At 53.5% G+C, this 141,324-nt stretch overlaps 2 protein-coding genes across 4 annotated transcripts in view; one reads left to right on the forward strand and one right to left on the reverse strand.

Moving 5' to 3' along the window:
• The first annotated feature begins 57,513 nt into the window (after positions 1–57,513).
• FAM222A (family with sequence similarity 222 member A) lies at positions 57,514–116,817 on the forward strand. Its single transcript, XM_065904557.1, has 3 exons — positions 57,514–57,620; positions 87,562–87,689; positions 114,235–116,817. Exons 2-3 carry the CDS (start codon positions 87,608–87,610, stop codon positions 115,551–115,553), a joined length of 1,401 nt encoding a protein of 466 aa, XP_065760629.1. The 5' UTR covers positions 57,514–57,620; positions 87,562–87,607; the 3' UTR covers positions 115,554–116,817.
• Positions 116,818–127,528: 10,711 nt separating this feature from the next.
• TRPV4 (transient receptor potential cation channel subfamily V member 4) overlaps positions 127,529–141,324 on the reverse strand; it is a 42,502-nt gene continuing 28,706 nt past the window's right edge. For 2 of the 3 annotated variants that reach the window (XM_065904725.1, XM_065904726.1), the window contains 12 exons: positions 140,585–140,725; positions 139,663–139,961; positions 138,604–138,783; positions 137,039–137,197; positions 136,725–136,817; positions 136,393–136,466; positions 135,113–135,278; positions 134,809–134,875; positions 132,717–133,033; positions 131,307–131,434; positions 128,969–129,090; positions 127,529–128,284 (listed from right to left, as the gene is read on the reverse strand). In XM_065904725.1, coding sequence (XP_065760797.1) covers positions 128,127–128,284; positions 128,969–129,090; positions 131,307–131,434; positions 132,717–133,033; positions 134,809–134,875; positions 135,113–135,278; positions 136,393–136,466; positions 136,725–136,817; positions 137,039–137,197; positions 138,604–138,783; positions 139,663–139,961; positions 140,585–140,725 — 1,904 coding nt within the window. In that variant the 3' untranslated portion in view covers positions 127,529–128,126. The remainder of the gene's footprint in view (positions 128,285–128,968; positions 129,091–131,306; positions 131,435–132,716; positions 133,034–134,808; positions 134,876–135,112; positions 135,279–136,392; positions 136,467–136,724; positions 136,818–137,038; positions 137,198–138,603; positions 138,784–139,662; positions 139,962–140,584; positions 140,726–141,324) is intronic. The other variant, XM_065904724.1, reaches the window with a different exon arrangement.

Here is a 141,324-nt window from a genome sequence, read left to right on the forward strand (position 1 = left end):
TTTGCAACCCTGTGGTCATCACTAAAGGCATTTAATAAGTGCTTCATGGGCCCAGGAGCTGGCCCAGATGCTCCTGGTGTCACGAAGTTTAGAGTCTATGACCACAAGGTAGGGCAGAAGCTTGGGGGGCCAGGGCTGGGGGCTCAGTGGGGGGGGTCCATGCAGAGGCTACATGTTAGACTACTGTCCTCAGAGCTGGACTAGGAAAGGAGGCAGACTGGGGGGAAGGGGCTGCAGCCTCGGCCCCCAGCCCTTCCCCTTCTTCCCTGGCATTTGGATAAACCCACAGAGGAGCTCCCGACATCTGGGGCCCGTGTAAACGGAACATAAATCAGCTCTTAACCATCACATCTGCAACCGCCACGCTGCAGACTGTTTCCTGCCAAATCCTGGGTGGGCTTGGCATGGGCAGGAGGGCAAAAAACAGGTCCTGAATGTTAGCAGGACCCCCACGGTTAGCATCGTTGTGTTTAGATGCTTCTGCCACAATGTGTTCATGCCCAGGAAACGCAGGACCCAGGATTTTCTTTGTAGATGGTGGAATGGGGGTGTTAAGAGATGGGGATGTATGGGGCTTCCTGGCAGTCCAATGGTTAAGACTGCAGAGTTTCCACTGCAGGAGACACAGGTTCAATGCTTAGTGGAGGACCGAAGGTCCCCCATGCTGCATGGCACAGCCAAAATGAGAGAGAGATGTGGACGTAGACGGGAAGAACTTTGAAAGGTGGAAGAGGAGGGATGGGACACCTCTGGGGGATGAAGGAGAGTGAGGCAGGACCAAGTGGTTACGGGGGCATTCGGGGGCAGGGCGCAGGCAAGAGCCCCTGAGACTCCAGGGCCAGCTCCACAGGCTTCTCCGTGCTCCCTCCCTCCCTCCCCCAGCCTGCCCTGGGGGTCCCAGAGCCAGTCAGAGGAGGGGAGGGGAGCCAGGGGCCACCTGACATACCTGACATAAGTTAGGTGACTCCACTTTTCCTAACTTTGACCCTTCCCTTGTAAAGGTTTGTATCATCCCCATGTTACAGATGAAGAAACTGAGAGACTGAGGTGACCCTTAAGAGGCATCTAAACCGGGACCCAAACCTCCTACTTCGACTCTTCCTCATCTTCATTTTCTCACCCTGCACCTGATGGAGAAAGCGTGTTGCATGTGTGTGAGTGTATAAGGGCATAAGCACGTGTGTGTACATGAACGTCAGCGTGTGTGTGTGTGTGTGTGTGTGTGAATGTGGGGGGGGGGGGAGGCAGTCTCTCCTTGAAACCCAAGATCAAAGTACAGGAACCAGAACCTCCTCTCCCCCTCCTGGCCCCACCAGCATGATGATCATCATCATTCAGTCTTAAGCACCTACTGTATGCAGGACCAGCGCTTTCAGGCTCACAGCCTCTCACCCACCTACTCATTCGTTGAATTTCACAGGCCAATTCGCGAGCACCTACTACATGCCAGGCCTTGCACTGGGGACCCTATGTGAGTGGGACGCCACCCCTGACCCTGTGGTGCTCGGTCTCCAGTGAGGAACAGCCTTGGAACAGCTGAGCTTGGCAGCAGACTGTGGTTGGCATCCTAAGAGGTTAAGGAGGTAGGTTTCCAAAGGGTGGCATTTGGGAATTTGCTCCCGGAGCACGGGGACCATGTCTGTCTGGTTCATGATGAACCCCAGCTTCCAGCTCAATGCCAGGCACGTGATTGAGCCTGTATTTGTTTGCTAAATGACTACTGATTGAAAGATGGGCAGGTTCTCAACATGCGGAGTCAGGTGGGGCTGGTCATCCCGGCTGATGACCCTGAGGTGCAGAGGAGGGGGAGCTCTGAGACGGTTGGAAGAACAATGGTTTGGGGAAAACTTGACAAGGAAGAAGCCTGTCCCCAAGAATCAGGCCTAGGGGAATCCTGGCCCCCACACGTAGGCTCTAGCTGGGTGAGTCTAAGACAGGCTTCTTTTCTTTTTTAAAAAATAATATTATTTATTTGTCTTTGGCTGTGCTGGTTCTTCATTGCTGCATGGGCTTTCCTTTAGTTGCAGAAATCAGGGGCTACTATCTACTTCTGGTGTGTGGGCTTCTCATTGCGGTGGCTTTTCTTGTTGTGGAGCACAGGCTCTAGAACACAGGGTCAGTAGCTGTGGCCCATGGACCTAGTGGCTCCACATGGTGTGGGATCTTCCTGGATCAGGGATCTAACCCGTGTCTCCTGCATTGGCAAGCGGATTCTTAACCACTCAGCCACCAGGGAGGGCCTAGGCATGTTTCTTAACCTTTCTGATCCTCTGCGTTCTCATCTCCAAAGTAGACACTCATGTATTTGCAGGGCTATTATTATTTGGCAGGGGAGGGGGATGTTTTCATTTTTAGTATGGAAACTCAAAAAAAGAGAAAAAAAGAAGTATTTATTTGTTTGGCTGTGCCGGATCTTAGTTGCAGCATGCTGGACCTCGTTCCCTGACCAGGGATCGAACCCAGGCCTCCAGCACTGGGACACAAAGTCTTAGCCACTGGACCACTAGGGAAGTCCTGATAGGTGATATTGACTAATGCAGTTATGGAAGCTGCAAGTCCCAAGACCTGTTGTCAGTGAGTTGGAGGACGAGGAGAGCCAATGGGGTAAGTTCCAGTCCGAGTCCGGGTTGGAAGGCAGGAGATGATAGATGTCCCACCTCAAAGACAGTCGGTGGGGAGAGAGAGAATTCTTTCTCACTCAGTGTTTTGTTCTATTCGGGCCCTCAGTGGATTGGTTGGGCACAGACATTGGGGAGGGTGTGCTGTCCTCAGACCATGATTCAAATGTTCATCTCATCCAGAAACACCTTCACAGATGCACAGAATGAGGTTTAACCAAAATGTCTGGGCACCCTCAGTCCCAGGCAAGTTGACACATGAAAATAACCCTCATACTCCCAGCACCCAATACAGCCTGACACAGAGAAGGGGCTCAATCCATGTTTACTGAATGAATGGAAAACGGGCTTGGAGAGACTTGACTTTGACGTGGGACACCCCTTGCCTCCCTGCCCTGTATGGCTGAAGCCACTCTTGCTTCAAATCCTAAAGCCTGCCTCCTTCTCTGGGGCATTCTCCTTGTACCTTCCCTTCCTGAATTCTGTTTTCCTAGATCCTCTCACCAGCTTCCACTTCAGACTCAAACATGAGGTCATTCCCCCAGGCCTCTGAGGGGTCTGAGGGACCTTTCTATGCTCAGAGCTGACCCTGCTCGTCACCTGCCCAAAGTTCTCCCGTGATCCCTCAGTGCTTGGGACAGGGTGCCACCCCTCAGCCTGCAGGGTCTTCTTTCCATAAACACAATGATCAGACCATCTCAAGTGAGACCCTCCCCAGACCCTGCCATTTCTCTCTCCAGGAAGTGTGTGTTAGTAGCTCAGTGGTTCCCAACTCTTTGCTACTGCATGGTCTGTAGCCCACCAGGCTCCTCTGTCCATGGGATTCTCCAGGCAAGAATACTGGAGTGGGCGGCCGTTTCCTATGCCAGGGGATCTTCCTGACCCAGGGTTCGAACCAATATTTCTTACGTTTCCTGCATTGTCCTCTCCAGGGAGGGGACACACATAATCTGCATCCTGCCAACTCCTCTGACCTCTGTCTCCTTGGGCTTCCCAGCTCATGGAATCATGTTGTCTCTGTGGGGACCCTCCAGATTGTCCCCAGGGGTGCCATCCCAGGGGAGGACCCCTCTCCCCCTGGTAAGCATCCTCTGGGGCAGCACCCGGATTCCATTCATCCTGAATGTGCAAACGGCCAATGCCTCTCCCTGCCCCAGACCCACTCAAAATAAAGGACTCATGGAGTCCAGGCTTTGAAGGACCTTCTAGCCCCCAGAGGGCTCCCCGTTCCTTGTAGTGGGTCCGGAATGCCCTGGAGCATCAGTCTGGACAGAAGAGTGGTATCCTCAGGAAGCCCCACCACCACCCACCGACCCCGGGAAGGTGTAGAGGGTCTTCGTTGCCAGGCCCTGGGATCCATGAGTGTGTGGACAGAGCACAGGTGAGTCTTGTCCCCTGAGTCTTGGGGGTGGGCACAGACGCAGGAGGTATCGCTGCTGTGCCCATGTTACAGATTGGGAAACTGAGGCTTGTTTGATGAGGAGGCTCTCAACTGAGAGCCTGAGTGACCTGCCCAAGATTTCCCTGTTGCTTCTCAGAGGAGCCCAGATTCAGATCCAGGGCTTTCTGACTTTAAACCCCATTCCCTTCATCCCACCATATTTGGACCACATCTGGGCTCTGGCCCCCAGGTGGCACAGTGGTAAAGAATCCGCCTGCCAAGCAGGAGATGCAGGTTTAATCCCTGGGTCGGGAAGATCCCCTGGGGGAGGAAACAGCAACCCACTCCAGTGTTCTTGCCTTGAAAATCCTATGGACAGGGCAGCCTGGTGGGCTACAGCACATGAGGTCTCAAAGAGTCGGACCCGACTGAGGGACCGAGTGCACACTTGCACTCACTGGCGCTATTAGAGTCACCGAGGGAACTGCTTTGCAAAGTGGGAATCCCAGGCCTCACTGGGCTTCCTCAATGGAGACTCTGTTTCAATGGATCTGAGTCGGGACCCAGGACTCTGCATTTTCAGCCTGCTCCCAAGCCAACTCTGATGCTTTCTGAAGTGTGAGACCCACGGTCTACACTGCTGCTTGAAGGGGGTGAGACGTGTGGCTCAGGACCCAGAAGTTTGAAAGCAAGAGTGACCTGGACCCTGCCTCCCTGAAGGTGGCTGGTCACCCTGAGCCCTGCTTGATGGGGACTCAGGTTTCTGCTTCCGCCCTCTCCCTCCTCGGGGGCTGCTGCCAGCGAGTGCGGCGCTGCTGGTAAAGTCTTTATCGGGAATGTCGCCTAATGCATTCATATCAAACAATAGCGCCTCATACATCATCCCTGGCAGAGGCCACCTCCGCTAGGACAAGCACAGTCCATTACCCTGACGGGCACAGGCCGTGCACAAAACAGATAACGGGTCCCAGCTGTGTGGGGGGGCCTGGGTGGGGAGTTGTCACGGCCCCGGCGAGCATCACGGGGACCCTGGGCACCTGCCCCTCTGCGGCTGGGACAGAGGTCGCAGCCTTACAGGACGATAGATACAGTACTGGCTGAGAACCTAGCTCTGTGTCTTCAGGGAAGTAACTCAACTTCTCTGAGTCTCATTTTCCCTTCGGTAAGAAGGGGCTCAGCATAGTACTTGCTTCACAGAGACCCGTGAACGGGCTTAAGGAGAGGACTGGGGGGCTTCCCTGGTGGTCCAGTGGTTAAGACTCTGCACTTCCACTGCAGGGGGCACAGGTTCGATCCTTGGTTGGGAAAGTTCCACATGCCACATGATGAGGCCAAAAATAAAAGAGGACTAAGGTGCACCCAGGTGGTGAGAGTGAGGGGATATGGATGGGGCACTGCTATGGGCTGAATTGTGTCTCCCCTAAAATTTGTGTGTTCAAGTCCGAACCCCCAGTTCCTCAGAATGTGAGTGCATTTGGAGATGGGCCCTTGACATAGGGAGCTTAGGTAAAGTGAGGTCATCTGGGTCACACCCACCCCAGGGCGACTGGTGTCCTTATCACAAGTGGTCAGGACACAGACACGCACAGTGGGGAAGCCACGTGGAGACCCAGGGAGGAGGAGACGGCTGTCCGCAAACCAAGGGGAGAGGCTCCGAGAAATCAAACCTGCCAACACCTTGATCTTGCACTTCCAGCCTCCAAGAGATGCTGTATTTTTACAATTTTACAAAATTTTACAATTTTACAAAACAATCTCTGTGTTTGGCTCCAGTCATCTGGTTAACATCACACATGACTTTGAACTATATGCAGCTGAATACTTTGGCTCCTACTTTTAAATATTATGGCAGGGGTTTTATGGCTTAGATAACAGTTGAGCAGTACTGTGTGTTAGTTATTATTATTGCTAATCCCACTTTAAAGATGACAGACCTGGAGCCAAAGCTGACAGCTGGCAGAAGGCCAAGGGCAGGAGAGGACAGTTTGGTGCCCCCCCCCAACATGTGAGGCCAGGGTGGCTTCTTACCTCCGTCTTTCTCAAAGGCAAGGGGCAAGGGTCCCCAGGGGCAGCAGCTTTATTACGTGCCCTGTTCTCTCCACATCATCCGAGTCATTTCAAGGGATCATAAACCAGGGTGGGATTAGCTGTCCTGTTGGTGGTGTGGCTGGTCTGAGCTGGGTGTCCTCTCTTGGAACCCAGAAGCTCAGAACCTGATGACCACCACCCACACAGCACCCCGAGTCCCTGAATAATCCAGGAGGGCATACCTAGTGCAGACAGGAATGGAGGTTAGGTTTGGGGTCACATAGCAGCCCAGAGAAAGTGAGGGGCTTCCTTGGTGGCTCAGTGGTAAATCCGCCTGCAGTGCAGGAGACATGGTTCGATCGCTGAGTCTGGAGGATCCCCGGGAGAAGGAAAGGGCAACCTACTCCAGGAAATCCTATGGAAAGAGCCTGGCGGACTACAGTCCATGAGGTTGCAAAGAGTCAGACACAACTTATCAACCAAACCACCACCACGGCAGCCCAGAGAGGAGGAGAGTGGGCCAGAGTCTTAACAGCGTGTGATTAAAGATCCTGGTAATTGTGTCTGACGGCGGACTCATCCCCAGGGCTGGAAAGGAGGGAGACCCAAAAACCCCAGGTGTAGCCCAGGGTCGGAGGCTGACGGGGGTAGGGAGCGGCCCCCCTCAGAGCTCCTGAGCAGTGAGTCCTGTGGTTTTAGAAGATGGTGTCATACATCACCCGACACGCCTTTCTGTGGGACCGGCCTGGCTGACAGCAGCCATTTATCTGAATGTCATTGGCAGTAAACTGGCGCGGGGGAGGGCAGTGAGGAAGGGAGCTGGGGGCGGGGTCTTCTTGGGAATTTCCCAGAGGCCAGTTCACACACAGCCCCAGCCCTGGAGGGGAGCGGGTATAGCAGGGAGGGGGTGCTGTCCATGGTCCTGAACCACACTGGCCTCTTTCTCTTTCTCCCTGGGGACAGTGCGGGTAGAGGTGGGAGAGTATCTGGAACTCAGCGCTACCCTGGATTCAGATGGGAGCTGGGGACCGCTGCAGTGGTGAAACAGTGCCAGGGACGGAAAGTGACGGTCATATACCTTCATGGTTATGGACATGAAATTTGGAGCCATGATCCCAGTGTGTTCACTCATTTAAAGGATATTTAGTGATCAAGAACAGGTTCCCCAGGAGATAATCCCTGAAGGTGTCAATCAGTCATACAACCTAAGGTAAAAAGTCGACACTAGGTCTGTGACCTCAGGCAAGTTATTCAACCTCTCTGTGCCTCGATGGCCTCATCCGTAAAATGAGGGTAATAATCATAAGCACCCCAGAGGATTGTGAGAGGATTCCAGTAATGTAATTAAAGTGCTTAGAACAGAGTCTGGCTCGTGGAAAGTGCTCAGTAAGTCTTAGCTTGTGTTATTGTCATTATTTATACTATGAAGTGTGCCAGGAGCTCTCAGAGGCAGTAACGGGGGAGCCATACTTTCTTTAGAGAATCAGGGATGACCTGAAGGATGATGAAGGCTTGCATGGGGGAGGGTGAAAGGCATGGGCAAAGGCCCTGAGGTAGGAAGGGTGCAGGACATCACCAAAGAGCTGAAAAGAAGCCAGAGGGGCTGGACCACAGAGAGTGATGGAAGAGCCTCAGTTTCTATTTTTAAATATTTATTTACTTATTTGGCTGCACTGGGTATTAATTGTGGCATGCAGGATCTTCAATCTTTGTTACGGCATGTAGGATCTTTAGTTGTGGCATGTGGGATCTAGTTCCCTGACCAGGGGTTGAATCCTGGACCCTCCACTTTGGGATCAAGGAGTGTTAGACACTGGGCCACCAGGGCAGCCCTGAGCCTCAGTTTCCTAATCTGTTAAATGGGCATAATAGTAGAGCCTACCTTCTGCAAAGTTATGAGGGTTAAATGAGATGGTGTGCTTCAAGTTCCCAGCACAAAGCCTGAGCACGCATGGTGATTGGTTGGCTTCCTGGTTCCAACCCCAGGGAGACCACTTTCAATTTGCCACACCCAACATGAAAGCTGGAAAGGATGTCAGAAGCCATTCATTGAACAAGAGGAACACAGAGAACTTTAAAGTGATCCACTGGAAAGGGAGTCTGCAGGGGCTGTCTGTTCCAGCCTCTGTGGGTGGGAGAGTGTGGAGCAGTAGGGCCTTGGGGGACGGAGAGGTGGGGTGAAATCCTGTCTCCAGTGCTAACCTGTTGTGAGCCTTGCTGAGATGGATGTCTTTAGGCACTGTTTTCTCATCTGTAAGAAGGGGATAATAACACTTACCCTGATGCCAGGAAAGACTGAAGACAAAAGGAGAAGGGGGCAGCAGAGGATGAGATGGTTAGATAACATCACTGACTCAATGGACATGAATTTGAGCAAACTCCAGGAATAGTGATGAGCAGGGAAGTCTGTGGGATCGCTAAGAGTTGGACATGACTTAGCGACTGAACAACAACAACAGTTACCCAGAAGGTATCTTTGGCTCTCGGAGGGGATCAGACACTTGAATGCCCACAGGGACCAGGCAGACAATGTAAAGGGGACTTCCCAACGTAGCCCTACTTCTTAAGAGACCCCTAAATCCTGATTTTATGTAGGCCGTCTCTATTTGTCAGTGTTAGAAATGAATCCAAGTTTTTTAAGAACGCAGGGTGGGTCAAAGCTACCATGTTTGTGGCCCGAATTTGATCGGTGGACTGTCAGTGTGCGGCCGCTGGTGGGAGGTGGCACTCTGAGCAGGTGCTGAGTAAATGAGGTCCCTTTCTCTTGAGCAGTCCCTCCCTGCCCCCTGCCCCCCATCTCCAGTGCCCCTCCCTCCTCCATCTCTATGCCACCACCTGCCTGCTTGGAGCTCAGACCTTCCTAGAACCCTCAAATTAAGGAAGGGGCCGAGTCCTACCCAGATCGAAGCCCCTAGCCACCCTCACCCCTCCTTTGTCCCCATCCCAGGAGGCCCTGTCTTGCCAGGAAGGTGCTGCCTGCCTGCCTTGGGGGCCTAGGATCACAAAGTACACAGGCACCTGGTGTGGGAGGCGGGTGTCACAGCCCCGTCAGCACCACGGTTGTTCCCTCCTCCTGTCTGTGGCACCAGGAAACTCGGGGAACTAGGTGACACTACTCCCCAGGGAGTGTACCTGCCTCAGGGAGTGGCGGCTGTGACTCAGAGGTGCAGCCAGGCTCGGATGCTGGCAGGTGCATCAATAAAACTGGCAGAAAGGGAGTGATGTCAGGTCAGAGCCTCATGGGGCGTTGGAGCACAGCCCAACAGTGAAACCAAGGCTTAGAGAGAGGGAGGTCACATGTCTGCTGACTCACGACTGAATGCTCTTTCTGTGACATCTCCCTGCCAGACTGGAGCAGGGATGTCACAGCCTGGGGAGGGACCACACTCTCTGGTCTCTGCATCCCCTGCGTCGTGGCAAGAGGAGGCCTACAAAGCCTGGTTTTGCCTCTTACTGCATGCCCTTGGGCAACTCCCATATCTCCTCTGACCCCCAGTTTCATCATCTATAAAGTGGAATGAACCCATTGCCAAAGCTAAAATCAGAACTTGTGTAAAATGCCTGGTTCATAGTGGATGCTGGAAAGTCCTTTTTTAAAGACACTTATAAAGTGCTAAGTGTTAGTTGCTCAGTCGTGTCTGACTCTTTACAACCCCAAGGACTGTGGCCTGTCAAGCTTCTCTGTTCATGGAATTCTAAGGACAAGAATACTGGAGTGGGTAGCCATTCCCTTCTCCAGAGGATTTTCCTGACCCAAGGATCGAACCCAGGTCTCCTGCATTACAGGCGGATATATATAGCCTCACTTCAAAAAAGGCTTAGAAGCGGTTTATAAATATATACCGCAATGCCATTGTAGGAAAGACCTAGATGATAAAACAGGATGATGGAATGGTGGGGTAAGGTCTCATATGGTTTTGAGCAGTAGGCCGCATGTCTGGATCAAAGTTTCCTGGCAGCCACGCAAAGAGAGAAATGTGAGCCTTATTTGACTCTTGGGGTCCATAAGCTGAGAAACTACCACTTGCTTAGGGGAAAAAAAATGAACTTTTCTTGGTAATGAGATGTGAGCAATTTCTCATGTGAGTCTTCAAAAACAGGCCCTGCAGGAGGAAGTAATTATCTTACCTTTCCACTCTTTCACTACTTTTTCTAGTTATTCCTGGGGGTCACCCAAACCCTATAAACCTCTTGGTTAAGAGGCCTGACCTTTAAGACAAATACTGTTTCTACCACTCTGCAGCCTTGGGCTAGAGACTGCCCCCTCTCAGCCTCAGTTTCCTCATCTATAAAATGGAAGGTTATAATGACAACTAACTCCAGATTCTTGACAATTAGAGGTGGCAAAACAGTGTGTAAAACACTGACCAGCTTAAACTGGTTTTGCTTCCTTAAAACCTTATTTTTTCAAACAGTACTGTGCATGTGCAAAATGGGAACCCCTCCCCCCAACATTTTCAAGATGATCCTGGAACCAGGAACCTTCAGCTGGCAGAACACAAAGAATAGAAATGTTGTCACTGGAACCCTTTACAGAAGTCCTTCAGTAAGGATACTCCAGCTTCCAGCAGTAGTAGTTTAGTTGGACTGCTTCAAGCCTAGCCAGGTAGCTTCCAGGTTTGAAGTTCCCCTAATCCTGTAAATTTCACCCAGAGCCCTGGATGCAGGAGACAGATTTGAACCCCCACTTCCTGTCTCCTTGCAGGTTGACCTCGGCAACAAAACTCACTCTTTCCTCAAGCACCAGTGCCATAGTTTCACTGGCTCCTTACACGCCTCAGGCAGCCAGCCCTTGCTGGGTAACGGCTGTATCTTCCATAAAGACCTTCAAGTGGCGTCTTGCACACAGTAAGTGCTCCATAAATGGTGGCCGCTCTTATAGCAGGGATTCAATAAATGGTCACTGAATGAGTATCATTGGGCAGCAAAAGCATCTCCCCTCCCAAACTGCCTCTTCAGTGCTTCTCAGCAGCAGGCTTTCTCCCCAAACAAAATTGAAACGGCGCGTGTGTGTTTTAATCAATTCCATGGTTTGTGGGAGCCAAAAAGCCCAGGTTAATGGAACACAGCCCAATCCCCCATGAATTTCAAACCCTCCTTGAAAGGCCTCTGCTTTTTCCTGCTCAGTCACTCGGAAGCCGCTGCCTCCACTTGGGGAGGAGAAATTGAATAATTGATGCAATTTAAATAACACTAGGATTTGTAATGATATTGAAATGTAAAGATAAAAAGGGGCGTGAACGGTTTGTGGGGGGGCCACATAGCGGAAGAGGCAAGTTGTTATAGGCACTTACGGACTCGTGGGGTGGGGGGAGCTCCCCTGGAAGCGTGTACTGAAAAGGCATCTGAGGGAGGAGGCGCTGGAAGGGGTGGGTTGGGCAGCCTCCCCCCACGAGACAGAAAAACCATATTCATAAATAAGATGCGGAAATTTCTCCCGACTCAGCACCACTAACAGTTAGAGAGTGGATAATTATTTAAATGCCAAATCATTCCGTTCATTAGAATCCCAAATCATATCTGAAGAAACTGGTTGCCCAGGGCAGGAATGAGAGGGGGGCGGCAGGGAGGAAGGGGAGGTGGCTGGAAAAGCAGGAAATGAGGGGGGAATCTCCCCAACTTCTGGTTCAGGTCAAGCGGAAGATGGGATAGAAAGGATGGCAGGATAGTAGGGAAGGAAGGAACATGGGGTGGAAAAAAATACATGGGTTCAAAGCTAGGATCTGATACTTTCTGATTGTGGGTCTCCTTTGTTAAGCCCTCTGGGCCTCAGTTTGCCCAGCTGGAAAATGGGTTTGATGCTAAGATGTACTTTGCAGGCAGTGAATGTTAGCTGCTGTGATTAACGGGGATGGGTCAGGATGGGGAATGGACTAGGGCTGGGGGCGAAGCCTCAAGCAAGCCCTAAGCCAGACTCTTTTCTCCTCCCCAGTGCTCTCCCGTCTCCCACCCTAGTCAGCGCTGACTTGAGAGGTGGAGACGGAGCCCCAGAGCGGGTAAGGGATAGGGGCTTGGCCAAAATGACCCAGAGCCAGGGACCCCACGCACACACACGTCTTATAATCTCCACAAGCCCCCAACACCCAGCCTGATCTGGACATCCTCCCGGGTGCCAGGAGGTCTCCAAGGGGGGAGCCAGCTCAGCCCCCTGGAGTGTTATCATGTCTGTGGACCAGAGTCATAAGAACAAGTCGGTAACAATTCGATTATGCTGAGAGGTTCAGGGCTGGCTGGCGCCCCTCGCCATGGTGGCTGACTATGCCGCCCCTCTGAGACGAGCAACCCAACGGGGGTCCTGGAGCAGGGGAACCACAAGGAGCGCTGGCTGGGCTCAGTTGGAACAGGAAAACCCAAAAGGTAAGCAGCATGCTCCCAGTGTAACGCTCTGAATGGTAGTGTTAAGGCAACCACACACCTGTCGTGCAGTCGTGTGTCGGCTTTTATTGCCAGGGACTGTGGTAGGCATTTTATATCCCTGAACTCTCGTTAGAACCCTGTGGGCAGAGACAATGGGGAAGCTGAAGCCCGGAGAGGTGAGGGGACTTGTTCACACAGCTCAGAAGCTGTGAGGCTAAGGTTTGAACTTGGCCTGAAGCCCAAGCCTCTCAGCAGCTCTGAGCTGCACCCCCAGGCTCAGCCCACAGCCAGCACTTGACTTGGCTCCTCACTGTGGCTCTGGGGGGATCCCTTGGGTGCTGTTCTCAGGTGAGACCCTTCGTAGCCCCATGGAGAGTTCGAGAAGGAACTGGGATTCAGGTGTGGGCTTTTCTTTTTTTTTTTAATTTTGGCTGCGCTGGGTCTTCGTTATGGTACACAGGCTTCTCTAGTTGCGGTGTGCAGGTTCAGTAACTGCAGCACCCAGGGCCTCAAGTTGTGCAGAGGCCTAGTTGCCCCAAAGCACGTGGGATCTTAGCTTCCGGACCAGGGATCGAACCCACGATCCCTGCACTGGAAGGCGGATTCCTAACCACTGGACCACCAGGGAAGACCCCAGACATGGGTTGTTCTGTTCTCAGTCTCACACAGCCCTCTGTCTGTCCCTCTCTGGAACCTCAAACCCTCCCATGTTCCGGCCTATCCTGCTGGCTTCTCTCCACCCTCCTCTTCCTCCACAGCCTCCCGGTCAATGCAGAGAGCAGCCCAGCTGCCACCCTCCCCCCATCCCTTCAAATAGGAACACCCAGAGGTCACATACCCACCCCAGAAGCCTGGGGACACAAGAGGGCCCCCCACCTACTTGCATGAGGTCACCTTGGTGGTCACACTTAGTGGAGGTTAGGGGCCAGGCCTGCCAAAGTGCCCCAAGTAGTCACTGTAACATTAGCCCAGTTAATATTTCCGTGGCCAGTCCTGGCAGACGACTGCTGTATCTGGGAAGCTGGGTCTTTTCCCAAGAGGCCAGGTGGAGATAGCTGGGAAGCCTTGGGGCCGGGGACATTCAGAGGATTGGAGCCTGCCCGAATTGCTGCGTGGCCTTGATCAAGACCCTTCCTCTCCTGGGCCATGTCTGTCAAATGGAGACATCACTCTTATCTCCTTATAGAGTTACTGGGATTAACCTGGGGCCTGGCATACAATAGGTGCTCGGTAAACAGTAGTCTTCCCAAGACCTGTGTTTTCCAAGTTAAGCTGCACATTCTGCCTGCTCCAGAATCCCAAGGGGCGCTCACTACAGGTAAAGACTCCTGGGCTCCTCCTGGACCGGTAGAGCCTGTATGCTGGGGCCCTGGAGTCTGCATTTGTGACAGCTGTCCCCAGTGACTCCTCAGCAGCCCTGCTTCCTAGTGAGTGAGGAGGAGCCTAGGCCCTGGGACAAGCAGCTGAGCCTCAGATTTGTTGTTGTTGTTGAGTCATTGAGTCGTGTTCAACTCTTTACAACTCCATGAATTGCTGCATGCCAGGCTTCCCTGTCCTTCACTATCTCCCGGAGTTTTCTCAAACTGATGTCCATTGAGTCGGTGATGCCATCCAACCATCTCATCCTCTGTCACCCACTTCTCCTCTTGCCCTCAATCTTTCCCACCATCAGGGTCTTTTCCAATGAGTCAGCTCTTTGTAACAGGCGGCCAAAGTATTGGCGCCTCGGATTCCTTGTATGTAAATAGGAGCAGAGACATTGGCCTCTCGGGGTTTCCTGCAGGAATGCATGAGACTAGATGCGGGCGCACAGTAGGTTCTCAATAAATGATACCACCCCACGCCCCACCACCCACCACCCATGCCCCTCCAGTGGAGGAGTGAGCGTCAGTCCCCTCAAGAGGGGATGAGGGGGTGTCCTGCCCCTGGGGAGCCTCGTCAGCAGGGCCCGCTTGAAATCGATCTTTTCCCCCCGTTTTCACTCACAGTGTCAGCATCTCTTGGGGCGGGAGAAGAAAATGCCAGCATCAGCACACTTCGTGCCCCAGCCGACACGGCTGCTCTTTATTAATTAACCGCCAGATGTTAGTTTTGCATCTTTTATCAGAGGGAGGTTTATCACCGGCACCCTGTATGTCAGGTCATTAGGGAGAGGCAAGAAAACATCCCTTGGGGGGGCCCTGGAGTTGTCAGAGAGCCGGGGAGGGGTACAAGAAGCATGGTCCCCGGCCCAGAGCACCGCTCCGCCCTGGCTACCCACCCTCCCGGCCCGTGCCTCCATCATCGCATCCACACTGGCCATTGGGCCCATTTGAAGTGGCTACTTGGGCGCCGGCTCGCAGGGCCACTGTGGTGAAGCGAACCAGACCCAGTCCCTCCTCTCCGGAGCTCACAGTCAGCTGGCGAGACAGCCACATTCCAATAAACCCAAATAAATAACACGATGACAAATTGTGAGGGCTGTCATGAAGGAAACTGACAAGGTTTTCAGAGCTGGCAAACAGCCGGCAGGGGACCTAATTTAGATGGAGCGGTCTCCCTGGGGAAGCGACATTTAAGTAGCCTCACGGAAAAGGAGCCAGGGGCAGAGGATTCCAGGCAAAGGGCACAGCTAGGGCAAGGGCCCTGGGGCAGGAACCGGCTCTACTCAAGGATCTGAAAAAAGACCCAAGAGGCTGGAGCGTGATGGAGGCACCGCCCGGCCTGCTGAGGCCGGCTGGGCTGGGACCACAGGTCCTGGCGGGGTGCAGGGAGCCGTGAGGACTTCTCATGTTGGGGTCACCAAGGAGCGGCAGCAGACTCTTGAGCAGGGGAGCGGTGTGATGATGGGATTTTAATATGAGAGAGCCTTCTCTCTCTGCCCTGGGGCTGAGGAGTGGATTAGAGGGGAGGGAGGGAAGCCCCCAAGGTGGTCAGTCTGGAGGAGATGGCGAACCCTTAGCGCTGACTGAACACTCACAGGGCGCCGGGCAGTGTTCATATGCAGGAAATATTAAGAAACAGAAATGGGGGGCAAGGGAGAAGGGAGGGTCTTCTAGGGTCACTCCGGGTGCCTTGCTCCACACACCCCCGGGTCGTCGCAGGCTCCCAGCATCCACGAGACTGGAGTCAGGATCATCTTCATTTCACAGGTGCAGACACGGGGGCCCAGCAAGTGCAGCCGCTTGCTCAAGGTCAGACAGTGAGCAGCAGCAGATCCTGCACTTGGACTTGGTCTGCCTGCCGCGCAGCCCTTCCTGCAAACAGCTGCCCAGGTTCACACAGGGGGCGGCAGGTAACTGCTGCCTTCCTCCTGCTGCTTTGTGAATACCGTGCTGCCCTGCCCCCACCCCCATTACCTGGGGAAGGCCACTGGGCGGAGCAGAGGGGGCCCGGCTGACCTGAGCAGGTCTGGGGGCGGTGGGTTCCAGGTCCAGCCCTCGTCTGGTCCGGGGCACAGCAAGTCCAGACACAGGTCAATATCATGTTTTCAAATTGATGGGGCACCATTAGGCAGGGTCATTGTTTTCTGCCTGATCCACTTGCCATCTGATAAACAGGTGATTACTTCTCCTCCCAGTTCAGTTTCTGATTTGCATACAATAAATATCACCCCCCCCCCCCATGGAACTCTGTGTGTGTGTGTGTGTGTGTGTGTGTATGTGTGTGTTGGAGACGGAACACAGGGCTCATGTGTTATTTATGAGAAATAAACAGGAGCACAAGCTCGCATAATCAACATATATTTAATCTGGCTCTTCACCCTTTTGACTCTAATCAGGCCAGGTCTGTGCATGGCTGTGTGTGTGTGTGTGTGTGTGCGTGTGTGCCCTGCCCTCTAACTGGCTGCGCACTCACACCCCTGCCAAGATCTTCATCCCAGCCTGGTTGGGGCTGATTCTGGGGGGGCACAGGCTGCCTAAGAGGTTCTCCTGACCTCAGCATACTCAGTTTGAGAATCCAGGCCCCAGGTATGGGAGGTGGAGACAATTGCACCTCCAACCACTTTGCAGAGAGAACCTTTCTTTCTAATATCGCCAAAGCATGTTTGAACTGTCAAAAGTACCAGCAATATAAATAGTGCAGCGTTAGCTACAGTTCTGTTGGCAGCGACATCCAACATCACATATTTTTCATCAAGATAGAAAAGCCAAACATGAAGAAAAAAAACAAAAACGCTAAGCCTTGTGTGGAGAATCAAGGTCACATGCTCATAAATGCCAGAGCTGCAGCTTGAACTTGGGAGTCTGACTGCAAAGTCCAAGTTAGTACCATCCTATGATGCTGACTGACATGATGAATAAGAGATCTGGAGAAACCATCAGTGGGATCACCTACCTCCATCCAGCTCCTGTTCCACTGATAGAGAAACTGAGGCCAGAAAAATAAAGGGCCTTGCCCATGGTCTTACTCAAACCATGTTGGAGCCAGAATTCAAACCCAGGTCTTAATTGTGTGTGTGTGTGTGTGTTTTTAAAAATAACTGTTTTAGTATGTTGGCCTATGCAGGCCACCCAAGGGACAGCTTGTATTTGCTTGCCGATGACTGGGTTCTAATTTGCAGTGGTTTGAAAGACTAGAAATACGTCTGGGATCCCGGTTCTGTCAAATGGACTCCTTGGTTCTTCAGCGAGTTGCATGTGCTGGGGCTGACATGTCCAGCATGGCTCTTCCACTCTCGTATCTGATGCCTGGGCTCAATGTCTGGGAGGGCTGGAGCTGCCTTAATATCTCCCTTCGTTCCGTGCAGCTCCTCCCTGACGTTAGCTTGGGCTTCCTTACAGCCTGGTGGTCTCAGAGCAGGGAGGTGTCTACCACGGTGGCTGACTGCTACTGGAGAAAGCACTGTGAAATCTTGGGTGTGTTTTTTATTTTGGTATGCTTGTTTGTTTTTATGAATATATCATTTTTATACAAACACATATATTATGGGTTTCCCTGGTGGCTCAGACAGTAAAGAATCTGCCTGCAATGCAGGAGGCCTGGGTTCAATCCCTGGGTCAGGAAGATACCCTGGAGAAGGGAAGGTCTACCCATTCCAGTATTCTTGCCTGGAGAATCCCACGGACAGAGGAGCCTGGTGGGCTACAGTCCATGGGGTCACAAAGAGTCAGACATGACTGAACAACTAAACACTTTCACTTTCATGATGGATGTGTGGCATAAAAATTCAAACACTATGGAAAAGTGCAAAGATTAGAGGGGAGATAAAACACTCTAAATTCCACTATCCAGAAATTAATATTTTGGTGAACTTTAATCGAGGAAAGATTTACAACCAAAAACAAAAATAGGAGGATGGATGGATGGATAGATGAGTGAGCAACAAGTGGATGGATAGATGGGTGCGTGGATGAGTAGATGGAGAAAACAAAAGAAGAAAATTCTTACTGTTGAGCATACTTAGAGCTGGGAATAGGGACAATGAAGGTTCTGAGTGGCGGAAAAGTGGTGGTGAGAGGCCTGTCACTCCATACCAATCACTACTATTACTATCACTGCCACGATTCCCACTATCAACACCATTAACACTACTGTTACTACCACTACTACTAGTAATCTTACACTAATCCCTGGTGACTCAGATGGTAAAGAATCCGCCTGCAATTCAGGAGACCCAGGTTCAATCCCTGGGTTGGGAAGATCCCCTGGAGAAGGCAATGGCTACCCACTCTAGTATCCTTGCCTGGGAAATCCCCTGGACTGAGGAGCCTGGAGGGCTACCATCCATTAGGGTCACAAAGAGTTGGACACAATTGAGCTACTAAGCGTGCAAGGACAGTGTCACTATTACCACTATTGCTACTGTTGCTATTACTGCCACCAATCCTGCTTCTACTCTTATTACCACTCTTACTGCTGTTATCAGTACTTCCGCCACTATTGCTATTGCTACCACCACTATTGCTACGATTCCTAGTACTAAACTACTATTGCTTCCGTCACAATGACTACCACTATTACTGGTACCACCACCATCACCACTATTGCTACCGTTACTTCCACTGTTACTACTCTTATGATAACTACCTATCTGTAGTAGAGAGCACTATCTGCTATCACTGCTAGTATTGCTGCTGTTACCACGTTAGCAATACTACTCTTACTATGGCTAACATGATCACTATTACTACTCCTCCTCCTTCCTCCTTTTCCCCCCCTCTGTTATAATTTTTATTGTTATTTTTAAATTATGACAAAGGTAATGCATGTTCATGACAGAAAAATTAAGAAATTTTAGAGGTAATTTCAAAGACAAATGAAAACTCACCCCCAAATACCATCATCCAGAGGTGTCAGGCCCTGGTAGGTCCCCTTGCTCAGTGGGGTCTGCAAGGTCCCATAGTCAGCCACGGCCCACCTAACCACCCCATCTCCTCTCTGACCATATGCTCCAGTCAGACCAAACCGCTAATGCCCCCAGACCCACCTTGCCTCTGGGCCCTCGCATGGGCTGTTCCTTGTGCTTGGCATGGTCTTCCTCCTGTCCTCTGGCTGGCCGACCCCCATGCTTCCTAGGCTCTGGGCAGAGACACAGATCCTCTAGGGAGCCCCGCTGAGCACGCTGCCCCTTAGACAGGTCAGGGGTCCCCATCAGGCCCCAACAGTGCCCAGGTATTCCCTGCAGAAGTACACCTCACCCCTCTCCATTTACCCGTTTCTCCTCCATCATAGAAAGTGGGGACTGGGTCGAGTCATCTCCGTGTGCCCAAAACCTGCCTCCATATGTGTTTGTTGAGTGAATAAGTGAATGCATCTGTCTGGGAATGTTTCCTAGAAGATGTGGCCTGTGACCCATGCTGGTCATACAACCCATACTGGTCCTGGGTTGTAGGGCCAGGCAGCGTTTTTGGCACCGCATGACAGTTGTCTGCATTGACCTTTGATCTGGGCTGTCACCCAGGTGCAGGGCCCCATGTTTGCAAATGCACCTGGCTCCCAGTAGTGTGTTTGAGGAGGGCGGGGTGCTTCCACCCTCCTTCACCGCTGAACAGACAGCGCCAGACACGAGGAGCAGGGTTTCTCTGTGCGCTATTGATTTGTCATAACTGCCTGCCGACAGACAAGGTGAGCAGTTCACTTTTATGAATCCTTGTTAACAGTGTGGCAAGAGATATTTCACTTTAAGTGCCCCCTTTTCACTGAAAAAGAAAAAGAACAGAAAATGTAAATTATCTCATCACTGAGACGCTGAGAGCTGTGAGCTGGGTCTCCTTCAGGGGAGACAGAGAGGAGAGTCTGGCTGGGATGCCAGGAGGGGAGGCTCCTTCACGCCCCCTAAGCAGTCAAGGCTGGCTCAGCAGAGGTTCCCAAAGCAGAACTTGGCAGGGGACTGTGGCCACACAGCTGAGGGCTATGGAGCAGGTGGTTACAGCATGGAAGCCAAGTCTGTGCATCCAGATGGGCAAAGAGAAAACTACAGAGATGCTCATGGTAACCTTTAAGAAAAGCATAAAACTGGAAACAATCTAAGTGTCCATCAACAGGGCACTAGGTCCATGTACATTAAAATACAGCCCTTTGAGTGGAATACTATGAAGCTAAGAAAAAGGACGAGCTCATCCTGTGCAGACTAACTGAGAAGAAAGCATATGAGATGTTACTGAGTAGAAAGAGCAAGCTATAGGGCGTTTTATAATGTGCTCTCATTTACATAAAAGTAGGCATATATGTGCTTGATGTACATGAAAAGGATGTAGAAAGAATCACACACGTATCTCTTCACAGTTTTTCTCTCTGGGAAGTGAGACCAAAGAACCCAGGATGGGGACAGCTTTTGATTTTCATTTCATCCACTTTTGTGCTGGTTTAATTTACTTTTTAAAAAAGTCATTGATTTAGTCATTTGTTCATTTATTGATTCGGCTGCACCAGGCCTCAGTTTAGGCACACAGGATCTTTAGTTGCAGCGTGAGAACTCCTAGTTGCAGCATGTGGGATCTCCTGGGTCTCCTGACCAGGGACCAAACCCACTCCCCCTGCATTGGGAGCATGGAGTCTTAGCCGCCAGACCACCAGAAAGTCCCTCATCTAATTTACTTTTTACTATGTGCAGTAGGACTTGTATATATTTTAAGTTTTAACGCTTTGAGAATGTTCAGCTCCAGGGGCATATTTTAGTTGTTTCCTTGATAGTCTTCTCCATGGTTTGAGTTTTTACAGCAACCAACTCCTATGTCTGTAAACATAAAAATATAATACAAAAATTTTAAACAAGAAAGCCAGTCTGGATTCAAATCCCTGCCCTAATCCTCGGCAGCTGTGGGACCTGGGGCAAGTCACTTGACCTCTCTAAGTCTCCATTTCCTAGCCCCTGCCTCATTGGAGGGTTGGAAGTAGTAGATAAGTTGCTCCACATGAAAGCATTTGAATACTGCCTGGCACCTGGCCTGGGTGAGCCCTTATTGTTAAGATTATCTGCCACATTCCCACTCATCGGAGCGCCTGTGTGCTGCCTCAGACTGACATATGTGCGTGTTCCGTCATGTCCAGCTCTTTGCAACCCCACGGACTGTAGCCCGCCAGGCTCCTCTGTCCATGGAATTTACTAGGCAAGAATACTGGGGTGCATTGCCATTTCCTTCTCCAGGGGACCTTCCCAACCCAGGGATCAAACCCGCATCTTCTGCATTGGCAGGCAGGGTCTTTACCACCAAGCCACCTGGGAAACCCTCCCTCACACTGACCACTCTGAATAAAACCATGCCTGCTACGCTGGTTTCGTTGACAAACACCCTGAGATGGCTTTTTACAAGACTTATTGGCAGCTGCTTATCTGTGGCTTAGGATTTTCTGGAGAGTGACCTCAGTGCTGGGCTCCAGGGTCAGAGAGATCGCCAGAGGAGTCTGAGGGACGTGAGCTTGAGCTCAGAGGCACAGGGCACGGCGTTGTCTAAGGACGGACCAGGCTGCCCTTCAGGCCGTGAGCTCCCTGAAACAGGAAAGGGTTCCCAGTGAAGCTGGGCTCCCGTGCAGTGAATGTGTCATATTCAGAATGCCAGCACCAGACGGGAAGGAAGGCTTCACTCATTCTTTCATCAAATATTCACCGTGACCCAGGCACTCGGCTGCATCCCCACTCACTCTCAGATTAGGTCATTTCATAAATGATTTCTTGCTAAGATAGGAGGACTTCTCTGCCAGCCTTCTGGGGACCGTTTTCATTTTTAAAGAGGATCGGGTGTCAGTGATTAAGGAATGGGTTTCTAATGGTGGACTCAGGTGCTTGGGTGTAGAGAGGGGAGGTGGTCTGGCATCTCACTTGACCAGTGGACAGAATAAGGGAGAGGGACACGCCCCACACCTCCCAGGCAGGGTTGCAGATACAATAGTGGTATTAGTGTGACCAGCTGAATATACAACACTTGTGCTATTTCATTTCATCTCAGCCGCCCGGGGCAACTATGGGAGTCGCCTAGGCAGGCAGTTTGGCCTCAGACATCCCTCCCATTTCTGCCCGTCCCCATCCACCAGGAAGTCCTCAACTTTCTCCAGTGCTGAGTGAACAAACAGGCAGGCTGGGGAACCACAGATCAGATTGTCCCATTTTCAGATGAGGCCTGAGAGGAAAAGGTCTAGCTGGAGGCTTGCCTCCGCAACCCCCATATCCTCCCCAAACCTCTGAGGGTGGTTTTATGCCCATTTAACAGGTGCAAAAGTAGAGGCCCAGGGAGGTAAGTCACCTGCCCCAAGTTTCATGTGAGCTGAGCCAAAGCTCAGCCCAGTTCCTTCTAATTTCCCATCCTGGGGTTCCCCATTCCCTGTGGCCTCCCAGAGCAAGACCTTGCATAGAGAGAGGAGGGTACACAGGCCCTTTTCTCGCTTAGAGGGAAGTGTGTGTAATTGTGTGGAGTGGGCTGCAGGCCGGTGCTGGGAAACTATCAGCCCACCTCTTTCTCTGCAGCCTGGGGACTCTCTCACCTGTATTTGTTGCAGGTGTAGCAAATACATCTTTATGTTTCTTCTTCTAAATGTAAATGGCAGACGGGTGGCATGTTGTGGGATTTGGTAAAATAAAAAGCAACAGAAAAGTAATTTGCATTAGATATGTGACAAAATCTCAAGAGACAAGGGTTTCTGTGCTCTCGATTAAATCCCAGGCCTCCACCTCGGAGGGTGGTGAGGGTCACGGAGGAATAATCGGGGCACTTCACATCCTGAAAGGACAGCCTCTCCCTCTCTCCTTCTCATCTCTCCTTTTGTCTCCCTCCCTTCCTCACCTCTCCTTCCTTTCCCAGCTCTCTGGTTTTCTCTCTCCCCAGCCCCCCCGCCCCGGAACCCCGCTGGTGCAGCGCTGCACGGAGAAGCAATTTATAAAGCAGATGTTTATTGCAAGGTTTCACACAAGCTTGGTGCCTCGCCAAACGTTATAGTAATTGGAGGCTGTGTTTAATTACTGATCAATGTGAAGTTGGGACGAGACAGACTTGGATACCGCCTTTGGTCTAGACTCTCTCCGTTTCAGAGACGGCAGGAGGCCCTGGCCCTCCGTGTCTCAGCCCATCCCAAACCAAGGACTGGTCAGTGACAAGAAAGGAGGGCGTGGGTTATACATCCTTACAGTGGGCTACAGGCCCACCGGCTTCTAGGAAGTGGCTTTGGGGAAGAGGAGACCCATTTCTGCTACTGTCCTTTTCTTGCCATCCTGTTACTGTGGAGGCCTGGTCTGTGCCAGGTATTGGGGTGACAGGGGTCAGCGAATTTCTCCCAGTGCCTGGATTAAGAGCTGTACATACACTGTCATTCAGTCTAACACAAGACCGGTGAGGTAGCCAGGCTCCCAGTGGGCCCTCAGTGATCCCTGCCTCCTGGTATTCACCTTGCTATGTAGTCGTCTCCCATACAAAGAGGTGGACCTGTAGCACCAACACTGCAGAAGTGACAGCTGGTGACTTCCAAGGCTCTGTCGTTAAAGACGTTGTAGCCTCCGCCTTGCTCTCTTGGATCACTGGGGAAAGCTGGTAGCCGTATCATGAGGACACTCAAGCAGCTTTGGGGAGCTCCACCTGGGGAAGAAGTGGGGAGCCACTGTGGGGAACGGAACCTCCAGTCCAAACAAGCCTTCAAATGAGACTGTAGCCCCCGCTGCCAGGAGAGTTGCAACCGCATGAGAGACCCTGAGCCAGGACCACCCAGCTAAGTAGCCCCCGAGTTCCCGACCCACAGAAACTATGAGATGCAAAGTGGGTATTGTGGTTAGCCGTCAAGTTTTGGAGTGAAAGTGTTAGTCATTCAGTCGTGTCCGACTCTCTGCGACCCCATGGATTGTAGCCCTCCTCTGCCCATGGAATTCTCCAGGCAAGAATCCTGGAGGGGGTTGCCACGCCCTTCTCCAGGGGATCTTCCTGACCCAGGGACTGAACCTGGGTCTCCCACATTGCAGGCAGATTCTTTACCGTCTGAGCCAATAGATAACTGCTATAACCGCCACGGGAAGGAAGGAAACAAAAGGAAAACTGATAAACAGGAAACAAAACAAATACAGCAAGAAAGAGTCCAGCCCTGTGTTGTGTGTGTTAAGTCGCTTCAGTCGTGTCTGACTCTTTGCGACCCTAGGGACTATCGCTTGCCTGGCTCCTCAGTCCATGAGATTCTCCAGGCAAGAATGCTGGAGTGGGTTGCCATTTCCTCATTCAGGGGACCATCCTAACCCAGGGATCAAACCTGCATCTCTTATATCTCCTGCATTGGCAGGTGGGCTCTTTACGACTAGCACCACCTGGGAAGCCCATGTCTGACTCCCTTGCGCCCACATGGACTGTAGCCCGCCAGGCTCCTCTGTCCACGGGATTTCCCAGGGAAGAATACTAGAGTGGGTTGTCATTTCCTCCTCCAGGGGATCTTCCTGACCCAGGGATCAAACCCAAATCTCTTGCGTTGCAGACAGGTTCTTTACTACTGAGCCACCAGGAAAACTCAAGTCTAGTCATATAATCACATAATTATATAATGACTATATATGGATATAGATTTTTAAAAATCTATTTATATATTGATGGGCTACATTCTATATACGGTAATATAATCACAATAAATGTGAATGAGTTAGATTCACCAATTAAAAGAAAAAATATTATTCTCTCCACCAAATAACCCCATAAGATAGGCATTATTATACCCAATTTACAGATGAAGGAGTTGGCTCAGAATGGGGAAGAAACTTGCCCAGGGTTTCCAAACTCAAGAGTGGATAGAGTTGGGATTCAAACCCAGGCCCTTCTGACTGTAAAACCTGAAGCTCTAACACCGTACTGTGTTGTTAGCTCCTTTGGCTAGAAGAGAAAACAGACTCAGGGGGGTTAGCGACCCACCCAGAGTCATACTGCAAGTCATTTCAAACCTGGAGCCAGAACCGGGGCAGATTTGTTGTCTGGTGTCTGCCCCTATGAACTTCGGGGCTCTGCCATCAAAGCACAAGGATCTCCTGTGCTTCTGTCTTCACAGCGACTTGAGACAGCTGGGGACCTTTGGCTGTGGCCAGAGAGACCCTGTGGAGTCAGGCCGGGGAGCGTTTTCAGGGCGGAACACCAGCAGAAAGCAGTGTGCAGGGGTACAGGGTGGGGGTGGCTCGTGCATCTAGCTGAACTCCAGTAATTACATCAGGACCGGCAGCATAATTTGTATCTGGGTGATGAATGTCTGTGTTTTCGGGCCTGATTGCCCTATTTACATTTGGAATTTGCTGATCTATTATTAATGTCTCCTGGAGGCCAGGGTGACAGGCACGAGCAGCTGGGGAGTCCTCTCCCACAGTCTAGGGAGTACTAGTTCTTAGGCCCTAGCTCCCCAAGGCCCCTCCGTAGCTCACTTTGTGTGACCCTGACTTTCACGGGGCTCTTGGGTGGAGTGGCAGAGCAGCTGACCTGGGATGGGGTTTCCCAGCCTCTTACCTGAGTGTACACACTCAGATGTAGTATACATATGCACAGACACAGCACGTGCTCACATGCACACACTTGGACATATGCATACATACACATCCCTATATATCCGTAGGCATATACATGGAATTTACACAAGCATGCACATACATGAAATGCATGCATGGGCATGCTAACAAACACACTCGCATGTACAGGCACATTCACGCATGTACATATGCACAAGTGCACAGCATACGTACTGTTACTACTGAGCGTCTGTGTCCCCCTGCCCACTAAATTTTTATGTTGAAGCTCCAACCCTCCATGTGATGACGGTATTTGGAGATGATGTCTTTGGGAAGTAATTAGGGTTAAACGAGGTCGTGAGGGTGGAGCCCTCATGATGGGATTGGTGCCCTTATTAGAAGAGACACCAAAGAGAGAAATCAATTTTTTCTCCAGGCCCATGAAACGAGGAGAGACATGTGAGCATATAGCAAAAAGGCAACTGTCTACCAGCCAGGAACTGAATAGGCTAGTACCTTGAACTTGGACTTCTTGCCCTCTAAACTATGAGAAACTGCATTTCTGTTGTTTAAGTCACCCAGTCCTTAGTAATTTTGTGGCAGCCTGAGCTAAGACACACATACACACATCTTCATGTGTTTAATCATGCTAGGAACAACACGGCAACTTGGCAGGGTCTCCCACCTTGAGAGGGAGGGGTCTCCATGAACCCGGGCCCAGATGACATGGGTTTGAATCCCAGCCCTGTCACTTCCAGCCGTGTGCCCTTGAGCAGCTTACTTCGCCTCTCTGTGCTTCTGTTTCCCCATATGTAAAATGGGAATGATCATGTTACTATTTCATAGGTTGTTGTGAGGATTAACTATGTTAATGGGAGTCACTTGCCTGGTGTACTTTAAGCAGTGGATGCATATTTGTGGTGGTGTTGTTTATGTGCCTGTCGCATAATAGGCTCTGAATCCAGGTGGCGGTAGTGATAAAGAACCTTCCTGCCAATGCAGGAGACATAAGAGATGCAGGTTAGATCCTGGGTGGGAAAGATCCCCTGGAGGAGGGCATGGTAATCCATTCCAGTATTCTTGCCTGGAGAAGCCCATGGACAGAGGGGCCTGGTAGTCTACAGTCCATAGTGTTGCAAAGAGTCAGACATGACTAAAGCATGAACATATAACTGCATGTGAAAACCCCAAAGCTGCAGTGACCACTACCCTACCCTGAGTTTTACTACACACTAAACATTTCCTATCTGTTTTATCTCATTTCACCCTCATAACCAGGAAACCAAGGCAGAGACCCACACGTACTTAAGGTCGCACAGGTAGACAGAACTGGGACTTGAACCTGGGTCTTTGCTGCCACAAGAGTCGTGGCCCTTAGCTTAAACTGCTGCATGTCCCAGAAGCAAAGCAGAGAGCAATGGGTTTGCAAACTGCAACAGGCGGGCTGACCTGAGTACGGCGCCTGGAAGCTGTCGGAGGGGATGCCAGGCCCAGGGGCTACAGGAGCAAGCCTCGCCCGCTGCGCCCCCCAGAGAGGGCCCCCGGTTTCCCTGCGGTCCCCGGGAAGGTCAGGCAGCGAGCACATTAAGGCCATAAATTTGTCATGAAGGCCTGGAAATGAACGAGGCTTATCATTTATGGATGGAATAATTAAGGCACTGTGCTCGGCTGTTCGCCAAGGCCTGTGCCCTGATGCCAGGCGTCACCAGCAGCTGAACTGGCTTGGGGTGTTCGCTCTCCGTGTCCCCCGATCCCCTCCCCCGCCCCGCGATCCCCTCTCCACAGCACCTCAAACTCGACCCCTGGAGGAGCAGACTCCAGCAGCACCAGGGCAAACAGAAGCCCACACTTAAGTAGCGATGGCCCCACCCTCGTGTTGTCATACCAGCCCTGGCCAATCCCAGGGAGATTTCTCTTGAAGCTCCGCCCACGGCAGGGGGCTGCTGCCCAACCCTCTTAGATGGAAGTAGTGGGTCTGACTCCTTCTTGGGAGGTAAGCTGGCCTCTTCCTATGGTCCGAGAATCTTGGACTGATTCGAATTCAAATCTTGACTTAAGATCTTGACTTTCTCATGCTCCTGCTGTGTGCCTCTAGGCTAGTCACTTCACTTCTCTGAACCTTAGATTTCTCCTCTCGAAAATGGGCAAAATAATATTTTTATGGGTTATGTTGTGGATTAAATTAAACAAGAGTTGTGAAGTGCATCCTGAGGGTCTGGCTTAGAGGAAATGCTCCACAAATCCAGCATGTCATGGCTTTCTCCCAACAGAGGGCTCAGGCAGGCTGGACTCAGAGGCTCAGAGAGGCAACGAGACTTGACCAGAGATGCACAGCAAGTGAGCAGAAAGTGGGCACCTGCTTCCTTCCCCTGGAGCTCCTGTCACCTGTCACTTGTGGGTGGGTTCAGCCCATTCCCCAACAAAATGTCGAGGCCCCTGCCCCCAGTTCCCCGGGTCAGTGGAGGGGAGAGGAGATTGGACAGGTGATTGTCACCACTAACACATAGAGGGGCACCGTTGCCTTGCTATCCAGGCCCTGTTTCAGATGCTCTGTAGTTACGATTTCTCTTCATTCTCCAGACAACCCTCAGAGGTAGAAGCCATTATTACCCTTCTCGTTTCAGAGGTGAGGAAACTGAGAACTGCAATCAGCCCCCTGACTTGAGTCACTCAGCCAAGAAGTTGGAATTTGTGTGTGATTTCCTGGATCCAAGCAATGCCAGGCTTGGGGGGAGAGTGGCAAATTAAAGGCTATTTGAATTATGAAAGAAATATCACTTGACACGTTCCAGAATTCCAGTTTTGATATTCTGTATTCTCAAATGGGACTTCCCTGGTGGCTCAGATGATAAAGAATATGCCTGTCATGCAGGACACCCAGATTCGATCCCTGGGGTGGGAAGATTCCCCTGGAGGAGGGCATAGCAACCCATTCCTGTATTCTTGCCTGGAGAATCCCTATGGACAGAGCAGCCTGGCAGGCTACAGTCTATGGGGTGGCAAATGGGTTCAAGCCCTCACTTTACAGATGGGAAGACTGAGGCCCAGCCACCAGAGACCAAGCTTTGGGGCCTGTCCCATTCATAGTGGGCATCAAGGCTGCTAGAGAGGCTTTTGGCACCTGCCTGGAGGAGGAGTCTGGACCCTCCTTGGCTAACCCCACCCACCCTCCATCACCATGGCAACCATGCAGGTGAGCCTCATCACTGCTAATCCTCTAATTACCAGCCACCTCTTCAATCGGCTGTAATTACTTTGGGGACACAGTTAACCTCTCATTAGGAACGCACGGCCGCTTTCTCCAAAAGCGCAGCAGTGACATGCCTAGTAATTTACCGCCCCGGCTCGCAGGGCCGCTTTGTGTTTAACTCGGGCGCCATCGCATCCCTGTCATTACTCCAGCCTGGTTGTCATGACGATTAATCATTCAATCCCTCATCAGCAACTTTTGCCAAATGTCACCCCGCTCTTGATCAAAATCCATCCTGCGGCCCGACACTGGGGGACTAATGACTTGGAAATAGGCTTCTCCATTCTGGAGAGCTTTTCCCCAGGACTCCTCAGCTCCCTCCAGGAAAGGGAGAGGGGGCCCTGAGTTCAGTGTGGTGGGGGGTGAGGGGCACAGAAAAACCAGCATGTGTCGGGTGCTCACTCCCTGCTAGGCACCTGAGGGGCATTGATCCTTTTAACCCTCAGAACCACTGGATTGCTGCAAAGGGGAGCAGGATCAGGGAGGCTGGTTGTTTGCCAGCAAGGAAGTTTGGAGAGATTCTATCTCAGACCTGTCTGACTCCAAAGCTGAACTCTTTTTCTTTTTTTAATTAATATCAAACCTCAAGGAGAATGAGCCTTCCCAACTAGCAAGGATCCTACAGTGTCAGAGTTTGGGCAGCATTGTAGAAATTAGCCGGCCCATTAAATTCAAGGCAAAAATGCCTTAAGAGACAATTCTGGGCACTTTGTGATAAGAAACCCAATCCAGGGACTTCTCTCGTGGTCCAGTGGTTAAAAATCCACCTTGTGATGCAGGGGACACTGGTTAGATCCCTGATCGGAGCACTAAGAGCCCACACGCCATGAGGCAGTTAAGCCCGAGTCTGGCAACAAAGATTCCATGTGCTGCAACTAAGACCCGGGCAGCCAAATAAATAAATAAATAATTAAAAAGAAGAAGAAGCAGCCCAATCCAGAGTGAATACCCGTCATGAACACCTATGTCTCAAACAACACAGGAGCAACACCCAGCAGACAGCAACCTCAGAACCCAGGTGATGAAACAGGCTCAGCCATATTTGGACTGACTTGGGTTCAAATCTCAACTCTCTCACGCCGCAGCTGTGCGCCTCCGGGCTAATCTAAGGACCCTTAGAGCTTTATGATGGGCTTTAGTGACTGACGAACTCCCTGAAATACAAACTGCATTGCTACTAGCTGTGAGTATGGGCATTTTTCTAGGGAGGTGCTCCAGAAGATGTTAGGAACCTCCTGCTCTTGTATATGTCTCTCATCTCTCCCCACGTCCTTCACTTACAGAAGGGCACACAGGCCCAGAAAGGAGCCATGCCTTGCCCCAAATCCCACAGCAGTTCAGGGTGGGAACCACTAGTCCAGCAGGGGGGACCGCTTCCTTTGGGGTCCAGGGCTGTGCAAAGAATTCTTCCTCCTTCACAATGGCATGGAAACCCTAGTCCCCAGCCTCCTGAAAAAGCCCAGTCTCCTACCCGCTGAAGGAATCTTCCTGAAGCCCCTCCCGGGGAACATTCTTGCTGGCTGGGCCTCCAGCATGTGTGAGATATAATTACAGCACGTTGTAAATGGCATTAACAGACTGTCACAGCAGCCACATGGTATTAGCAAACGGCTCTGTCTTCATCATGCAGTCCCCACAGCCCCTGGGCTGGAGCACTTCCCAAGGGGTCTTATCCAGGTCCAGGCTGCAGAAACCTCCTGGCAGAGGACTGGGGGTGGGGGGCGGTGATTCAGCTCACAGAGGCCTGGGGGATCTCCCCCACCAAGGCTTTCTGAGATCCCAGCAGAGAGCCGAGGAGAAAGTCAGGAAATCTCATTCCTAAACCTGGTTCAGCCTCCAAGAACTAACCTTTGTCAGGCAGCGACTTATGAGCCAGATACTCTGGAGTGTAATCTCATTTAAACCTCATAACCACAACCCCAAGGACTATATCCTTTGCTCGGCTTTATAAATGAGGTCACTGAGGCTCGGAGGGGGAATGTCACTTGCCCAAGTACCTTCAGCCAATGAGTGGCATTATAGTATTCGAACCAAGTTCTGATGTCTCCAATACCCCTGCTTTTTTTAAAGATTTTTTTTTTATGTGGACCTTTTTTAAAGCCTTTTTTGAATTTGTGACAATATTGCTTCTGTTTTATGTTTTGTTTTGTTTTTCTTGGACAAGAGGCATGTGGGATCTCAGCTCCCCGACCAGGGATTGAGCTTGCACTTCCCTGCATTGGAAGGCAAAATCTTAGCCACTGGACTGCCAAGGAAGTCGCCCCTGCGCTTTTTAATATCATGTTGCCTCCTCGGAGAAGTCTTTGATCAGTTTTCTACCAAAAGGTATTGATACTACAGCCTTGAAAGTACTTCCCTGAAGCTACCAGCCCACCAGAAAGTTACCAGCACTCCACCCCCCGCGCCCCCGTTTACCCCAGCTTTGCTCATTAGACCTTCCATGCAAGCAACATAGTAACAACGCAGTAATAATCAAGATGATAGCAAATATTGTCTTTCCATACAGTTTCTCCTATGATCTTTATAGCAGACCAATAGGGAGGAGAGAACAATTCATGTTTGAGAGCATTGAGAACCAAGGCTCAGAGAGGGAAAGTGATTTGCTTAAGGCCACTCGGCAAGTCTGGTGGTAAGGCGTAGAATGAACTCCCCTTGTCTCCTGATTCCCAGTCCTGGTTCTTTTCCGCAAACCACTGAGAAAATGTCCATAAACCTGCAGGCTGGGGACTAAGCAGAGGGCACTTCACTCTTCTGGGTGCTTCCTGCCCTCCCCGTGGGCACCAGCAATTCACGCTTTATCCGGGAGGCCTCCGGGCTGCAGGCAGCAGGAAGGGCTGCCTCTCGACTGGTAAGCAAATCCCCTGCTGAGCAGGTCATATTTTATCCAGGGCGCCACCTGCCAGCTCATTTGCTTACAGATACAGGTGCTTCATCAGGGAGGAATTAGTGATTACTTAGCCCAGAGACCCTGGCAGACAGAGAGCAAGCCGGGGCCGTAGCTGGGGTGGGAAGCCAGGGATCTGACAGTGAAGTCTCTATCTCCTCCCAGGCTGCTTAGCCCTGCTCAGGGCCCAAAGGATTGAGGTTAAGAATAGAAGGAAGGACCTCTCTGCTTTGGGGAAAACTGATGGCCCACTCCCACCCCTGTACATATCCTACCAATTCTCCGAGGCTTGGTGCCAATATCCTCCAGGTCTATTCCCCCAAACCTTGTATGTTGCTTGTTTGAAGCCTTATTTACTCATTTATCTATTTCTCTTTAAAGTAATTTTTAGGGAACTTCCCTGGTGGTCCAGTGGTTAAGACTCTGTGCTTCCACTGCAGGGGCACCAGTTTGATTCCCAGTCAGGGAACTAAGATCTCACATGCCCTGTAGTGTGACCAATAATAATAATAATAATTTAAAATCTTGGAACCATTTTAGGTTTACAGAAAAATGACATAATGCAGAGAGTTCGCATATACCCAGCACCCAGTTTCCCCTATTATTAACATCCTACATTTGTATGGTCCATTTGTCACAATTAATGAGCCAATATTGACACATTAAAGATTGAGGGCAAGGGAGGTGGGAGGGGGGGATCGGGATGGGGAACACCTGTAAATCCATGGCTGATTCATGTCAATGTATGGCAAAAACCACTACAATATTGTAAAGTAATTAGCCTCCAACTAATAAAAATAATTGGGAAAAAAGATTGAGGGCAGGAGGAGAAGGGGACAACAGTGGATGAGATGGTTGGATGGCATCACCGACTCAGTGAACACAGGTTTGGGCAAACTCCTGGAGATGGTGAAGGACAGGGAAGCCTGGCGTCCTGCAGTCCATGAAATCGCAAAGAGTCGGACAGAACTCAGCGACTGAACAACATTATGAAGCAAAGTCTATCCTTTATTCAGATTTCTTTTGTTTTTTAACCTACTGTACCAGGATCCCACCCAAGAGACCACATTCTATTTAATCATCACTTCCTCCTTGGGCTCCTCTTGGCTGCAATAGTTTCCCAGACTTTCCTTGTTTTTGATGACAACCTTGAGAATTTTGAGGAATGCTGGTCAGGTATTTTGTAGAATGTACTTCACTTGGGATTCGTCTGATATATTTTTCTCCTAATTAGACTGAGGTTATGTGTTTGAGGGGGGAGGAAGACCACAGATGCCATTCTCATCACATCCCGTCAGGTGTACCTACTCTGAATTTGACATGTCACTCTTGATCTTAACCTTGATCACATGGCTGGGCTAGCATTTGCCAGGCGTCTCCACTGTCGAGTTACTTCTTCCCTCCTTTCCCTACTGTTCTCTTTAGCAGGAAGGCATTGTGTGTAACCCCCACTCATGGACTACAGGTTAGGCTCCACTTTTTTTTTGTATACTCGACATTGAATTACTATTTATTTATTTTGGGCTGTGCCGAGTCTTCCTTGCTGTATGGGCTTTCCCTAGTTGCAGCGAGCAGAAGCTACTCTTCATTATGATGCTTGGGCTTATTGCGGTGGCTTCTAGGCACGTGGGCTCAGTAGTTGGGGCTTGGGGGCGCCCTAGAGCACCTGGACGTCAGTAGTTTTCGCGCACAGGCTTAGTGGGATCTTCTCGGACCAGGGATTGAACCCATGTCCCCAGCATTGATAGGTGGATTCTCAACCACTGGACCACTGAAGAAGTCCCATACTGCCCCTTCTTGATGACACAGTACCTAGAAAAATTATTTGGCATTCTTCTGCGCAGGAGACAGTTATATTCTCTCTTTTGTTTCTTGATTCAGCCATCTATTTATGTCAGTACGGACTCATGGATATTCATTTTATTCTTTGGGTTATAATCCAATACTACTCAGTGCTTTTACAATGACACTTGGTTCTTTCTTCCTTGGTTTATCAGCATTTCCCCAAATCTATTCTGAGACAATCTCATTCCATGGGATTTTAACAGGCAATCCTCTTAAAATAGGTTCCAGAGGCAAGTCATTTGGGGTAATAGTGACTGAAAAGAGATCTTGACTAGAGAACTTGTCAGGTATTTGAATGTGCGCGTAGTGTGATGAGTGAACCACCCAGTGGGGGACATAATAGGTGACATTTCCCACACTTCTTTCCCTGATACCCTAGGGTGGGGTGGGTAAGATACATGTGAGAAAATAATCTAAATTATATATCTTATATTCCCCTGGAGGCCAGAAGTTCTTAAGAGCAAAAATTATGCTTTATTCTTCTCTTTAACCTCCAGAAATTAGCTCTGAGAAGGTGTTAAGGAAAATGGGATAGATGGAAAGGATGAATGATGAAAGAAAGGACAGATGGGTGGATGGGTGGGTGAGATGGATACATGGATAGACGAACAGACAGAAGGACTTGTGGTTGGGAGATGGATGGATGATAGACAGGGTGGTAGTTGGATGCATGGATGGATGAGAAGAATGGTAGGTGGATGCGTGGATGGGTGGGCTGGTAGTTGGGTGGATGGATCAATGAATAGCTGCTTTAGTCGGTAGATGGATGGATGGGTGGGTGGATGGAGGGACAGGCCAGGAAGGAAATGAACTGGTAGGTGTTGATTTCTGGTTTCTGTAGTTCCGTTTGTTAGGATCAAAAATACTCATTTCTGAGCCACTCACAAACTTCCAGACTTAGGGCTTGAGATAATTGCTCATGACTGACAGAAGGCAGTGAAAGTAGTGCTCATTTATTATGCCCTGACTGTGTGCCAGGCATTTTACATGCTCTTTCATCCTTAAAACATTCTGTACGATTATTTCTCCTCGTTATTCAAAGAACGAAACTGGAGATCAGAGAAGTCCAGAAACCTGGACAAAGTCCTCTGACAGGAAAAAGGATGGAGCTGGAATTGGAGCTAAGATCTAAGTGTCTCTAATCCTTGAATTTCCCAAGATGGCCCTGAGCTTCCAGGCCCATAGTCCTCTCTGTTTCCCTTTCCGGGGCCCCACCAGGCCTGTAGGAAAATGAGAGAGATCTTTGGGGACCTGGAAAGAGAGAAGTAACATTGCAGAAATCTCTTTATCAGCACCAGGCTCCAGAATGCTCCAGGCGAGGGGGGGCAGAGCACAGGCAACCAGAGGCCCAGGAGGCAAAGAGTAGAGAGGCATTCAGACCAGATATATGTGTGTGTGTGTCTGTGTGCATTTGTGGGTATGTGTGTGTGTGCATTTAAAGACAGGTCGCGTTTTGTATAGGGCTTCCCTTGGGCTCAGATGGTAAAAAAAATCTGCCTGCAATGTGGGTGACCTGAGTTCAATCCCTGGGTCGGGAAGATCCCCTGCAGAAAGGAATGGCTACCCACTCCAGTATTCTTGCCTGAAGAATTCCATGGACAGTGTTTATACAGCTAACTATGTCACTTCCAAAAAATTATGTAAGATAGTTGACACATTTTAAAAAACCTTGCCTAGTTAAAATTATACCTTTAAAACTAGGAATAAAATACAACAGCCAAGTACGAAGAGAGTTGGGAGCAGAGAGGTGGCCAGGTTCTAATATCAGAGGGGATGAGCCAGTGGGGGGAGGCCTATGCCATTGGATGGGAGTGCAAGGGAGATGCACAAAAAATGCTCCATTCTCTGACTATGTCTCTCTGTTTTCCACAGCCTTCCAAGACCATTATTAGGTCAACATATTCCCTTATTGTTTAAAAGTCTCCTTTTTTTTTTTTTTTTTTTGATAATGTACTTTTTTCTCTGGTAGTATGTGAGGAGACAGTATGTATATCAGAAAACCAAGGTAAGGTAAATAATAGCAATTAAAATCTAAGCCTGATCCTGAGCTTCCTAGCAGCTGCAAAAAGGCAAAGAAGTTTGTCTTCCTAGTTCTCGTTGTCTACCAAAAGTCAAGGTTAAAAGAAGTGAAACTCTGAGTTTTCCCAGACAGAGGCTTCTCTTATGTCTGAATCCTGAGAGGGATATGTCTCCTGGGCCATTCTAAAATCCATATGACATAGAACCATGGACAGCATTATGATCCGAACAACCGTGGACAACATTATGGATCAGCTTCTTGACAGTGGTTTTGCACAGAAACACTCCATACATGATTTTTTCTCACACAAGAGCTCCATCGCTTCATGGCCCCAGGTGGATGGTCCTCCCAGGAAAAGGTTAGTTTGATCTGACTTGATCCAGGGACACAGCCTGGATAACCTGGGGGATGGAGGCTGACTGTTTTGTGGCAGCAGCAGCAAATAGGACTCTGGCATCCATGGGACCAACAGGAGGGTGGGAGGAGAAGGGCACAGAGCAGTTAACATTCCCCAGCGCTCAGGGTCAGGCTAGAAAAATCAGGCCTTTGACGTCCTCCTTTCTCCCCACAAAAGTGCAATCATGACGCATGCTCTCCAATAAGAGGTCTCAGCCGCGTCTAGAACAGCTTTGAAATCAGACAACAAAGACTCGAGTCCTGGCTCTGTCACTAGCTGTGTGATCTGGAACAAGTCTCTTAGCTTCTTTTTAACTTATTTTTGGTTGTGCTGAGTCTTGGCTGCTGCACACAGACTTTTTCTAGTTGCAGCAAGTTGAGGATACTCTCTAGCTGCAGTGTGCTGGCTCCTCATTGCCATGGCTTCTCTTGGTGTGGAGCACGGGCTCTAGGCGCGCGGGTTTCAGTAGGTGCAGCCTGTGGGCTCCAGAGCGCAGGCTTAGAGGTTGTGGCACACAGGCTTAGTTGCCCCATGGCACGTGGAATTCTCCCAGACCAAGGACTGAACCCAAGTCTCCTGCATTGGCAGGCAAATTCTTTACCGCTAGCACCACCAAGGGCTTCCCTGCTAGCTCAGATGGTAAAGAATCCTCCTGCAATGCAGGAGACGTAAGAGACTTGGGTTCAATCCCTGGGTCAGGAAGAGCCCCTGGGGAAGAGAATGGCCACCCATTCCAATATTCTTGCCTGGAGGATCCTGTGAACAGAGGAGCCTGGTGGGCTATAGTCCATGGGGTCGCAAAGAGTCAGACACGACTGAGCAGCTAAGCCTGCATGAAGAAGAGAGGCCGTAGTTTCTATCAAATGCCCAAAGGGGCTCATGACCCCTGGAAACCAAGGACCGCTGCTGTGAGAGCTGAGTCATATTTCCTGGCATGTGCCTCCCCAGCTCCAGATCTCAGACCCAGTCCTCAGGTCTTCTGCCAGCCTTGCTAGTCACTGAACCCCAGCTGGCTTCTTCCCATGCTGGGGGAAGGCAGAAGGAAGGGCTGGCTCTTAGGAGGGAGCAGTCAGGGACCTGAGCTGGTGCCAGGGAATCAAGGCCCCAACGTGAATTGAGCACGTAGGAGGGGCCACACACAGCTGCATGCGTCATTTCCTTCTGTCATCCCTGAGCCCTGGGTTGGAAGAGTTGCTATCATCTGTTTTATTTTGTTATTTTTGGCCCCACCTCGCAGCTGGTGGAATCTTAAGTTTTCTGACCAGGGATTGAACCCCTGCCCTTCTCAGTGAATTCTCAGAACCCTGACCACTGGAGCCCCAGGGAATTCCCATCACACCCATTTTAGAGATGAGGAAACTGAGACCCGGAGAGTGGAGGGGAGGGCACACACAGAGCTAGAGGTGGTGGGATCTGGATCTAGTGCTCATTGATTCTGGAGCCCATGCTCTTTCCATGATGTGACTGTGGAAGGGAGGCAGGCCCTGGGGGTCTGAAGATGGGAACAGGGCTGCGGGATACAGTTTTTCAGGTTGCACCTCACCCAGGGAGTGGGGTTGGGGGTGAAATGCATCTGAAATTCAGTCAGAGTTCCGCTAGCTGGGGCTGTGCCAAGAACCTTCAATAGGCTGGAGAAAGTACAGCCTTTTTTTTTGGTAATGATCGCACCCAGAATGGTGCTTTTTCCTCGTGGGTCTGCCCAGAAGGGGATACTTTTCTCTAATTTCAACAAAGCCCCCAGATGGGCTCCCTGCAATACCAACAGAAACACATTTTAAGACAAGTGCATCCACTGGAGCTGGGAAACACCACCCAGCTTCTAAGATGACCTCGGCAGATCCAGTCAGTCTCAGCAGGTGGGAGACGGTTCCTAACATTTTCCCCAGGCAAGCAGGCAACAAGGAAGGGGGATGGGACCATCCACCCTGCTCAGCTGTCCTAGAGCACCCCCTCCCATCCCACCTAGACCCACCTCCCACCCCCTTATAACCTCCAAAATCCAGGCCTGGGGGGCAGGACCCCATCTGTGGTCATTTCCTGAGCCACCTTTAAAAGCTGGTACTGTCTTTTTGGGCTTCCCTAGGGACTCAGTGGTAAAGAATCCACGTGCCAATGCAAGAGACACGGGTTTGATCTCTGGGTCAGGAAGTTCCCCTGGAGAAGGAAATGGCAATCCACTCCAGTATTCCTGCTGGGGGAATCCCGTGGACAGAGGAGCCTGACGGGCTACAGTCCACGGGGTCGCAAAGAGTCGAACACAGCTTAGCAACAGCAACAGTAAAAATAAATGTCTTCTTAGGGAAGGGTGGGCAAGAGTGTCTGCTCCCCTCTCCAAGCAACAGCATTTGCCAGAAGCAATGGCTGCTCCACCCCAGGCGACCTGATGACCACTCGTGAGGACCACCCGGTCCTCAGGGCTCAACACCCAGGCTCCCTTCTCTCTCCGACCTTCTCCTCTGCCCGCTTCCTGCCACTGCCTTCGGTCTGATTAATTCTCCCAAACCTGCCATGCCACAGTGATTAATCAGGGTGGCCCTCCTCTAATTGGCACTCAGAAACGACAAATGCCTCTGCTCATGGGACTCAGGGGCTGGGCTGGGTTAACTCCCCAGACCCAAATGACCCCAGGTTTGCCCCTAAGATCTGTGAGCGGGAGCCTCGGGGAGGAGGGGGGAGCAGAGGAGCCTGGACAAAAGGGCAGGCCCCACGACAAGCCCCTGATTGACTCAGCTCTGCCACTTCCTGGCTCTGTGACTTGGAACAGGTCATCCCGCTCTCTGGGCCTGACGTTCGGGCTCCTGGGCTCTCTGAACTGAGCCTCATCTCCAACCTTAGCCTCTCAGGTACCCTGTCCCTTCCACTCCACCCAACCCGCCCAATCACTGGCTTAGTCCTGGCCCTCTGGGGCAGCGGGAGGGGGCAAGTATGTGTTACACGTGCCTTTGTGGATAATTATAACCTTTATGATATATATTGTATTGATACTGATGTGCAGCACTCAAAAATAATAGTGAAACATACAGTAGTCTTTCTTGTCAATTCCACAGAGCCAATTAATTCTCCTAAAGTGCTTTCACTGAAATTTGCCAAGCTCTGGTACCCATAGCCAGCCTACGGTTTTACTTGATGAACAAGGGTAGTTCAGGCATGAATGCTGGTTGATATTTTCATTTAAGTGGTAATGGGTAAACTGAGTGTGGAACAATGGAGATTCAATGTCAGAACTTCACTCATTTGTCAGTGATGTAAATTGCATGATGGCTTTTTGCATACTGGAAGAAGATTTCCTGAATTCTGTGTGCTAGTCACATTTAAGGGCTATAAACACAACACACTTTCAAGTTTGATCTGTGCTATTAATGTTTTCTCCATTACTTTCAGTTTCAATAATCAACAGCACAATAAGTTAAACCTTGATTTGTACTACTTGCCAATTTCTGTGGTATCAATACTCTGATTTCAAATGCATGCAATTTGTTTAAAAAAAAATACATGCAGTCAGATAAATGACACCTGATTCAGCTATAGACCATCTCCATCACCACCACCCCACCTCTGTCTCTCTCCGAACCCCTTTGTGGTCAGTCCCCACCCCACACATTGGCCCCTAGCCACCACCAGTCTGCTCTCTGCCACTCTAGTTTGGCCTCTTCTAAAATTTCACACGAAATCACACAGTGCTGCAGTCTTCTGAGTTTGGCTCTGAAGGATAGGGGGAGTTTAGCCAGATAAAGGGGCGGGCGGAGGCAGCAAAGAAGCAGCTTTACGGACAGATGGCAGAGCAGGTGCAACTGTATAAATTTTGTTTTGAGATTCACATATGTTGTTGCTTGTACCGAGAGTTCGTTCCTTTCTATCGCTGAGTAGTACTCCGTGGTATGAGCGGACCAGATCTATTTATTTGCTCACCACGTCACTCCCTGGCATAGCTGTTCGCACCACAGGTCACATGGCCTCGCCTCCACCCGCCCTTTTCCCCACTGGCCCCACCCCTTCACCCTCGTACACTGGCCCCCTGCCCTGCATACCGCTCCTCCACTTTGTTGTTGTTAAGACGCTAAGTCCGACGCTGCATCCCCATACACTGCAGCACGCTGGGCTTCCCTGTTCTTCACTGTCTCCCGGAGTTTGCTCACACTCATGTCCATTGAGTCGGTGATGCCATCTTCCAAAAAGCCACACCCCTTGGGACCTTAAAAGGTGCAGGTAAAGGAGGTGGCCATGAACTCTGGTGCTGTGGACGGTCACGGTGGCTGTCTCCTCCACCAGCTGAGGCCAAGCCTTTCATCTGCGCAAAAGTTGGGAAGAGGGCCAGGCCGGGGGGCCTTGGCCAAGAACTCTTTCCCCCAGGGCCCTAGCTGTGCCTCCTCTGAGCCTTTAGAAAGGAAGCTGAGGCTGGAGAAGGAGGCAGGAGGGAACACTGGCTCCTTCCAGGGCCACCAGGCATCCCCTGGGCTCCCGAGAATGACCTCCTTCAATCCCCACACAGCCTTGGAGGTACAAGGTTTCCTGTTTCAGAAACAAGGGAAGAGCAGCCCAGAGAGGGCAAGGCTTGCTCAAGATCACACAGCTCAGAGGCCGGGCAAACTGGGATTTCACCTCCTTACCTCCTATTGGCTACTGAGTTGCTTGGGGGTCCCGCAAGATCCAGAGAGGGAGAGAGAGAACCTTCCTAGAAGCAGGCAGGCCACTGTGAATGTCTGAGAGGAGCCAGCCAAGGCCATCCTCTTCATCTGTCTGGCCCCTCTTCATGGGGGGAGCAGGTGGGGAGCAGAAAAGTCACTGCTTCTCTGGACCGTCTGCCCAGGTCCCTGTCCCCACCACCCCTGTGAGCTAAGCCTAAACCCTTCTAGCTGTCAGCTGGCTGATAAAAGGGAAGACGCCCAGGAGAGGGTCCCTCCCTACCAGGCAGGGGGGAAGGTTAGACCCCAGGGCTAGGAGGAAAGGAAGAGTCACCAGCATCACTAGGGCCTCTTCCTTCTCCCCTACCTGCCTAGTTCCCTTCCCTGCCCCCCTCCCTCCCGACAAGCCAGTAGTAATAATCCGTTTTTTAAAACCCTACTGCTGGGCTTCCAGTGAGGTAGCTGCCTCTAGCTGTCCGTATACAGGAGAGACAGATGTTGCCAACATCTGGAGACCAGGGAGGCCAGGTCCTGCCTGGAACTGGGAAGAGGGCCCGGGGGCATGGAGTGCTCCAAGGGGAGGGGGCCCCCTACCTGTCAGTCATCTGGACGGGGTTCTCCTCCACCATGAAGGAGGGCCCCCAGGGCCTGGCCAGGGCTCCCAGGCGTGGAGGCCCTTTGCCAGGGAAGCTGGGCGGGTGCAGCCTGCATGGAGGGGAACTTCAAAGGCGCCCCTAATCCTTGGTGACATTTCAGACACAGGAGTTTGCTTTTTTATGCTGTGGATCAAAGCGCAAAACCTTTATAAATAACCCTCATAAAAGCCAAGGGGCTTGTAAAGTTAAACAAGAAGTCACAAAGAGTGTGAGCTTTTGGGGGCAGGACAGAGGCTGGGGGAGTCCAGTCCCCGCCCCATCTGCCCCACCGGATGACCCCCATCCCCCATGAGACCAAAGACTGAAGGCCCAGTGGGAGGTCAGGAGGCAGGCCTGGAGGGCTGGGCTGGACTTGGCATCCCCCTCTCCAGCCCTCTCCCCACACCCCCGTAGGCATCCTAGAGTGGGCCTTTCATTCATTAAATCACTTCTTCTCTCATTAATTCTTTCAGTCAGTCAACAAATATTTCCCGATGTTATCCCTGAGCAAGGCCCCTGGCCAAGGCATTGGCATTACTGGGCTTTAAGTCACAGCACTGTTGCTTCCAAGTTGGGCAGTTTCTAGAAAAATCACCTCATCTCTCTGAGCCTCAGTTTCCTCATCTATCGAATGGGGATACATTTTGAACATCTTCTAAAAGAGTCATTAGGAGTCCTCTATGGTCATGGCATGTGGTCAAAGCTCAAAAGACTTTGGTAAAAACTCTCTTAGTGATTATTATTAATAATCGGGCAGACTAATAATAGTTATTGTTACTATTTTAAGACTTTTAAATATATATATTCATTTATTTTTGCTACATCAGGTATTAGTTGCGGCATCCAGGATCTTCACTGTGGCAAGGCTTGCAGGCTTCTCTCTAGTTTTGGCGTGAGGGCTCGGTAGTTGCTTTTGGTCCCTCTCTCAGTGGAAATTTCCAGAGGGAAGGAGGAGCAGGATTGGCAGATGACGAGGGGTCCCTAAAACCCAGCACACTGGGTGCTGGGCCCTGGGCGCCCCCTTGGACAAGGAGGATGCAGTACACACTGTTTGTATGAAGCCCCTGCCTCATCGAAGGGCCCCCTCTAAGTGCTCATGGCAGCTTCAGGATGGCAACAAGTCCATTTCATGGATGAGAAGACCATGGCCCAGGGTGCTGAAGGCATTTGCCTGTGGCCACCCAGCTAGATTGTGCCAAGACTGGAACCCAGGCCTGGCTGGTTCCAAGTCAGCCTTTTCTATTGCTCCTGGAGGCACTGAAGGTGGATAGCCCAGAGCTGGTTCCATCCCAGCAGCATCCACCCGACCAGCTCCTCGTCCGGACAAAGCAAATGAGCTCCCAGAACCTGGTTTTACATCTGTGCAGCTCCTATTACATGGGATTTATTCAGCTGCTGCCACCCAAGCTGCCAGCTTCCGGATTCTCTGAGAGGAAGGCTGGGGAGCCAAGGGAGGTGGGCATGTGTCTTAGTCTGTTTGGGCTGCTGTAACAAGATACTAGAGACCAAGCATCTTATAACAACAGAAATTTATTTCTCACAGTTCTGGAAGTTGGAGGTCTGAGATCAGGGTGCCCACAAGGTCAGGTGAGGGTCCTCTTCCTGGTTGCAGATCTCTCACTGTGTCCTCAAGTGGCTGAAGGGGCAAGGGATCTCCTGAGACCTCTTTTATAAGGGCACTAATCTCGGGACTTTCCTGGTGGTCCAGTGGCTAAGACTCTGCACTCCCATTGCAGGGAGACAGGGTTTGATCCCTACTTAGGAACTAAATCCCACATGCCAAAACTAAGAGTTTGCATGCCACAACTAAAAGTTCCGCATGCCACAAGATCAAAGATCCTGCATGCTGCAACTAGGGCTTGGCACAGCCAAATAAATAAATAGTTTTTAAAATAAATAAGGCCACTAATCCCATACATGAGGGCTCCACCCCCATGACCTAATCACCTCCCAAAGGCCCCACCTCCAAATACCATCATCTTGGGCATTAGTTTTCAACTAATGTTGGAATTTATTTTCAAATAATATGAATTTGGGGAGGACAGAGGCATTCAGACCATAGCAGCATGCCAGTGAATTTCACTCCCTGGTTCCATCATTCAGTGAATGACTCAGTCATTGAACAGACGTGAACTGGCCCCTGCCGTGTGCCAGGGCCCAGGCTGGACACCAGAGCTATAGCACACACCAGCTAATCTCAGGGGCCCTGCCCTGCCTAGCTAAGGAGGCAGACACAGTCCAAAGTGATCAGGGTGGGGCTGGGAGCACAGAAGGGGAACCTATATGTGGAGGAGGGTCAGTGAGAGATTTGGGGTGGAGGTGGACAGTTGCGCTGGGATGCAAGTATAAGTAGACGTCAGCCTGGGAAAGGGGGTCAGGAAGGACCTTTTAGGCAGAGGGGACAGCATGGGAAAGGTGAGAAGGCAAAGTGTAGACACAGAAGGGGCCCTCCCACAATTGTCTTTTGTTTCAAGATCAGAATCCTTGGAGGGGCAGGTGTGTCCAGCACAATGTGATCCTCATGTCCACCGTGCCCCTTACCCTTAGCCCCAGTTAGATATTCCCATCACAGCACCCGAGGCAAGGGGGGCTCAGAGAGGTTGAGTGACTCGATGAAGGTCACAGAGCAGACACTTTGGATCTGCACCAGCTTGGTAGGCCAGGGAGCTGTTTACAGGATGCCCTCCCAGAACCTCCAGGGTTTACAGTCTACACCCGCAGCAAGTCACCTCTCCCTGCTGAATCCCAGTTTCCTTACCTGTAAAATAAGACTCAGGTGAAGTGCCACCCACACGCCTGTTAGAGCCACGTCTCTCACTGACCTCGTTAGGGCGGCTGGCCTGGAAGCTGCGGTCCCTAGGGGAGGCTCAGCTATAAATCCTGTCCCAACTCGGCCAGGGACAATGGGACCCCCCTGCAGGCATCTGGCCTAGTTGGCAGGAGACCCCCTGGAGCTGTGCCTGCTTCATTGTGATCATCTCATGACTCGTGAAACACTGGTCCTGAGCGGACCCCAGGACCCAGCTCCTCTGCGGCCAGAGGACGGTCTTCAAACAGCAGACCGAGCCCCTCCCTCTGCCAGGCCCATGCGGGGCACTCCCACAGATGCCATCACTCAATTCCTGAAGCTCCCGGTGAGGTCAGTGCCTATGTTCCCACTTTCCAGGGGAAGGTTTGGGGTTGGGAGCACCGCCCACAGAGCCCTCACCATGCGGGGGGCAGCCCTGGAGGGCTCCCTGGCATCCCAAGCCTTGGTTCTCTTGTCTAGAAAATGATAGTGATGAGGGCCCTCTTGTGGGCAAGGAATGGTCTCCATTTCCTCATCTGGGGATCTGACTTCCTAGGTTCACATGAGGATTAACCACCAAATAATAGCAGTGAAAAGTGAAAGTGTTCATTGCTCAGTTGTGTCCGTCTTTGAGACCCCATGGACTGTAGCCCGCCAGGCTCCTCTGTCCATGGAATTCTCCAGGCAGGAATACTGAAGTGCGTTATCATTATCTTCTCCAGGGGATCTTCCTGGCCCAGGGATTGAACCTGACCACACTCCCCATGCTTCCCGTATCTTCTGCCTCCTTCTAGACGGTGACAGAGGGTGTCTTTTGTGGGATCACCTAAGGGACAGAGTTGCAAATGTTTTTTACCTCGACTAGAGTTAGACAGCAAAGGGGATTTCCCCTGGTGGTCCAGTGGCTGAGACTGCACACTCCCAGTGCGGGGTGTATGGGTTCGATCCCTGGTCAGGGAACTAGATCTCGAATGCCACAACTAAGACCTGGTGCAGCCAAAGAAATAAATATTAAAAAATAAAAAAGTATAGACAGCAGAAGGAACTTCTCAGCCAAGGGAGCTGTGAACAGAAATGTGTGTTACCCATAGTCAAGGCTGAGTGATGCTGAGATTAAAAACCTTTCCCAAGACAGCAAGAAGGGCAGATAGCCCTTCCAAGTTCCTTCTGCCTTAGGGTCCTAGAAGCAGGACTGCAGCAGACCCGCATGGTGCCATCTCCATGTATGCTTCTTCCTGGGGTTAGGAAATGCCAGGCTATTGTCTGGCAAGGGGGGAAGGGGAGTTCCTCGGTGACTGGATCCTGGGATTGCTGAGAATACCCCCTTCGCCGCCCCATGCATGCCAGCCCCCCAGAGCAGCTGGGCAGCATTTTTGCTGTCTGCGGGCTCATTTATCATTCCAAGGGGGGCATCGCTGCTGTGAGGTCCCTGGGGACAGCTCTGCCGGGCCCCGTCTGATTGAAATCCAAGCCCAGTGCGCACACAGCCCAGGGAAGTGGCCGCCCAGAACCTGAAATAAATAACGCCACAGGCAGGAGGCACAAATCTGCCGCTAATTACGGCATATCCTGATTAAATGGGGTGCGTAAATAAATATTTCAGCTTGGAAGATGAATCGGCCGAGAGGACCGCCGTGGCCAGGCCCACTCTGAGCCTCTCTCATCCTGCTTCTTCCCCGTGAAGTCGCTCAGTTGTGTCCAACTCTTTGTGACCCCATGGACTGTAACCTACCAGGCTCCTCTGTCCGTGGGATTCTTGAAGCATGAATACTGGAGTGGGTTGTTTCCTTCTCCAGGGGATCTTCCCAACCCAGAGATTGAACTCAGGTCACCCGCATTGCAGGCAGACGCTTTACCGTCTGAGCCACAAGGGAAGCCCGCTTCTTCCCCATAGGAGGAGACAAAGGACAGAGCCGTGGCTTCCCTTGCTGCGGGACTCAGGGTCAATCACTCTCCCTAGTCTTGGCTTCAGTTTCCTCATCCGTCAAATAAGTATCAGTGATCACCCGTTAGCCAAGTTCAAAGGTCTGGAGGGAGAATCTGAAAGGGCATTTGGGGTGACTGGGTGTCACAGAGCCAGAGAGGAGTGACATGAAAGAAAAGAATAAAGAATTCAGGGCTTGGTGGTCTTGAGTTGGAATCTCAACTCTGGGACCAGCCCTCTGCCTCAATTTCCCCTTCTGTATGAAGAGCCAGTGGATGCGCTGGGTGCTGCACTTGGCACATAGCATGAACGGTAGCCCCTGTGAGGATGTGTGTGTGTGTGCGTGTGTGTGAGTAGCTCAGTCGTGTCCACCTATTTGTGACCCCATGAACTGTAACCCACCAGTCTCCTCTGTTCATGGAATTCTGCAAGCAAGCATGTTGAAGTGGGTTGCCATTTCTGCCTCCTGGGGATCTTCCCAACCCAGGGATTGAACCCAGGTCTCCTGCATGGGAGGTGGATGTGTTACCACTTGAGCCGCCAGGGAAGCCCAGCCCCTGTGAGGATAAGAGACACGATACACTTGAGTCTTGGGACAATGCTGTCATGAAACCTGGAGGTCTCCAGAAGAGCCAGCCCCAGGCATGGTCCGCACTCTCCACACCTGCTCAGACAGCCTCCTCCTAGAGACTCCTGTGTCTGTCCTAGCAGATGCCACCTACTCATTTCCGAGAGGCAGAGCGGTAATAGAATCGGGGGCCCAGGGGAGCAAAGGAGGAGGGAGAATCATCCTGGAAAAGTTTAAATCAATTAACTCCCTTCCAGAAAACAGGCTGGGAAATGTAATGGAGAAATAATGACTTTTCTCCACGGGATGAAATGACATAGACCAGGGCTCAGCGAGGCATCAGGGAGGCAGGAGCACGCACCCTGACTGTGACTGCCTGTGTGGCCCTTAGTATGTCTTGTTTCCCTCTCTGAGCCTTCATTTTCCCATGTGTGAAAGGGGAGGGCTTGGGCCAGCATCGGGAATGGTTAATAGATGGCACGCCTCCTACAGCTCTTCCCTTCCGTGCCCGTGGCAGGCATTGCTAATCAACCTCTGCACGGTTTTTTGTTGAACCTGGATAGGGTAGCAAAACTAATCCAAACCTGTAATCCGGGCATTTCCTCTGGGGAGGCCAGAGTTGGCACACACGCACAGGCTGCGTTTAGAGCATCTACAAGCCCTCTACTAGCACTAAGCCAGTGTTCACCAATTAAACGATCACTGTCTTGATAGACTCAGGATCCATCAAAGCACTAATAGCAAAGGTTAGCACTCACCGAGTGTTAGCTGTGGGCCAGGCATTGGTCTAAATGCTTTCACATATTAACTCATTGAAACCTCAGGGAAACCTCATAACCGTTAGATAAAGTGAAGTCGCTCAGTCGTGTCCAACTCTTTGTGACCCCATGGACTGTAGCCTACCAGGCTCCTCCATCCATGGGATTTTCCAAGCAAGGGTACTGGAGTGGGTTGCCATTTCCTTCTCTAACCATTCGGTAAAGCTGTTACTATCATTATGCTTATTTTAAGACCAAGGCTCAGAAAGGGGATGTGATTAGCCCACAGTCACACAGCTAGTAAGTGGGATCAAAATTCAAACCCATGCCCCTGTCTTCCCAGAAACAGCCCAGATGCGGTGAGGAAGCCCTTCTCTTTTAAGTGAAAGCCTAGGGAAGAGAGCCACCATTTCTTCCCATCAAGCTCTGTGCCAAAAATGTCACACAGGTTATCAACTATCCTTATATTCTGGTTGGGGAAACAGAAGCTCAGACTTTCCCAAGGTCATGGCTGGTCGTCTGCAAGGGCTGGGGTGAATGGCAGTGTTCTCTCTTTTCCACTTGCCCTCACCTACAGGAATGATGCCCAGTTATCCTGGAACCTCCAGTGCCCAGCCCAGGACCTGGCATCCTGGGGTCAAGGAATGAATGAATGAATGAGCTAGTACTAGAGGAGTTCCGGGCTTGGGGTACACACCAGCCCTTGGACCTCTCTGCCAACTCCGTGTCCCTGTCCCTTGCTGACGCACCTGCCCTGGCTGGGTGACCTCTCACCTCTGCTCATGACCCCAGATGACCCTGAAGGCTTCTGGTTGGGGACCAAATCCATCATTCCTGAGTGGTCTGTCCCAGCCCTGGCTCCCTCATCCATCTTCTCACCACAGCTAGAGGGAAGAGGGTAGTACTGGGATGGAGGGGGGAGGGTCCCACTCCAGGAAATGCTTGGCCCCACTGAAGTCCTCCCCAGTGTTTCCCCCATCACCTCCCAGCAAGCTCTCCCCACCCACAGAACCATTTGGTCAAATACCTTGAAACCCAATATATGACGACAAAGCAGCGGACTCTGGATGAAGGCTGCAGGGTGTGAAGACACCTGCCTAATACCCAACCCTCCTTCTTGGCCTCCCAGCAGCCCCCAGGTGGAGACCTCCCAGAGACCCTCAAGAAAGCCATGGTCCAAAACTCTTCCCTAGGGATCAGACCTGGGTTTGAATTCCTGCTCAGCCACTGGCTCGCGGTGTGACCTGGAGTCAGTGCCTCCCCTTCTCTGAACCTCACTTTTTCCATCTGCAACATGGGAGGACTGAACTCAGTGGCTTTCAAACCTTTTATCATTGGAACAGTGAAGAGTGTTGTGGGTTTTTTGTTTTTTGTTTTTTCCAAATTAAATCACACACTGAGCTCCGAGAGGAAAAAGAGATGAAATTGAATGTTCTCTGGTTGAAATTGGTGACCCCAGAGCTCTATCTTTTTCAGCTCCCTCTGCCCACCCCTACCACACTAGTGGTCCCTCAGGACCACTTTCTAAAACCCTAAGGTTCCTAGAAAGATTTTGAAAACATAGGAATAGATATTTTTTCAATCATTCTATTATGAAACATTTCAAACCTACAGCAAAGTTGAAGGACATTTACAGTAGATGCTCAAATATCCACCTTGTAGATTTTACCATTAATGTTTTACTGTACTTCCCTTATCCAGTAAGGGCAACCTCACAGATCAGCAAAATGCCATGACTCAGAGAGGACTGTGCTGGCGGATGGGGTGGTTCTGAGTCCTTCCCAGGCCTCACAAGCTCCCAATGGCAACACCAGCTGCTGTAACAAATAGACCCCAGCATCTTAGTGGTATAACTCAACAGAGGTTCATTTCTCGCCTAACAGTTCAGAGCCTGTGTTGTTGGTTAACAGGTGGGCAGCTTTCCTTCACAAGTGATTTAGAGACCCAAGTGCCTTTGGCCCTGCCCTGACCCGAAAGGGTCAATCGTCTGCCTTAGGGCAGAAGAGAAAGCTTACAGAAAAAGGCACATTCACATCTCATGTCATGCGTGCTCACATTTCATTGGCAAAAGCTACTGATTCAGTCATGCCTGGAAATGTCATCCCAGCTACATGTGCTCACTGGGCTCTGTTTCCCAGCATCATTTCACCCAGGGAAAGGGTTGTGAATTTCAGCAATGGGGTAGCTATCTTTACCATGTCCTGAGTGGCTGGAAGCGCCCCCCACTGCTCCCCTCAGCCACCCTAAATCATCCTAGCCATCCCCTGTCTCCAGCTACCCCATGTGAGGCCAGTTCTCCAGGGGAGTTTAACCTTGCTCAGCAAACCTGTATTGAGTTCCTACTGTATACCTGTGCTCTAGTAAAGCGACCTGCCTAAGGTCACACAGCTAGTGGTAGAACTGGGATTTGAACCCAAATATCACCTTTCTAGTTCCCTGCCCTTTCCTTCTCTATCAAGGTATCTTCTGAAATCTGTGGTAGAAGACCCTTTTAAAAAAATTTATTTTTTTGCTATACCCTGAAGCATATGGGATCTTGGCTCCCAGACCAGGGATTGAATCCACACCTACTGCATTGGAAGGCAGAGTCTTCCACCAGGGAAGTCCATGGAATCTGTGATAGAAGAGAAACGCAGAGCATGAGCTTCCTGACACAGGCTCTAAGCTAGGAGCTTCACACACGTCCCCTGATTTCTTCTTACCTATACCCATGAAGTTGGTACTGTCATCCTTGTCATTTTAGAAAGCAGAAAACTGAGGCTCAGAGAGGCGAAGTGACTTACTCAAGGCTGCACAGCCAGTTTAATCTCATATCCCGGTCTCGTTGACCCCATTAGGTCACATCTTGAGGTATGGGTGGTTTTGATGGCTAAACGTAGAGGTGGTGGGATTGTTCCTTGTCACAAGGACGGCTTAAAAGGCCAAGGGATACCTTCTCCATTAACGATGGTGTGAACATATTTTAAGGAGCGGAATGGCGTCACTGAGCAATGATGGTTTATAAACTGGCTGCAGAAAGCAGATCCCCTCCCCGCTGGATCCCAGCCAGAAAGAGGCTCCGGGGTGAGGGCGGGGGCACCTTCCTGAAGCCTTCTGGGTCTGAGCCAGGGGCTGGGGCTGTGAGAGGGAGCCCAGAGAGACAGGGCCAGGAAGCAAGGACCCAGCCTATTGACGACCAGGCCCAATCAATGCTATCTCCCCAGGCCATGCCTGGCCAGACATTGATTTCTGCTGCTGCTGTTAACTCCCTGTTTATGTAACGCCTGAACTTTGCACAACTGAACCGTTTCATGTGCAGAAGAGGGCCTGTTGCCATGAAAACCAGGCTGCACATGACAGCCGGGATGCGGCGGTATCCCTGTTTTATTGGCCCGCGCTGAATGTATTTTAACCTTGATAAGTCAATAACTTTTTGTACAAAAGGAAATCTGCCAGGCGGGCTGGGGAGGGCCTGCTGGCCTTTCCAGGCCAGAGGGGAGGTGAGGCGGACTGGGTTTAATCCCCTGGAATCACCCTGCCACTCAGAGCTCAGAGAACCAAGCCCAGCTGGCCAGAGAGGAGAGATGCCTTGTGTGTGTGTGGGGGGGAGGCTTTGCTTGTGGAGGGGGGTGTCACTGGGACCACCCCCACTTCCATTTACTGTTTCTGGTTTGTTAGGGCCTAAAGCTAAGTTATGGGACTTCCCTGGTGGTCCAGTGGCTAAGAATCCGCCTTCCAATGCAGCGGAAGTGGGTTTGATCCTTGGTGGGGGGACTAAGATCCCACAGACCGTGGGGCAACTGAGCCTGCAAGTCACAACTAGAAAGAAGCCTTCAGGTCTCAACAGAAGATCCTGAGTGCTGCGGCTAAGACTTGGTGCGGCCAATTTTTTTTTTTTTTTTAAGCTAAGTCAGAAATGCTCTATGCCAAGAGACCTACCAGGGATCAAAGCCTAGTCCCCCACACTGAAGAGCTCTGTGCCACCTTGAGCAAGGCCAGTTGACATAGGTCAGTGGGTCCTCTTCGTGGCCTGTTGCAAGGTTTATAGATCCTGTATGAGAAGCACCTGGGGTACTGCCTGGTCCATGGCAAGGCCTCACTAGGTGGATGTGACTATTATTGTCATTGCTGTATTTTACAGTAACAGTAGTTGATTATGCCTATAAAGAGCTCATTAGGCTTTTGGAAATGTTATACTGTACAATTTTCTCATTATAATCCTTGAGATAGACAGGGCTAAGGTAGATAGGGCATCCCACGTGACTCTGTGGTAAGGATCCGTCTGCCAGTGCAGGAGATGTAGGAGACACGGTTTGTTCCCGGGGTAGGGAAGATCCCCTGGAGAAGGGAATGGCAATCCACTCCAGTATTCTGGCCTGGAGAATCCCATGGACAGAGCCTGGCGGGCTATAATCCATGGGATCACAAAGAGTCAGTCGGACATGACTGAGCATGCAGCAAGGTAGATAGTCCCAATTTTCAAATGAGGGAGCCCAGGGAAGTTGGCTGCCTTATCTAGGGGGTCACATGATAAGGTGGTAGTGCTGGTTGAAAGAACAAAGCCTCCTGACTGCCAGTCCAGGGCTTTTTCAAACTCCATGCAGGGAAACAGCCAACCCTGACTCTGGAAGACATCACTAATCAATGGTAGCACAGTAGCCTTGCCCTTCTCATCCTTAGTGAGGCCTTAGAATCCTCCTCAATGCAAAGGTGAGACTCATTTGGAACTCTAGTCTCCCCGAAAGACTCCCGGTTCAAGTCCCACCTGTGGCCCAAATTTACTGTATGACTTTGGGTGAGGGCCTTCCCTGGGGCCCCCTGATCCCCAGTAGTGAAACAAAGGATGGTTCCTGGATTCTCCTAGGGGGTCTCCCCAGTGGAAAGGACCCCCACCACTTCCTGTTTCCCATCCCAACCATCCAGGCCTCTAGAACCCTCCCCAGCTCCATCTACAAATATTGACAGAGGATCTGGTATGTGTCGGTGATTACTCAACACAGCAATGAAGATGGTGACAGAGTCCCACCCCTCCCAAAGCTGACAGTCAGCCAGGGAGACAGGAAATAAACAGGTCAACCCACAGAGCTCAGAGAGTTGCCAACAGTGATAAGTATGGGGAAGGGAAAAAGCAAAAGAGAGGTGCTCTAGGGAGAACTTCAGGTGGGGTAGTCAGGGAGGGCTTCTCTGAGGAGATGACATTTAAGCTGAGACCTAAAGTATGATAATGAGCCAGCCAGGTAAAAGAGCAGAAGGAAGAGTGGTCTGGGAACAGATCAGAGAGCAAACAGCTTGTGCAAAAGCAAACAATTTGGCGCCTTCAAGCAACCAAGAGGAGTCAAAAGTGGCTAGTGGGGTGTGAGGGTGGGGTGTGGTCAGGGATCTTGGTGGGCCAGTCCAGAAGGTTACTTGGGCCTCCTCAGCCCCCTCTCCTGGCCCCCTTTGCCCCATCCCCCCGAGGCTTGGCCCAGAGACAGGCTCAGGTACTGGGGGCAGGGCCGAGTGAGTAACAAGGTTACACGTGCTTCTTCTTTCTCCTTTTCTCCAGAAGGAGCATAAAGAGCTCTTTCTTTTCTGCTTATTAATAGCTCTGATTAAATTATCTCTGAAAAACCTATGTGGCGTGCACCAATGGGGGCTCGGCTCCCTCCAGGCTCTGGCCTAGATTACGGCAATGAGGGCAGGTGAGGCCACTGGGGGCTGGGGAGGCAGGCTGGGCCGGGCCTGCTCCCCCTACCAGAGTAAAGGCTCAGTCTCAGCCTCCTCGCCCCCCTCCCCCGCCCCAGCTCAGCCTCTGCGAGCCACCTCCACCCTGAGGACATTCACTTGGGACCCTGGACCTTTGCAGTGGCCATTCCCTTGGCCAAGAGAACTTGTCTCTCACCTGTGCCCTTGATGACTCCCTCCTCAGTTTTCCCAGGACACCTGATCAGCCTTTCCATCATCACTAGCCCATCAGCTGGTTCAGGGGCCTGCTCTGTCTTTTTCCTTCCGTGTGACCCTGGGTGATAACTGCTAGACACCTTGTCTGCCCCCCCATGGAACCTGGGTTTCTCAAGGTCAGGGGCTGCATCTGGGTTACTGCTACATTCCCAGGGCCTCGCTCATGGCAGGGCCTTAGGCAATGATGAATGAATGGGTGAGCAGAGTTAAAGGGGGAATAATCAGGCCTCAGTGAGCATGTTATGACAAACCTTATCTGTGTGGGAGCATGGGCACAAGGTTTCCAGGCTCCAGGTCCCTTGAGCAGTACCAAGGTGGCAACTAACCCCACTTCGCAGATGGGAAAGTAAAGGCACAGAGCAGATGAGTCACAAGGCTGGTAACCTGAAGAGTTAGAATTCAAACCCAGTCCATCTGACCGCCCTTCTTCCTTTCCCTGCTCTTCCTCTATAAGAAAGCAAAACACAAACCTGGGCTACATCTACATCCATCCATCGATTCAGAGATGAATTTAACAAGCTTGTATTGAGTGCCAATTGTATGCTAGACCCATGCTGGAGATAAAGCAGTTTGAATGCAGCCCCGGCCCTCACAGAGCCTCAGGTTGGTGGAGAAGACTGACACATAAGTGGGCCTTTATGACACAGACTGAGTGCATCTATGAAAGGGGAAATGCTCCAGCCTGGAGGGCAATAGTCAGGGAAGGCTTCCTGGAGGAGGTGGCAGCCTAACTGAAATCCAAAGTTGGAACAAGCATCAGCTACCTAGGAAGGAGGATATTTTAGATGGAGGGGACAGCCTGGGCAAAGGCCTGGAGGCCAGAAGACACAGCTGGGCGGATGTGCAGATATTTTAGCAAGGCTGCAGTGTAGGGGGCATACAGTACAGTGAGGAACGAGGTGCTCCCTTGTCTCCTTTCCCCTTTGAGGCCTCTTGGACCCCTGGCTGGAGCCAGCACAATGTTCAGGGGCTGACCCGCCTGGTGGTTCTATGGACCGTGGCAAATCCATCTTGACGCCGGCTCCATTCACATAATGTGGAGTTATTGGACACAACCAAGAGGAAGGAATGGCTGGATCAAGGCTGAGAGTTGGGAGGCTAGGGGGCAGTAGTATGAGGGTCTGACCTCAGGGAGGTGGGCTTTGGGGAGAGGTGTGGGATGGTGGCACTGAGCCTGTATATGGGGTATAAGTGAGCAGCTCTGGGGACATCCAGCTGCCTGGAGGGATAGAGGGATGCCTGAAAGATGAGATCCCTACATACCTACTGAGGCCTGAAATCACACCATTTAGCACATCATGGACTCATAGACCTTCAGAGGTGCAGGGGCCTTTTGAGATCACCTAATCTCTCCTGGCAGCACTTTGGAATTATATGGGGGTCTTTGGAAACTACTGAGGTGGGAAGTGGGTGCCAGCTCCAGAGTCTGACTGTCAGGACTGGGTTATGAGCCCCACCCTCCATTTTAACAGCAGAGGAAACTGAGGTCCAGAGAGGAGAAGAAACTTGCCCTCCAGGTCATACACAGTCAGTCAGTGGCTGGCACAGAGCATGATAAATCAAGGTCAGGGGCTCTGGTGTTTGGGGTCCTGATCCTTCATCTCGTGACCTTGTGCAAGTCACGTGGCTGTCCTTGACTGTAAGATGTGGATACTAACAGAATAGATCTTACAGGGTTGCAGTGAGTGTAAAAGGACATAGAAATATATGATATAAATAGCCCTGAGCATGCGCTTTGGCACACAGTAGGTATTAAATCATGGTAACCTCCCATAGGAAAAAAATCCCAAACTTTGCAAAGGCAGTGGTGTGGTACCCCTGCCCTCTTCTCCCCTTCCAGCCCTCTCTTCCCCAAGTTTTGATTGTCGCTGTCCCTTGCCCTGCACCTGACCCGGGTCCACCAAGCATTCTCCCCACCTGTCCACACCCAGTCCACCCAGCCGGTTTCCTGGGCAACCCACCCTGACGTCACTTGCAGCTCTGGCGGCTGGCCCAGGAGCTGAAGCAGCTGGTGGCCAGATCATGTTTCCAGGTGAACCCCCTCCCCCACTCCAGCTCCCCACCCCCAACCTGGGGGGTGTGGGTGGGACAGCGGGGGAGAAATAGAGCAGGGCTTGGAGTCAAGGAGCTGCTGGGAATGGCGTGCATGGCGGGCAGCCTGAAACAGGGCCAGCATCTGTCCTACATAAGGCGGCGGGTGGCCTACTTGAGCCGGCGCTGGATCTCCCCGGTGGGCACCTCTCCCAGGCTCTGGGTAGGTGTGGGTTGGCTCCTAGAAGTAGGCTAGGGCCCGGCTATAATCAGCTCATCCCACCAGGTACATTTGCCAAGGTCTCTGAGCCCTCTGAAGCTGGCATTTATTGAGCACTTACTGTGTTCCAAATCTCTTCCAAGCAATAACTCAGTCTGCTCTCACACCAGCCTATAAGGTCCTTGTGATGCACAGACAAGAAACTGAGGCACAGAACCAGGAAGATAAATTCCCAAGTCCACAGGCCAGAGCTAGAATCCCATCCAGGTGTTGTGGGACTGGGGTTGTGTGGGGTGGGAAGGTCACACAGACACAGCCTGAGTGTGGTGGGAGGAGTTCTGGCTGCTGCTTTGCATTTCTTTAGGGATCCTGAGAAGTTTCCTGGAAAGCAGGCTCCTCAACTTGCTGTGTGATGGACATATGACAGCTGAGGGAAATGTCCCTCCCAGGGCTGAATTCCTCCAGCTGTAAAATGGGACTGCTAAATGGGCCAACCTGCAGGGAAGCTATCAGGCAGAAGCAATGAGAGCTTATTAAACTGCTTCGAAAGTAAAAGACAAGGTGCCATATAGTTTGATAGAGTCAAAATTGGGACCTCAGGTGATACTGTGCCTGTTTCCCCATCCATCTATTAAGTGGTGGGGAGGGGGCACCAGTGCCTACCTCCCACGTGTGTGGTGAGGATCTCCTGAAGTGAAACTTACAATGAGCTCAGCATCGGGCCTGGTTATGTAGTTAGTGCTCCACACATCTCAGCTGTGATGCCAAAAATCCGCTGCTGCCAACAGCAAGACTGGGGCAAAAACACTTTGGAGTGTCACTTCACGTCTCTTAGCCTCAACTTCCTCTGTAAGTTGTAAGTATAATGATAGTGCCTGCTATATCAGTTTGTTCGTCTGTAAAATGGGGGTGATAATACCTATCTAATAGGGTTGTGGGTGAGGATTCTGTAAAGTACTTGGTTACATAAGTGTTAGCTCCTTTTATTTATTTTTTTAACAAATTCCTCATTGGGGTGTCTCCCAAAATAAGTGAAACAATGCACAGAACGCACCTAGCTTGTGCTACCGAATAGGTGCTCAATAAAATGATACAGATTTTTCCACTCTTCCTGGTTCCCGACAAAGGGACAAGTACTAGCATGCCTTATGCCCCCAATCGGGGCCCCTACAACCGGCGCCGGCGCGCTGCAGGCCGGGAGTTGCAGTCCTCGCGAGGCAGGCCCCGCCTCGCCCCTGCTTGGGGGAGGAGGTTGGAGAGCCGCCCTGCCGGCCTTTGAATTTTGCCGCGAAAAGCGCGCGTGGCGGCCCCCAGCCCCGCCCCCCGCAGGACGCGGCGCCGCGTCACCCTGGTAACCGCCTCTCGGCCGCCACTGATTGGACTAGGCTCCAGGGGGCGGGAGGGGGGCGAGACGCGGCGGCGGCTGCCGGCGCTAGAGCCTGTCAGTCGGGCCGGAGCGGAGCAGCTAGCCGGATAGCAGAGCCGGTGGCTCCGCTGAGAGGCTGCGCGCGGCACCCGGGGGAGGCGAAGAGCAGGGCACGCCGCTTGCGGGGCGCGGCGCGCGGCACCCGGGCCCGAGGCGAGGCGAGGCGCCGGCGCGCGCCAGGCGGCGTAAGGCTGAGGCCCCGGGAGCTCCAGCGCGCCGCCGGGGGCCATGGGCGCGTGAGAGCCCGGCGCGCGCCGCTTCTGCTGCAGCTCGAGAGCTCGAACGCCCAGTGCACCATTCTCCGGGCCGTCCCCACATCCGCCCAGCGCCACTTGGACTGGTTATTTCTCGGCACCGAGGCCCCTGGGGCTGCCCCCGGGGCTGCACCCGAGCCTCCACCGCCCGCTGCAGCCGCCGCGGCTGCTGCTGCTCTCCGGCTTCCCCTCCCCCAACACCCGGGGCTCCGAGCAGGAGGAGGAGGGGCCGGTGCGTTCTCGCCACCGCTCTTTGCAACCTGCGGGGGCCGGTGCATGCCCGGCGAGAAGCCGGGCCGTTGCAGGTGCGTGCAGCCTCGGAGGAGACGACCCCCCCACCCCCACCCTCGGGCGAAGAGAGCTGCAAGCCACGGGCAGGCGGTCGAGCGAGAGGAAGCAACAAAGACAAGCTGCAGCTGGGGCCGGCTAGAGGGGCCGCGGCCGCCGGGCTCCTGGCGCGGGCGGAGAGGGCGCCCCGGGGAGCTGCAGCCCTGATCAGGACCCGGAGGGGAGGCGCAGCGCCGCCCGCCGGACGCGGTGAGCACAGGCCCCGGCGAGGATGCGCCGCCTGAGCGCCCGAGCGGCTCGGGTGCCGGGCGGGCACGACCCCCGCTGAGCCGAAAGAACCCCCACCCCGGACTTCGGACGGCGCGGGCCGGAGCCTGGATAGACCTCACCGACAGCGTCCCTTCCCACCTGGAGAGAGGCATCGGCCCCCAAGGGGGGCTTCCTCAGGCAGCCTCTGCCACCTCTACATGGCTGCAACCCAGCAAGCGGAGAGTCGTCCCCGCTGAGACCTGGTGCCCTTCGACGGCCTGGCTGATTCGGTGAGTGCCACGGGGCTGGCTTCTAGGATGAAGCTGGGGGCACTCTCGGGTGTCGGGGCAGCCGGATTGGAAATAAAGAGGCCCTGGGCTGTGGGGGATCCTGAAGCATCCTTGTCTGCCCCTTCCCCTCCCCCCGCCCCCTCCGCACACAACTTGTCTAGACCGGCCTGCCTGCTAGAGTGGACATTGGGGGCCGATTGTGAGGACTCCGGCAGAGCCCTGGGTGGGGCGTTTGCCGGAGAGGAAAGGTCACCCCACCCCTAAAGCCAACAGACAAAGGTAGCAGCTCAGTCGTCTGAAAATTCCCCAGGAACTCCCGCGTCTTAGAGGGGTTAGGGCCGGCACTGGACACCTTGGGCTTCTCCCAAGTAGCCTCTGGAATCTTTCTTCAAGGGCCATCAGCTCAGAAGGGGACATGGAGTCCCGACCATGCCTGTGGCTACGTTGGCGATTGTGCCCTCTGAGGCTAGACTATATAGCAGGGTTCACCTGGCTGCCTGCATTCCTACAAAGAACTCGCCGGGACGAGCGGTTCCCCAGTGGGGTCGCCTGTGACGTCACTGCCAGGTCTCTGACGTCACTGGGGTTGCCGTGGCAACGCGACTTGTCTTGACCCAAGGCCGGAGGGGGCAGGGTCGTGGTAACTTGGGGCAAGGCTGGATGCCTTTGGGTCCTGGAGGGGTGAAAACAGACTTCCCCCACCTGCAACTGCAGTCCTCTGACCTAAATCCCCAGCGCCTTGATGGGGTGGGGGAGGGAGGCAGTGCCCGCTGTCTGTCCCTGTTAATGCTCCCCCCCCCCCAAAGACAGGTGTTTAGCTTTGCCAGTATAGCCTGGCAGTGCCCTGGGGCACAGGACTCCCAAGCTGAGCAACTCTGTGCTTTCAAAAGGAATGCTTCAAAAGAGGACAGCTTCCTGACCCCAGGCTGAAGTTCTCAGGGTCTCCAGAGAGATGCGGGCCCCCAGCCTTAAATCGGACTGCTTCTGCCTAGGGAAACAGGGATGACCGCCCCCCCCCCCCCCGCCCCCAGCCAGGGAAGGAACAGAGAAGCTGCTGCCTGCTGCCCCTCCAATCCCAGCGGTTACCCCTGCTGCTCAGTCCCAAGATGACAGGACCTTGGTCAAGCCTGGACTCCTGACTGCCCCACTCTCCTGTTGGAGTTTAAGATGATTTGACAAGCACAGTGTGGTGCTCATTAAGTTGAATGGAGGGTAAGTCAGGCCCATTGGTGCCAAGGTCTGGATAAGCGTGCCCCTGCCAGGGGCCAGCTTGGACGGGGGTCGGGCAGCAGCCTTCTCTTCCCCACCACACCCCAGCCCTGGCCCTGTTCCTTGTGAAGCCCAGAGCAGCATTTTGCTGCCGGCTCTTTGATTCCCCTTCTAAGTTCCTTCCAGCAATTGCTGCTGGTGTCGGATGTGGGTGAAACGGCTGTGATCACATTTCTAGGAAAGGGTTAGAGAACTGTGTCATTGCTTCAGGGGCGTGGAGTGGGGTTACAGCAGAGGGGGAGTGCGTGTGAGGTCATTACGAGAAGCCAGGCCCCGTCTCTACGCAGTGAGCACCCCCCCCCAACTGTGTTCTCCTGCCAGGCTCTCTAGCTAGATTAACACAACTAGTCGATAAATATCAGTGGATCTGCTTGGGGCGGGCTGGGGGGGGGGGGTGCTTGGCAGGGAGATATTTTCACCTGAAACGGTGTCGTTAAACACACAGGCTTCCAAGGACAGAGCAACGGCAGATGGGGGTAGAAATGGGAGAGGTGGGCAGAAGGGCTGTTTGTGCCGCCTCTCAAAGCTTCCCAGTTTAGAAACAAACTCAGAGTGTGCGCCAGAGACCCACAAACACAGGCAGTTGGAGGTCTTCCGTGGAGTATTTACACTTCCCCAGCCAAGGCGGAGGGAGCGGCTGTCAGAATTGGGCAATTCCTTCTGTTCCCTTCCCTGGGCTTGGCAACAACACTAGGCGACAAGCAGGAGGGAATGCCAGCTTACCCGGCGTCTCCCCCTGTGCCAGGCATCTTACAGGATCTCGGTGACTCCTTACAGTAGCTCATGTGCTGTCCCATTTTACGGATGAGGAAACTGAAGCTTAAACAGAGGTGCTCAGCCAGGCAGCCATAGAGGTTCAGCTGTGAACTGCCTTGACTCCTGAGTCCCCAGGTCTTCCCACCCCACCGGCCCCCCCTCCACCCCGTTCTGTAGGTAGAGGGAAGCACTGCCACTTGTTAGCCAGGGTCCCCCTACGAGTCAGGGGCCATCGCTATGGAGGGAGTCTGGCCTCACCGACGTGTCTTCCCACACTGAAACCCGGGGACCCCCTTGGCTGGCCCTCAGCTGGTGGCGAAGACAGGATGCTGGTGGAGCAGCTTTGGCTTCCCACTCAGTCTGCGAGTCAGGAAGGGCCCTATGCAGGGGGGCCATGTGACTCTCAGGCCAGGCAGGGGAGTAGCAGAGTGTTCTGGGCCTTGGGAGTGGGCCACGTAGCAGGCCTGAGTGCTGGGGTATGCTGGATGAGGGGACGAGGTGGCCCTGGGGTGAAGGTGGGGGGTTGTCCCAGAGACTTTAAGTGATAGGAGAGATTTAAGCAGGGGAGAAAATCCAGTGTGGGCTCCTCTGACTCGGACAGTGACCCTGGACATCCCTTCCAGTCCCATGCAGGGAGGGGCAGAAACCTCTGAGCAGTCTCCTCTCTCAAGGTTAGCTTCCTACCTCCCCGCCACCCCGCAGTAATCCTTATCACAGGCCTTAATTCCATATAAGCTCACCCACCTCCTATCCCTTCTGAGCTTCACAGTTGTGGACCAGGGCTGGGCTAGTCTGGGTTTCTTAACAGCCAGGGGCTTGTGATTAAAAGCCAGCTTGTGGGCTGTGTGACCTTGGGTGAGTAGCTTTGCCTCTCTGAGCCTCAGTCTCCTCATCGGTGAGGAGGACGGCGTCTGTGTTAAAGGATTCGCGGAGGGCTGAGGACAGGCAATGGCGTATCACAAGCCTTCCATAAGTGCACATGCTCAAGGCCAGTGGTGGCCTTATCCGCAGAACCCGGGCCTTGAATGGCTCTTCCAGTCCCGTCTGGAGCCAAAGATCAAAGACCCTAGGGGCAGGTCAGGGACCCTCATCTTTCCAGCTCCCTGTGCTGGGTCTCCCACCCGCCTTCCCAGGGCACCCCACCTGCTGAGCACGCGTGGCTCGCATCTGAGTCCCGGGGGGCCTGGGGCCTGACCAGGGGGCCCCCTTCCCCAATCTCCCTTCTGCCCCTTCCTCTCTCCAGCCCCTCGCAAACCGGGAGGAAGCGAGCAGAGCAGCTCATATTCATGAACCGTAATTCAATCAGGCGGAGATTCCTCTGGGCTCGGGGCGGGGGTGAGAACGGGGAGGCGCGCACAAAAGGGCCGCTTTATTACCTCCCGCGGGCCGGGAATTGCTGCTCTCCCCCAGCAGCGGCCGGAGCCGCCTTTATTGTGTTAACCCATTTGCGTGTCAAGAGCTATTGTGCGCTTTCTCTCCCGGTGCGGGGCGGGCTGTGCGCCGGCCGGTCACCTCCGTGGGCGCCGCCCACCGCCCTGATTGGTTGCTAAGTGATTTGCATCCAAGGTAATCACTTTTATCTCAGAAGGATGTCGACTATAATTATAAGCTACTGACATCTTTTGAAATCTGCCTAATGACTATTTTAGTCTTGCCCGGGCTGGGGGTGGGTAGGGGGTTTCTGGAGGCTGGAGGGGGTGGGGTGGAAGCGGGGAGGCTGGAAGCCGGATGGATTCCTCCCACCTGGACCGTTTAGTTCGTTAGTTGAGAAATAATCTGAATGTCTACTGTATGCCTGGAACAAAAGGCGGGTTGTGGATATTGGGGAGTTGGAGGCGCATTCCTGGGGATGGAGTTAGTACCATTTTAGAGATGGGAAAAATAGAGGCCCTGGGGACTAGCCTCCTGCCCGGAATTATACATCCAGTAAGTGGTCAGGACCTAAGTCTGTCTGACTCTTAAATTCATGTGCTGGCCACTGAAGTGGGGTGTAGACAGACATAATAATAGTAATCATTCCTGTCTGGTACCTCCCAGGGTTTATGTCATAACCTTAAGACATGCAGGTGCTGTTCCTACCTGCATTTGACCCAGGAGAAAACAGGGCCACAGAGAGGTTACATTACTGCCCAAGGTCACACAGCCAGGGAGGGGCAGAAGTGTGAGGTATGTTAGCATGATGGCCAGAAGTAGGGGTGCAGCATGGGCAGTGAGAAGAGGGGGGAAAGGTAAGCGTGGGTTCCTGCTCCCCTCTCCCCTGCCCCTTTGTGGTTCCATTCAGTAAACAATGGGCATCAGCCTGGGTTGAGGGTACCCTGCCAGTCACTGTGTAGGTGGCAAAGCTGTAAGGGATCAGATGGCCCACAGCCTCCACGGGGCTTAAGATGAGTCTGCAACTGACTTGAATTCTGCACAGAGCCAAAGTAGGGCTGGAGGAGAGACACTGAGCACGTGGGAAACTGCAGCTGGTCGTGGAGGGCTTTCTGATAGAGGAGGCTTCTGCTCTGGGCCCGGAGGACTGGCTGGATCTGCCCATTGTGGAGCGAATGGGGATGTCATTGGGAGGGAGTTGGAGAATGCAGGGGCATGACCAGAAGGGCAGGGAGAGCTTATAGGAGGGTGGAGGTTAAAAGGAATTAAGCTACAAGAGTGAGCAGGGCCTCGAGTGCTGAGCTAAGTACCTGGTTTGTCCAGAGGAGCAGCCAGAAGCCAGTGAAGGTGCCTGGCGGGGAGGGGTGCAGTGTGATCTGGGTGCCCTTAGGCCAGTCTGCCAGCCTTGTTGGGCTTCGCAGACTGAGATGAACCCTGGCTCCATTTTCATTGGCTGTGTGTCCTCAGACAAGTCACCTCACCTCTCTGGGCCTCACTTGCCTCATCAAGGGCATGATAGCAATTTTCTCACCGGCTTGTGGGTGGGATGAGGTTGAGTGTGTGGAAAGTTTGGGGGAACTCAGACTGAGCCTTTCAGAGCTAGGTGGGCTCAGTCCCGGGCCCCAGCCAGTCCTCCTGGCCCCACAGCAAACCAGCATCCCGTCGGCAGCAGCTGTTTGGGGCCCTGGGAGCCCCTGCCGTTGTGCAGAGGGCACTGGGGACAAAGGCCCGGGGGTCAGGGGGTAAGGCCGGGGCTGACTGGGAACAGGCTCCTGCGGATGGGGACTTAATGACTCAGGACTTAATGACCCAGAGTCTGTGGGGCGGGGCCTCCCTTGGAGGAGGAGGAGGGAGATCCAGCCACCAGCTGTCGGCTCCAGGATTCGCTGCCAAGGCAGGGGCAGCTGCCCCGCAGAGTCCAGGCCTGCGCTTGGCACGGGGAGAAGCCGAGGTGGCAGGGCCTCCTGGCTTGCAGTCCTCAGGCCTGAACTGGCGGCTCGGCTTTCCTGGTCCGCTCCCACATGACCTCAGTCTCCTCATCTGTCAGGTGGGCCAGAGGTCCACTTCGGAGGGCAGCTGTGCGGCTTGGCAGGAACCGACAGCAAGTGGGCAGTAAACAGGAACTGCTATTTTGGCTTTTTATTCATCCGTTCATTCAGGGAGATTCACTGCTCTGTGCTAGGCTGCCTGCCAGGAGCTGGGGATGCACAGATGAAAAAGCCTAGTTGCCTTGAAAGGTGATGAGGTCTCAGACACACACCATCCCAGTATGGTGGGTGGATCGCCATAATACAGGAATTCATAGTGTGCAGGCATGGTGCCAGGAGCAAGGTGACAACAGAGAACAAGACAGATGGGGCCCCTGCCCTCTGGGGCCCTCAGCCTTCCAAAGCCCACTAGGAAATGAGAGGTGGAAATAACTACTTCCAGCTTTAGTAGCCAGGGAGGCTCCCTGGAGGAGGAGGTACTCTCTGTTGTTAGCTTTGGGGACTTCTGTCTAAACACTTCACCGATTACGGGGATCATAGGACCCTACTGGCCATCTGTTTGCCAGACAGAGCTTTCCACTTTGGCATTTTAATCCTCTTATGGTTCCGGGAAGGGTGTTTTGGTCCCTGGTGTATAGGTGAAGGCGCTGAGGCTCAGCAAGGTGAAGCAACAGCCCAGGACCACATTGCAGGTCAACAGACTCCCCTTCGTCATCCACACAAGCTTTTTTATTTGTATTAAGTCTATTTTTGGGGGGAAACTGCTCTGGATCTTCCTTGCTGTGTGCGTGGTTTCTCTAGTTGCGGCAAGTGTGCAGGCTTTTCACTGTGGTGGTTTCTCTTGTTGTGGAGCATGGGCTCTACAGCGTGCAGGCTTCAATAGTTGTGGTACCTGGGCTGAGTTGCCTTGTGGCATATAAAATCTTCCCAGACCAGGGATTGAACCTGTGTCCCCTGCATAGACAGGCAGATTCTTATCCACTGGACCACAAGGGAAGTCAGGTCGGCACAAGCTTTTACTAGTCCCCTGCTTGTGAGGGCCAGTGGCTGAGTGGGGCTGTCACGAGAAGATCCTTGGGCAGAAACTGAGGAAATCCAGTTCCGGGCCAGCTGTTGCTTTTATGAGCTCATGACCTTGAGTAAGTGACCTTCCAGCCTGGCCTCAGCTGTGTCCTCTGTAAAATGTCAAGGATGGCAGATCCGTGGCAGGTCTGACTTGCTTTAGACTGCTGTGCCCTTGGCAGACATCGCCAATCAATTGCTGCCCTCTTTCCCCCCACTGAGTTCTTCCCCTGACCTTGGGTTCTTGCCAAGGCTCAGGGCAGGCTGCACCAGTCCATCAGCAGGGGCCTATGAGCTGAATGAAGGAAGGCCGCTTGCCTGCCTGGCCTCCGTGAGCTCGAGGGGTCCCTTCCACCCATCTCTGCAGGGTTGAGAGGACCAGGGTATCAGAGTGAGGGATTTCTGGGGGAGTCTCCTGAGGATGTGGGTGGTTCTGCAACCATGAGGGCTGTGGAGGTGTGAGTCTGTCTCTTCAGCTCCCAGAGAGACCCACGTCCCTGTCTGCACATCCCAGCACACGCTCAGCGTGGAGTGTTCAAGCATATTCAGGATGCTTTCAGTCTGGATAATAATAATGGCATTTATTGAGCTCTTCCCGAGAGTCAGGTCCTTCCTGGGCATCCTCTCATTCATCATTCCTCAGAAGCACCCACAGCGTGCCTCTCAACAGTCTTAGGAAGAAGTCTTAACCCATTTTAGACATGCGGAAACCGAGATGAAGAGCCAATAAGTAGAGTAGAGTTACGCACCTGCTGAGTGGCTGAGCTGGCATCATCCTGATCCAGGTCTGGAAGTCCACAGCCCAGTACAGACCAGGCAGCCTTCCTGGAGGAGGTGTCATGAAAGGCCAGAGCCTTAAAGGTCAGTGGACATCTGACCGGCAGAGCTAGGCCTTCTGGGCAAGGGAAGGGGTCTTTTGGGGTGGAGAGAACAGCGTGAGAAGCAGCTCAGAGGCTACAGGCAGGAGTGTTTAGGTTGCAGGACTAGGTTAGGCTGGAGGTGACTGGAATGTCGGCGGGGAGGGGACCATGGTGGCCTCGGCCCTCCCATAGTCAGGAATGATGGCAACTTTTGGAGCAGAGGAAATGACCCAGTCCTAAGTTTATTTATCAGCACCTCCACGAACCCTGGGTGAGGTCAGCCGACGCTTGGGGCTACCTCTGGTCAGCTGGAAACTTTAGCCTAGATCGTTGCCTGGCATATAGTAGGGGGGCATCCAAGAAATGTCTGTTGAATGAATCAATGAATGAAAATGCTCGCTGGATGGAAACACGCGTAGCTAGCCTCCCCAGCTGCAAGGGGGAGAGAGGCCGAGTCCCTCTCTCCAGGAAAAGCTGAACACCAGGCCTGGGGGCAAGTACCTGGGGTGGGGGCTTCCCACACTCCCCGCCCCTGCTGCCTGTCCCCAGAGCCCTCTTAGACCTTCCCGCCTGGCTGTCCGCTCTTTTCACCGCCAGGCGTGGCAGGCAGCCTGGACCCAGCGCTTATGGGGGGATAAAAGATGAAGGTTCATGACCATTTTTTAACTCAATAAAGGGAGAGACAAGCTGCAGGCTGCAGGCCGGAGATATAATTAGTTCGCAGCAGTGGCGCTTTCTTGATTTAGCTTCTAAGAGAACAAGACAAGGATGTTATACCCAATTAGCAGTAACATCCAGTCGGAGCCTCAATAGGTGAGATAACAAGCTATTTTTATGACTTTTCTTTTCCAGCTTGGATGGGGCAGGGAGGTGGTGGAAAGGGGGTATTGGGGCCTTCTTTTCATCAGGGAACAATTATGAGTGAATGCAGGATTTCCCCAAGCCAAATGATGCATTCGTTAACCCAAATAAGCAGGCATACCGGCGCGGCAGCTGGGACAGCAGGCTGGCATTCGGAGGCCGGGACTAGTGGAAGGGGTGCAGACCCCTTACCCCCATTTTGGAAGCCTCTGGAAGAGGCTCCACATGCAGAGAGCCCCTAGGTGTGTCAAGGGGGGGCCCAGGCCCTGGAGATGTTCTGAGTGACTGCCTTGATTTTCCTACCTGCTTCAAAGATGTGCAAGGAGGCGGCACCAGGTCCCCTGGGGGTGAGGATGGAGCCAGTTCTGGCCCTTGGCACCTCTTCCTGGCACCACTCGAGACCCTCTCTGCCAACTGGGCCAGAGGTCCTGGCTCCTCAGCCTTGAACCTGGCGTTGCATTCTGCCTGCTAGACGTCCATTACGGCTTGCAATGCCCGACCACCCTCCCGCCTGTCCTGGGTCCCAGCCCCAGTGTCTGGCGGGGTCTTGAGGGATAATTACCTGCACTGTCTCCATCCTCATTACCCCCGCAGCCGGGGCACCCAGCACTGGCCAAGTCTCTGCTGGGCAGGGAGGCCCTGCCAAGCCCCACCCCGGCTTCCTGGCCACACTCCGGCTCCTGGCGAGGGCTGGGGGATGCCCAGAGAGGGAGCTGGCATGGCCGTCTCAACACCCCGTCAGCTCGGGCCCCAAGCCCAGAGCAGGTTCCCGGGCCTCCGCGCTGTCTTGCAGAATGCGGCCCCGCCCCTGCCCCAAGTCCCATCTCGCCGGCAGTGTGGAGCCCCGCGCTCGTGGCTCACACGACTGACAAATCCAGCCATGCAAAGTGGGAGTTTAATTGCAAACAGTTTTTATGGATCATGGGCCCATCTGTGCCACCATATGCAAAAGGAGAGAAAAAAAAAAATCCCTGTTTAAAAAAAAAAAAAAGTGTTTCTCCCTGTCCCATCCCCCAGACAGACTCCCAAAGAAACAGTCGCTAGGGTTTTTCTGGCTGCAGGCAGGCATGGAACTGGGACCCACCGTGGGCGGCTTCCTTCACTGTGGGCCTGGCAAACTCAGGGGGTGGGGCAGGGCAGGGGTCAGCTGACCCCTGGGGCCTGACTGCTAAGAGGAGCCCGCAGTGTGGGGGGGTCCTCAGAAAACTGCCGGAAGTTCCTGCACCCACTGGGTATTCTCTGGGCGCTGGGCCTTTGCATGTGCCGTGGAGCTGTCCAAGTATCTACTGTTCTTTTTCCAGCCACCCCGAGAATGCTACTTGCAGAGCAGGACTCAGCACAGAGTGGGCCGTGCGTAGGGTCGATATACATGTGGGCCTGAGTGGGGCTTATGGATGAGGCACCTCTTCTTCCGTTTCTCGCCCAGGAGATATAGCTGCAGGAATTCATTTCCCCCAGGTCACCCAGGCCTCACAGACTTCCCATCTTCCCAGTGGTCCCGGTTTCCTGGCCTCCTGCCCTGGTACCCAGCCTGGCTGGGCAGATGAGGCCTCTCCAGGGAGTCAGCAGACCTCAGGAAGGGCTGGGTGGGCTTGGTCATCTGAGGGCATTCGCCCCTGGGGCAACCTGCCAGGTTCCTATCGCTGCACCACCACCTCATCCCAACTAGGGGACGTCAGATTGTTGCTGCTTCCTCTTTGTGCCTCAGTTTTCCCATCTGTAAAATGGAGGTAAGAAATGGATGCGATACTGCATATGAAAAGCCTCTATATCTGTCATCTCTCTTGACCCAGGGAGGGTCTTTGTTCACTGATGTATTCCCAAGTTCCTAAGCAGGACACTCGACATTTAGTCAGTGAGTGAATGAGTCAGTGAATGAATGAACGCATGTGTGAGCAAGATATTTGGAAGACTCTCTGGGGGAGGGAATGAAACACAGGCTCCCGGCCTGCCAGAAACTTAGGGTTTTTACACCCTTTTTTTTGACATCTAGAAACCACTCTGCAAACTATGGGGGTAATGAGTTCCATTCTACTGATGGGGAAAACTGAGACTCAGAGCGAGCCAGGGACTCTCCCAAGGTTATGCAGCTGAAAAGAAGCCTGAGGGGGAACCAGAACCCTGATCTGATCATGTCTCGGACTTTCACATTGTAGGTGAGGACGGTTAAGCCCAGAGTGGGCAAGGAGTTCAGCCAAGGCCACACAGCAAACAGCAGGCAGTGTTTGTGGGGTCCTTCCTAGTCCCTTGTAAGCTGAGGCAACTCAGCCTCTCCAGCCTCAGAGCTAGAGGAGTCCTCATGCTCCTCCCTCCTCCCCTGCCCCCCCCATCCCCTGGGTCTGCCCCAGGATCCCTGTGAGTGTAGGTTTCCCCATCACCTTCATAAGCTGGCAGCTCCAGGCCTCATGCTTGGTGCAGCCCTCCTGCAACAGGTGATGGGGAAAGTGGGACCTCGTGGGCAAGCATGGACCAGCCAGGCCCCTGGCAGGAGCCCAGGCCAGACACCAGGCAGCCCAGTCCCCGCCCAGCAGTGATCACCAGCTCCCGTTGTAATCATTAAAACTATTAGAAGGAAACGTTCGCTTGAAGCAAATGTCAGGCGCCGAGTTGTGCTTTGTAAACGCTCACAATTAATGCCAATCAGGCCCGGAAAAAAGCCGGCCCGGAATCCTGTCTGTTTCGTCTCATTTGTCAGCTGGTGCCGCTCCGTGTTGCACATTTTCATACAATTGCTATAAACATAAAAGGGAAACTCCACAGTGTTCCCGGGCGCCCGGATGGTGCGCGCCGGCTTAATTACTCGGGACTTTGCCGTTCACTTGGCTGCCCTGCGCCGGTGGGTGGGAGAAGGGGGAACTTTGTGCGGTAGCGTGAGGGCTCCCGGGGGTCAGCCAGGGAGTTGGGTCCGGCTCCAGGCCTGGGTCTCCGGCCCTGCCCTCCACAGGCAGAGAATGACTGTGAAGCAAGAAGAAGAAAAAAAATCCTGCTAAAATTGATGTGCAAAGTCCTCAAGGAGAAAAGAGGGGCTCAGTGCCCACCCGACTTTGACTGGGAGCCCCGATTCCACCTCCTAGGATGACGCGTCAGGTATAGCGTTCATTGCCCGCCCACAGCATGCCAGCTGGGCCTCAGTTTCCCTATCTGATTTGGGAGTCATAGCCCAGTAGGTCAGGATTTCAAGCTTGCCGGGGCCAGGCTCTGGTCTATAGGCACGAAGCAGGCTTTGTTTTTGGTGGGGAGGCGGGGGTTGGAATGGGCTACTCTGGGTCTTAGCTGTGGCACTGTGGCATCTTTAGTTGCGGAATATGGGATTTAGTTCCCTGACCAGGGATCGAACCCGACCCCCCTGCGTTGGGAGCACAGAGTTTAGCCACTGGCCCACCAGGGAAGTCCCAAAGCAGACTTTTTCTCGTTTAGTTATTGCTGTTCAGTCGTTTAGTCATGTCCAACTCTTTGTGACCCCGGGGACTGCAGCGTGCCAGGCTTCCCTGTCCTTCACTATCTTTCACAGTTTATTCAAACTCATGTCCATTGAGTCGATGACATCATCACCGGAACCTCTCGAGGGCAGGCAGCTCTTAGCAACAGGGAGCGTGAGGCTCAGAGTCACGCAGCCGGGATCGCTGGACCTGGGTCGTTGGCCTGTGGAGCCCATCCTGGTATGCCCTTCCAGAATAGCTGGAGGGTCAAAAAGAGGTGATGGAACTACAAGTCCCAGCACACAGTAGTTGTTTTCCTAAGCAGTGGCTGTTGTTATTCTGCTGCCTGCAGATGGGCCAGAGGCAGTCGGGGGCTCCGACCGGGGCCTGAGGGTCAGCACCAACGCAGATGGACCTTGCTGGGAGGAGAGGAGAGGAGGGGAGTGGTCTATGGGGAGGGAGAAGCTGCCTCCTCCCCCCACCCCTAATTGCCTCTAATCTGCATCTGAGGTGCTGGGTGCACGCCAGGCTCACATACCTAACCAAACCCTCCACCCCCAGGACGGTGGGTGGGTTGTCGCCATTGCCCCCATTGTACAGATGAGAAAACCGAGGACCGAACTGATGTAGGGCTGCAGAGCGAGAAGGTGGGGAAGCTGGAGCCACATTCAGGTTCGGTTGCTCCAAAGCCATTTTCCTCCTGTCTAGCCCCATCTTCGTTGTGGCCTGGATGGAGGCCTGGTCAGCTCTACAAATCCACCCTTTTGAGCTTTCTAGTTCTCTGTGGATGGGGTCTTCTGAGGCCAGGCTGGCTTTGTAGGGACATGCCGGCCTTTGTGTCCGGCTTGGGCCAGGCGGAGCAACCAGGGGAGTGGGGTGAGGGCGGTGCAGCCCAGCCGGCCAGGGACAAATGTTCAGAGCAGGAACAGAGGCCCCTTTGTGCGGAGCTCAGTGGGGGCGGGGGTGCTGCCAGCTGCCACCCTGTGTGACCGGGAGGCCTGAGCCCTCCACAGAGGCCTGCAGCCACCCCCAGCGGACTGGCCGGGGAGCCTGCCATCTCCCTGCCACCTCCTTCCGCCATTATTTGCCTTCCTCTTGTTTCCTGGGAACCCCTGGCTGCTAGAGAAGCCAAGGTCAGCCACTAACCTGATTTGCCGCAGGCCAGTGTGTGCCAGCAACGGGCCAGACAGTCCACCAGTCCTGCAAGTCAAGGGCAGTAGTCCTTGACTGGGGCTCAGGATGAGCGACTCGCCTTAGTCACACAGCTGGTCCTGGGGCCAGTATTGGGCCGACTTCAACGCCTTGTCTTCCCCTGGAGTTGCCCTGTGTGCCCTGGGTCCAGGGCTGCAATTTGAGATGTTGCCTCAGTTGTCGGGGTGGCCTGAGAAAGGCTGCCGGCTGTCTCTATTGCCTGGGCAACAGGGTACCAGGCATCCATCCATCTCTCCATCCTGGCCAGGGTCTGGGCTAGTGGCTGCAGCTTTAAGTGGAGACCAAGCCCAGGAACCTGTTGAGGGTTGCCCTTCTCATTAAACCTTCTCTGAGCTTCCCTTCCCTTAGCTTAAAAATGAGAATGAAATAGAATCTACCCCCGGGACCATCAGGGATCTGGGCCGGGGAGGGGGCAGCTAATGTGCTGAACTCAGTTACCTGCACACACCAGGCTGCACAGAGGTGGTCTGGGGTCTCTGGGCATCCTTTACCACCTCCTGGGAGAGGTGAGAGGGCAAGGGAGTGGGTGGGCGGCAGGGATGTGAGGGTAACTCTTAGGAATACAAGCACGTGACAGGTTAGCTCACTGGGTCCCTGCCGTAGCCCCATTTTGCAGGTGAGCAAACTGAGGCTCAGATCACTCTGAAGTGGCCAGTCAAGGGTCCCAGGGCCCTAAGGAGCCCAGGAACACAGGGAAGGTGGCTCCCCAGAAACCCCAACCCTTAGTGTCTTCCTGGCCTCCCCCCGGCCTGCTGGACAGGTGCCCACTGCAGCCACTCAGCAAGTCCTGTCTGTCAGCCCAGCCTGTGGGAGGCCCAGCCGCCCTCAAGGCCACGTGGCTTCCCCTGGCACATTCCAGGAACCTGGGACCAGCTCGCACCCGCCAGGCCACACCCTGCTCTGTGCCTTTGCTCAGGCTGGGGTGCCTACGTCGAGCACCTTCCCCACCCCACATTCATGTGGGCAATCACGCGCCTTCTCTGCATAAGTGACTCCAACTCTCCTCTCCCCTAGAGGGGCTTCGTGTCCCTCCCCTGGGCCCTGTACCCGACTCACCGATGCCAGAGCCCCGACCTCTTTCTCCTCACTCTTGATCCACAGTGTGGTGCGTAGTAGGCCTTCAGTGACGTCTAAACAAAGACGCAGCCCTGGCCGTCAGGCTCCGGGCCCCTGCCTGGCCTCGTGGCAGAAACAGATACAAGCAGATGGATGACGAGGCTGTGTTTCTGAGGCTGGGGTCAAGTGCAGGACACCCGCGGATCAGGCAGGGCTCACCCCAGGTCTCCCTCCTCCACCCAGGGGAGCGAACACTGCTGAGCCCTTATGATGCTTCGTCCTGAAAGCTCAGCCACCTGGGTTTAATCCTCCCAGGGGAAGACGGGGAGTTTATGGATGAGACAGGAGGCTCCAGGTTCCAGAAGCAGGTGCGGGCTGAGGTCACACACCTTCTGTGGGCGGAGCCTCTGTTGCAGCCTTGGACCATCCGACCCCAAACCTGGTGCCCTCCCCAGCCCCCCACCGGGTGGAAAACTCCGGTGCCCGCAGGGGCCAGCCAGGTGACACAAGGAGCAAAGCAGCTGCCACTGGGTCTTGTGGGAATGTGGGCTCCAGAGCTGCCAGTTCTCGTTAGTTTTCAAGAGAAACCAGACCATGGGAATTTTGGGTGGAATTTTAGTTCTTCTTTTCAATATTGGCAACCACATCACAGTTTCTTTTTACTGCAGCCAACAGGGCAAAGAAAAAGATGTTTGTGGGTGGCATTTACACCCTTCAGTGATACGATGTCATCTGGGTGGGGGTCCTAGGGTGTCCCGCCCTCCCTATCCACACCCCTGCCCAACAAGAGCGCCCCCAGAACCCAGCGGCAGCTCCACGTGCCCCCGAAGGCACCCCCAGCCTCCGCCTTCACCGCCAGAGGCAGGAGGCAGGGCCCCAGCCCCTTGAGGGCACCACCCAAATAGCTATAATCAGCAGCCTCGCCAAGACTTCAAACTCACCCAATTATCCTGCGAGGGAAAAAAAACACAAAATGAAAACAAATTAACATGTTTGCATAGAAGCTGCTGCAGCAACACACACAGCCGTGCACACACACATGCTGGCGCCTGCCCCAGCGAGGCTGGGAGACGCCGCCCCTCCCCAGGCCCGGCACCCACCTGGCTGAGCTGGACTGGGCCAGACTGGGCCACTGCCCGGGGCCAACATGTGCCCTTGGCCCAGCAACTCCATTGTCCCCAAACCTGGCTGGGCGCTGAGTCCACCAGCTTTCACTGTCTTTACTTTTTTTTTTTTCTTTTCCAATTGAATAAACACATGAAATTCAATGTATGCCAAAATTCAGCCTCATGGAACTTGAAGCCCATTCTTCAGATGGGGAAACTGAAGCAAGAGAGGCTAGCTGACCTGCCCGAGGCTGGACAGCTGGTGAGTGGAAGAGCTGGGCTCTGGACCTAGACCGATCTGCTCTGGCGCCCTTGCTGTAACCACCACACCGTCTCTGTGACTTCCTCCTGTCTGCGGGTCACATGTCAGACGCTTCAGCCTGCTGGCCTCCAAGGCCCCACCCTCCCGCTCCTCCAACCTGGGTGCATTTTCCCCTGTGTGCTGTCTCCTGCCGACGGCTGTGGCTGTGGTGGTCAGGATGGCAGAGCCAAATGGATCAATCCCTGATGCGTCAGTTTCTTGCTGGATGGCTTTGGCCAAGGGGCTTTCCCATTCTGTGCCTCAGTTTCCCCTCCTGGAAGATTGGGATGATAACAGTCCCTTCCTCAGGGAGATGAGGAGATTCAGTGAGTGAATGCCTGCAGAGTCCTGCCTCTGGCATCTGCCCGTGGGATGGGGTCCCCTCCTGGCCCCACACCATTCAGCTGACTCTTCAGAGGAGCCCCGGTTGGGTGCCTCTGGGCTCCGAGCCAGACGCTGCACCCCCCGGAGCCCACAGTCAAGGGGGCCCAGAGGCCTGTCTCTTCCAGGAAGCTGCTCGTCCCAGGAAACAACCCCTCTTGTCTGGGTTCCCTCGAGGCTCCGTCTGATCCGGGGATGGGGTTGCTGGGCACGTGCCTGATCGCTGCTGCTGCTTCTGATTCTTCTCCGGGTCCCTGCAGCCTGGCGCACTGCCAGTGCTCAGGCAGTTTCTGTCAGTGGGAGATTTAGTCCCCTCGACCTGAACCTGTGCGCACTGGGCGCTTGTCCCTGGGAGCTGATGGAGAAGCAGTGCTGGAAGGACTTGGGGTTTAAGATCTTGGATCCCAGGGGCCCCCAGACCAGGGCTGCGGACGCCTCCCAGCCCCCTCCCCCTGCACTGCAAGACCGCAGACAGAGCCCTTCCCCTCTCCAAGCCCCTTGCGGTCGTCTCTGGCCCATGACTATGAGAGCTGGGGGTGGACATCGCCACGCAGTGGACTCCCAGTGGGCGGTCGAGTTGAAGTTGCTGAGCGGGCAGCAGGGTTAGCACTGCCCCCGGGTGAGTGACCACGCTGACGACACACACATCACGCGACGTGGTCCTCACCGTGATGGGACGAGGAAGGGGAGTTTTCTAGCCTCATTTTACAGATGGAGAAACTGAGACCCCAGGGGATTCAGTGAGACTCAAGAGAGCCGTCCTGGCAAGTGGCAGAGCTGGGGTTCAAACGGAGCAGTTCTGGGTCGTGCTTTAGACCCCGTGCTGTTTGTTCCCTCCTGGATGCTGCTGGTCTGGAGCTAAAGGGCGATGTGCCTCGCAGGTCTGGACAGTGGGGAGCAGCAGGGCATTGTCCTGACGGTGGTGGTGGTAGGGGGTTAACTCCGTTGGCCTCAGGATGGCCCCTCCGACATCAGCTTCGGCCTACAGTTAGGGCCAGGGGGCAGTGACCTAGAGCCCACCCCGGGAATGGCTGGTGCCCACTTGGAATCCCAGCCCTCCCTTGGCACGGCCCCATCACCAGGCTTCACGCCCCAACCTTGCCATGTGGCCTCGGAGGAGCCCTCGTCCTCTGTCCCCCTGGGAGAATGGGAGGCATGGCTGTGCCCGCACCTCTCAGGATGCAACGTGGCTCCAGCGCATCATCGCTGCTGGAGGAAGCAGCCCTCCCCTCCATCCAGAGCCTTTCCATCCCTTGCACCTCATCCTTGGGACAAGGCCAGTGTGGCCTCCAGCCCATTCTCTGCTCACCCTCCTGCACTGACGAACACCGGCTTGGTTCTGTGGGGGCCTGGGTATTCCAGATGTGTGGAGGGGTCTGTTGGATGGAAGTGGTCAACTCTGCAGTGAAATGATGGTGGGGGAGACTCCTGGGGCCGGAGCAGAGGACTGGAGAGGAGCTGGGGGAGCCGTGAGCCCTGGGTCTGCAAGGAGTGGTCAGGAAAGAAGGGCTGCAGCGTATGGTCTGTCTGTTCAGTGCGGATTTGTTGAACATCTGCTATGTGCCTGACCTCGGAGTGGACTAGAAATGGGTGTATGAGTCCCCAGTCTTGGCCACCTCCCTGCTGTGCACCTCTGGGCAGGCCAGGCAGTCTCTCTGGACCCAGCTTCCTCGTGGGGGGCTGTGGAGAGGGTCAAGGTAGGGTGACATTCAGCACAAGGTGGGTGAGAGCCAGGGAATCACACATTTGGAGGTCCAGACCCCCGCCCCACCTCTTGGGGGTTGGTGGAAGCCACTTCCGTGGCTGCGGCAGGGGGCATAGCCCTTGACCTTGAGAGCAGAAGCCCGGAGCCAGTGGGGTTCACGAAGTGGGGAGAAAGTTTTTTCCTCCCCCACGATGGAAGTAACATCCCTCTTTTAGTCATCTTGTCATTTGGAAATGAGTCTGATGAAGAGAGATTTGACCGTCGCCCAGCTGCCCAGAGCTGGGGACTTGGTCTCACACTGGGGTGTAAGGCCCGTGGGGAGGGCCTGACTTTGCCTGGCGTGAATGGCCATCCCAGTCCAGCCGGGCTCACGAGAGTAGGTGCGCAGACACAGCCTCGGCGGTCCTGGCCCTGCACCGATCAGCACGTTCCGGCCCCCGGCTTCTGGGGCCGCCCGCCCGCCCGCCCAGCAGCCCGTTGTCTGGTGCTGGGGGGCTCGGGGCAGCCGTTGTTCTGCACACATCTGATCCCGTCTTTTCCACATCAGATCATTTGTAGCCGTCACCAGGCAATCGGCCCCGTCGCTGATTCAATCTCGGCTTTGTGCTGTCACAGCCGTTTTTCTGCGCCGGGCTGATTTTGAAAGGAGGCCCATCTTCTGGGCCTGCTTTTCAGAAGCCGGGGGAGGCAGGGAGGGTGTGTGTGTGTGTGTGTGGCAGGGAGGGGGTGTGTGTGTGTGTGTGTGTGTGTGTGTGTGTGTGGGGGGCAGGGAGGGTGTGTGTGTGTGTGTGTGGCAGGGAGGGGGTGTGTGTGTGTGTACATGCCCCCCCACACACACACACAACATGTGCATACACACACAAGCCTCTGCCTCTCATGACTGAGGGTCGGATTTGAAATGAGGTAGGGGCACGAGGGCCCCAGGCTGACCCCCCACCCCTGCCCCCTGCTTACCCTGAGCACCTACTGTGTGCCCCCCTGTGCAAACCCAGAAGAGCCTGTGCACCAGTAGGGGAGGCAGATGTTAAAGTATTCATCAATAAGATCATTTCAAAGTGGCCATGGCAGTGAAAGACCTACAGCAGTGACAGGATAGTGGCGGGGCCCAGAGGGTTGCCAGCTTAGACGGAGTGGTCAAGGAGGGCCTCTTGGAGGAGGTGACGTTTGAGTTGCGGTGTGAATGAGGGGTTGGAGCTGGTCCAGTGTGTGCCACTCCAGCTGAACTCTACATGTGAAATCTTCCCCAGATTTCAAAGACATGTTACCAAAAAAACCCATAACGTATCTCATCAGTCAGTTTTGAATATTGGTTATATGTTGAAGTGATACTATTTTGGATATATTGGATTAAAGACAATATATTATTGAACATAATTCCCCCTGTGGGTACTAGAAAGTTTATAATGACATTATATTTCTATTGGAGAGCCTTGGCTCTGGAACAGGGGTCCCCAACCTCCAGGCCACGGATCGGTGCCCCCTGTCAGATCAGCAGCAGCATTAGGTTAGAAATAAAGTGCACGATAAATATAATGTGCTTGAATCACCCCCCAAACCATCTCCCACAGTCCTTGGAAAAATTGTCTCCCATGAAACTGGACCCTGCTGCCAAAAAGGTCGGGGACCACTGCTCTAGAGTATTTACATAGAAACAAAATGGTGATTGCAAAGGCCCTGGGGTGAGACCAAGGCTGGCCTCTTAGAGGAACAGGTGAGCCAGGGGAGAGGGACAGTGGCAAGGGAGTGGGGAAGGGGTTCGCGCAGGGCCTCAGAGGATACAGTCAAAGATGCCTTGAGGCCACTGGGGGAGTTCTGAGTGGGAAAGGCGGTGATGTCCACAGGAAGACTCCGCCTGGCCTCTGCAGGGCGTAGCGTGGCCTGAGGGGCGGCCTGGAGGTCATGGGCCACATGGTGAGAGAGGAGTTTCCTTCTGTTTGTTTTTGTTCATAATTTTATTTATTTTGTCTGCGCTGGGTCTCCGTCGCTGTGCGGGCTTGTCTCTATCTGCTGTGGGCAGCTTCGCATCGTGGTGGCGTCTCTTGTTGCAGAGCAGGGCTCTAGGGTGCGTGGGCTTCAGTGGCTGTGGCTCCCTGGCTTAGCCGCTCCACGGCATGTGGGGTCTTCCCGGATCAGGGATCGAACCCGTGTCTCCTCCATTGCCAGGCGGATTCTTTTACCGCTGAGTGACCAGGGAAGCCCAGGGGCTTCTTATAGAAGAGTCGTTGACAGGACCTGCTGGAAGGTTGGCTGAACCAGATATGCTTCCCTGCTTCCCGATGCTAAAGCTTACGGTGTCCGTTTGTCTGTCCCTCCACTCCTGGATTTCAAAGTTTCCGGGCCTTTCTCTCCTCCTGCTTCTCCCCCACCCCACCACCTCTACCCTCCATGGCCACTGCCTCCCTGAGCAGCAGCTCCCTGTCGAGTCTGTGAATTTACAGAGCACCCCAGCTTTATCTCCAGGTGGTCAGTGGTTGAAATCCCTTTTGAAAATTTTCCTTTAAAAAAAAAAAAAATTATTTGGCTGTGCCAGGTCTTAGTTGTGGCATGTGGGATCTAGTTCCCTGACCAGGGATTGAACGTGGGCCTCCTGCATTTGGGAGCACAGGATCTTAGGCACTGGACCACCAGAGAAGTCCCTGAAAAGTTATTAGAAAAAAAAAAAACAGAAATGATGGCCTATTTACCATAGAAAAATTATGAATACAGGAAAAGCACAAAGAGTAAAAATCAGAGTCCCCGGGGGTGCGGGGTACTGTGGCACAGCTGGGGCTGGAACCCAGGGGGTCTGGCCCCTGCACCCCAGCACAAAAATCCAGGCACCCTGAGGCCAGAGGACACGGAGGGAGCTCCCCGACCTGAGCGGGGCCTGGGGACACTGCGTGCCCAGCCTCCCTCACAGCGAGGCTGGAATGGGAGACCTGGCCCATATAGGGTGGGGTTTGCCACTTGTGGTAATACATTTACGTCTGTGCCCGAGTGCCCTGGCCTGTTTCCCCGCCCTTCTCCGGATGGCTGTACTCATCTCTGCCCCAGGCTGACCCCTAGAAGCATCTGTTGATCCTTGGCTTAAAGACTAGCCCTCAATGGCCACGTTTGATTCCCTACCATTCTTCCCCTCCCCCCAGGGTCTAATCCAAATGCCCGCCCGCCCCAGGCCCACCTCTTCCAGCCCCTCCCCCTCCTCAGGCCGCTTACCCTCATGGGTACACAGACCACGCACCAACATAGTCGGCTCTCTCCTGCTCCCGGGCCTGGGGTGGGCTAAATGAGGTGATGTCTGTAAAGTGCTGAGCCCATAGGGAACACTAAAAATAAAAACAAGCTCCTATTACTGCTCAGCGTATTAGATTTTCTCCTTCCCTGTTGCTGGGTTAACCCTGAACTATGGATGCAGGGCCCTGGAGCAAGGGGAGGATGGCCGGGCGCACCCAGCCCATCTTGGCTCTGCACTGGGTTTTCCTCCTTCCAGACCTGTTATCCCTAGAGTCATCTGGTTACCTGTTGCTCCTCCCGGAAGGTTCCATGAGCTCCCCCCACAAAATACTGGGCTGGGGCCTTTCTGCTGGGTTCCCCCATCCCCCATGATAGCATCATAGCACTGATGACATTGGGTATTGATTCCGGGCTGCAGCCCCCCCCCCCCACCTCACCCCACCCCTTTGTTGGAAAGCAACTGCCACTTGCCTTTAAAGGGCCAAAGCCAGAGCTAGGAGAGGAACAAATGACTTGTAGGATCAGACCCTGCCCCTGACAACCCCACCCCCCCCCCACACTTTGGGATCTGGCTGTCAGAGGAGAGTGCTCTCAGAAAAGTTGGGTAGGGGCTTCTGAGGTTTGAGGTCTTTGTTCTCCCAGCTCAGGCTTCCTGGAGGTTCATTTGCATGAGAATGAGCACCCCCCTCTTCACTTACTGTGGTGGGGGGCTCTGGGAGGAGACTAGCGTGGCTGGTGGCAGTGATAGCCCAGCCCAGCCCAGCCCATCGAGTGGGGGGTGCAACTCTCAAGCTTTTGTGGAACTGCCACTACTCATGCACCCAGCACCCACTCTTAGCCTTCCCTGCCCTAACCCAGCACTTGTCCACAGAAAACAGTTCTCCCCACCTTGAGGTCTGGGGGACCTGCCCCCATCCCCTCTGTCCTGGTGACCTGCCTGGCTGGACACTGGTGTGATGTCTTGGTCTTCCCAGCAGCCCAAAGCTGCTTCAGGTTTTCTATACTCACCGGTTCTCTCAAGTCTCCATACGCTTGCCTGTGCGATTCTCCACTTGGGACCTCCTCTCTTTGCCTTCACTTGGCCTTTTCTTACTTACCTGTTGGTAATAATCCCAAACGACACTAGCAACAGCTACCACTTAGGGAGTTACTACTGTGACCCTAGCACTTTATAGACTTGGAGAGATGGAGGCATTTGCCCAAGGCCAGACTTAACAGATGCGAACTGACTCATTGGAAAAGACCCTGATGGTGGGAAAGACTGAAGGCAGGAGGAGAAGGGAATGACAGAGGATGACATGGTGGGATGGCATCACCAACTCAATGGACATGAGTTTGAGTAAGCTCCGGGAGTTGGTGATGGACAGGGAAGCCTGGCGTGCTGCAGTCCATGGGGTCTCAGAGCCAGACACGACCGAGGGACTGAAGACTTATAATAGATAAAGCTGGGATTTAGTTAAGGAACAAAGCTCAGGCATCTGGCTCTGAAACCCGGGACACAATACGGTCACCCTCCCTATGAGAGAGTGGGGCTGCCCCTTGTCCCTGGCCCACCCCCCAGGCCAGGTGGGTTGGCTCCATCAAGGGGACACTTGTCTCCCTGCCTCGTAATTGTCCTTCTGACGCACACACCCCTCTCCTGGCATCTGCCTCAGCATCTAGCCCAAGACCTGGCACATAGTAGGTGCCGAATTTGTCAAGTCATCATCTGTAAAGGTTGGAGTGTTCCCCGAGCCAGTTAAGGCATGGTAGTTCCTGTGACAACTGACTCCCAGGCTCCGCCCCGGCCCTTTCTCCCGGGTGCCCACACTGGGAGCTGGCCGTGGTGCTGAAAGGCCAGCAGCCCACCCCATTCCTCAGCCCTGCGTCCCGTTTGACTGCCTCGCCCCAACTCCCTGGGCTAGCCCATCCTTCCTTCATGAGACGTTTTCCTGGGGGCCTGCTGTTCACAGGCTCCGTGAACCATGGAGGAGGGATCACAGACAGCCACTTAGGACACTCCAATGATTCATCAAACATTTATGGGGCATCTTTATGTCTCCAAAAAGCCTTTGAGGATCCTGGGCTTCAGTTGAACACCAAGTAGAATTTCAAGGGCTTCAAGCAGGAGGGACGGCATGGGCTAAGGCCTGCAGGTGTGGGGTGAGAGGCACATCTTGAGGGATGCCCGCCTCTGGACGCCACTGTCCACCAACCCGAATTTGTGAGTGGCGATTCTCTCTTTGGCATCCCGTGCAGCCCTGAGCCACCAACATCAGTGGCTCCAGTGCCCTGCCGCCCAGGGTGGTGTCCAGACAAGGTGTTAGGAACTATGAGGACGAAATGGAGGGGTGCCAACCCCTAAGCAGGAGGCTAGCATCTCTGTCCTGGAAACAGAGGGAGCCAGGTCATGTTCTGTGGCCAGATTAGCATTTTAGAGAGAACTCTGGCCTGTGTGGGGCAGGAAGGGATGGATGTAGCAGTAATCCTGGCCATGGATGAGGCCTCCTCTTGAAGGGGTCAAAGCCTTCCCCCTCCCCCAACCTTAAAAAGAGTGAAAATCCCCTTTCTGGTGCTGCTGCAGCCCAAACGGCAGTGGGAAATAATCACTTTTCACAGGCCTCTTATCCACAGCCAAGCCCTACTCCCGTTTAATCAGCAGTGCCAGTGTGACTTGAAGATTCCTGGGCTTGAGAGATCAGGAGAGGGGTTAAAGAAAATTACCCTCGCCTCCTCCATGCTAATGTAATCTCTAACCAGATCTGCCTAGCCGAAGCTCAAATTGCTTTTTAGATTAACATTTAATTATTAACAGGGTCCCCTGGAAGGCCTCGGGCTCCTGGGCTTGGAACGGGAATGGGGGAGGGAGCGGTAGGAGGGGGTGGGGTGGGCTAGTACTCTGGCTGCCTTGCAGAGAGAGTTGGGGGGGTTAGATGGGGAAGGGGCAGGGGAGAGTGGGATCAGGAAAGGAGTGAGAAAGGAGACAGCAAGGAAGAAGAGAAGCGCCAGGATAGAGGGGCAGAGAGAGCAAGCAAAAGAGATAGAGACAGAGGAGCAGAAGACAGACAGACAGGGGATCCGCCTGTCATAGGGGAGGGGCCGGGCACCCTTGTGGCACCCTTGGGTGAGGGTCCCTCCACCCTTCTGTCCTGGTCAAGGTCAGGCAGATCCTGCCCCTTCCGGTATAGGAGGCATTGAGCTTTCTGAGGCTTTGTGCTGGCCCGGCTCGGCTCGTGGTGGTAGGAACCCGTCCAGAGAAGGGAGCCACTCAGACCACACAGTCAGGCTCCAATCCAGCTCTCTACAGCTTGCAGTCCAGTGCTCACTGCCCCTCCCAGGTCCTGGTCCTCCTGCCTCAACTTCAGATTCTTCCCGGCAGATGGGGCTGGGCCGGGGGCAGAGAAAGGGTGAAGGAGAGCAAGGCTTCAAGTGCAGTGCAGGGGTTGGAGGTGAGAACTGGGGGAGTGGGGAGTGGGCGGGGGCACTCCTGCCCGCACTGAGTGAAGGTCATGAGGTCTGGGGAATAGCAGGCATCTCCTTCACCTGTTATTAGGGAACTTGGAGTCCCGACTGTCCACTTGGCATTTAACATCCTGGGTTTTATCAGCCTCCTGTCTCGACCCCTCTCAACTGCATCTAAACCCCACGGGTGTGGACTCAGCCCTGTGTCTTGCACACAACTAGTGCCCTGGACTGTGTCGGGAAACCACACGGTAACATCTGCTTGTGTCCAGGTTCCAAGGGCCTCCCCTGATCAGCTGGGCCACTCGCCATCAGGATTCTGGAAGGGAAACTGAGACTCAGAGAACGGGTGTGACTTCAGGGTCACTCAGCCAGTCAGGACCCTGGGGCTGGGCCCCCGCCTGGCAGGTGCCATCCTAAAGCCTCCGGGGCTGGCCCTCTACTCTGAACTCGTAGTCCCACTGGACGCTGGGAAGGCCTGGCATGACCTCCTCTCAGCCACAATCCGTCTTTGGCCTTGAGTGGAGCCACAGAGGCCAGAAGGGGCAGCTCCCGGGAGGAGGGAGGGCTGGGAGCGGGGCTTCACAGGGTCACAGCCGCCTCCTGCTGCGGAAGTGTGTCCCTGCCTCCCGCCCGCTCAGGGCCAGCCCAGCTGGTATGGCAAAGGCAGGCTCTGACCTGCAGGATGCCCAGGGGAGGGTTCTGCCCACCTGCCTCTTCAGGGAAAGAGCGGAGGCCGAGGGGAGAGGCCAGGGAATTCCACTTCAAGCAGGCCGGCCTTGGGAGCGTGCAGTCTGGTTGGATACTCTATCTTGGCAGGACATCCTCACAGATTTCCATCCTCCCAGCACATGGCACGGGGCTGGTCCCCAAAAGATGTTCCAGGAGCGTTTGCTTCCTGAATGAGTGAGTGAATGGCTGGGTAAACGACGGCCGCCGCAGAAGGGTTCCCTCCTGGAGGCAGGGCCTTGCGCTAGCCATCTCAGGATTGCTCTGCCCATCTGGGCCTCTTAGACTGTCCTCTGTGAATGTCCATGGGATGAATAAGTGGCCTCCTGGGGGCCCCCTCTTCCTGCTTCCCTGCTTTTCGTCTCTCTCTCCGTGATCCTAGAACCTCCTGGAGTAGAACCAGAGACTGGGGGGAAGCACGACTTTGCTTCTGCTCCTTCCTGCCCAGCTGCCTGCGAGATGGGGGTCGACCCCAGCCCCCAACATGGAGCCAAGGCTGGAGGCCCGAGGGGGCAGACCCTGGCTGGGGTTGATGCCCTCAGGCTCTGCCACCTGAAAGCTGTGTGACCTTGGCCAGATGACGTCCCCTGTCTGTGACCGGTTCCTCATCTGTGAAATGGGCCTAGAGATAGAAACCACTAGGGAGGCTGCTTGGAGGAGTTCATGGTGAGGTGTAACAGACTGGATGCGTGTGGGCCCTGGCCCAGAGGGAGCTTTCCGTAAATGTGCGCTGCTATTATTAGCACCAGCATGTGTATTGTCATTTTCCAGCTCCCCGTTCCCACTGGCAGCATGGGGAGGGGTGGCTCCCCAACACCCCCTGCAGCCAGACAGGCTGGGGGAGATGACAAAAGGCGGGCCGGGCCAAAGGCCCCATTCCCTGTTCTTTTAATAAATATAAAGGCAGCCTCTAGACATCCGTCTGCTCTGCATTGTTCTGCCAAGGCGAGCAGCAGACTCAATTCCTCCTCGGACTCGGGAAGTTCCTTCCTTTCTTTCCCCTCCCCTGTCACATTTCCTTTATCTAAATCCTCAGCTATGAAAGGGCATATCGACAGCTGGGGGCATTATCTGGTGGAGGGGACCTTTTCCTAGGGGTGCCTCCGAGATAAGGCGTCTTATCAGCCCCCGCGTCAGGGACAGTAGCCAAATCAGTCTAATCATTGAGGCTTGCGACATTTCCCCCTCTCCCCCCCCCCACCCCACTTTTATATTATTAAAGTCACAAAAGACCTTGGGCTTCTAAACAGCCTGATTTCCAGATAGGGTTTCAAAATGAGCAGCTCTCCCAGGATGGTCCCTGGCTGAGAGAGTAGTCATGAGTCGGGGTGGGGGCTCTGGGCGGCTGGTTTTCTGCAGACAGGGGTGATGCCTAGCAGAGAGGGGGCGGGGGAGGTCATAGAAAGATCATGACTGTCTTAGGCACCTGCTCCAGTCCTGTCTCCGGTTTGCTGTGTGACCTTATGCAGGACACTTGGCTTCTCTGAGGCCCCCATCACTTCATCTGACAGTAACTAAATTCATGGATTCGGCCAGTCATTCAACACCTACTTATTAAGCGATTGCTCTCTGCCAGGCATTGGGAAGAAAGACAAATAAGACATGGTCGTTGCCCCTGAGAAACTCAACAGTCCAGTGGAGAGAAACAGACATGAAAATCGGCAATTACAACTCTGTGTGATTAGGGCCATGAGCAGGGGTGCCCAGAGGAGGGGACCTGAGTCTGAGTTACAAGGGATCAGATGGCAGTGCTGTGAATGGACAGACCAGCACAGGTAAAGGTTTGGGGGCTGGCGGGCCGGAGGGAGTGATGAGAGATGGCGGAGGGTGGGGGGGCAGGTCATAGTGGCCTTGAGGGCCAGGCAAAGAGGGTTCGGCTCTATTCTGGCACCAGAGAGAAGTTTTAGGGCCAGTAAGAAGGTTGTTTTGTCTTGTTTGTAGATAATGTGTGTGCATGTCCTAAGTCGCTTCAGTCACGTGCAACTCTTTGCAGCCCCATGGACCGTAGCCCGCCAGGCTCCTCTGTCCATGGGGTTCTCCAGGTGAGAATACTGGAGTGGGTTGCCATGCCCTTCTCCAGGGGGTCTTCCCAACCCAAGAATTGAACCCATGTCTCCTGCATTGGCAGGCGGGTTCTTTACCGCTGAGCCACCTGGGAAGCCGTAGATAATGTGGATGACACCGAACTGGCCTCTGCCCTCCCTCACCGGACTCCACCCCCCACCTGCCCCGCCAGCAGGGCACAGGGTTCCTGGGAGAAGGGGCAGGGGGTTGGGGTACTGGGGGCCCAGGAAGAAATCCATCTTCTCCACGTGCAGCCGGCCGCTCAGACGGCTGGTCCTCCACGGGCGCGGGACAGACTGAGCCAGGCGGCTGCACCAGGAAAGCTGAGCTGAGGCCTTCCTGTGGACTCCGTCTCCCCTGGGGAATCCTCTGTGGGCCCTGAGCTGGGTCTGTGGTCTCTCTCAACCCCCAGAACTGCCTGGGCGTCCACCGTCTGAGCACCCTGAAACCAGAGCCCCACGGGGAGGGCATTTGCTGGGGTCTGGTGGTAGTTGCTCAGTCCTGTCCGACTCTTTGTGACCCCATGAACTGTATCCCCTCAGGCTTCTTTGTCCACGGGATTCTCCAGGTGAGAATCCTGGAGTGGGTAGCCATTCCCTTCTCCAGCAGATCTTCCTGACCCAGGGATGGAACCTGGGTCTCCTATGTTGTGGGCAAATTCTTGACTGTCTGAGCCACCAGAGGAGCCTGAGGGGGTCTGGGGAGGCCTCAGAATAGGCAGCCTACCCCTCACCCAATAAGCACTGCAGCCCCTGGCCTGCCCTTTTCCACTGAAAAGCAGGCTAGGGTGCTTGACCCCTGGGGAAGGGGCGGGGGGCTCTGGAGAGGGGCTGGGCTTCTGGGTGCCTGGTGAATGGCCAGAGGTGGGGAGGACCACCCAAGGTGGGGCTGGGCTGGGCCAGGACCCTGGAGAAGAACGAGCTGGGAGGGATCACGGAGGTGCTTTTACAAGGCCAGCGAGGGGCAGGAGCTCCCCGGGGGTCACACAGGCATGGAGGTGGGGGGGCTTCTGGGCTTCCAGCCCAGGTTTCCTCTAGGTCCTGACCTCCCTCCTTCGCTGCCCAGCGCTGCCCCAGCCTGCGGGCAGCAGTGCAGCCCAGTGGAGAGGGGCCAGGCTCGCCCGGCCCCTGGCTGATGAGTACCCCGGGGAGGGCCCCGTCCCCCTCTGGGTTTCGTCTTTGGACAGAGAGGGCTTGCTGGGGCCCTGAGGCTGGCTGGCCTCTCCCCTCTGGCCCCCTAAGTCTCCGTCAGAGCAGCGGGAGGTGGCCGGCGCTCTGGGCTAGAGTGGGGACAGAGGCCAGGCTGCCAGGGTGCCCCCAGGCCTCTCACCTTCCAGGCGGGCACACGATGGTGTGTGTGTTTCCGTGGACGGCCCGTGAGTGCTGAGAGGTGCCGGAGGGGCGTGTCACTTGGGGTGGGCAAGGGTGTGTCGGGGGTGTATCCACCTGCAGGAAAATGGATGTGGCGAGCGCCTCTGGGTGTGTGCGGACGCCCAGCATGGCAGGTGTCGCGTCCGAGGGGGTCTGGCTGCCCCCAGGAGTGCGGTGTGTCCCCGAGGGCCCCCGGCATGGCCCGCTGCCAGCTCACTCACGTCCTGAGCCCCCGGGGAGTGGCGCCTCCTTCCGTAGTCAAGGGCTTTCGTCCCTGCAGTAAGCCCCACTTCATTCCCTTCTTCAACTGTGTAATTTCTGCCTGATTGTAATGGCATATTTTAAAATTACCAGAAATCAAAGCCAGGAAGCGGATACTGAAGCTTTTATCGCGTCGCTGCGTTAAGGCTGGCGATTGGGGGGTTGGGGAGGGGAGGCATTAGACCCACCGACCCTCCCCCACCCACCCCCCATCTCTCTCTCCCTCTCTCTCTTTTTTTTTTTTTCCTGAGACAGTAATAGGAGAAAATTGGTTTTGAAACTGAATAAAAGTCCCTTTCAGAGTAAATCATTTCTTTCAGGGTACCTTTGCTGAAAGTAAAATAGAGCATAATGAAAGGTGGGTACGTGATTGTCTTTCATTTACTGAGAGTCCAGGACAGACAGGAGGCTGCAACCGTCTCGGGGAAATACAAGATTGGAATAATTGCTCGGTAACAAGGAGCTTGTTGTGAAATTAGTATCTTAAGAAAGTAGTGAAAAAAGGCTTTTCCTCATGAATACTTCATTATTAGAAGAAAGCGGCAGAATTTAGGGCTCCAGACACCTGTTTAGTATTAAATAACTTCCCTTTCTTCCCCTTCAACACACCCTCCCCTCCGCTTTCTTCTTTTTTAAAACCAGCCGCCCCGCTTGGCAGCTCGGGCCTTGGCAGTGGGGGTGGGGATGGGGCACCCGGGCTGGGTGGCCATAAGCAGTCTCCAGGGTTGAGCCCACACCTGGGCCTGCCTTTCCCTGGCAGGAAACGTCCCGCCCTCTCCCCATCCATCCAGGGTAGGGCCCGCCCATGTCATCTTGCCCCTCAGAGGCTCCGGGTTCTCAGGGGAAGTGAGGTTCTGTGTAGATAAAAATGCTCGTTTCCGTGTGAATCTGGGTGAGTGAGCCCACGTGGACCTGTCTGGAGCCACGCCTGAGCCGCCCTGGGTGGGCCTTGCCTTTTCCGTTTGGGCTCGGGGACTTGGTCAGGGGGCCTAGTGGCCTTTCGGGCCTGGTCTCGGGGCTCAGTCTGAAACCAAGGTCAGGCTCAGCACAGGTCACCCCCGGTTCTCGCGGGGACCCCACCCTGGACATCTCACCCCTCCAGGTGCACTGGGAAAAGTCTTCAGACTGCGGTGGCAGCGGGGAGACCAACACTTCAATGAGTGGGAACCCCGTGTGTCACGGGAAGTTCCCAGACACCCCTCCCCTTCGTGTAGCTTCCCAAGATGACTGTACAGATGGGGGGTCTGTGCCCTTGATGAGCTCAGGGCTGAAGGTGGGGAGCGGGGAGGTGGAGACAGGGGCGTTGGTACAGATTTGCTGGCATGTGGTTATGAGAGAATGGAGCCCACCACCACCCAAAGGAACGTGGAGGGGAGCTGCTGAGAGAGCATGCCTGGGGGTGTCTGGGAAGCCCCCCGGAGCAGGTGTGACCCACACAGAGTCGGGCCGGGCGGGGAGCTGGGAGGCAGGCCTGGAGTGGCCCGTGTGACCAGCACCTCCTCTCCCCTCCTCACAGGGACCCCGCCGCAGAGCGCACCCCGCTGCGGGCCCCCAGCTCAGCCATGCTGGCCTGTCTGCAGAGGACCCAGAACGCCCCCGGCCAACACCTGGCCTGCCCGACCAAGAGCCTGGAGCTGCGCAAGTGTGAGTGACGTGCCCTCCCCGCCGCGCCGGCCCCCACCCCTTCCTCTGCCCGCTCCAGGCCCCCGGGGCTGGCATCCTCGGGGACACACCGAGCTCGCCCCAGCTCGGGCCGTGGCAGGGCAGCTCTCAGGCGGGGAAGGCCGTCCCCATTCCAGCCTGTCCCCCCACCGCCAGCCTGCTCTGGATGCTCTGTGCCCTCCCAGGCCTTTGGGAGGCAGGGGTCCCTCCCCGACAGTGGCACCCACTCCCTTGGCCTGGCTGACACCCACCGGGCGCGACCTTCCTCCCCAGCAGCCTCCTCCGGCCACTTACCAGCACCGGGACCCCAAGCCTAGCACTTCCTCCGTGGCCCGCCACACGCCATGTCTGTCTCTGTGTCAGCAGAGGGTAGGATCACAGGAAAGCAAACACGCTTAGCCCTGGAGCAGCGGAGGTTTGAACCATGTGGGTCCATCTATGCACGGATATTTTTCAGTAGTGAACACCACAGTGCTCCAGGGTCCACGGTTGGTGGAGGAACTGAGGATGTGGGAGGGCCAACTGTAAATTACGCTCAAATTAACCCCCATATCGTTCAAAAGTCAACTGTTGTCCCGAATGAGATCCCAGCTTGGGGCCTGAATTGCTGTGTGGTCTTGGGCATGTCCTTTCCCCTCTCTGGACCTTGCTTTTGTCAACGGGTCAAGTTAGGGAGCTGGACTTGGTAACCTGCAAGGGTCTGTCCTCCTTTACCATCCAGGAGAGGAGTCCCAAGCCTTCTGATCTGATTATTCTTAACCACCATAGATTTGTTGTTATTTTTTCAGTATTTAGAAACATTTTTTAAAAAATAGGGAGATATTCATAAAAATCTGGATCTAGTGTGCCTTGAATACAAATCAGAGGCTCTGGTAACATAGGCCTGTGTTCCTCCTGGACTGCAGCTATTGGTTAGAACAGAACGCCTGCATCTTTAAGGGGACATTCCTCTCCAGTTCACCACAGTCCCCAGTTCCCACCCTTCCCTATTGCCCTCTGTCCTATATCACACAGGATCAGTTACCATTTATCACTGTGTCTATATTGTTGCTTTATTCTTTTTTTAATATGTATTTATCTTTAGACAGGGGCTTCCCTGGTAGCTCAGAGGTAAAGAATCCACCTACCAATGCAGGAGACGTGGGTTCAATTCCTGGTCCGGGAATATCCCTCTGGAGAAGGAAATGACAACCCACTCTAGTATTCCTGCTTGGAGAATCCCATGGACAGAGAAGCCTGGGAGGCTACAGTCCATGGGGTCTTAAAGAGAGCTGCTGAAAAACAACAATCTTTAGACATGGTAATATACTCATGTAGTCCAGTATTCCAAAGGAATAAAGGGGTAGAGAGACAAAGCCTGCCTCTCCACTCCTGTCTGTTCTCCCAGATGTTTTATGCACATGCTAGCAAATATGTGTGTCTACACGTATTTTATCTGCTGTCCTATGCCTCACTTTTTTCACTTAGCCATACATCCTACATGTCAGCATCTGAAGAGCTTCCTCATTCTTTTGCCACAAAGTTTCTCATAGCATGGATGATCCATCATTTATTTGGCCAGTCCCCTAAGGAGAACCATACCCCCCCTGCCATTACAAGCAGTGCAGCAACAAACTCTGTCTCTGGATGTGTGTCACAAAGATGTGAATAAAACCACAGCATAAATTTCTACAAGAGGAAATACGGGTTGAAGGTATGTGCATTTGTAACTTTGATGGGTGTGGTTTGAGTTATCTGTTCATCCTCTTGATCTGTTTTTTCCCCACTGGCTTTTGTCCTTATTGATTTATAGGAGCTCTTTGTATATGATGGAATTAGACTTCTGTCTCTCCTATGAACTGCAGATGTTTCCCCCAGATTGTCATTTGTCTTTGATTCTGTCACAGAGGACTTTTTTTTTTTTATGAAGTGAAATTTGTCATTGCTTCCTTTTATGGACTTTGGATTTTATGTCATACTTAATGTCCTTTTTCATGCTGAGGCTGTTAAAAAAAAAATGAAAGGGAGCTTCCCCAGGGTTTCTTCTAGTTCTTCTCTGGTTTAATTTTTAAATATATAATCTCTGATATGTTTGGTAATTTATCTGGTACAAAGTTGGGGTATGGATACAAGTACATTCAAATATCGGTGCAATGCTGATTTAATTATTGTAGCAGTATAATACGTCTTAAAAATTGTAGTGGCTTTGTTGAGATATTATTCACGTACCCTACAGTCCGCCCATCTGAGTGTACTGTCAGTGGTTTAGTATACTTACAGAATTTTTGCATCCACCACCCCAGTCCATTTTAGAGCATTTCTATCAGCTCAGAAGAAAACCCTTTACCCACTCCTTCATCTTCCGTTCTCTATAGATTTCTCTCTCTTGCCCTTTACTGAGAGGGGACTCATACGGTTTGTGGCCTTTTGTGACTGGCGTCTTGCCCTCTGCACAGCGTTTTCAGGGTTCATCCATCTCGTAGCATGTGTGTAACACATTTTAATCTTTGATGGTGCTTCCTGCTTGTTATTCATATTTCTCTTATGCAAAAATTCCTTGGCTGTTCTCTTAGTTTTCTGCCTGGTCCACAGAATCAACTTATCTAGGTAAGAACAAAATCCTGTTTGGGTTTTCACTGAGATTGCATGCAATTTATAAATTAATTTAGGAAGAAATGGCATTTTTATGATGTCGGTCCCTCCAGTAACACGGTCTGTACCTTTTGTTCAGACTTTCTTCCATGTCCCTCAGGAACGTTGTGAGTATTTTCTTCATTTAGACCTTTGCACATTTTTAAAGTTTCCTGCCTCTGAAACGGTAACCTTTCTTGGCTAATCTTTTTTTCCATAAGTGTTGATATAAAGGCTATTAACTCCTGCCACCTTACTGAATTTTGTTGTTTATAAATCTTTTTCAATTTAGTCTCATAAGTTTTCCAGTTATGCTGTCAAATCATTCGTAAGCAATAATTTGACCTCCTCCTTTGCAAGTTTTATACCTTGATTTCTTTGTCTTATTAATGGTGCCTACTATCCCTGGAACAATAAAAAATAATAGTGGCAACAACAGACATTCTTGCTTTGCCTCTGACTTTAACCAGAAGCTTCTAGGATTTCCTCATAACACAAAATACTGGTTTGGGGCAGATACTTTATCAGGTTAAAAGTAAGTGTCTACCTATTCCTGTTGTATTAAGATTTTTAAAAACCAAGAATGGAATTTGAACTTTTCAGTGTCTGTGAAACTGATCATATGTTCTCCCCCCCGCCCCGCCTTGTTCTCTTAATATGAATAATAATATAGATTTCTTAATAATGAACCAACCTTGCCTTCCTGGTTGGTTCCCACTTGGTCATGAGAAATATTTCATTCTAATAAACCATGGGATTGGATTTTCTATTTAATAGGAGTTTTACTTCAATTTCATCAGTGACATTAGTCTTTAGTTTTCTTTTTTAGGAACAGTTTTTGTTGGGTTTTACCATCAGTGTTACACTTGCTTCACAAAGACCCTTGCTTCCTCCTTCCTCTGTGCTTTATAACATCGTAAGTAGAAATGGATTATCTGTTCTTTAAAGATTGGTTGATCCTCCATGAAGCAGTCTAGGCCAGTGCATTTATTTGGGGGAGGTGGAGGCCTGGATAGCACTGAGATGTTGGCCATTTGTTCTGTAATGATTGGTTTAAATGTTCTTGAATGAATTTAGTAAATTATGTTTCTCTAGAAAAGTACCCATTTTATCCAGGTTTTAAAATTTATCTGCCTGAGGCTGCAGAAAATAAATTCTTTGAAATGATTATGTTACCCTTGTTTCTGATACTGTATATTTTGTGCTCCCCCTTTTTGATTAGGTTAGTTAGCTAATGAGGTTATCTACCCCCCTCCTTTCCAAAAAGAAACATCTTTAGGATTCATTTATTAGTAATTACCCTTTTCTGGTTTCTAATTCATTAGTTTATGCATTTGTCTTTATTAAAATGCTCCTGCTTTGCTTTAAAAAAAAATTTTTTTTGAGAGGCTTAGATCTTTATACTGGTAAACAAGATAAAAAGGAAGATTAAGGCTATGAATTCTCTGAGCACTGCTTTAGATGTATCCTATAGGTTCTAACATGTATTTTTTATCAGTACTTTCTAAACTCTATGAGCTTCCCAGATGGCCCTCGTGTGTAAAGAATTCACCTGCCAATGAAGGAGACACAATAGACTCGGGTTTGATCCCTGGGTTGGGAAGATCCCTGGAAAAGGGAGTGACTACCCACTCCAGTATTCTTGCCTGGAGAATCCCAGGGACAGAGGAGCCTGGCGGGCTACAGTCCATGGGGCCACAGAATTTTGGCTTTGATTTCTTCTTTGGCTTCAGGCTTATCTGAGTTCCATCTATGAGTCCAGGTAGTAGGTGCTTTTATGTTTTGTTATTTCTAGTTCTATTGCATTATAATCAGATAATACTAAGATTTCTGCTTTTTTGGACTTCAGTGAAGTTTTCCTTGCCATTTGATCGCTAGGTTTTTTGTGAGTTTTATGACTTTTTATGGGAATTTGAAAAGATGTGGCTTTGTTTTCAGGGCTCAGAGTTTAGTATTTACCAATTATATCTACCCCATTAGTTCAGTCACTCAGTTGTGTCCAACTCTTTGCAACCTGATGGACTGCAGCACGCCAGGCTTCCCTGTCCATCACCAACTCCCAGAGCCTGCTCAAACTCATGTCCTCAAGTCGGTGATGCCATCCAACCATCTCATCCTCTGTCGTCCCCTTCTCCTCCCGCCTTCAATCTTTCCCAACATCAGGGGCTTTTCCAATGAGTTGGTTCTTCACATCAGGTGGTAAAGTACTGGAGTTTCAGCATCAGTCCTTCCAATGAATATTCAGGACTGATTTCCTTTAGGTTGGATGGTTGGATCTCCCTGCAGTCCAAGGGACTCTCAAGAGTCTTCTCTAGCACCATAGTTCAAAAGCATCAATTCTTTGGTGCTCAGCTTTCTTTATAGTCCAATTCTCACATGCATACATGACTATTGGAAAAACTGTAGCTTTGACTAGAGGGACATTTGTTGGCAAAGTAGTGTCTCTTTTTAATATGCCGTCTACGTTTGTTATAGCTTTTCTTCCAAGGAGCAAGCGTCTTTTAATTTCATGGCTGCAGTCACCATCTGCAGTGATTTTGGAGCCCAAGAAAAGAAAGTCTATCACTGTTTCCATTGTTTCCCCATCTATTTGCCATGAAGTGATGGGACCGGATGCCATGATCTTTGTTTTCTGAATGTTGAGTCTTAAGCCAGCTTTTTCACTCTCCTCTTCTACTTTCATCAATAGGCTCTTTAGTTCCTCTTTGCTTTCTGCCATAGGCTGGTGTCATCTGCATATCTGAATTTATTGATATTTCTCCCGGCAATCTTGATTCCAGCTTGTGCTTCATCCAGCCCGCCATTTCGCATGATATAATCTGTATACAAGTTAAATAAGCAGGGTGACAATATACAGTCTTGACGTACTCCTTTCCCAGTTTGGAACCAGTCTGTTGTTCCATGTCTGGTTCTGTTGCTTCTTGACCTGCATACAGATTTCTCAGGAGGCAGATAAGGTGGTCTGGTATTCCCATCTCTTTCAGAATTTTCCACAGTTTGTTGTGATCCACACAAAGACTTGGGCATAGTCAATAAAGCAGAAGTAGATGTTTTTCTGGAACTCTCTTGCTTTTTCAATCATCCAGCGGATGTTGGCAATTTGACCTCTGGTTCCTCTGCCTTTTCTAAATCCAGCTTGAATATCTGGAAGTTCTCAGTTCACATACTGTTGGAGCCTTACTTGGAGAATTTTGAGCATTACTTTGCTAGTGTGAGAGATGAGTGCAATTGTGCAGTAGTTTGAACATTGTTTGGCATTGCCTTTCTTTGGGATTGGAATGAAAACTGACCTTTTCCAGTCCTGTGGCCACTGCTGAGTTTTCCAAATTTGCTGGCATATTGAGTGAAGCACTTTCCAGCATCTTTTAGGATTTGAAATAGCTCAGCTGGAATTCCATCACCTCCACTAGTTCCGTTCGTAGAGATTCTTCCTAAGGCCCGCTTGACTTTGCACTCCAGGATGTCTGGCTCTAGGTGACTGATCACACCATCGTGGTTATCTGGGTCATTGAGATCTTTTTTTGGTATAGTTCTGTGTATTCTTGCCACCTGTTAGTATCTTCTGCTTCTGTTAGGTCCATACCATTTCTGTCCTTTATTGAGCCCATCTTTGCATTAAATGTTCCCTTGGTACCTCTAATTTTCTTAAAGAGATCTCTAGTCTTTCCCATTCTATTGATTTCCTCTGTTTTTTTTTTTTTTTTTTTTTTTTGCATTGATCACTGAGGAAGGCTTTCTTCTCTCTCCTTGCTATTCTTTGGAACTCTGCATTCAGATGGGTATATCTTTCCTTTTCTCCTTTGCTTTTCACTTTTCTTCTTTTCTCAGCTATTTGTAAGTCCTCCTCAGACAGCCATTTTGCCTTTTTTGCATTTCTATTTCTTGGGGATGACCCCATTAATTAGGTCTTGTGTATTTGTACTTACCTGTCACAATAGAGAAATGGGTTAGATGCCTACTGGTAATGTGTGCCTGTCTACTATTTCTTGTAGCTCCTAAAGCTTTGGCCTTATAAATGGTGATGCAATGCTATTTAATGCACAGATATTAGTACCTTAAATCTTCATAGTGAATTGCATCCTTCTTGGCTGTATTTAATACTTTTTGGCCTGGGTTCAATTTTATCTATTAAGATGGTAACCTCCTATTAAGATGCTTTTTTAATTCAAAGTTTTTCTTAAAACCTTTGCCAGTCCTTTTATTTCAGCCTTTCTGAATTACTTTGTTTAGCTGTGACTCATATAATACAGAGTTGAATTAAGCTTTGTGATCCAATCTGAATGCCTTTTAAAAAATATTTAATAGGAGAGTTTAGCCCATTTACATTTATTGATGCATCAGATGTCTGGTATTAGTTCAGTCATGCTGTGCTTTGTTTTAATTGCTTTGAAAAGTCTTTCCCGGTGTGATCTAAGTTCTCTGTGTACCTACTAATCATAGGAAAGGCTGGTATCCTTTTTCCAGTGGTGCAGTGTTAAACAATTCCCTAATTTTCTATTTCTTTGACACGGCGTCTATTCCATCTACCCTAAAATGAATAAAATGATGAAATTAGTGTATATCCTCCTTCTCTCTATAGCATTTTCTCAGTGTTCACATCAGCCTTTTAAACCTCTATTAACTGACTTCAGCTTTAAATATCTTTTGATCCCAGCTGTTAGAAATTAGGACACCTGTGTATTTATTTATACTTCTGATCCCCTCTCTCCCTTCTTATTGATACCATTACCTTACTCCCAAGGGCTTGTGATGTTAGCATCTGGTTACATCACCACAGGCCTTTCCCTCTCAGGCTCCTAGACAAATAGGGTCTGTGCTCACCACCAGTTCTCTCGCCTTATATTTTCCATCATCTGAGGTTGCCCTCTAGTCTACAGCTTAAGGCCTCCTGTGAACCACACTCCTGGAATCCTCACACGTTCAGCACGGTCTGTAACTTTCTACTTGAATGAGCAAAGAAATCATTCCTGGGTCACTCTGTTTCCTTGAGGATTTTTTTGTAGACCTTGTTCTGTTCTTTTCGACTGTTGAATGTTACCATGGAGAAGTTGAAGCCTGTTCCTTCCTCCTCTAGATTTCATTTTGATCTTTCCGCATCTTTCATGCCATGACTTTCCTAGCCTGTGTCTTGGGGTTGACCCTTCAGAGCCTGTTTTTTCCTGCAGTCTATGCCTTTCTACAGGCAGATCCCAGACATGCATTCTGCTATTTCAGTTTCCTTCTTTTGTCTGTGTTCCCTATGTACTCTCTTCTGATTAATGCCTTCCCAATTCTGTCTCCCTTGCATGTTGCTCACTCTTCATCCTGTTTCTCTGCCACCTATTTTCTCCCTGTGCTCATCCCATTTCTCCTTTTATAAGTTTTTTTTTTAAATCCTACTCTTTGCATTTTTGCCTTAGAGAAACACTTGCTTACTACATTGTTTGCTTCACAATGAAATATTTAGCCATAACCTTTTCTGTGGCCACATTTTTTTCTGATGCGAAGTGTTTTTTTTTTGCCAACCATTATGGCCTTTTCCTTCCCTTTTCTTATATATTTTGATTAGGTCCTATGCTGGTTCAGTTTTGATTACTTGCCTCCGGAGGGTATTTCCAGGAAGACAAGGTGGGGGGCGGGGGGGACCTAAGATGTTATATCAACATCCTCAGAACTGAAGGTCCTTGGATGGTGTTCTTTCAGAGATAGGGGTTTAGAGAAATATTTGTCTGCCTCATCAAAAACAGAACAATGACAGATAATCTGGAAGGGCCTTCGGTTTCAAGGAAAAATGTTTTTCATGCACAGCCCCTCTTCCCTCCTTTACACAGCCTCCAGGGAGAACACATTCTCTTTTATAAAATTAGATACTTCACTGAATAGATTGTCCGTGGCACATAATTCAGAAAGCATAAGAATTTACAGTGAAAAATAACTCTCCTTCCCAGAGGAAACCAGCATTAGCAGTTTCTTAAATACCCTCCTGAAAAAATGCATGCATGTAGGAGGGACAACAGATACCTTTTATGTAAACATTCACAGCCCGACATGCTTCTCAGCGCCTCGCCGTTTTCTCCTTACTGACATACCTTGGGGATTATTTCCCACCTGACAGCAAGTGCGCCCTCGCTGTCTTCTGCTGTATAGGTGAACATGCGTTTTCACCCGGCTCCCCATTGATGGACATTTAGGTTGTTTCTAGTCTCTTGCTCCTCTGAACGGGGCTGCAGTGAATACACCTTCGTCCATGTATGCATATCTGTGCAAAAATAATATTCCAGGATGGGCTTGCTGGCTCAGACGGTCTGTGCATTTTAACCTCTGATTTTAACCACTGTCCAGCTGCCAGGGTTTCCTGCTTGCGCTCTGCTCCCTGCTGGCTGGAGGCAAGTGCCGGGCATGATAACCCGGGCTGGTCCTCCCTGCTCTAAGGCCAGAACCAGAGGATGTGGTGTGTGTGCGTCCTCAGTCACTTCCATCCTGTCCGATTCTTTGTGACCCTATAGACCATAACCTGCCAGGCTCCTCTGTCCATGGGCTTCTTCAGGCAAGAATACTGGAGGGAGTGGCCATGCCCTTCTCCAGGGGATCTTCCCAACCCAGAGATGGAACCCAGGTCTCCAGCATTGCAGGCAGATTCCTTTACCATCTGAGCCACCAGGAAAGCCCAAGAATACTGGAGGGGTAGCCTATCCCTCCCCTCCAGGGGATCTTCCCAACCCAGGGATCGAACCCACATCTCTTATGTCTCCTGCATTGGCAGGCGGGTTCTTTACCACTAGCGCCACCTGGGAAGCCCCACGAGAATGTGGAGGGGCCACCAAAGATGTCCCACTGGCCCTGCCCGCTCAGACCCTTTGACATCTTTGTACTTACTGGAAGAGTTACTGACTCTGCCTGTAACTGAAGAGCACAGGAAAGAGGGCTGCAGGAAGGGAGATAAGCAGATTGAATCGGGTGCCCAGCTGCCCGGTCAAGGCCTGGACAAGACTCCCGAGCACCCAGGCCTAGGCTGACCCACTTGTCCCCGTGGCGACCCCCCTCCCCCCAGGCAGAACCCAGACAGGAAGGGCTGGCCCTGAGCCTCGTGGCCAGACCTCGGGCTGTGCTGTTTCTCACTAAGTGACAGAGGTCTTGACTGGGCCACATGCAGTGTGACCCTGGGTGAGCCCGTTGGTCTCGGGGCTGGCATGCTCCCTTCTGTGAAGCGAGGGGCCAGAGCACCTAAGAAGCCACCCCCTGTGATGACGATGGTGTCAGAGACCCAGTGGTGAGAAGACGTGGCCGGGTCTGAGCCCCCCTTCCGCTTCTTCCTGGGTGATGGCATCAGAGCGGCCTGACTGCACAGGGCTGCCCAACACTGACCTCCACGAGTGCCCCGAACGTGCCCAGCGAACCAGAAACGGCTGCAGTTCACCCCTGGGATGCGCGGTCCAGCAGGTGGAGGACCCAGGGGACGCAGGCAGCCGCGTGTCCAGGAGCCCGGGCGGCTGGCTGCTGTAGCCTGTTCTAGCTGACTGGACAAAGCGACCTGGAGAAAAAAAAAGAAAGTGTGGGGGAGAAAAAGTGAGGCAGGGAGGTCCCCTTTCCTACCTCAGGCCTGAGACCCAGGGCGGCTCCCAGATGGGCAGGGGCCCAAACAGGACCCGCCCACCCGGGGACCGTCCCCCTAGTGAATGTTTGACTTTCCCATCACGGTTTTGATAAGAGAAACTTTGAGTCATGCTCCCCTGAGAGCACAGGCCAGGCAGAGGGCCCCCGGTGGCAGCACCGGGGGCTTGGCTGGTGCAGGGGATGGGGGTGGTGGCCTTACTCAGGGATCTGTCGTCCAAGGGGTGGGGGGGGCCCAGGCGCAGCCCCGGGCACTCTGCGGGATCTCGGGGGAGGGGTGCAGCCTCTCTGTGCCTCGGCCGGTCCTCTGTAGATGCGGGTACAGTGACCGCCCCACCCTCGTCCCCCTGAGCCCCCAGGGCACAGGCTCTGAGACCTGATGGTCTGGGGGCCAAATCCTGGCTGGCCCTGAAGGGGATGTGTGTGTGTGGTCTTGGGTGAGCGAGTGGCCTCCTTGGGGTCTCAGTTTCCTCCACTGTGATGTGGGAATGAGAAGAAAAGGCGAGAACCCCCAGAGCCTGGCAGCGGACTCAAACCCTTACCTGCCCCATCTCCCCCAGAGGCTGGGGCCCCTTTCCCCACACCCAGCCCACAGAGGGACCACAGGTTCCCCAGCCTGTCTCCCCAGCTTAAAGGGGAAAGCTTCCAAGGGCTGGTGAACCCAAGAGGGTCCTGGAGCGGCTCTTCTCCCCCGTGCCCACCCCTCCTCTCCCGACTCCCACCCATCACTCCCGACCCCAAAGGCTGGAGCCAACAGCCCCACGAGTATTCCTGCAGGTACAGCTGCTTCCACTGACACTAATAAAATACGGAAGAAACAAAGCGATTTAAAATTCCAATAAAATGAAAAACCCACCGCTGGCCACGCAGCAAATTCAATTACGTAGCTGTTGCCAAGCACAGCCCGGGAGATGGAGGGACAGTCCAGGGCCGCCCCCACCCAGAACCGAGCCAGGAGGGGATGGAGGCTCGGAGGTGACAGCTGGGACAGGGCTGGGTAGAGGCAGCCCCCTTTTACAACTGAACGAAAAAAAATAAGCTCTCAGCAAACTAGGACGACAGGCAGCTACTTCTATTACAGAGGTTTCAACCGCAATCCACCAAAAACCAACCCGAGGGCTGATAAAGTCAGAGGAGGACAAAGACCCAAGTCACTGCCTTCCCACACTGTGCGGAGGTGCTGGCCAGCTCAGCAAGACAGAAAATAAGGATTAGAAAATCTGCCTGTAGTGTGGGAGACCCGGGTTCAATCCCTGGGTTGGGAAGATCCCCTGGAGAAGGGAATGGCAACCTATGGCAGTATTCTTGCCTGGGAAATCCAATGGACAGAGGAACCTGGCGGGCTACATACAGTCCATGCGGTGGCAGAGTTGGACACGACTGAGCAACTAAGAATTAGAAGTCAAACTGCACAGAAGTTCCAAGAGAAGAATTCAGCGAGATTCTCAGAACATCAACTTACAATATAAAGAACTTACTGTAGAGCGCAGGGAACTGTACTCAGCATCTTATAATAACCTATAATAGAAGAGAATCTAAAAACATATATATATAAAGTATACCCAAGGATCTATGCAAATCCTTGTGTATACTTTTTTTTTTGGCTGCACCACATGGCTTGTGCGATCTTAGTTCCCCAACCAGGGACTGAACCCAGCCTTTGGCAGTGAAAGTATAGACTCCTAACCACTGCACCACCAGGGAAGTCCCTTGCATGTGTTTTAAATCATCTCTAGATTACTTATACCTAGTACAATACTAGATTCAGTTGAGTTCCGTTGCTCAGTCGTGTCCGACTGTTTGCGACCTCATGGACTGCAGCAGCCAGGCCTCCCTGTCCATCACCAACTCCTGGGGTTTACTCAAATTCATGTCCATTGAGTCGGAGATGCCATCCAACCATCTCATCCTCTGTCGTCCCCTTCTCCTCCTGCCTTCAATCTTTCCCAGCATCAGTGGCTTTTCCAATGAGTTGGTTCTTCACATCAGGTGGCCAAAATATTGGAGTTTCAGCTTCAACATCAGTCCTTCCAATGAACACCCAGGACTGATCCCCTTTAGGATGGACTGGTTAGATCTCCTTGCAGTCCAAGGGACTCTCAAGAGTCTTCTCTAACACCACAGTTCAAAAGCATCAATTCTTCAGTGCTCAGCTTTCTTCACAGTCCAACTCTCAACATCCATACATGACCACTGGAAAAACCATAGCTTTCAATAGATGGACCTTTGTTAGTCTGCCACTGTTTCCACTGTTTCCCCATCTATTTCCCATGAAGTGATGGGACCGGATACCATGATCTTAGTTTTCTGAATGTTGAGCTTTAAGTCAACTTCTTCACTCTCCTCTTTCACTTTCACGAAGAGGCTCTTTAGTTCTTCACTTTCTGCCATAAGGGTGGTGTCATCTGCATATCTGAGGTTATTGATATTTCTTCTGGCAATCTTATTCCAGCTTGTGCTTCATCCAGCCCAGCATTTCTCATGATGTACTCTGCATATAAGTTAAATAAGCACGGTGACAATATACAGCCTTGACGTACTCCATTTCCTATTCAGAACAAGTCTGTTCCATGTCCAATTCTAACTGTTGCTTCCTGACCTGCATACAGGTTTCTCAAGAGGCAGGCCAGGTGGTCTGGCATTCCCATCTCTTTCAGAATTTTCCACAGTTTGTTGTGATCCACACTGTCAAAGGCTTTGGCATAGCCAATAAAGCAGAATAGATATTTTTCCGGAACTCTCTTGCTTTTTTGATGATCCAGCGGATGTTGGCAATTTGATCTCTGGTTCCCCTGCCTTTTCTAAAACCAGCTTGAACATATGGAAGTTCACAGTTCACATATTGTTGAAACCTGGCTTGGAGAATTTTGAGCATTACTTTACTAGCATGTGAGATAAGTGCAATTGTGCAGTAGTTTGAACATTCTTTGGCATCGCCTTTCTTAGGGATTGGAATGAAAACTAGCCTTTTCCAGTCCTGTGGCCACTGCTGAGTTTTCCATATTTGCTGGCATATTGAGTGCAGCACTTTCACATCATCATCTTTCAGGATTTGAAATAGCTCAACTGGAATTCCATCACATCCACTAGCTTTGTTCGTAGAGATTCTTCCTAGGGCCCGCTTGACTTTGCACTCCAGGATGTCTGGCTCTAGGTGAGCCATTGTGATTATCTGGGTCACTGAGATCTTTTTTGTACAGTTCTTCTGTGTATTCTTGCCACCTTTTCTTACTATCTTCTGCTTCTGTTAGGTCTATACCATTTCTGTCCTTTATTGAGCCCATCTTTGCATTAAATGTTCCCTTGGTATCTCTAATTTTCTTAAAGAGATCTCTAGTTTTTCCCATCCTATTGTTTTCTGTATTTCCTTGCACTGATCCCTGAGGAAGGCTTTCTTATCTCTCCTTGCTATTCTTTGGAACTCTGCATTCAAATGGGTATATCTTTCCTTTTCTCCTTTGCTTTTCACTTTTCTTCTTTTCTCAGCTATTTGTAAAGCCTCCTCAGACAGCCATTTTAATTTTTTGCATTTCTTTTTCTTGGGGATGGTCTTGATCCCTATCTCCTGTACAATGTCACGAACCTCCGTCCATAGTTCATCAGACACTCTATCAAATCTAGTCCCTTAAATCTATTTCTTACTTCCACTGTATAATTATAAGGAATTTGATTTAGGTCATACCTGAATGGTCTAGTGGTTTTCCCTACTTTCTTCAATTTAAGCCTGAATTTTGCAGTAAGGAGTTCATGATCTGAGCCACAGTCAGCTCCCAGTCTTGTTTTTGCTGACTGTATAGAGCTTCTCCATCTTTGGTTGCAAAGAATATAGTCAGTCTGATTTTGGTGTTGACCATCTGGTGATGTCCATGTGTAGAGTCGTCTCTTGTGTTGTTGGAAGAGGGTGTTTGCTATGACCAGTGCGTTCTCTTGGCAAAACTCTATTAGCCTTTGCCCTGCTTCATTCCATACTCCAAGGCCAAATTTGCTTGTTACTCCAGGTGCTTCTTGACTTCCTACTTTTGGATTCCAGTCCCCTATAATGAAAAGGACATCTTTTTTGGGTGTTACTTCTAGGTCTTGTAGGTCTTCATAGAGCCATTCAACTTCAGGTTCTTCAGCATTACTGGTTGGGGCATAGACTTGAATTACCGTGACATTGCATAATTTGCCTTGGAAACAAACAGAGATCATTCTGTCGTTTTTGAGATTGCATCCAAGTACTGCATTTCAGACTCTTTTGTTGACTATAATGGCTACTCCATTTCTTCTAAGGGATTCTTGCCCACAGTAGTAGATATAATGGTCATTTGAGTTAAATTCACCCATTCCAGTCCATTTTAGTCCACTGATTCCTAAAATGTCGACGTCCACTCTTGCCATCTCCTGTTTGATCACTTCCAATTTGCCTTGATTCATTGACCTAACATTCCAGGTTCCTATGCAATATTGCTCTTTACAGCATCAGACCCTGCTTCCATCACCAGTCACACCCACAGCTGGGTGTTGTTTTTGCTTTGGCTCCGTCTCTTCATTCTTTCCGGAATTATTTCTCCACTGATCTCCAGTAGCATATTGGGCACCTCCCAACTTGGGGAGTAAATAATTGTAAATATAATGTAAATGCCATGAAAGTAGTTGCTAATGTGCAGCAAATTCACCTTTTGCCTTTTGGAATTTCCAGTCCTCCATTGAATCCTTGGATACAGAACCTGTGGATACGGAGAGCTGAGTGTGTATTTATAAGGGATATTAGTCTATAGTTTTTTGGTCAGTAAGATCCCCTGGAGGAGGAAATGGCAACCCACTCCAGTATTCTTGTCTGGGAAATCTCATAGACAGAGGAGCCTGGTTACAGTCCATGGGGTCACAAAGAGTCAGACACGACTGAGCAACTAAACAGCAACAACAAATACTAGCCTCACAGAATTAGTTTACAAATGTTCCCTCCGAGTCTCTTTTTAGAAGAGTTTGTGGGAAAATTGTCTTTAATTCTTTAAATGTTCTGTAGAATACACCAGTGAAGCCTTATCTAGGCCTGGGCTTTTCTTTGTGGGTGTTTTGGTTACTAGTTCAATCTCTCCCTTTATTATGGGTCTATAACGACTTTCTATTTTGTATTAAGTCAGTTTTGGTAGTTTGGTAGGAATTGTTCATTTTATCTAAGTTATGATACTATTACATTTACTAAGGAACCTAAATTTATTAAATATTAAGGAATCTGAATTCACAAAAAGGTAAATAAATGACCTCTATGGAGAAAAAAATTGTTTATATAATGATAGTTTTTAAAGACCAAAATAGACTTACGTCCTGTGCATGGACAGATATTCAATATGGAGAAGATTTGATCCAGTCCCCCCGTCCTAGCCATCCTGTGCCTCACCTGAAGACCTCACGTGGAAGTTGATAAAGAACAGAGGGTCAAGAACAACCAAAGGCTTCTGATGAAGTTCGGGGCCAGTTCTGCTGTGGCTTAAGGCTGAAGCCATGCAACTAGCAAAGGGAAAGAGGGGACCGGGGGATGGGGCAGAGCATCTAGAAGTGGGCAAGGCAGGCCTTGTGGATCACGGAGGGTGGGTAGGCATCGCCAGGACCGCTGGTTATCCAGATGGAGTGAATTACACTGGAGCCTTACCCAGCACTACGCCAATAGGAACTCTGGGCAGACCGAAAAACCCACACCATGGGACGCAGACAGCATTCTTCGAAGAAAATGATAGAACATCACCCTCGGGATAGGAAGGATTTACAAACTGAGAGTGAATAAAAGCGCAAGTGCAGGGACAGGTTGGACCATGCTACAATTTAAAACTCAGCAAAATGCACTATGAAAAAGTCAAGATGAACGCCCACCGCCCCCCCACCCCCGCCCCCCATGACCCGGTCTGGCCCAGAAAGATCTCAAACGCAGGCAACCAGCCTTTTCTGAGCAACGCTGGGCACCCAGCCTTCTGACACACATCCTCTCCTTTAATCCTCACTCTGGCCCCTCAGGAGGAACGGAGGCCAGGGAGCTGGGGTCCCCCAGCCTGTACCTAGGGCACCGGGAGTGACACCAGGGTCTGACCTCAAGGCCCACCAGGGCAGTGGGCTGGGGCAGGTCAAGGTGGCTGGCAACAACCCAGGGCCTCCCCACCTCCTCCCAGCAGAGAGGCCGGAGAACAGCTGCTCCCCGCCCCCCTCCTGGGCGGCCTCATTAGGGATTCTGCCGGTGCCACCAGCTAATTAGTGTCGCGTTAATTGAGCATTCAGAAGGCTGCCACCTCCAAGGGCAAGAGTGTCGGCTGCAGAGGGGAATGCAGATGTGGGCCGGCTCCTCCGGGTGGGCTGGGGCCAGACCCTCTGCCCGGGGACCCCCCGACCCCCACCTCAACACAGGTAACAACCGTCCAGTTCCCGAGCTTTAGGGAAGTGGCAGCAGGCAAAAACTGGGAGGGTGTGAGAAAGAAACAGCATGCACTAGAGGCCCACCGTGCTCCGGCGCCGGCACACCACCCCTCCTCCAGGAAAGCTGCAGTCAGCCCCCGTCACAGTCACAAAGTGTGAGGTCCACCGAGGGGACAGGTTTGCCGGGGGAGGGCGGGGGTGTCCAGTGGCTCAACAGGAAGCCACACTCGACTGCCCAAGGACCGGCGTCTGCCCAGTAGGCTCCCGGGCTCCTACCGTGAAGCCTGGCGTGTGGGAGCCAGAATCCTGGGCTGGGGTCCTGGCCTGGCCACCCTTCTCCCTCCACCTCTACCAGTCCCCCTTGATGGGCAGGTACCATGTACCTGCCAGGGCTGAGTACCCCGGATGCGCCCGCCCCTTCGGCCTCATACAGATGAGAAACTGAGGCTCTCACACCCGGCCGCTGCCCAAGGTCACCCCCACGAGTGGCTGAGTGGGGCGTCAGACAGCCACGGGCCTGCCTCCAGCCGGGGTCCCGCTGCCCACCTCTCCCTGGTCTCAGCAGCACAGCCCCCCACCCTCCACCCAGGCTCCCCCCACCTCCAACTTCTGTAAGGCAGGCTGCCGCCGAGGTCTCCCTGTAGCCACATTAAACTCCACTCAAAGGGCTGCTTTTAATTGGCTTAATATACTCGTTAATAACTGCGTCTATTTAACACACCTGTAAAAGGCCCATAACATTAACTTAATGGCAGCAACGGCTTGCTTGCACTGCCAGCCGGCCAGGCAGCCTTTCAAATTTCCCGACAAGGAGGGGCCGGCGGCAGGAGCAGGAGCAGCCCAGGTCACAGAGGGGCCGCCTGTGTTTCTGTACACGGGATCCAGGCTCTGGCTGGCGGCTGCCCCTGCAGGCTCTCTGAGATTCGCTGGAGCCCACACCATCATCGTGAAATGCTCCCGGGGCACCTGCTGTGATTCCAGGCATTCTCTCAGGCATGAAGGTGCTGAGAAAGAGCAGGGCCTGCCCTCAAAGTCCCCCTAATCCAGCCCAAGAGACAAGCCAACAGCTATAGCAGGCGGTGCAGGGGGCAGGCAGGGAAGGCTGCCTGGAGGAGGGGGCGTCTCGGCTGAGACTAAGAGGGGCAGAGCCAGTAGACCAGGGGTAGGTGAAGACCAGACCTCTTCTTCCTCCTCCTGGTGCATAATTCAGGCATCTACCATGCGCCAGGCACCACATGGACCATTCTACCCCACCCCAGATTTCCCTTCCAGATCAGATCCTGGGGGCACCCGGACATGGGGCACTTCTTCCCAGGGTGTGGGGCAGGGGAGATGGACACAAGATGAGCAGGGTGTCTGGGCCATCAGCATCAACCTGAGAGAACCCGTCCAACCGTGGCGTCCACAGTGCCCAGTGATTGACAGCAGGGGTCTGAGACATGGATGCCCAGGCTTGAGTCCTGGCTCACAGATCCTTTCTCTGCCACCAGAAGTCTCAGACTGGCGGCGCCACGAGCCACAACCCACCCACTGGTGTGTGGTGTGTCCTGCTGGTATCTGAACACTCTCAAAAGTGTTCCCCTCTGGGCATGGCACGCCTCCCCACCCCACCTTGGTCCCTGCCCCTCCGGGGCCTCCAGCTCATTTGCAGTCCATCTGTCCGCCAGCAGTCAGCAGAAACGTGCAGGGATCAGTGTCTGCAACCCCCGTCTGACTCCCTGTTCATGAACATCCCATTCCTCTTCTGAAATGCAGGGCCCACCTCTCAGGGCCTCCACGGGGCTGGCAGAAGGGTGAAGCCATGGGTGTTTGGAGCGATGCCGGGCCCAGAGGTGACCCTCAACAGGTGGGGCGGCAGGTCAGCATGCAGAGGAGACCTGGGGACACCGTGCAGGGGACAGCGGGTGGGGGTCCTGCAGAGGGAGCACAGGGCCAGCTGGCCTAAATACCACCCTGAGCAGCTCAGGTTTCATGCCAACGGGGGCTCACGGGAGGGTCTTACAGGGAGAGGCAGTGTGGGTTTTAGTGAATTGCTCACCAACAACCCAGGCACCCCTGCGGGCAGGCACCCTTGACAGTGCCGACAACAGCTCTCCAAGGTCAGCGGTGGCAGTCTCATCGCCATTCTACACAAGAGCAAACGGAGGCTCAGAGAGGGCCGGCGGCCTGCCTGGCGTCACACAGCCGAGTGAGTGTGGCAGGCCGGGATTTGACCATGAGGCCTCCCCAGAAAGCGGCCAACCGCCCTCTGCTCCGCCCAGGAGCAGACGCTGGCCACCAACACAGGGGGCCCGGAAGCCCCGGGCTGCTCAACCCCAACCCCACCCCCTCCGGCGGCAATTACAGAAAAGCACAGAGGAGAAGTAAAACACCTCCTTCCCAGGCCAGACGCTGCTGGCATCCAAGGCTTTTCCCCTTGGTGTTTTGGTCCGACCTCCTTTGAGAGGGAAGGAGGGAGGCAGACAGCCCCCTCTGTGGCCTCTTTCCACGTCCCCACTTCCCCGCCTCGTCAGAGCCCCCCGACACCCCAACTCGGGGCGTGGCGGGGCTCTCCTGGGCGCTCTGTCTCCCAGGACGGTCGGGCTGCTCCGGGGTGACCTCTTCTTGTTTCCCACCCAGGAGCCTCTGAGGGGTCACGTTAAAACCCTCCTCAGCTCACGGCCCTTCTCTGCTCCCAGCCCTCCCACGTGGAGCAAAGCCCGGGTCCTCTCAGTGGCCCCCGCCCCGAGGCCCTCCGTGCGCCCCCTGCCTCTCTGGTTCACCTCCTACGACCACCCCTGCCGGCTCGGCTGCCCCACACGAGCCCGTCCGCCCCCCCGTCAGAGTCCATGCAGGTCACCCCCTCACCTCCTTCTGCTCTCCTGAGGGGCCACTTAAATCAGGGAAGCCTCACTGCTGACCGCTGTGTCCAGAACAGGCTCCCCATCCCGTCCCTCTGCATCCCCCTCGCCCAGCTGTCCCGGCTACTCTGTCTGCGTGGCAGGTCACCCCAAAGCCCAGCGGCCTCCCGCGCCGTCTCATACGCTGACCATAGGCATGGCATGGTGGGTGGGGTGTCTGTGCCGTGATGTCACTGGGGACGGGGTTGAGGGGAGGCAGCCCTGCTGAAGATCCAGGCCCAGGCTGGAATCTTTGGAAGGCCTGTTGTTGTTCAGTCACTTAGTCATGTCTGACTCTTTGCGACCCCATGGACTGCAGCACGCCGGGTCTCCCTGGCCCTCACCATCTCTCGGAGTTTGCCTAAGTTCATGTCCATTGAGTCGGTGATGGCATCCAACCATCTCATCCTCTGCCGCTCTCTTCTCCTTCTGCCTTCAATCTTTCCCAGCATCGGAAGGCCTGCACCTTCATAAATCAGGTGGTGGATGCCAGCTTTCGGGGCTTTGGGGCACTGAAACACCCAAACGTGGGTTCTCCACGTGGCCTGAGCTTCCCAGACCAGGAACGGACGTCCTGAGAAGCAGAGATCCACTGGATCTCCGGGTGGAAGCCAAATATACCTTTAGGACTGAGCCACGACACTCACCAGCACCATTTCTGCTACCTTCATTCATTAAAATCGAGTTGCTTAGTTCATGTTTAAGTGGAGGAAAGTTAGGCTCCGCTGCCCCTGGGGAGAAGTGCCAAAGAACTCTGGGCGTGCTTTAGAACCACCACACCTGGGGACTTCCCTGGCGGCCCCGTGGCTAAGACTCCACGCTTCCAATGCAAGGGGGCACCAGTTCGATCCCTGGGCAGGGGGGTACTAAGATTCCACATGCCGCTGTGTGGCCAAAATAAAATAAGAAGAAGAAAAAATAATGTTGTTGAGAAATTGCCTGACTTAAAGAGTCCTGTAGAACTTCAGGTTAAACTACCTTTAAAAAAAAAAAAAGCCGACCACCTCTGGGGTCTCCTTCACGGGGCTGTCGCTGCCTGACACACACATTACCGTCTGTCTCCCTGAACTGGGGCTTCCCCACTGGCTCAGCGGTAAAGAATCCACCTGTCAATGCAGGAGACGTGGGTTCAATCCCTGGGTCAGGAAGATCCCCTGGAGAAGGAAATGGCAACTCACTCCAGTGTTCTTGCCTGGGAAATCCCATGGACAGAAGAGCCCGGCGGGCTACAGTCCACGGGGTCGCAGAGAGTGGGACATGACTAACTGACTAAACCACCACCCCCGCCTAGCTCCAAGAGGGTAGACACTTCAGCTTTGCCGCTGCTTGTCTCCAGGCCCGGGCAGGAGGGGCTGCGGGCAGGAGGGGCTCAGGAAATAACCGAGGCACTCTGGCCTGGGCGGGGGCTCATCTCCACGGGGCTGTCTGTGGCTTCATTCCTCCCAAGACCCAACTCTCCCAAGGGTGGAGACTAGTGGGTAACAGGCGCTCCCAGGCTGGACAGGTTCCTTCTGGCCAACCACAGCCTCGTCGTGCGTTCAGCAAGGCTTCCCTGAACAGTGGACAGGCCAGCTCCGGGAGCCCCGTCTGCTGGGGGAGCAGGATGAGCCCAGGGCAGGCAGCATCTGCCTGCAGCCACATCAGACAACCACCAAACCTTCGCCGGGATCCCCTGACCCAGCTCAGGGAGCCCAGGAAGGTAAGGCCTGCAGGGCCACAGGTCCCTTCCTCTGCCCCCTCCCCCTGGGCAGGCAGCCCCGGGCAGAGCTCCCCTGGACATGTGCTCGCCTTTGGGTGACCCTTCACTGCGTAGAAGCCCACCGCAGACGGCTGGTTTGGCTGGTTGCTCTGGGAGAGGCCTTTTTTGTGCCATGATATTTGTCAGAACGGGGCTGTGCAATGCCCCTGAACGCTAGCAGCTGGGCTCACCTCCAGGGGAGGGTCTGGAGAGTCTTCCTAGCGGGGCTCGGAGGCCTGGCCTGGCCCGAGTGGCCAGGAACCCCCCCTACCCCCAAGCCGTGGCCACTGTCCCCTGCTGGGCAAGGCTGCATTTGAGGCCGCAGGTGGCTCTGGAGAAAGCCCTTCAGGAACAAGGTGTGAAGCAGTGGGGGCTGCGGATACCAGGGCTCACAGGGCGCAGTGATCATGCCAGGTGTGGAACAGGGTGACTCTGGTTCGTGGTCACCTGAAGGCGAGCACGTGTCCAGGGGAGGTCTGCCTGGGGCCACCTGCCCGGTCATGTGTCCTTGGACGGGACGCCTCCCGCCTCTCTGAGCCTCCAGGCTGACTTGATGGTCCCTTGTCAATACTATCTGCCTCCCGAGTCTATGGAAGAAGACCGGGGCGGGGGACCCTCCTGGGTCTCCCAGCCTCAGCTGGGGCCCGCCTTGGGGTACAGGGGGAGGTGATGATGACATGGAAGCCGAGCCCCAGCTCTGTCCTCGCCGGCTGTGTTTCGGGGAGGTCCCATTTCCTTCCTCTGTAAGATAGGGACCCGGATCAGTTATCTACTGCTGTGTGGCAAGTCACTCCAGAACTTAGCGGCTTAAAGCAGGGATCCCCACCTTCCGAGATTTAATGCCTGATGATCGGAGGTGGAGCTAATACTAGAAATATAGTGAACAGTACATGTAATGAGCTCAAATCCTCCCGAAACCATCCCCGCCCCCAGCTCTGTCCCAGTCTAGGGAAAACTTCTCTTCCACGAAACTGGTCCCTGGTGCCAGAAAGGCCAGGGACCGCTGGCTTAGACGGGTCAGTCACTACATACTGTCTCTCCTGGTTTCTGTAGATCAGGAGCCCCTAGCTGGTAGCTCTGGTCCGTGTCTCTCGTGAGGCTGCGGGCAGATGTCTGCAGGGGCTGTAGTCACCCGAAGGCCTGCCGGGGGCTGGAGGACTTGCCTCCCCAGGATGCCTCACGTGGCTGCCGGGCCTCCTCGCAGGCTGCTCCTGTGTCCGCACGGGCGGAGCAAGTGATCCTGCCCTGGACGTCTCGCCCCTTGCCTTCCCTGGTATCTCACAGGCCACCCGGGTCAGCCCCATCGGAAGTGGAAGGGCATGCACACCGCGAGGCAAGAACCACCGGGGTCTGGGGACAGGTCTTGGAGGCTGCCTGCCAAATGCCACCCCTTGTCTGCTGCCTTATCTGTGGACGGGGACCGCCTCCCAACCCCTGGGAGCCATCAGGTGCTGCGAACAAGAGGTGCGGGGCAAAGCTGTAGGCCCGGAGCCTCGCACATACTAAGCGCTCACAGAGGACAGCCTCTCTCGGGGTACCACTGCCATCGGCTCCCACAAACGCTGGAGGGACCCCGACTGGCTGAGGGCCCTGCTGACCAGCGGGGGGCCAGGCGGGTCCCTTCTGTCCATGAATGGAAACGAGAAACAGGCATTGCCAGTTTTTTTTTTTTTTTCGTTTCCTTCTTCTTCTTAAGGTTTTAAACACCTAATTTATTCCATCCATTAGATAGATTTTGTAGATTTAATCATTTTCACAGTTGGTGGCTCATTGGATACTCAAGATAAACTCCAAATGAAAGTATAATGGTGAGGACAAATGAGTTTTCACACCACAATGGCAGAAACTTGCTTGGGAAGAGAGTTTAAGGGGAACAAAAATACATACAGATATCATTTTTTTCCCCCGGCAGCCGCTTTTGCTGACTATAGTAGGTTACCACAGTTAATTTCACCAGTTTTGTTCATCTGTAAAATTGCATAAAAGTGACATTTTTGTGCTCATTATAGCAACTGCTGATTTATGGCTGGTAAATGAAGAACTGGGCCCTTTTTTGTGGGACTCTCCGAGCGGCGCTAAGTGCCCATGAAATTGCTTGTATAATGTAGTTTAAATCCAATCTCAGAGAAAGATTCCCCCGTTGGCCAAAGTGACATTTCCATTCTCCACACCGAGTTTATTTTAGGCCACTTGGGGGGGTGGGGGCGGTTGCCCCAGGCAGGGTCAGGATGGGGGACCTGGGGTCAGCTCCCCACCCTGCTCTCATCGGGGCCACAGGGATGGGTGGGCACTCTGTCACCAGCCGCCTCCTTCCCCGCTGCCCTGCCCAGCTCAGGCAGGCAGGCAGGCCCGCCGAGGCCTTGGCCCAGGGCTCCCGACACAGCACGGCTGACCCCGCATCCAGGCAGTTCCTTGTGGCTGGTTCTCTGTCCTGGGCACCGCATCCCTGACCGGTACCCACGAGGGCCATAGCGCCCTCTCCCCACGTTAGGACGACAGAACTCGTCTGCGGACGACACGGCCAGTGTGCCCTGGGGACAGAACCGTCGGGAATTCCTGCCCCATGGTGAAGAGGCCCTGCTCGGGCCTGACGCCCTCCTGAGTGGCCCGGGGTGGCCTTTCCTCCCCGCACGCCTGCCCTGTGCTGCTGCTTCTGCTCTGGTTCAGCATTCTGCGGGGGCAGGCCGCCTCGCCTCCGCACCTTTGCCCGTGTGACTTCTTCTGCCTGGAATCCATTCCTCTCTTCCTTCCTTACCCCTTCAGCTCTGCCCTAGCAGAGACGCTCTTCTCTTCCAGAAAGCTGTCTCTGGAGCCCCCGGGGGTGAGGCTCCCTATGTATCCCCATCATAGCACGCGGTTTGCTCAGATTGGCTGTGAGTCCTCAAGGGAGTCTGCCTGCCAATGCGGGAGACGCGGGTTCGATCCCTGGGTCGGGAAGATCCCCTGGGAGAAGGGAATGGCAACCCACTCCAGTGTTCTTGCCTGAGAGTCCCCTGGACATAGGAGCCTGGCGGGCTACAGTCCTTGGGGTCACAAAGAGTCAGACACAATTTAGCGACTGAGCACATATGCTCACATCTCGAGGGGTTGGGGGTGAGGCTTGGGGAAGGTGGGATGTGGCAGGTGACCTTCCCATTGGTGGGGAGGTGGTGGGGCTTGCACTCTGTCCCAGCCACGATGCCAGGCCCACCTGTGCACACACCCTGCCCCTTCCTCTCCCGGGAAGACCCTTGTGCCAGGCAGATGGGGAGGGTCTTAACACACGTGGAGAGACCCACTTCTGCTGAGACTCCACCACCCGATTTGTTAAACCTCACAGCAGCCAGGGGAGGCAGTGTTAGCAGCAGCATAAACCCATTTTACAGGTGACGAAACTGAGGCTCAGGGTGGTGAACTCCTCCCTCCCCTCCCCTAGGACTCACCGTTGGGCTCCAGGGGATGCCCTTGGTCGGGGGGGTGAGAAGGCAGTGCGCCGTGAAACCTTGTTGGGTCCTCCTCTCCCAAGGGCCCAGCCAAGTCTTAGTTTCCCAGCGCCTGCTGTCTGCTGCACCCCCGGTGGGCCCCTTGGCACGGATGTTCCCCGAGGCCACCCTACAGACCTGGCACAGTCATCCCCATTCCATAAGTGTGGAAACTGAGGCTCAACCAGACCAACCACTTGTCCAGGACCACAGAACCCCACAAGCAGGCAGGACCCCACCCAGGCTGCCAGCTCCAAAGCCCTGGGTCTCTCCACCCGCCTCCTGCAGGCCCCTCGCCTCCCTCCCCACCCTAGAGAGGGCCTCGGACAGCACAGAAGAAGGTCTCAGAACCGGGAGGGACTCTGGGGGGGAGACGGGGGTCTGCCAACCGACCACCTGCTTCCCCCCACTGATAGTGGGGACAGCCGGCCTGTCACACAGAGGACGCCCTTGGGGGAATCCCCTAGTGGTCCACTGGTTAGGACTCAGCGCTTTCACTGCCAAGGGCCTGGGTTCAATCCCTGGTCACGGAACTAAGACCCCAGGTGCAGCACAGCATGGTCCAAAAAATAAATAAAAAACTTAAAAATAGAGTGACCCTTCAGCTGAGAGGCTGATGGCCCAGATAAAAAGGCAAGGGCTGCCACACTAGTCTAGCAGGTGACAGGTAAACCGGGGAGGGGACAGGCAGCTGTCAGGGTAGAACCCTCCTCCCTGGCCGCCTGTTGGTTCAATGAGGGACCGTAAACACCAGGACAAAAGCCAACAGCGGCAGCTCGCCCCACGCCAGGCACGTGCTGGGCTGTTCACACAGCGACCCACGGAACCCTCCCTGAGGCTGCGGGTCGTCATCACCCCATTCTATAGACGAGGAAAGGGGGGCACTGAGAGGAGGGAAGGGGCAGAAGGAAGGAACACCCACGAGGGGTGTTACGATGAAAGATGGTGCCAGGAGGGTGGGGTGGAGGAGTGGAGCCCCCAGAACACCCAGTGTGGCGGTGGGGGTGGGGGTGTTATGTGCAGAGCCGGCAGGAGATGCAGGTTCGATCCCTGGGTCGGGAAGATCCCCTGGAGGAGGAAATGGCAACCACTCCAGTATTCCTGCCTGAGAAACTCCATGGACAGAGGAGCCTGGTGGGCTACAGTCCATGAGGTCGCAAAGAGCCAGATACGACTGAGCCACTTAGCATGCACGCGCACACACCAGAAATGACCCAAACACCACCAGCAGTAGGAAGGACGAGCAGAACGTGTCCTGCAGTCACACTGCAACACCCCTTGGCCACAGCTCCCCCGATGAACCTGAAAAAGTAACCTTGAGTGGGACAGTGTAGGATCCCCGCTCACCTGTGCCGACACCAGGAGCGGTCAGGAGTTCAGAGGGCCGTCCCCTTGGTCCCCTTGCTGTGGTTCCTGTCTGAGGGCGGGCATAGGGGCTGCTCGAGGGACTGGCCAACGGCCCCCCCTTCCCCGACATGAGTGCCACACGAGTGTGTTCCGTGTGTGAAAGTGCAGCAAGTTTGTGATGCGTGCAGTTTCCTTATGTACTTTGCGCTGTGATGCAAAGTTTAAAAATTTAGAAAGGGGTACTTTCCCGGAGGTCCAGTGCTTTAAGACTGTGCTTCCAGCTGTAGGATCCCTGGGTTCGATCCCTGGTCAGGGAACTAAGATTCCACATGCCACACAGGTCGGGCCCATTTTTTTTTTTAAATTTAAAAAATTTGAATGAATGAAGGAGCAAGTGAGGGGCTGGAAAAAGCAAAGGAGGGGTGGCTGGGGAGCCCTTCCAGGGAGCCATAGGGGGCGCGGCCTGCAGGCCGGCCCTCACCTGTGCGTCCTCCCCTCCCCATGTGCCCCTGCAGGCGAGACGGTGGCCAGCTCCATGCATTCCTCCCGCTACCCGAGCCCGGCCGAGCTGGACGCCTACGCCGAGAAGGTGGCCAACAGCCCGCTCTCCATCAAGATCTTCCCCACCAACATCCGCGTGCCCCAGCACAAGCACCTCAGCCGCACGGTCAACGGCTATGACACCAGCGGCCAGCGCTACAGCCCCTACCCGCCGCACACGGCCGGCTACCAGGGCCTGCTGGCCATCGTCAAGGCGGCCGTGTCCTCCTCCTCCGGCGCGGCCGCGCCCGCCGGGCCCGCCAAGAGCGTGCTCAAGAGCGCCGAGGGCAAGCGGACCAAGCTGTCGCCGGCCGCCGTGCAGGTGGGCGTCGCGCCCTACCCGGCGCCCAGCACACTGGGGCCCCTGGCCTACCCCAAGCCGCCCGAGGCGCCCGCCCCGCCGCCCGGCCTGCCCGCGGCCGCGGCCCCGGCCGCCGCCGTCATCCCCCTGCCCGGCCGCGGCCTGCCCCTGCCGCCGTCCAACCTGCCCTCCATCCACAGCCTCCTCTACCAGCTCCACCAGCAGTGCCAGGCCCCCGGCGCCGCGCCCGCCGCCTGCCAGGCCGTGCCCGGGCCCCCGCCCAGCCCGGCCAAGCACGGCCCGGCGCCCGGCTTCCCCCGCGCGGCCTACTCGGCCACGGCCGGCCCGCCTGAGTGCCGGAAGGGCGCCGAGCTGAGCCAGGGGAGCACGCCGGCGGCCTTGACATTGGCCGGGGCCGCCAAGCCCGCGGGCTACGCGGACGGCGGCCTGGATTACCTGCTGTGGCCCCAGAAGCCGCCCCCGCCGCCCCCGCCGCCCCCCCAGCCCCTGCGCGCCTACGGCGGCGGCGCGCTGGCCAGCAAGTCCCCCGAGGCCTGCGGGGGGCGGGCATACGAGCGGGCCAGCGGGTCGCCCCTCAACTGCGGCGTGGGGCTGCCCGCCAGCTTCACCGTGGGCCAGTACTTCGCCGCGCCCTGGAACAGCGTGCTGGTGACCCCCACCAGCGACTGCTACAACCCCGCGGCGGCGGCGGCGGCGGCGGCGGCGGCGGCAGCGGCCGGGACCGAGCTGGGGCCGGGGGCGGCCCGGGAGCTGGCGGGGCCCCCAGCCGAGACCCTCTCGGGGCTGCCCAGCAAGAGCGTGTGCAACACGGCCCTGCTCAGCAGCAGCCTGCAGTCGCTGGAGTATCTCATCAACGACATCCGGCCGCCCTGCATCAAGGAGCGCATGCTGGGCAAAGGCTACGAGACGGTGGCGGTGCCGCGGCTGCTCGACCACCAGCACGCCCACATCCGCCTGCCCGTCTACAGATAAGGGCGGCGGCACTCGCACGGACCGACGGGCAGGGCGCCGAGGAGGCAGGGGTGGGCGGGGAGAGGCAGGCCGCAGAACCGGGCGGGCGGCACGCGGGGGCGGTGGGGATGGGGACAGCCCAGCCCCGGGTCCGAGTGCCCCCCCCCACCCCGACGCCCACAGGGAAGCCAGGCTGGCGGCCCGCCAGCTGCCGCCAATGGGGAGTTGGCCAGGTGACCTCTCGCTCGCCGACGCCCCTCCCCACCATCCGCTGCCCCAGCCCGCCCACCGGGGATGCCTAGGGGCTGCCGCCCCCCAGGTCCATACCTCCCTCCATCCAAGCTGGCGGAGGCCGGGAGAGAAAAGCAGCAGTTCTTCCCGGCTGTTCAGGAGAGGGGCTCAGGCCGCAGTGGGGCACAGGAGGAAATGTGATGGTCTGGGGGCGGGGGTGGGATCGGCAGCAGGCCCCTCTCCCTGGGCTTAGCTCCTCCCTCTTGAGGTCCCAGTCTCCAGGAGAAAGGGCAGAGGGGGCCCACAGCGCCCCGCGCCCCCCCACTGCCCACTCCCAGTGAAGATCAGACTACAAGAGGCTCCAGAGAATGCTGGTCCACCTGTTCCTCCCCTTCTAGACCCTCTTGCCCTCCCCACCATGCCTTCCCCACACAGAATCCCATCTCCATTCTCCAAACCCTGGACCACCACCTTCCCCCTTCCCAACAGGACCTCTTATGGGGGGGCTGCCAGGCACAATTGTGCAGGTTGTGTACTGCACAAGGGCAAACTCATCCGAGGAGACGTCATTTGCATCCTAGACGTGTATGTTTATGATGGCAAATTTTCTGAATCTCGAGGAAGGGGCAGCATTGACCTATTCGCACAAAGGCACCATAGGGGCTAACAGTGTCAGAGGGCTCAGACCCTGCTTCCTTCAGGGGTCCTCCCAGGAACCAGTGCCAGGGCAACCTGCTGGTTTTAACTGGGAGATCCAATCCACCCCCTTTTCCTGCAAGCCACCCTCCAAGGCCTGCCCCACACCACTTGGGAGGGGGGAATCAGGCAGGCATGGGGGAGCCCCCGATTAAGTCCCTAAGACCCAATTTCCCCAAGTCCTGGCCCCTCTGGCACTCTGGAAGCGGTACTGTATCTCTCTCCAAGGCCTGTTCAAGCACTAAGTGCATTTACGAATCTCTGAGAATGTTTTTTTTTATATACTAAAATTGACCATTATATTCTACTGTGAGAAGTACGGTCTGCACTATATTGTTTTAAAAACGAAGAGAAAGAAAAAAAAAGGAAAACACAGATGGTGTCTCAGCTGTGGGATTGTTTCGTTAAGCTCTTGTGTTTGTCCCTTCTTCCTTCCTCCACGGCCCCCAACCCTTCCCCCGCCAGGAGTAAATCGGGCTGTCTTCTTCCCCGACAGGGCTCGCAGCCCTGGGGAGCAGGACACCCTGGCACCCCCTCTGCTGGGCCACTTTATAGGCGATATTTCATTTGCTGCCCTAGGTCTTCTGACCCCGTTAATGTGTCAGCCACTCACCAGGGGCCAGCGATCGGTCCATAGGGCAGCAGAGACAGAGCCGAGCCTGGGCCCCTCGGGCTCATTCCCTGAGGGGTACGGAGATGGGCTGGGCTTGGTGCCCCCTGCGTCACTAAACTCCCTCCTCAGTGCCTGGCACCCTGTGTGCTTCCCTGGAGGCAGTGTGACTTGGGGACAGGCCAAAGTGGCTGAGCAGTGGCCATCTCCCTGGCCAGCCCCAGCACATACCCACCCCATGCCCCGGGGGCCTGGGGATGTCCAGGAGACCACCCTTGCCCCGGGATGCTCAGCGTGTATTAGGCGCTTACTGGGCATTCCCCTATAAACAGCATCTCTTGGGAGCCTCGCCACTGCTTGTAAGGTGTGCTGTGCCAAGTCACTTCCGTGGTGTCTGTCTGTTGTGACCCCATGGTCTGTAGCCCGCCAGGCTCCTCTGTCCATGAGGATTCTCCAGGCAAGAATACTGGAGTGGGTGGCCATGCCCTCCTCCAAGGGATCTTCCCCACCCAGGGATGATCCTGCATCTCTTAAGCCGACTGCATTGGCAGGCAGGCTCTTTACCACTAGCACCGCCTGGGAAGGAAGCTTGTAAGGTAGGGGGTGTTCTAGAGGAAGAAGCTGAGGCTCAGAGATGTGAAGTGACCCGCCTGAGGTCACACAGCAAGTGTGCAGAAAGGTGGGATTCAAACCCCGCAGCATAGACTCTTATTCACATCCTGTCCCCTCCTTCCTCCCTGACCTGCTGGCCCAGTGTCTGAGCAGAGGGGAACAGGGGCTGTCCCCAGTCTCATTCAGGCCTGCCCTCTCATGCATGGAGCCCGTCTGGATGCATGGCAGGGTTTGGGGAAGAAGAGGGACAGAGGGGACATCCACCTCCCTAAGGCCAGGCCCCAGAGCCTGGTAGCCTTCAAGAAGAGGCTGTGTCCAGGGCAGGACCCAGGCCCTTCTGAGCTGGGTCAGTGAGCCAGACTTGTCACCAGGGCCTGAAGAGCAGGAGCAGGGGTCTGGCTGGGTGACGGGCTAGGGGAGCTATCGCTGCAGGAAAGGCCACTGGTGGTGGTTGTTTAGTCATTAAGTTATGTCTGACTTTTTGAGACCCTGTGGACCATAGCCCACCAGGCTCCTCTGTCCATGGGATTTCCCAGGCAAGAATGCTGGAGCAGGTTGCCATTTCCTTCTCCAGAGGATCTTCCTGAACCAGGGATCAAACCCATGTCTCCAGCAGTGGCAGGTGGAGTCTTTACCACCGAGCCACCAAGGAAGCCTTAACGCCACTGGGCGTGATCACAGACAGGATGCAAAGGGGCGCTGACCTCATGTAACCGAGTTTCACAACAGCCCTCAGGTCATAATAAGATCATCCCCATTTTACAGATGAGGACACAGAGGATCTGAAAAACAGTCACAAGGAGAATAAGAGGGAGGCGGGTTCTGGCATCATGCCCCACACTTGGGGCCAGGCTGCCCCCAGACATTCTACCTTCATGCATCCCTGAAGCTCACCAGGGGCATCGCAGCGCCCAGGGCTATCCAGCCTCTGGAGGGAGCATGCCCTGGGTACAAATCTATAGGTACTTTAAGTGACCCAGAACCAGTCCATCCCCAAAGAGGGCAACGCCAGAACCAGGGATGGAATTCAAGGAGACCACAGTGTGGGCACTTGGGAGAGGACAGAGCAGGTTCAGCACTGGGGGTGGGCCACCCATGTGGCCACCTCAGCACCAATTCTAGGTAGCCCAGGTCCTGGGCCCACCAGCAGGCCTGCCAAGCAAGGGGACAGAGACTGCAACCACCGTCCAGGCCAGGTCCCTGACATCCAGGGTGAGGACCCGTCCCCTATCAGAGGAAAACCTCCTGTCCCCTCTGCAAGCCGAGTGAAGAAGCAAGCAGGTGGGGCCACGGAGCACAGCCAGTCCGGGCCTGACCCCAGGATCCAGCTGGGGTTCTCACTCCGTCCTAGCACCAGCTCCCTGGGTGCCTTGGCCGGGTTTCTTCTCCCTGGGAGCTGAGGGAGCTGAGCTCAAAGGGCCCTCGTTAAAACCACATAGAGGAGCAGTGCAGGTGATAACGATGTTATCATCACTTCAATTACAGACAGCCCTGTTACTGCAGGCAGACAGGCCCCAAGGCTCAGCGCTAAGCAGTAGGTAGGTCTCGCCACGTTCAGGTGTACGTGGTATACTTGAGGCCAACAAGACCAGAGAAGGGCGATCACTTTGCTCCATCTGAGGATGGAGCTCAGAGAAGGGGGGGGGGGCGGCAGAATACCAGCCTTCTGATTCAGAATCGAAGCTCTTAACTGCTATGCAGACTAGAACCACCACCGACCCCGAACAAAGCTTGTGTGGCTCCAGAACGCAGGTCTGGCCTTGGTTCCCGCGCCTTGCACTGCTGGGACCTCCTGTGGGTGCCGGAGACAGAGAGGAGCCGCCTGCTCCCCTACCAGGGCTCCCCGCCTTCCCTTTATAAGGACACTAGAAACTTCTCCCTCTCTGGGTAGCTGTCTGGGCTTCATCCCTAGTTATAGCTGAGCTCTCTAGTTCCATAGCCATGCGCTGGAACCACGTATATTGCTACCAGTTCCCATCATAACAACAGTTAGATCACTCCATCTTCCAGAGGCCTCACATGCGCAGGAGGGCTTCGGCAAACATTTAAGTGCGGAGGAGTCCATGGCAGGGACACTCACCTTTGCGGAGTGGCTCCATGTCTTCTGGTCTCATCCCAACCTTTAGATCCTGCCCCTATTTCCATCCCCGCCTGGCCTCCAAGCAGCGACTTCAACCTCGCTCCGCAGCGCTGAGCTGCATCTGGGACTCCACGTGCCCTGCGCCTGGGTTTCCCCTGTGTGCGCTGTTGTGCGCACGCGCGTCCCGGGAGTCTTTAAAGGGCCCACGCAGTCGCTACCGGGTCCCCATCGCTGGCCATTGCAAGGTGGGGCCCAGCCACAGTGGGTGGGCAAGCCCGGGGGAACAAAAGGTTTTTTTGTTTAAATCACCACTTGCGCACCAGAGAGTGGCAAGGGGAGAGGAGGAGGCAGGAGGCAGGAAAACTGGCCCGGCTCCCATAGACTCGATGTGTGGCCCTGGGCCTCGGTCAGGAGTGGTGGTGGCATTTGAAGGGCTGGGACAGCATCAGGTGATGCGTGACCAGGAGGACAGGGCAAATTGGTGCTGTAAGTGGGGCCCAGGGGTTCCAGTCCTGAGGCTGCCTCCCACCAGCATGTGGCCTTTGGCAAGTGACTTCCTCTCTTTGAGCCACCTGTTTCTGAAGTGTAAAGTGAGCCTGCTATTACAAAGCATGTGCCACATGGGGCTGAACAGGGGGAAAGGGTCGTCAAGTCCGTGGGGCTTCCCTGGTGGCTCAGTGGTAAAGAATCTGCTTGCAATGCAGGAGACCTGGGTTCAATCCCTGGCTCAGGAAGAGGCCCTGGAAGAGGGTATGGCACCCCACTCTACTATTCCTGCGTGGAGAATCCCATGGACAGAGGAGCCTGACGGGCTGCAGTCCATGGGGTCGCAGAGTCAGACAGGGCTGAGTGACTAAGCAGCAGCAATCAACTCCGCTAGGCGGCACGGAGCCTGTTCTGGAGGTGGATTATTCCTGTCATCACCAGAGGCTGATTTCACACTGGAAAGTGGGTTTCTAGGTTAAAAGAGTTTGAGAAACCGAGGCCTAGTTCACCCTCCCTCCAGCACCTTGGAGATGTATATTAGCATATTATTTACACATGGATTTAATATGCTAAATCATATTAGCATATTAAAGGTTCTGAAAAGTCCTGCAGGGGAGATGTGCACGCGTGCGTGCTCAGTCACTTCAGTTGTGTCCGACTCTCTGCAACCCCATGGACTGTAGCCCGCCCATGGGGATTCTCCAGGCAAGAATACTGGAGTGGGTTGCCACACCCTCCTTCAGGGGATCTTCCCAAGCCAGGGATCGAATGCAGGTCTCCTCCACTGCAGGCGGATTCTTCACCATCTGAGCCACTAGCGAAGCCCAAGAATATTGGAATGGGTAGCCTATCCCTTCTCCAGAACTTTCCAACCCAGGGATCGAACCCACATCTCTTAGGTCTCCCGCATTAGCAGGTAGGTTCCTTACAACTAGTGCCACATGGGAAGCCCATAGGGAAGACACCCTTCCAGATCAGCTAAGTTTTTGTTTGTTTCTGTTAGCATCCCAAGGGACAAACGGGACTTCAGGACATACTGAGTCCTAATTTGTGTTGCAAGTGGGGAAACTAAGTCTCCTCTCCCCACTGGGCGTCAGTTTCCCCATCTGCAACGGGTTTGCGGCAGAGCCGGAACTGGGATCCAGACCTGCCCTGGAGTCGCTGGGCCTCACGTCCTAACTGGTCTTAGTCCACCGCGTTGAGCTGGGCTCCAGAGGGGAAAGACCCCAGGGAGAGAGAGAAGCCCTCATTTGAGAAGTTGGGATGATGTCCTTATTTTGAAAATGAGAAAGGTGAGGTTCAGAGGAGGGAGGCAACTTGCCTGAGGGCACGCAGCAGCTAGGTCCTAGACTCCCCAGAGGCAGAGACTCGTTTTTCACCTGTGGGAGTGGTAATGGTGGGGTTGCCTCGGTCTGGAGCTTCAGCCTCACCTCTTGGGGAGCTCACCCGAGGGGCTCCTCCTGGACCGAGGCACCGGATTCCAAGCTTCCCTAAGGCCTCCTTCTCTGAGGAGGCTCCTGGGTGTGACTACAGCAGCCTCTGGTGGCCAGTCTACACAACCAGCTGCCCCACCCTGTAGCAGCCAAAGGCAGATCTGTGGGATCCAGTGAGTATATCCTAGACTGTGGGGTTCTCAGATAGAGCCGGAGGCTCTCTGATGTCACGGAGAACCTTGAGATGCAGAGACAACTCTGAGCTCAGATATGGGGGCCTGGGTATGAGTCCCAGCTCCACTTAACCTGTCCTGTTTTCATCTGTTAGAAACCATCAACAGCCTGTGGAAAAAAAGAGAAAGTCCTTGTGCTGTGGAAAGGTCAGACAGCTAAGACTGAAGAAAAAACAAACACACACAATCCTGCCACCTCTCAGCAGGGGTCTCCTTCTAAGACAGAGGGTTCAAATGCTGAGTCCACCACATCCAGGCAGATGCATTTACTTCATTGAGCCTCACTTTCTTCATCTGTAAAATAGGCAGAAAACTTTGTTCTTGTGTCTTCATGATTTTGGCAGAGTAACAGGAGACCCTGATTCATTGGTATAGATGAGGGGAAAAAATTGCTATCTCAATCATAAGAAACCCTAAGGTAGGGTGGCTCCAGAGTTGCTTGATTCAGTAGCACAATGGTGAGATCAAGGACCCGTGTCCTTTTCTTCTTTCTGCTCCACTAAGCCCCTTCATGGTCACAATACGGCTGCTACAGTTCCAGGCATCACAACCAGTCCTGATGGGGCCCAGTGAAAAAGAAGACAGTGTTTCTTATATTTCTCTTATTTCCCCCAAATTCCTCCTCCTTCAGCACTTTCTCTTTTGTCTCACGGTCCAGAACTCATTCACGTGGCTATTTCTATACCAGTACCCAGTAAAGGAAATAGAATCACAGTGGTGGGTGTGCCTGGGGAAAACCCGTGATTGTCGAGCAGAGTGGAGAACTCTGAACAAAATGAGGTGCTGTGAATAAGGAAGAGAGTGTGACTTCCAGAGAGGCATCCACACCAATTCCTAAGCGCTCACAATAGTTCTGAGATACAAACGCCAAACACGGAGCACCGCACCTAACACACGGAAGATGCCTTACATGTGCTCATTTGTCCCCTCCTTTTCGTGTTTCCCTCCAAAGTCACAAGACTCCCAGTCTGGCCTCTCCTGACCCAGCCTCCTGCCCGCCTTCCCTGGGGCCTGGGTTTCTACTGCCCAAGGCGGCTTCTACTCTGTCCTCTGGCTCCATCACCACCACCTCCTTTTGTTTCTGTCCCAAAAGCTTGGGATGAACAAGGATCTCCTCATTGTTCCCCAGGACTTCAGATTCCTACAAAATAAAAGCGGGAGGTGCTTGCTTCTCATGCAAATGCTTTCACCAAGGAGTCAAAAATTAATAACAGCATGAACAGAGGCCTGGAGTATTTAACCACTCCATCCAAACAACCAAAATGATCTGAATACACCGTTATCCAGGCGAGGTGTAGAAAATTGACTGCCGACTACGACATTATTACATCGGAAATGTCAGGAGCATGTGAAAGCCAGGGGGAGATGAACAGTGTGGTTGAAAATGGCTTTTGATTTAAAAAAAAATTCCCAGCATTCATCTAAAACAATAATAACAGCTAATAATAACAGGGCATGTAATAATGAACTATTCATAGGCATAAGAGGTAATTGTTCAATTAAGATCCGAGAGTTTCTGAGACTGTCTTTTCTGATGGGGTCCCTTTGTTTTTGACTCTGGTAGCACTAATTATTTCCCAGTAGTGCTTTAAACTTGGGATGAAAAAAGCCCTGCTGTCAAATATGACATACAAGTGCTTTATCATTATTAAATACACACACATGCACATAATAAGAAATCCTTGTTGGAATAAAGTTAGGGGTATGTTCAAACTGACAGTCTCCAGGGTTCACCATTAGCGATAAGAGACAGCCAGGGTCTTCACCCACAGCAGAAGTGATCTGACCTCACTAACTCACCCCTCTAGAGGTCAGGGTGTTTTCTTTGGCACTAGGATTGAATGCCTGGGTTCAAATCCCACCTCCACCACTTACCAGCCAGGTGCCCTGGGCACAAGTCTTCCCCTCTCTGAGCCTCTTTCCCCATCTATAACATGGGGTGCAACGGACATTCAGGTTTTTGCAGCCTGACCAGGTTCCAGTTACTCTTTTTTTTATTGTCTGTATTCGTTAGCCATTGCCACAAAATTGATGCCTTGCACTTGAACAAAATCACGAAAAGTCACTGGCATACAAAAAAAAAAACGAAACCCAGTTTTTGGTCCCACGTCAGTTGGGGACCCTCTGATTCCTCTGAGGCTTGCCTGGGATGACACAGCTCTGTTCCACGTACCTCTCATCTTCCTGGGTGCTGGCCTCGGCAGGTCTGCTAACACCCCATTGGTTACAAGTCCTGCTCTGCCCACAGTGGAAGGACAAAGTGGTACTGGGAAGGAATGGCTCAGGGGGAGAGTCAGGGCCATTGCTGCAATCTAGCGCAGGCATCAGCGTTCCAACTTTCCTCAGGATCTCTCTCCCCAACCTCAGTCCCTGTGGTCCTCGAGAAGTTACATCATCCCTGGTTCTAGCTCTGCCTTTCAGAGATTCTGAGCCTCAGGTTTTTCTCCATAAAGAGAGATTTAAGGCCTGTTAAGAAGGCCTTAAAAGCTCAGAAGCATCAAACAGAGACCACACCATAATCAGGAGGGATGTTTTCCTCTAAGCAATTCTATGGCCAATGTGTCCCCTGAAAATATTTTGACCTACCACCAGTTCACGCCCTGTGCTTTGAAGGACATTGACAAAAGTTATCATTAGGATCTTACATGAACAAACAAAATCTCAACGTCTGGAAAATATTTGAAATTCCCCTGAAACAGCTTTTGAAAACCTTTCAGAAAATCAACACCCACACCATCAAATTATTTAGAAAATCACAATTGAAAAAGTTGCTATCTATTTAGCTAAAAATGTTCCCAGAGGAAAAGTCATAGCCTACAATGATTTCATTATTTTAAAAGAATGCATTCTGCATTCACCTCAATAATTTATGGAATCTTTTCGAGTTAAGAGGGTGTTTTGATTTTGTGGGCCAACCCATCACAAAACTCCTAGAGAAATGACCTCCTTATGGCCCCAGGATGTCACAGTCTTGTTCCGTGACAATGCTGCCTGCCTTCCAGTGGAAAGATGGGGTGGTGGGGAGCGCATCTGGCTACAAGGCAACAGTGGCTTCCACATCCTCCTTTCCCACAGAACCGAGACCGGGCTGGGGAAACTTCCTTTCTCTATAATGCTTTCTGCTGCTTTAGGACAACTGCTGCTTCCAGCCTGCTGACTGGCTGAAGCATGGGCCACATGACACAATTCTGGCCAGTAACACAAGAGGGAATGTTGGCTGGGGGACTTCAGGGAAAACATCTCTCTCATAGAAAGACACAGGAAGTACCATTTCTCCTTCATCTGGATGCCCCTGAACAACAAAAATGTGAGTGGCTCGGTCGTGTCCGACTCTTTGCAACCCCATGGATTCTAGCCTTCCAGGCTCCTCTGTCCATAGAATTCTCCAGGCAAAAATACGGGAATGGGTTGTCATTTCCTTCTCCAGAGGATCTTCCCGACCTACCAATCGATCCTGGGTCTCTTGTATTACAGGTGGATTCTTTACCATCTTAGCCACCAGGGAAGCCCTGGATGCCTCTGAATCTGAGTGAAATGCCTGAAATAGTGGCTCCATCTTGTGTCTTTGATGGAGACCCTGGCTTCTCTGGTGGCTCAGACAGTAAAGAATCTGCCTCCAACGTGAGAAACCCAGGTTCGATCCCTGGGTTGGGAAGATCCCCTGAAGGAGGGCATGGTAACCCGCTCCAGTATTCTTGCTTGGAGAATCCCCATGGACAGAGGAGCCTGGTGGGCTACAGTCCATGGGGCCACAAAGAGTCGGACATGCCTGAGCGATTAAGCACAGCACATACGAGGAAAAAGCCAGCACACCTGGTGGGTGGTGACTAGCACAGTGCCTGATAAATGCTTGAAGGAATAAATGAGCTGGCGGAACACTTAATGAATCACAGAGACTGCATTAACCAGCCTTACTGCCCTCCCTAACTTGGGACATCTTGCTGAGATAATAAATATTCTTTTCTTCAAGCCAACATAAGTTTTCTGTGACTTGCTGCCCCAAACACGTAAATGTATGAACACCACAACCACAATTCTCTCTTCTTTGAAAAGCCCAGGGAATCATTGACCTTCACAAAGTCTGCGCCCATTTTACAGATGAGGACACCGAGTCTCAAGAGTTCAGGACCTACCTACCATTCCCCAGAAGGCTTGGCTCAGCCGGGGAGGGTATCCCATCCCCTGGGATAGAATTGGCGCAGGCATGACACGCGACCCAAGTCCATCCAAACAGAATGGCGCTTGGGACCTCCATTAAGAATGCTGGAGGGATTCCCTGGTGGCTCAGAGGTAAAGAATCCGCCTGCCAACGCCAGAGACACGGGTTCCATTCCTGTCTGGGAAGATCCCACATGCCACAGAGCAACTAAGCCCGTGCTCCGCAACAAGAGAAGCCCCCACTAACCACAACTCGAGAAAACCTGTGCAGCAACAAAGACCCAGCACAACCGAAGATAAATAAGTAAAATTATTTTTTTTAAAAAAATGCTGGAATGAGGAAGCAAGTAGCCTTGGGAGAAGCTGGGTCATCCGTGGACCACAAGGGCAGCCCATCAGCCCCCCGAAGCCAACGTAGAGGGAGATGGAAAGAATGGGTCTGTGGGAAGGTTGGCGCCCCCTAGCCACCCTCAGTGGTAATACAAGGAGTCTCCCCTTCATTCTCAGATAGCTGAGCCTACTCCCATCCTTCAAGTAATTGACATCCTTCTAACAGACTGGGGACATGGAGGCCCAGAAAAGTAAAGTGACCTTTTGCCACTGTTTGGGCAGAGGGTGCAAAGCCGGGTCTTCAGACCCCACGCCCTGTGTATCTCCCACAGCAGCTGTCCTTGGCCAGGTTCTCCAGAGTCCCAAGCTCATCTCAACTAAAGCTTCAGAAGGGTCCTAAGACAGGGTCTGAGCCAGGACCGGGAACCTGGAAGGTCAGAGGGAAACCGGTTGGCTGTGGATTCATCCAGGGTGGAGCAGCAGGATCGGGTATTTGGGGGGCCCCTTCTCATGCCCAGAGGCTTGGAGCTGCCCCAGGGCTGGATCAGCAGTGGGGTATGACCCTGGGGAGATGGGCGGCCCTCGGAAGGGAAGCGGGTCGGCCTTCAGCTCCAGCTCACGTTCACGGCTCCGCTGGTGTGTGGTCCCAACCAAAGGCTCTCTCTCGACTCCAGTGGGCCCTGCTGTCCTTATTAGGGTTGCTCTCACCCTCACCGTCACCCCACTGGACACCAGATGGCTCACCCACCTCCGTGGCTGTCGTCTCCGCCTCTGCTCTGCGCCTCCCAGCTGCTTGCCTACTCCCCCCGAACCCGCATCACTCTGCCATGAGTTTTATACCATCTTCCCACTGGCATCATTTTTCCCCACCAACGTCATCACCTCTCCCAGCACCTCCAGAGGCTTAACTGTCTCCCCACAGCACCATTATGCCTCCACCAGTACCCTCTCCTCCTCACTCCCTTCATCTCTACCACCCCATCACACCCCAAGCTCTCCCCATCTCAGTCACCACTGCCCCCTGAGTCCAGCCCCTCCAACCATCACCCTGAACACCGCCTTGGTCGTAACTCCTGCCCCACCTTCTTATCCCCACCCTACACCCAACCACAGAGGTATCTCTTCACTCACCCGTCTCCGTGCTGTCTTCCCCCCATGCCTGCTACCACTCCCAACCATCTTCCCTACCGTCTCCACCATCAATGAACATTTATTGAGCACCGACAATCCCAGACCCCCAGACAGAACGCACAGAAGGCACAGCCCCGCCCCGGGGGCCTGACCCCTCATCAGAGCCACAGCACTTCAGCCCAGGGTGGCCCGTGCAGCCGGCCCTGCACCTGGGATGGGGTCCTGGGGCCCCGGCCAGGCTCCAGTTCTGGGCGGGGGGTTGGGCCACTTTCCTGAGAGCAGAGCAAATAAATAAATGAAGAGGCGGGGGCTGAGTCCTGGTGGGTGGAGACCCTGGTGTCCCTTACTGTGACTCCATGGGAGTGAGACAGGCGACCAGGCGTCCTATGCCCAGGCCAGGGAAGTGGGGCTGGGGGGGGCGGGCAGGAACCTGGGGACCAGAGGGTCCTGGGGCCTCCCCAGCATCTCTGCCCGGCCCTCACCTCTGGGGGTCGAAGGAGGGTATGGGGGGGCACACCCTGGTAGGTGGCACTTCTGAAATGCAGCTGGACTGGAAATGGGCAGCGGAGGGGACCCTGCTCCTGCTCGCAGGGCCTAGAGTGGGGCGTCGTCAGTCCTCCACTTGCGGGGGTAACTCGGCTGGTGGCCATCGCAGCTGGGGTTCCCCACATTGTCCAGAGGCACCACCACCTCGTTAGGGTTGGAATTCTTGTTCAGTTCCACCACGCGGGGCACCACCGAGGACCAGCGATCTGTAGTGAGAGTGGGGGAGTGCGGGGTGAGGGTGGCCAGAGAGTGCATAACATATATATTGAGCACCTTTGGTGTATCAGGCACTCAGCAGTGCTCTAAAGGAAAAGGAAAGTGAAGTCGCTCAGTCGTGTCCGACTCTTTGCAACCCCATGGACTGCAGCCTACCAGGCTCCTCCGTCCCTGGGATTTTCCAGGCAAGAGTACTGGAATGGGTTGCTATTTCCTTCTCCAGGGGATCTTCCCGACCCAGGGATCGAACCCAGGTCTCCCACATTGTAGGTAGACACTTTACCGTCTGAGCCACCAGGGAAGTCTGTGCTCTAAAGGGGGAGGTGTATTATCCCCGTTTTACAGAGGTAGTAACGGGTTCAGAGAGGTCATGGAGCCCGCCTCGGAACACAGGAGTAAAATGAAAGAATCAGGATTCAAGCCTGGGTCAGGAGGCCTGCAAGTCTAAGGTCTCCCGGCTGTGCTTGGCTGAGTGGAAGCGAGGGCCCAGGCTGCCACTGGCAGCAGAGGAAGCTCGGCGGCCAGCCCATCACAGCCTCCCATCCTACAGACGTGAAAACTGAGTCCCAGGGAAGGGACAGGACTGCTCCAAACAAGCCGGTGCTGAGGATGACCAGGGCTTCCCCTCTGCGCCCCTCAGTCCCCCCACACCTCCCCTGAGCACCCCCACTCACCCCTCCGGAGGCGGCCCACGGTGTGTGAGAAGCCGTAGTAATGGTAGCTCTCGTTCTTGCCTGGGTCCTCGTTAATGATGCCCAAGTTCTGGTTCCAGTGAGACCAGTTCACCTCGTCCACCCTGGTGGGGCCACAGCGGACACAGGGTCAAGGAGAGCCCCCAGCCCAGAGACAGAACCCCTTCCCCACCCCCAGGCAGCCTCCAAGCTCCAGCCTTCCAGCACACCCTCCTACACTTTTTATTCTTTTTTTAAATAAAAAAAAAGGTTATTATTTATTTTTATTTGGCTGCACCAGGTCTTAGTTGCAGCACTTGGGATCTAGTTCCCCAACCAGGGAACCCACGTTCCCTGCATTGAGAGCGCAGAGTCTTTGCCACTAGACCACCAGTAAAGTCCTTGTTTTGTTTTTTTTTAATTTCTGATAATATATATATAGATAGATAGATAAAACATAAAATTTGCTATTTCACTTTTTCTTCTTCTTCTTTTTTTTTTTTTTTTTGCCTCTATACTCAGCTTGCAGGATCTTAGTTCCCTACCCAGGGATGGAACCTAGGACCTAGCAGTGAGAGCTTGGAGTCCTAACCACTGGCCCACCAGGGAAGTCCCTCACCCACTTTAGAGCATACAATTCAGCGGCATTAAATACATTCCTAAGATTGTGCGGCCATCACCACTACCTAGTTCCAAAACCTTTTCATCACCCCAAACAGAAATTCTGTACCCATTAAGCAGTAGCTCCTCATCCCCCTTCCCACCAGCCCCCGGCAGCCTCTGTTCTACTTTCTGTCTCTATGGATTTATCTATTCTGGACATTTTGTGTTAAATAGAATCAATCAGTATGTGGCCTTTGTGTCTGGCTGCTTTCACTTAGCATCAGGTTTTCAAGATCCATCCACAATGTAACCTGTATCAGTACTGCATTCCTTTTCACGGCTAAATAGTACCCCATTGCCTGCAAAGACCTTATTTATATGTCTATATTTATCCATTCATCTGTGGATGGACATCCTCTTTCTTGACAGTCTCACTCTTATTATTGAGACATCCTCATAAAGTCAGTTTATACCCTCTTGGGCCCAAGTGGGCTCGAGATAATTTTTACTGTTTTAAAATATTTATTTGGCTGTGTTGGGTCTTAGTTGTGGCACGTGGGATATGTGATCTTCATTGCAGCATGTGGGATCTTTAATTGTGGCATGCAGGATCTTGTTCCAGGACAAGGTATCCAACCCGGGCCCCCTGTGTTGGGAATGAGGAGTCTTAGCCACTGGACCACCAGGGAAGTCCAATTCTTTTTTTTAAGTTATTTTTATTCAATTTCCGTTTTGTGGGGGGCAAGTGCTATGGGTCAGGACCCAGCAAGGAAGATACATCCTTTGCTCCCATTTTACAGATGAGGAAACTGAGGCTGGTTGAACTTTTCGTCCAAGGTCACAAAGCTGATAAATCACAGTCGAGATTTGAACTTTGGATCCAAAAAAGGGTTGTGCAGTGGGGGCTGTCATGGTGGAAACTGACTTTGCCTGATTCCAAGCATGACGCTGATGCTCCATGCTGGCAACCACGTTACACAGAGTGAGTCCTCGTAAAAGACAAGATTCACCCAGGGGCTCCCCGGAAGAAGCTGGCACTCCCCGTGCATCTGGGTAACGTCCCAAGCCCTGGAAGCTGCTGATAACTCAGTTTCTCCATTTCAATTAAAGCCCTGAGGGGACGGACTTCCCTGGTGGTCCAGTGGCTAAGTCCACACTCCCTATGCAGGGGGCCCAGGTTCGATCCCTCGTCAGGGAACTAGATTCCACATGTAGCAACTAAGAGTTCTCATGCCACAACTAAAGATCCTGCAAGCTGCAGCTGAGGGATCAAAGATCCCACAGGCCACAACGAAGACCCAGGGCAGCCAAGTAAAATTTTATTTAAAAAATTTTTTTTAATAAATATTTTTTTAAAAATTGAAGCCCTGAAACCCATTCCATTGCATCACCAATAGAGGGTGGTGCCATAGGATAAGCATTGCCCCTGAGTCTGCTTCCTCCGGCAAAAGAGAGAGCAGTAATACTGGCTGCTTCAGGGTGTCTGCCCCAATGTGCCTTGGGGGCTGGCCGGGCACATCTCACATGCCAACCTGTCTAATCCACACAGCTGGCCAAGAGCGTGATGCTATCATTGTCCCCATTTCACAGATGAAAACACTGAGGCTGAGAACTGAACCCACAGGATCAGCCAGTGGAACTGCGCTCCAGTCAGGCCCCCGGGGGCCTCAGTGGCTCAGAAGCGGCAATGGGTAGAAAGCATAAGGAGGCCCGGTGGTCTCGCCCAAGCCGGCCTCACCTGAAGCACCACCTGCGGTCTGGAGTGCCGTCCGAGCTCTTGCCCACGGTCACCATCTCGCCGGAGCGGAAGGCCTTCCTCAGGAACACGGGGAAGGAGCGCTCGATGTCCAGGATGGTGGTGGCCCACTGTGGGGAGGGAGGGTGGGCGGGCGGGCGGTAGGTGAGCCGCCCCCGGCCTCGCCTAAAGGTTCTCAAGGCAGGAATGACGCAGACAACCAGGCTTTCTACTCCCGCCACCCCTGCGTTAAAGACTCAAATACCCACAGGCGCCTGGCCGGAGAGAATGAATGAAGGGTCAGCAGCCCGTGCCCCAGGGCACCGGGTGTCCCCTCGGTGCTGGGCGCCCCCAGGGAGAGGTGGGGACTGGGGCAGACCAGGGCGGGCAGGAGACCCCCACCCCTGTAAAGGGGGCAGCCACCTCTCATCCACCCGAGAATGTGGGCCCGCCTTGCTAGGCTTCCAACTTTTCAAGAAAGGCCAGAAATCTGAATTTTTCTATGAAATCTCTCAATTAAAATTTTTTTCCATTAAGTTTTTAAAAAATATATAGTGATGCAAAAAACAAATAAATCTTTGCTGGTCAAATCCAGTCCATGGGCTGCGAGTTGGCGTGTTACAAGTTACGCTCAGCGGGGAAACTGAGGCCTAGGGGAGGAAGCAGTAGGGATAAAGGGTAAAAGCAGGTCCAATGGTCCTGAGACCCAGACCTGGGGGGAGGACGTTGTGGAGTTGTTTTTCCTCACTGCGCCATTTCCTGAAAACATACCAAGTCACAATAAGTGTGGGGGCTGCCTTCTCGGGCCTCGCGGTAAGGCTGCTTATTGGGAACCCCAGTTCTGGAACTGCCTGCAGCCAGGCAGGATGCGACACCCTCCCCCCAGGACCTCTGCTCCCTTCGTTTGCACAGAAACCAGCAGTTCCCCAGTGCGTGCACACCAACCACATCTGCTTGGGTGGGTGGGCAGTGAGAATGGGGAGCCTGGAAGCCACCCCTGGGCTGGTGGAAGCCCCTCTGATCTGATGCTGCTGCTTCCCAGCTCTGGGGTGGCCTGCTCCCATGCCAGCCTGGTGTCTTGGGCCCAGCAGGGGCACAGAAGCTACTACCCCCGGGCTCCGTGTGGAACCCCCACTGAAATGTGAGGCTCTCTGAGCATTTCTGGTGCCAAAAGCGCTCCCTCCCTGGAGCTGGGGGAAGCTGATTGCATTCCGTGAATGGGACTGCAAGGGAAGCTGAGCTGCTGGTCAGGCAAGAAGCCACCTGGAAACAGACCTGCAGGCATCGTCCGTGCCCATTAAACAGACAGGGAAGTGGAGGCAGAACGGGGAGGTGCGGCTCGTGCGGAGCACCGGGCTGAGGAGGCGCAGCAGGCCAGGCGACCCCAGGGGCAGGCCGGCGGGGCGGGCTCACCTGCAGCTTCCAGATGTGCTTGCTCTCCTTGGACACCTGCCCCACCGTCTCCCCCATGAGGGCGATGAGCATGTTAAGGAGCAGCACGAACGTGAGGATGATGTACGTGACCAGCAGGATGATGAAGACCACGGGGTACTTGGTGCTGCTCAGCATCTCCAGGTCGCCCATGCCGATGGTGAGCTTGAAGAGGTCCAGGAGGAAGGTGCTGAAGGTCTCGCTGTCGCGGCATGAGGGGTAGGTGGGCGCCGTGCAGTTCGCGTGGTCCTTGTCGCACACCTTCAAGTTGGCACACGGGTTCAGGAGCGAGACCAGGGCTGCGGGGGGGACGGCAGTGACGGTCACGGAGAGTGAGAGGTGGGGAGCCCCCTTCCCACTTGATGGAAGGGAACACTGAGGCCTGGGGAGGGCGGGGAGGCTGGCCCAAGGTCACCCAGAGTGGAAGCCAAGCCAGTGGTTGAACCTGGGTCCTCCCGCATGCAAAGCCTTTGCTCTTTCCACAAACTCTCATTAACAAGGAAGAGGGTCCCAGGACTCAGTCTAGTGGTACTCAACCGGGGATAATTTGTCCCCCAGGGCACCCTTGGCAAGGTTAGAGACATTTTTGGTGTCACAAGTGGAGGAGGGACACTTTGGGCACCTATTGGGTCAAGACCAGGGATAATGCCAAACACGCCACCATGCAGAGGACCGTCCCCACCGCGGAGAACCGTCTGAGCCCACATGTCAGAGCCAGGCTGAGAGCTGACTGTTCTTAGAGGCCCTGGAAGTCTGGGATGCCAGCATTCCAGGGGCAGACTCATCATGTTCCTGTTTCCCAGCTCACAGCAGCACAGAAAGGAAGGGAGGAAGGTGAGACTAGGTACCAGCCTTGACTGCCCCCAGAGCTGTGCTCACTAAGGCCATCACCCCCTCCAGACGTCAGCTAACTGTGGTGCTCCTCCCTTCCCATGAAGCCCAGATGAAGCCTCTGAGTCCTGCTCCCTTTTGGATCCTGGGCGTCACCCGCCCCCTGGGGACCAGCCCAACAGCTTGATTACCTTCCCCAACCCTGGTCCCGCCCCCACGGCCTGTGCCACTGAGGTCCCAAGGCATCGTGACATCAAGGAGACGCCCTAGTAGAGGCTCTGTAGCTCCTGCCACCAAGAGGGTAGAATCTATTTCCACACTCTTTGATTTTTACTCTTTTTATTTTTTGGCTGTTTGCACAATATATGGGACCTTAGTTCCCAGACCAGGGATTGAAGCCATGCCCCATGCAGTGGAAGCATCGAGTCTTAACCACTGGACCACCAGGGGATTCCCGTTTCCCCACTCTTTGAGTCAGGCTGAGCCTTGTTTTGGCCAACGAGGTGAGACAGATAGTGACACTGTGCCAAGCAGTGACCTCAAACACCTCCGCTCACATCTGGGAACCCTCAGGCCACCGTGTGACCAAGTCCAAGCTAGCTGGCTAGAGATGAGTGACCCCGAGGAAAACAGCAAAGTCACCCCCAGCAGAGGCCACCCCTAACTGCACTCATCAGCTGAGGCCAATCTGCCAACTGAGCACAGACACGGGAGCCCAAATCTGGTCCAGGTCAGCACAAGCACCCAGGAGACCCGTGGACTTGAGCATAATAATATATGGTGGTTGTTTGGGGGAGTTCCCTGGCGGTTAAGACTCCATGTTTCCACTTTAGGGGGCACCGGTTTGATCCCTAGTTGGGGAACTAAGATTCCAATGTTGTAGGACATAGCCAAAAATAAAAATGGTGGTTGTTTAAAGTCACTAAGTTTTTGGGTGGCTTCTTTTGCCAGAGTAGCTAAGATGACAGTTTTACTGTTTCCTAGCTTTTGAACTTGGGCGTGTTATTTAACCTTACTTAAACTAAACCTCAGGTTCCTTAACTGTAAAAGGTCATAAGAAACATACTTCCCTTATAGGCTTGTTGGGAGGATTAAACGAGGCAGGGATGGGAGAGGACTTAGCTCAATGCCAGGCACACGATGAGAACCCTACAAACGCTGGGTATTCTCCTCCACACACCATGGCGGCTGCTCCAGCCCCAGTACCACCCCCGCCAGCCCCACCTGGGCCCCCGGGGCTCACCTGACGCGTAGCCAATCATGAAGAGCACGTAGACCAGCAGGAAGCGGAAAAGGTCTTTGAAGAGGATCTGGAGACCCCGGTGGGAACACGGAGGCAGAGATGAGACACGTGGTTTCTCGCTTTCCCAACTCCTCATCCCACACCTTCTCTCCAGCTCCACCCCGCCCCGCCCCATGTCCAGGCCCTGCCCGCTGCCCCCACACCGCCCCGCAGCCTCGGGGCCAGCGGCACTGTCTGTGCATATGTGGTGTGTGCAGCTCCCTCCAAGGACACACAAGTCCAGGAGCAACCGCCCGCCCCGTACCTTCTGGATCATGATGCTATAGGTCCCCGTCAGCTTCAGCCCGCGGGTGAAGTAAAGCGCATTCATCCAGCCCAGGACCAAGGCAAAGACCATTACAGCCAGGTAGGCCTCGATCCCCGCCAGGTAGAGGGCCGCTGAGACGATCACCAGCACGGAGTAGATGAAGCTGCAGGGCAGCAGAGACCACGAGAGGAGCCAGAGGGGGGAGGGGCTAGTGAGACCCCGGACGGGGGGCAGGCCCCCAACCCTTCTAGGTACGAGGACGTCCTGATGCCACCCAGAAGAGAGACCATGAGACCATGTGGCTTCACGGGGTTCCCCAGCATCCTGTTAACCAGAATCCTCAGTTAACTGGCAACTGGGCTTCCCTGGTGGTCCAGTGGTTAAGAAGCCGCTGGCCAGTGCAAAGGACATGGGTTCAATCCCTGGTCCGGGAAGATGCCACAGGGCAACTAAGCCCATGTGCCACAACTTCTAGCCCATGCTCCACAACAAGAGAAGCCACCACAAGGAGAAGCCTGCACACCACAAGTAGCCCCTGCTCGCCACAACCAGAGAAAGTCTGCATGCAGCAACAAAGACCCAGTACAGCCAAAAAAAAAAAAAATTAATAATTATTTTAAAAAATTAATTGGCAACCAATGTGTGTGTACTTGCCCTGGGGCCCTACCAGAACCCAAAGTGATGTCCTTTGGAGTTGCTACAGGAAGATTCAGCAGTGCTCAGTGAAGATTTTGTGGCTTAGTGAATTTTTTTTTTTTTGGCCCTAACATGTGACATGTGAGATCCTAGTTCCCTGGCCAGGGATCAAACCTGTGCCCCCTGCAGTGGAAGCATGGAGTCCTACCCACCCCCCCAGAATTTTCATTGTTCTCTAACTCTAAGAAAAAGGGAAAATACGTAACACACATGCAGTAATTCATCCTGTGCCCCAGGCAGACATCATTAATCAACCCCAGCACTCTTTCCCACTGAACACAGACACAGCCTTAACATGGGCACTCCTGGCAGCCATTAGCAATCAATCACAAGCATAGGAGGTTAAATTTATTTCTATCCATGGTGCATATAGTGATAACTCTCTAGCAACCAGAATCTTGCTTTAACCAGAGGACTCTTTTACTTGACAATGGCCCGACTTTGGGTACAGGAGCTGATCAGGCTGGGTGAGTTCACTCCTAGTAAGAGTCACACACACCCCCACCACCAAACCTCGAGGATGTCCCTCCCAACCCCACCTTCCTCACTCAGAAGCTGCCACCCCAGGGACCTCTACTCACTAGAGTAGCTGGAAGGAGCCGTCGATGAAGAGAGAGTTCACTCCAGGGCATTTCTTCATGAACAAGTCTTTGATCTGGAGGAGTGGAGGGGGCGGGCGAGAGAGGTGGAGTCAGCAGAAGTGTGGAGCGGACAGTGGAAGGAAGAGAGGTGGAGGGGGCCTTCCCTGAAACTCCAGTGGTTAAGACTAGGCGTTCCCAAAGCAGGGGGCACGGGTCTGAGCCCTGGTTGGGGAAGTTCAAAGTGCCATGGGGTGTGGCCAAACATTAAACAAATTAAAGAGGTGGGGAGAGAGGAGGGTCCAGGCAGGGTGAGGCTGGGGCCAAGCGCTCACGTTGGTGAAAAAGAACAGGATGCCAGTGAAGAGCGTGATGATCTCGCCGGCCAGCCTCAGGTAGTCCACCGTGGTGCGGTAAGGGTATGGCGGCTGGTGGGGGGCGGGCAAGGGGCATGTAAGTCCTCACCCAGCCCCTCCAAATCCAGATGTTCCCCAACAGCCCAAGCCTCCGGGTTCCGTGGAGCCTCCTCCCTCACCCCTCCTCCCCCAGGGGTGGGGGGCACCTTCCCACCCTGTTCCAAACCTTCTCCAGTACCTCCCACAGGGGACCCAGCTGTGCCCCAGCTCCTGCCACGCTCGTGGTCACTCACAGTGCCCTCCAGAGGCTGGTAGTAGGCAGTGAGGGTAAAGATGATCATGGCGCACAGATAGGAGACCACGTTGATGTAGAAGGAGACGGCCCCGAACTTCCGCCACTTGTCCCGCAGGAGTTCGTTGATGGGCTCCACCGCCAGCATCTCGTGGCGGTTCTGTGGGGGAGCAGGGGAGGCAGGGGGTGGACAGGCTGACTCCAATACGCCTTCCCCCACCCTCTGCCCCGAGAGCACTTTCTCCTCCTGACCCGTTCTTCAGTGACACCCAGACTTCTGGGCTCAGCATTTGAGGCTCTGCCCAGTTCTGTCCCAACTTACCTTTCTAGCCTGTTCTAGACTCAGAACCCAGAGCTAGAAAGCTCCTGAAAGAACATCTATTCCTGTGGTCCCCAAATTCTAACCAGTGGATGTTGCCAAGTTGCTGGCACCAAAATCACCTATGGAGCTTGTTAAAACACATAAATCCCTCGGAACTTTCCTGGAAGTCCACTGGTTTAGACTCCGCACTCCCAAGGCAGGGGGCGTGAATTAGATTCCCTGGTCAGGGAACTAAGTTCCTGCATGCTGCAGCCAAAAAATTTTTAGTGAAAATAAATAAATAAACCCCTGGGTTTCAACCTCAGACATTCTGATTCAGGAAGTGGGAACTCAGAAATTTAGCCCCAGGATAAATACTTGACTCACCACAATTTTCCAAGTCTGAACCCAGGACAGACAGCAATAATTGAGTCCCACACAATAGTTCTCTATACAGTTTCCTGGGCAGACACTACCAATCAATCAGAGTTTGCAGCAGAGATGCTAAAACCTACCACCACCCCCAGTTTAAATCAGGTTGGTCACTGATTTGAAAGATGAGGGAAGTGAGCTCCGGTATGAGAAGGCATCTGTCCAAACTCACAGAGCCAGGGCTAGAAGGAAGACCTTCTGTACGCAGGCCCCAGGGCTTTCTGCCCCACTTGTGCAGCATCCTGTCTCTTTAAGGATTTGAGTTTCTTTATCATCAAGGATATGTGCAATGATGCAGTCACAGAGATGCCACTGCAATGTTATTCCTGATAGTTAAGTGCAGAAACAAACTCAAACGACCAAGAATAGAGGAATGGTTAATTAGAATGTGGTACTTTTCCACGCAGCAATGATACTGCAGAAGAATATTTAATGGTGCAGAACGATGTTCATAAAATACTGCTAAGTTAAAAAGAGAGCTTTTAAAAACTTCATATAACAAATGCTAATGATAATAGCTGACACATAATGTTTGCCCTGCGCCTGGCTGTTCATTTGGTCCTCCTAGCAACCCAATGGGAAATGCTCTGTTTTTATCCACATGGTACCAAAGAGGAAGTTGGGACTCAGAGAGGTTGAGGAGTTTGTCCTGAGTCACCCAGCATGTCAGTTACAGCGCCAGGACCCTGAACCAGTCCTGCGCGCCCCTGAAGTCTGGCCCTTACAGTCCTGCCATTCCCCCCATGCCAGATGCCGTTCTGGGCACTTGGCTGGCCTCTTCTGTTGCACCCAGTCCAGACTCTCCGCTCTGGCCCCTCCTGCCCTGTGCCCACCTCGATCTTGCTGTTGTACACCAGGATCTCCAGCACAGAGGTCTCCTCCCCACACGTGTCCAGGGAGGAGAGGTCGTACAGTGAGGAGTACACCGGCCCGTAGGCCCAGTCCTTGAACTTGCGTGACAGGTGCCTGGTGTCCTCGTCTGTCACCTCCCGACGGATGATGTGTTGGAAGATCTGTGTGGGAGGAGGAGGATCAGGGGGTTTGGGGGGGGGTATGGCAGGGGTACTGCCGCTGGGTCACTCACATGGGAGGGACCCCAGCAAATAGTGCCTCCCCAGAGAGCAGGATGGGCGAGGGAAAACATTCACTGAGCACCTGCTGGATGTTTTCCTCACATCACCTGGTTTAATTCTTACCCTCACCATCCTGTTTGACAGATGAGCAAAGAGCATGTGTGCTATGTCGCTTCAGTGGTTTCCGACTCTTTGTGACCCCATGGACCGCAGCCCGCCAGGCTCCTCTGTCCATGGGATTCTCCAGGCAAGAATACTGGAGCGGGTTGCCATTTCCTGCTCCAGGGGATCTTCCCGACCCAGGGATTGAACTCGTGTCTCCTGAGTCTCCTGCATTGCAGGTGGATTCTTTACCGCCGAGCGATTGGGGAAGCCCCCATGAGCAAACAGAGGTTCAGAGAAAAGGAGGATGTTCCCTGAGGCCACACGGCAGGTTAGGGGCTGAGCCAGAAGCCCGGCCACGAAGGGCAGAGGAGTGCTGCAGGGCTGCAGCTCTGGGGCGCAGCCCTCTGTCAGTGGCGGGCCCTGGCTGGTGGGAGTGGGGCGGTGAGCACCCAGCAGGGCTGGGATGAGCAGAGAGGCGCTGCGATGAAGTTGAACGGCCTCGCTGGACAAGAGGGAGCCACAGCAAGCTCTTGAGCTAGAGCATCTGCACTCTGGGGTTGGCCGGATGGGAGGTGGACGTGCACATTAGTAACACATGCCAGCAGCAGCCTCCCCGCACTCCGGGCACACACGTGTGTGTGCGTGTGTGTGTGTGTGTGTGTGTGCGTGTGTGTGTGTGTGTGTGCGTGCGTGGTGACCCAGCCCCGCACTCACCCCGATCTTGCCCGTCTTGGCGGCCATCATGAGGGGCGAGAGGCCGTCGTTGTTGAGCACGGCCTCCAGGTTGCTGTCGGGGAAGAGGCGGGCGCACTTGAGCAGCAGCAGGTCGTACATCTTGGTGACGAACTTGGTGTTCTCGCGGGTGTTGTCGGCGATGGCCACCAGCGCGTGCAGCACCGTGTTGCCGCGCGAGTCCTGGCGCCGCATGTCCGCCTTCTTGTGTGGGTTCTCCGTCAGGTATTTGACGATGTGGGGCTGGTTGGTGCAGGCGGCCAGCGACAGGGGCAGCTCACCTGCGGGGCAGGGGGTCGGGGCGCCGGGTCAGCGACGGGCCCCACCCCCGGGAGACGCCGTGGCGGCGGACACGGCGCCCACGGTCAGTGTGAACAAGCCCTGGCCGACTGCAGCTGTCTGGGGGCGATGCCCCTGGGGAGACGGATGTGGCTACTTGAGGTACGGCCACATCGGAGGCCGTGAGACACTCTTTGAGGGACTGTGTCTCTGAACCCCGAATAACATGTGTCTAAGCGGGGGTAGAAATTTAAAATCTTTCGTGGGTCCAACTGGGCCATGGCAGTGATCCATTTGGACCCTGCATCTGACCATCAGTGCCGGCTTAAGTCAGACCAGAGGATGCGAGTGATAAGGTGTGGGGTGGGTGGGGGACAGCCCCCCACAGCCCTCTGATCCCATCACGATGCCCACTGCACACACGGGACAGCTGAGGCTCAGGCAAGCGAGGTGATGCTCCACTCCTCAAAAGTGAGACCTCAGTGGCCAAGACCAATGAGGCAGCCTGTGGTCAGCGCGGCCCTGGGTGTCTCGGGAGGTGTCAGGGCTGCCAGCACCACCGTGTACCCCCCGCGGCCCCCAGCTTCTGCCCCGGTGCCCCAGCCCCCACCAGGCCCCTCCTCACCGAAGTAGAAGTAGCCGCCCTCGTCCTTGGGCTGGAAGAAGCGGCCCCGCGCCTGGGCATGGACGTCGGCTCCTTGGGCCACCAGCAGCTCCACATAGTGTTTGCAGCGGCGTTCGATGGCGATGTGCAGGGCGGTCTGGCCTGGGAGGGGGTGGGGGACAGTCACTGGGGGGCGGGGGGGACAGTCACCAGGGGCGGGGGGGTGCAGAGCTCTGACCGGGTGTGGGGGGTGCTGGGGCGCAGAAGGTGGAGATCCACCCCAGGGCAACAAGGGGACCTTCAGACGTTCCCGGACGTGGAGTCTCTGAGGCCTGAGGTCCCACACCTGCTGCATCACACCCACAGGAGCTTAGGCTCAAGGGATATCCAACTTGGAGGACCCCAAATGTGGGGACTTTGCAGACTTGTAAGAGCCTTTCACGCCAGAGGAAACAACAGCATTGTGGTCTCACAGGATTTGGGACGCAAAATTCACAGCCTCTGAATCTGACATCCAGGAATCCGAAATGTCAAGGTGGATTCATGGATCTCAGAATTTAGATCCAGGGAGGTGCCTGGGGACACCTCTGCCTTTTCGAGCTGTTGGCTCACAGGACTATTATTACAAAGCCTCAGAGTCTCCAAAACCAGAGCATCTTGGGTCCAGGTTTCCAGGTTCACGGCCCCTTCGGCTCATTGCATGTGAGAACCTTGGAACCCTCGATTCTGGAACTCAAAATTTTAAACTTGGAAGGGGTAGT

Source organism: Muntiacus reevesi, chromosome 13 (genome assembly GCF_963930625.1).
Source record: "Muntiacus reevesi chromosome 13, mMunRee1.1, whole genome shotgun sequence".
NCBI classification, from domain to species: domain Eukaryota; kingdom Metazoa; phylum Chordata; class Mammalia; order Artiodactyla; family Cervidae; genus Muntiacus; species Muntiacus reevesi.

What these genes read in the sequence shown, in the direction of transcription:
- FAM222A (XM_065904557.1), top strand. Translation starts at nt 87,608, where the DNA reads ATGCTGGCCTGTCTGCAGAGGACCCAGAACGCCCCCGGCCAACACCTG. An exon ending in GAGCCTGGAGCTGCGCAAGT is followed by an intron (nt 87,690 to 114,234) that starts GTGAGTGACGTG and finishes GTGCCCCTGCAG; the next exon opens with GCGAGACGGTGGCCAGCTCC.